General features: G+C 40.8%; 1 protein-coding gene across 2 annotated transcripts; it reads left to right on the forward strand.

Annotated features, from left to right (window-relative positions):
• The first annotated feature begins 3,624 nt into the window (after window positions 1-3,624).
• On the forward strand, window positions 3,625-69,835 carry Clcn4 (chloride voltage-gated channel 4). 2 transcript variants are annotated; one of them, XM_032890514.1, is made up of 13 exons: window positions 3,625-3,784; window positions 5,032-5,174; window positions 31,691-31,862; window positions 33,602-33,701; window positions 36,695-36,882; window positions 39,817-39,939; window positions 46,337-46,543; window positions 46,658-46,738; window positions 47,802-48,347; window positions 51,244-51,430; window positions 52,511-52,909; window positions 58,780-58,996; window positions 67,412-69,835. In XM_032890514.1, exons 2-13 carry the CDS (start codon window positions 5,161-5,163, stop codon window positions 67,500-67,502), a joined length of 2,325 nt encoding a protein of 774 aa, XP_032746405.1. In that variant the 5' UTR covers window positions 3,625-3,784; window positions 5,032-5,160; the 3' UTR covers window positions 67,503-69,835. The 2 variants fall into 2 exon arrangements, with proteins under 2 accessions (XP_032746405.1, XP_032746406.1); XM_032890515.1 differs by having other exon boundaries at window positions 3,626-3,784; window positions 31,708-31,862.
• The last annotated feature ends 42,099 nt before the right edge of the window (window positions 69,836-111,934 follow it).

A 111,934-nucleotide genomic window follows, 5' to 3' on the forward strand; every position in this document is an offset into this window, starting at 1 on the left:
CCTACAATAAGCTGGGCCTATCCTACTAATTAAGGAAATATCCTGCAGCTGGACCTTATGGAGGTATTTTTCTCTATTGAGGTTCCTTCTTTTCAGATAACTCTAGCTTAAGTCAAATTGACAAAAAATGAGCCAGCACAGGTAGATTGTATAACACTGACCCTATTTGCAGAAGGGAAAACTAAACTTTATGCAGATTTGAAAAAATAGCACAGATAGGACTGGGGCTGTAGCTCAATTGGTAGAGTGCTTGCTTGGCATACACAAAACCCTGTGTTTGATCCTTAACATTGTATGGTGGTGCAATGTTAATGGTTTGATCCTAACCATTGTATGGTATGTATGTCTGCAATCCAAGCCTCTAGGAGAGGGCAGTAAACGAATCAGAAGTTCAAGGTCATTCTCAGCTACATGGTACATTTGATGACTGCCTGAGATACATGAGATTGTCTCAAAAATAACAGAGAAAGTCATATTATCATGTATTTATAATACATTAAGTTATAAGTTAGATGTGTTAAATTTTGGTTGAGAATATATTATTTATTTTGTGTATTTATTTACTTATTTACATCCAAATCACTGACTGACCTCTCCCAGTCCTACATCCAAGGTCCTTCCTCCATCCTCCCAGTATTTTTTTCTTTTTTTCCATCTTAAGTGTTTTCTTATCTTTTTTTTTAATTAACTTGAGTATTTCTTATTTACATTTCAAATGTTATTCCCTTTCCCGGTTTCCAGGCCAACATCCCCCTAACCCCTCCCCCTCCCCTTCTATATGGGTGTTCCCCTCCCCATCCTCCCCCCATTACCGCCCTCCCCCAACAATCACGTTCACTGGGGGTTCAGTCTTGGCAGGACCAAGGGCTTCCCCTTCCACTGGTGCCTTTACTAGGCTATTCATTGCTACCTATGAGGTTGGAGCCCAGAGTCAGTCCATGTATAATCTTTGGGTAGTGGCTTAGTCCCTGGATTTTTAACTTTTATTTTTAATTGTGCATACACACACGCATGCACACAAACACACACACACACACACACACACACGTATGGATATGGGTACATGTCAGTGTAGGTACTTGCAGAGTTCAGAAGAAAGTCTCTAATCATCTAGAGCTAGAGTTACAGTCAGTTTCAAGCCACATGATTTGGTACCAGAAACCTAACTGGGGGTCCTCTGCAAGAGCAGCAAGCACTCTTAACCTCTGATGCATTTCACTAGCCAATTGGCTGAAGATATTTGAGCAGAGCTAGTAAAACTTGGTATGGCCTAGAGATAGTGTTGAATGTTGATCTGTCCTTGAGAGAAAGATCCAGCTCTTGCTGCTCTCCAAGAACTGTAGGACTGATGTGAGCAAGTGATTTGAAAATAATGTAGTATATGCCATGTCAGGGTCTTGGAAGCTGTGGGTTTAACAACGAAATGATAGGAGCAGCAGGGACCATGAGTCCATGTCTGACCACACAATGCTCCAAGTTGGAGAGTAAGAAGCAATGTTAAGGCTCTTTAGTCTATCCTGCAAGATAAGGACATAGCATTTCACCCATGCAATTGCTGGTAATACTTAGCTGAAAGCATCAAAGGACACCCTGGAGAATGTGCTCAGTACATTGAATATTTGACACAGGGAAGTGAGAGTCCTTGAGACATGTATGTATAAATCATATTTAATGCATTCCAAAACTCTTGAAACTTTCCACCAGTCTCGTTGAGCCAGACATTGGGTCCTCCTCCCTAGAGATATAACCACCAAATCCTTGGGGTTTTTTAAGAGATGGTGTTATTCTTTCTTTATGACCAAGTAAGGTTCTTTATTATGTAGCAGAGCCTCTAGCACATTATCAGGGAGGAAGGGTGCTTCAGAATAGTTGGGACATCAAATATTACTTTATAAATCATTCTAAGCTGGAGGCCCGAAGCCTCAGCATTATTGATATTTGAGGCTATATCATTCACTGCTATGAGAAGCATTTATTCACACTGTAGCCTGTTCCCCAGTGTCTCAGGGCTCCAAGCACTGGGCGCCAGGAATATACTGCTTGTCCCTATAGTACCTGGGTCAGGCAGCTGCAAATATCCCCAGGGAAAAAGGAACAACATCATTCCTATTAAGAACCAGTGTTTTAGTTGTGCAAAGTGGCTCACAACACTCAAGCTACAAAGTGAGATTGTGTCTCAAAACAGAACAAAACAAAGGACCCCCAACTCTACAACAATCCCACAGTGTTGTGAATTTTGTGTGTGTTTCTGGAAAAAGTACAGATAATGAAGAGGGGGAAAGTTTAAGAAGTTCCATGTTATGAAATTACAAATTATGTGAAGAAAAAAAGGAATTGGATCTAGAAATTAGAGTTTAATGGTGCGTCTACATCTAATGAAGCAGGGTTACCAGAAAGAGAAAATTACATTATTGGCCCTCCATTCCAGTGTCTGACAGGTAGGACTCCAGAGAACATCTGTGATTTTTCCCTTCAAGCTTTGTGTTTGGGACTGGAGACTCTTCAAATAAAAACTGTACATCAAAAGAAGCTACATGTATTCTACATATTTCTCTTGTCATAAAACTGTCACTGTGGAGAAATTATTGCATAGCAGAAGGAGGAGAGGAAGAAGAAGGAAATTTAAATACCTCCTAATCCTATTCACCAGTTAGTTGCCACATTTGATAATTTGGTGAATTTGATTTTTAATTATTTTCTGTGTTCATATGTAACAGTTTGTGTAGCTAGACATGATTACCTTACACCCACATACAACAGATAAATTACTTCGTACATGTTTTGAAGCTTAAATGTGTTCCATTTAATCTGCCATGAAAATCTTTTTCTCCTTAAGTATCTACCATCATAGTAACTTTTAGGTCTATTGCAGTTTTGTGTGTGTGTGTGTGTGTGTGTGTGTGTGTGTGTGTGTGTGTGTGTGTGTGTGTGTAAAACACAAGACAGACAGCATATGTGTGCTTTCTTTCCTTTTGTTTGTTTGGTAGTTACTCTGGTTTTTGAGACAGGGTTTCTCTGTGAGCCCTTTTGTTTGGTAGTTAGTCTGGTTTTTGAGACAGGGTTTCTCTGTGTAGCGCTGTCTGTCCTGGAACACACTGTAGACTAGGCTGTCCTTGAGATTGCAGAGGTCCACATGCCCCTGTTCCTCCTGTGTGCTGGAGTTCTGGAATTAAAGGTGTGTGCCACCATCCCGGGTGTGTGTGTGTGTGTGTGTGTGTATGTGTGTGTGCTTTCAATTGAGAAATCACTTGGAAAAAGAGAGGGTGAAACTAGCCTTAAACAAACAAACAAACAAACAAACAAAAAACTGTCCTTGGATGAGGAAGGTTTTCAGTCACTTCAGCCAAGCTGAACACAGAAGAAAACTGTGGGCAGCAGGGTCAGTTACATGCTGCTGGCAGCAGGGTGAATTATGTCCTCCACCCCCACCCTGGGGAAACTATGACCAGGGAGCACTAGCTGCTGGAGGTGGGGTGTCCTTTATTGCAGAAATAGGGCACCTTCTCCAGACACCTTTCTACCGGGAGTTAAAGGCCAACCACATTGCAAAGGCTATCTTCCAGAGCCAAGAGCTGACCAGTAGGGCAGAGCTGGACTGAGTGGCTGAGCTGAACACGTGATACTGCCAGACTGCCTCCCGGGCCCTCTGTGAGCCTGAGGCTGAAACCGACATTTGCCTCTGGCAGGAAAATGAACTTGTCAGTTTCTGTGTGCTTCAGACTCTCGACCCAAAGGAGCCAGGAATTGCAGTAGCAATTTGCCTTTGTATCCGAGAGCTATAAAGGTAAGTTATTTGTCACTCTGAGAAACAAACCTGAGAGGAGTGACCTAGAAATCCACACCACTGTCAGTTTAAAAAATATGATCTTGAAAATAATAGATTGCTGAGAAAGGTGAGGGCTGTATTTAATCTAAATTAGAGTTTGACCTTTGAGCAGAAATGTGGTTAATCCAGAGGCAATGGTGGCAAAAGGGACAAGGTTAAATATAGAAGGAAATAAAAGCTGTTGATATAAGTGGCTGGTCAATTTAATCCATGCCTGTTTGTAAAACAATCTATTTAATGTGCCTTTCAGGGGAGTGATCAAAAGGAAAGTTATAAATTGTGATTTAAAGTTAAAACAAATGGGATATGAAGGAAAAGAGCTTCTATTATTGCCCTTTTACATTCCCACAACATTCATGTAGTTTGGCAAACAAACATTTTATACAATAGCTGCTTTAATTCCAAATGTGCAAATTCCAATTTATAAACTGTTCACAGATTTTTCAAAAGCTTTTAAGAAAAGACTGTTTTACTGTGAATGAAAAATGTTGACAATGTACATTTTAATATTAAAGTGACTCATTTCTTCAGAACGTCAGAAAAATTAGACAACCTGAAATAATGAGTTGTTTTCAATAAACTCATGCTTGAGAGATGAAATGTCTTACCCCAGGAGTTAAGAAAAATAAACACAGACACATACAGTTATGTTCTGTCAACAGTCTTTTATTTTAAATAATCAAATATTACAGTAAATAGTATTAATGTGTGGTGCCACTGATTTTTTCTTAGCAAATAAAACCAATGTAATGCAGTCACTGAGAGTAACTTAAAGTATTAGTCATCAGTGCAATTGCTAGAATATTCCATCAAGAATTGCCTGCGTGTAATATTTCGCATATTATTTGGAACACCAATTTTCTAGTGCAGTGTCTAGTGCATGCACGATCTATTTCGGGTATCATTTTGATTTTCATAAAATATATTTCTCTATTGCATCTGATAAAGTAGAACACCAGATTGTGTTTCTTCCTACAATAATCTCCTTATTGCTACCTTTTGTCAAATCCTATTACATGCTTGGAGCCTGTAATAATGTTGATTGTCCCTGTGTGCCGTTTCCCATAACTGTCCCAATAAGGCCAAGCAATAGACATGCATCAAGACAAACGCCCTGAAAGGAGGTCAGACTGAGTGTTACCTGCCGCTTCTGGAACATCTAGGGTCTTCCCACCCCACCCTCAGACCTCTGGTCTTGCTCCCAGCCGCAGGACTTCAAAGATATCACGTGGCAGCGTGGAGCCCGCCTCCTGATGACGTCACAGAACTCGCAGCAGACGCGCTGAAGAAAGGATGCTCTAGGATGCTGTCCAGGTGGACGGCCACGCTGCAAGATGCGGCACTGCAGGTAAGGGGTGCACGGTGCCCGGATGCTCTTCCTGGAGCTCCCAGCAGTACAGACGCTGCAGGTGGAACCCGGGTCGGTGGTCTGCTGCCCTGGCAGCATCCCCTAAAACCGAAAGTCGGGCCTTTGGCTGCTACAATGCCTGCTACCCACAGCTGTTTCCTCCTGCTGCTTTTGCTGTTGCAAGCATCAGATGGGGAGTGGCCTGGTGCAGGTCTCTTAGTGAGTTGGGTTTTGGCATGCTCACCTGCAGAAAGTGGGCAAGGGCCAGACAGAAAAATAATAGCAGCCTCTTGCTAGGAAGGGGCAGAAAATTTTGTACTGACTACAACACATATATTCTAAAGCCAGAGACCAAGTGAAGGAGCTGCTTTGAAAAGATAGCCACAAACCATTTTCCTTCTGCCATTGTGCTGGCTGAATAAAGGAATCTTTATTAATTCTTCTCACAGAGGTTGCTTCTCAGCAGTGAGTCTAATTCCATCCAAAGCAAAAACTTGCTAGGGAATGGCAACTTCTGAGCTGCAATCTAAGTCAGTTTTGCATTATTATGCAAGAGTCCAGCACTTAAATGTGCCTCCCCCTCAAATGTGTTTTCAGTAGATTTAAAAATAACAGCATTCAATGAAATACAGTAAAATTTAGTTTTCAAAGATAACAGGCCATGGTAAAATGTGGCAATATATCTAAGAACAAAGTGGTCCTTAATGAGACCTGGGGGTTGGAGATAACCCAGACCTTTAGAATTTCCAGCATTATTCTTAATTGCTTTGCTGCATAATTAGCTCACTGAAGGAAGGGGCTTGATGACTCAGCGGCAGATGGAGGGTCAGGTGACTTCAGTCCCAGCATGACAGCCAGTGTATGCATGTGTGTGTGGGGTGAGGAGGGAGGGAAGTTAATGCCCTCTTTTCAACCAACCCTGTTTATATTCCTTTCTTCTGGTCTGTGGTCAGTACTTGCATGGGTATCCTAGAGAGGAGAATGTAATATTCTCTACTGAAAACCTCATGTCTTTAGGAGCTAGGGCATTAGCACTAGAACTTATATCCTCTGAAGACTTCCATCCCTCAGTAACTTTGGTGAGGCAGTGCTATTCAAATTGATAATTGAAGATGAGGTTTTTTTTGTTCACACTTTGGCTATCCTGATGAGTTGCTGTGTTCTTCGTTCAGTGATTCTTTTATCGTGGATTTCTTCATTTGTTTTAGGTTGGGCTACATGCAGTAAGTTAGGTGTTTTTTTTGTTTTTTGTTTTTTAGCAGAATTGTTGTTCGGTGTTGGGTCATGTGCTTCATATTTGAGAGACCCCTGACTTCCATCTTTAACAGCACAAAACAAAACATCCTCAGGTCCTCACGTTTTCTTCTCCCTAAATCTTGACAGAGCAGAGCAGGTAATGGAGGCAGGTAGAATAGACACTTGGATACACTTTAGGCTTTGCAGCTATATAATCTTGAAGTAGACACTATTATCTTTTCATACCTTTATGTTCTCATTCTGAATGTAATTAGTTTTGAGTTTCTTAATTTTCCGATGACCATGAGGGGCTTCTGATGCATTGTAGGATGTTTATCTTAGTATGTGGCCTCCACATGCAGATGCTACTGTGAAGGTCTTCCTTCTGATTGTGACAATCCAAATGTACCAGGCAAATTGCTACCTGCTTACAGATTCCATTGACCCTGGTTAGGAGTTACTGATTTAAATGATAGCTTTATTCTTTTTTCCCACCCCTGTTACTGGGGTTGGAATCCAGGAATATGTATTGTATGTAAGATAAGCTCTTTACCACTGAGTCATTGTCTCAGCCCATAGATGTTCTTTAAATGTTATTCTAGCTCTAACATTCCAGAATTTGTTTTCTTATGATTTGTTCAACGTGTAGCCCTTGTTCTGAAACCATCATGTTGGGTATACATGAATTACAATGTGAAGGCCTTCTTATCGTGAAGGTTCACATTCACAGTTTCTGGGGTAAGATGAGGAAAGCTTGCATGGTGTTTGTAGTGTAGGGCTGGGCTGACACAAAAGTGAATGTTGGAGACAAAAAATAGGCATTAACCAATCATGGGCTGAAATTTGTAGAGACTTATCTGCCCAGTGAACCTGTGTACATAGTGCATTTCATTCTGGGGCAAAGTATCTAGTGAAAACACCATCCTTCTCTTCTGCAAGGAAAGAATGACAGGTTATATTGAAGGTATCTGAAGGATGACAGAGTGAGACGCTTTGTTCTGAGGCCACATATGGTGAAGCAAGGGGAGAAGTGGCGTGCCCACAGCTACAAGGCGACCAAACATGACTGTGTGTTGAACCATGGAGCTGGCAGGTATCTCAGGACAGCAATGCATGCAGGCTTTATTTAAGTTTTAGAATAGAAATATGTTTCTTGAAGGTCTGACTTTGGCACATATGAGGGTGAACAACTGGCCACATAACTTTTTATCTCAGAATAGATGCAATGTATGTAGGATGCTGACAACTATTACTCGGTGGCCCTACTTCCTCATGTTTAAAAAGGGTCAGCTTGATGGAAGAAGAAATGTAAAATAGGAACATTCCAAGAGACATGGAACTGTGAGTTCCAGTGCTGTTGCAGGGTGAGAAACATCTTTACTGAAGGTTAGAAGAATCTGAAACTATTTCCTTGTCTCCTGGGCCTGGAGTTTGGGGATGTACCTTCTTCCTTTCTTTTGTCATCAGCTACCTCATGCCTATCTGTCTCTCCTCTCCTGGTCTCATCCTCAAGAAATAGTTTGCCTTTAGTGAAAGAGGCAGCTGCTGAAATCTAGGATGAGAGCAGCTGGCTGTATCTACTCTCCAGGCCACTTTTCTGCTCAGGTGTCTTTCCCCTGAGTCCAGGTAGCTCCTCTTGGATCCAGAGTAGGCTCTCTCAACTCTTGTTGCCTCAGAAGGCTTGTCCCTCACCCTGAGCTATCTGGCCTTGCCCCTTCATAATTCAGAATCATAAAAGTAAATTAGAATGAGTGCATGAGGGTGTTCTTTAGCAAATGATACCTAAGAAAACAAAGACCCTAATAAAATTTGTGGCCCTTGATTGGATTCCAGTCTGAACAAACATGCAGTAGACATTTGGGGGATGCTTGAAGAGTTATGTGCATGACTATCAGATGGTGATTTGGTAAAATTAATTTGAGACTTTTGCTCTTACTGGGCACAATCTTGCATAATCCCCTCCCTTGGCAGTTGGGCCACGCCCTGTGACTCACTTAGCTGGGACAACCTCATGACACTTCTGAAATTAGGATATAAAGAACTGGGGCTTTTGTCTTGGGTATGTGTTCTCTCTCTTGAGTCACTACAACACACATGGAAGATGCTGTGTCATGAGCCCTACTTTGGGAACCAGAACCAGCTGTGGCATGGGTGCGCTTGACAGCAAATTTCTCAGGACCAGCTGTGTCTTGAGATGGTGGAAATCTTATGAGAGACCTGGGGTCTAGACACTTGGCTCAGGTGCACCCAGATTCAAGTGCCAAATACTGTAATAGTTTTACATTGTTAACATGACACAATCAGTATCACCTGGAAAGAGAGTCTTAGTGAAGAATTGTCAGATCGGGCCGATCAGGAGGCATGTGTGGAGATGTTCTTGATTGCATCAATTGATTGTGAAGATCTACCCACTGTGGGCAGCATCATTCTCAGGAGTTGTTTTCTAAATTGTATAAAAGTAGAAAAAAATGAGCTGAGCAATAAAGATTCATGCATATATTTTCTCCCTGCCCTTGACTGTGGATAGAACTAGTTACTTCAGTTTCCTGCTTCTTTGACTTCTTTGTCATGATAGACTGTAATCTGGACTTGTAAGGCAGATTAAACCCCTTGTCCCTTAAAGTCCCATTTGTTAAGGTGTTGTATCACTTCGTCAGGAAAGGAAACTAGGACATACAGTGAGATAAGACAAGGTTATTTCCTGTTGCTGTGTTTTGGGTAATTTGTTATACAGCAACAGATAGCCCATACATATGTTTATGGATGAGGTCTATATTTTGGAGATGCTTACTAAAGTACTTAGAGGTAAAATGCCAGGATAAAACAATTTAATCTTTTTGGTTTTGGTTTTTAGTGCTTTTTTTGAGATCTGTTTAATGTGTGTTTAAGTAGAAGACAAAAGAATTATTGTCCTAACTGCATTACTTTCAGCATCTTGTAGCTCTGCCCTTCTCTGTTCAACCAGTGGGTGTGCCGGACATCAGTAACTCCATATCTAAGAGATCCAGTGCCCCTCTTTGGCCTCTGTGAGCACCTGCACTCTTGTTCAGGTACCCCCACATGGACACATACCCATACGTACTGTTTTTTAAAAAGAAAATAAATCACTACAAACAATAAAATTAAAAATAATAATTTCAAACATGAGAGAGGGGGGGAGAGAGAGAGAGGGGGAGAGAGAGAGAGAGAGAGAGAGAGAGAGAGAGAGAGAGAGAGAGAGAGAGAGAGGAGAGAGAGAGATTGAGATTTTAGAAGGAATGTCTGGGAAGCATACATGGCTGAGGTTGAAGGCAGTGAGAGGAATGAATGAAATGATGAGATTATATTTTAACTAAAATATTAGTTAAAATTTCTGACCCAGAAAAGAACTAAATGCATTAATGTCCTGAGAAAAAGTCATCAATATGAGTACTGCAAAAGCATTTCCCTGTGACATGAACCTCAATATTCATTTATTCCTCTACTCAACACCTTAACAACATCGTAGTTTTGTTTTGTTTTTTTTTTCCGGAGCTGGGGACCGAACCCAGGGCCTTGCGCTTGCTAGGCAAGCGCTCTACCACTGAACTAAATCCCCAACCCCCGTAGTTTATTTTTAGTTGTGTGTGTGTGTGTGTGTGTGTGTGTGTTGCATGCATGCATGCACAAGAATATATTAACGCGTGTGGGTGTGGGTGTATGTATAAAGGTCAGAGGACAAGTTTTACCATCCTGTTTGAGACAGGGTCTTTTTGTTTTTCTACTGCACACACTAGGCTAGCTGGTCCTCAAGCTGTTGATCCTTTTGCTTCCATCTCAAATCTTCTTATAGGAGTGCTGGAATTATAGGTACTTGCATTCCAGATGTTCATGCTGCTTTTATGTGTCTTTAGCAATTCCAACCCAGGTCCTCATATTTACACAGCAAGTGCTTTTAATCACCAAGCCATCCCTCTTCAATAGCATTTTAATTCAGCAACTATTCCTTGCATTTCTTCTGTGTGTCTAGGCCAGAGTTTCTCAACTTGATACTATAATGGTGTGTTGATTTTAGGTTGTGGTTGTTTTGTTTTTGTTGTTTTAGAGACAGGATCTCAGATGTGTAGCCCAGGATGGTCTCAAATTTACAGTGTTCCTACCTCTGTCTTACAAATATTGTTATTACAGTCATGCACCATCACACCTTGTTGGGGCGGCAAGCTTCCTTCTGGTCGGGGTAGTATAGAATTTAACAGTTCCCCTCACATAAATTTACATAGCAACCACTCTTGATATGACATTTGAAAATGTTCCAGTCATAACCAGGTGTCCCCTGGGTGGCAACATGGTAGACAACTTTAGGATGGTGAGGGGGCTGTGATGCATTTATCTCTGCAGCTAGCCCACCAAACAACAGGCTGGTGACAGTGACAAGAGCTCCCCATTAGCTACTTAGTGAGGTGATGAGAGCCATAGGATCAAAGAGGAGACAGTCTCAAATGGAGGCTGAGAACAAAGGAATATACAGATGCATAGGAGAATTAAACTGAGACTGTTTCAAAATGTTAGTACATTGCAAACCTGTAATACACAAAGGTCTGGGATGATCACTTCCTATTACCTCCTTTCCCTTCTTCCCCACCCGCCAGGACTCTCTGTACCCTGTTACCCCTTGTCTGCCTGACATAGGACTGAGCAGGCTGGTGTGTGGCATGGCAGGCTTCCTGCAGCCTGAGGCCCACACAGCTATTTGTCCCATTTTGAAACTTAGCCTGTGTGTTGGAAAGGAGACCAGGCCAACCTCATATGGCCTCTGGTGACACAATCAACTCAGTGTTCTCCACCCTCACCCAAGGGGGGATGGGGCTATGAGGTCCCTGTGTTGCTGTTGCCAAGAGTCAGGAGTTTAGAATTTCCCCACAGACACCTTCCAAGAACAGCAAAAAGAAGGGGCTCAAAATAATAACAATAACAATAATAATGACCATAAGCACTTCATACACATTAAACTCACAGGGTTCTCCAGCATTCTGAGTCAAGAACTGTTACCCTAAGCCTTTGTTCAGATAAATTAACTGAGGCAGACAAGAACATAGCTCTCATATACCAAAAGAAATGGGTTTCATAGATCCCGGGCCCCAAGGTCTTTTGCCACTCCTAACAGGTCACAATCATTTTCGGACCTGGATGCTTCCTGGTTATATTGAGTGGGCATTGGGAGCCATGTTTCTCCTAAATTGAGTGGAAGCAGTTTACCATAGGTTATCCTTTCATCTTGCAAGTGGGCAAAGGCAGACACATCCACCCAAAACCTGGCTATGCTCTATTCATCGCTTGGGGTGCTGTAATGTAGGATTATATACTGTTCGGATAACAGCAACTTCTCTCATACTTTGAGATCAAGTTGTGGGTGGGGTTGTTTCCTTCTGATGGCTGTGAGAAAAGAGTCTTTTATAGGTCTGTCCATAGCTTGTCCTCCTATGTTGTGTGTGTTTCTGCACCCAAATTGTGTCTTATATGGACACTGATCTTATGTGATTAGGAGTCCATCCTCATGTCTTTATTTCAACTTAATTACTTTTATAAAGACCTTGTCCTCAAATATAGTCCACTCTAAAATACTGATGGCTGTGACTTTGACACACGAATTTTTATGTGGATACAATTCAACCATAACAGTGCCAAACAGTATTGCAGGGAAGTTGCACTTTGTGTCCTGGAAGTCTCTAGCCTCCCTGTCCTGGCATTCTCCACATTGGCCTTCTGCTGACTGACCACTATTTTTTCTGGCAAGTTTTTCTCCACAATCTATTTTCTGCTTCCTTGTAATATTCTCACTCATAGATTAATAAAAGTTAGATAGTAATGACTACTGACTTTGTCAAGGCTTCAGGCAAGGAGTCATCAAACACAGCTTTGATGTATTCCTCCTGTGTCCTCAAATCGGCCACAGCAAAGAGAGCAAGGATGATGTGGCTGAGATGGTAGCTGAAGTTACAGTCCTTCTGCATGTTTTGGGGAAGCAGGGTTGGTGAAAGGTATGACTAAGCTATGAGGAAAAATAGCTCATTGTGGTGGGCTCTTCTGTATCGTGACCACAAAGTCTTTTTAGACCGACAAGTAAGAACCTCCCAGGCTTCCTCTGTAGGAGGAATAGTAAGTCTAACATTTAACCAAATCAACCCAGGAACTAAGACCTGAGAAGTAAGTAAACACAACCTGGCCATAGAATCCCAGGAAAACTTCTAGGCCAGCATAACTATAGGTCTCAGTGGCCACCCTGAGATATATGTGCAGGTTTCCTAACTATGGCTAGGTCATAGCCTTTTCATGTCAATCAAACCCCAGTTTAACCCTAGGAAGGGAGTGCTTACCCCACAGGGTTCTCTCTGCAACCCTTTCTCTTGTCATTGTATGAACCTTGGCCCCAAGACTTCTTTAAATCCATCTTCTGTAGCTTCAAGTCATGTTAAACTCATCTTTCTCTAAGGAAAGCCCTGATCTCAACTGAAGCCCAGCCAATAACTGGGTAAGGTTTTCTAAAGAATTGTTATTTATTTCTGACTGTTTAAGTCAGCAGCATAACCAAAGAAACAGCTATTTTCCTCCTTTCTCTATCTCTGTGGATTCCCACACCTCTAATAACCTTATCTCTAGTTCCACCAGATGTCAAATCATTGATTAAGTAATGCAGTTTTGTCCATAGGGTACATTTGACAGTAATTTTTTAAAAACCTAATATTAAAATATTTTAATTAGCTTATTAATTTATTGATTTTCAGATAGAGTCTCATGTATCTCAGACTGGTGTCATACTCACTTTGCTGAGAATGACCTTGAACTTATGATCTTTCTGCCTCTACCTCCCACATGATGGCATGAAAGGAATGGACCTTGTGGGGATCAAACCCTGAACCTCCTCTTGCACACTAAGCAAATACTCTCTGGATTGAGCTACACCCCCAGGGCCTGTCAGCAATTTATATATATTTCCATGTGCATGTGTGTGTATGCCTATGCATGTATGGCATGCATTATGAGAGGACATTTGGTTGAGAATTGGTTTTTCCCTTCTACCATTTGGCTCCTGAGGATCAAAATCCAAGTTATCAGGCTTGGTGGTAAATGTTTTATCCATTGATCCATCTCACTACTTTTTTTTTTTTTTTTTTTTTTTGTAGCTGGGGTCCGAACCCAGGGCCTTGCGGTTGCTTGGCAAGCGCTCTACCACTGAGCTAAATCCCCAACCCCATCTCACTACTTTTAAAAGTAAGATGGCATAAGCTCAAATGAATTTGAAATGGTGGGATGTTACACAAGGCAGTGAGATGAGGAGAGAAGTGTCCATTACTGGAGAAGTCACCTTCTAAGATGGATCCTCCCATCTTAGATAGAGGTTCCTCTGTTGCTTAACTTTAAAGTCTTTGTGTACTCACTTAGCTGCCCCAGTGACTGTTTATTGTCTGTGTAATTTTTTTCTCCCTAATCGATCTTCAGAAACCCTGGTTTAGGGCTGGAGAGATAGCTCGGTAGTTAAGAGTACTGGCTGCTCTTCCAGAGGGGTCTGGGTTAGAATTCCAGCAACCACATGACAGCTCATAATTGCTTATAACTCCAGTCTCAAGCATCTGACAGCTTCTGGTCTCCACAGGCATGCACGTATGTTGTAAACAGTCAGGCTGGACACTCATACGCATAAAATAAAAGTAAATAAGTAAAAAATAAAGACTCTGATTTTCACTAATGTTGACAATTTGATATGACACGTCTGGGTTGTTCTTTTTGTTTTGAGATTAGTTGAGGTTCTTGTTTCATTCAGAACAAGATTTTGGAAGTTGAATGCTCTAGTTAGTGTATCAAAATGTACTTCAGATAAACTTCCTGAAATACTGTACATAATAATTGCACAGTGCAGTGGGTAGAACCTAGGGTCTCAAACATCCTGAGCTACTCTCTAGCCCCTTGAATAAATTTTAAAACCAGATTCCCCGTTGAATTCTAACATTCTTCCACCATTTGCATGAGAACTTCAGGGATTTGCCTCATGATTGGTTTAAGGAGTTGCCAGATTGTGGGTGCTATTTAAATTATCCGTTTGGGGCATGGAGCAAGGGAATAGAGGAATATCTACACCAGTTCTGAGAGTCATTGCTCACACTGGCTCCCAACCATGCATTTCAGGCATGTCACATGTACAGAACTATTGTATCTGGCATCCAAAACAGTGATGTCAGATATAGAGATGCTACTTGAAATCAGCTGGAGCTATTACAAGGTTTTGAGTGGTATGAGTGGGATACATCAGACGAACAACTGAGTCACATGTTCGCATGTATGTGGTCACATAGCTGTTATTACAGCCATTATAATCACTGGTCAAGGTGCAGACTTGTTTATACTTTCTTTGGAATGCTGCAGGAATGCCTGGTGAAGGTTGAGGGTGGAGTAATTGGGGAAAGTGTCATGTACCTAGCTCTGTATCTATCGTGTGTGTGTGTGTGTGTGTGTGTGTGTGTGTGTGTGTGTGTGTGTGTGTGTGTTAGAGACAAAGAGACAAAGAAAAACACAGAAGACACAGACAGGGGGCACAGACAGAGACAGAGAGAGGGAGGAGAGGGAGAGAAAGAGAAATGCAGTGTGGACAGAAAATAATTTCCTGGTCCCTTTGTTATGTTTCTCTTTTTCTCTTTTCTTTTTCCCTTTTATTTGAGACTGAGTCTCACACATCCTAGACTAAGCTAAAACCTGGTGGAGAGAGGACGATAACCTTGAAATCTTGACTTTACTCTGTCACCCTGTTCTGGTTAATTTCTTTGTCAACTTGACACAAGCCAGAGTCGTGTGGGAAGAGGGAATTTTAATTGAGGAATTGCTTCCAATGGATTGGGCTGTAGGCAAGTCTATGGGGTCATTTTCTTGATTAGTGATTGATGTGGGAGGGCACAGCCCACATTAGGCAGTACCGTCTTTGAGCAGCTTCTTTGGGTGTTATAAGAAAGCAGGCTGAGCAAATCATGGGAAACAAACTGGTAAGCAGCACTCCTCCATGGCTTCTGCTTCAGATCATGCCTCCAGGTTTTTGTCCTATTTAGCTTTCTGCCTTGGCCTTCTCTGCTGATGTAAAATGTCAAATGAAATAATTTGCTTTTGTCATGATGTTTTTTATATTAGCACAAGAAAGCAAATGAGTGCCCCACTTGGGTCCTACTATTGCAGACTACTAGGATTATATATTTGTACCACCAAACTAGGCTCTTTAGAACAAGATGGCTACAAAGAGATCCACCTGCCTTTGTCTCCCAACTGCTGGGAGTGATCCACCCACTACCTGGTCCCTTCAATGTTTTTAAGTTTCCATTTTTTCAAATCTTTCAAATCTAAGCACTATGAGCAGAAGAAAGCTAGAGCAATATCAGCTACTGTCTTAAAACCATATGTGGAAAATTAATTTTTGCCTTCATCCACTCAAACAGGTTAAGAACAGTAAGTGCTTAATGGTGGTACATGTCCATACTATCTTTACTCAAGAGACTGGAGCAGTAGGATTGCTGTGAGTTTTAGGCAGCCTAAGGTATGGAATAACAGAAAACAAAGCAACCACCCAAACAAACAAAAGTATAGTGCTCTGTTGGGCAATCCGAAGCTAGAAATTATTTTATAGCGGTTGGCAGTGTTTAAGATTTTTGTTATATTGAGTGAACTTCAGCTTTGAGTAAAGGCAACCTGGGCCATTCTCATTCACTGAGCTCCCAATACTCCTTTCAGAAAACAGCAAAGCAGAAAATGAGAAATTGGCCTGCCTGCTTAAAACTTAGTGGGTTGGTGATGCTCCCACATCTGACTGCCCAATTTAAGACAGTTCCAAAACACCCCAGTCACACTGATCAGGACAGAACATATTGACTATCATGACAAAATGTTGACCATCATCTCCTAAACCAGTCTAGTGACCTATTTTGGTATGTCTTTGCTTTTCTCTGCAGAATTACTAGTGTATTGTTTGTTCTGGTGAATCAGAGCTTACTTCTGCCTGTTTCTGAATAGAGTCACATAGTGTGTATTCTGATGTGTCTGAATTGTTTGGCCCACCATTCTGTGTTCAACAGTCACCTATTGCAAGCATGTTTAGAGATGTGTTTGGGTCAGAGCAGGTTTGAAGAGAAGCTACAGAAGGGGACAGAGAAACTGCCATGAGTAGGAGAGGCAATTACACTGGTGCCTGTTCCTTAGGGCTCAGTTCGTATTATGGGCTCTTAAATTTGGGACTTCTGATGAGCTACAAGCTCAGCAGAGAAGCTGCAATAAGTCTGGGTCGAGTTATAAGTTAAAGAAGATGGAAACCTTTTTCACAAAGGGGCTTTGGTTGCCAGACCAGTAGGTGCTGAATCAGCAAACCTGGAGAGGCTCCCTCTGGTGGCCATATGTGATGACACCATGTTTGAGCCCAGAGGCTGTACCAGTTCCTGAGTTAGACGCCTTTTATGTAACCCAGTAGGTTACAAGATCTTTTAAAATGCTGCTTGTGGATTAGTCATTGAGATTGGCTAGAACATCTGTAAGAAATGAAAGGTTTTTTTCCTGCGGAGGAGGGATGCTTATTTTTTTAGATGTCACCTGACCTAGGCCTGTCTCTGAGCATAATATTCTTAGTTCCTCTCTTCCAGCTGTATGCTTCTAGAATTCCTATTGAGTTCTATGATGTTCATTAGAGGTTACCTTTATCTCTGACCTTAAATATTTTATTAGAGAAATACAGTCATGATATTTTATTCATGAGCCAGGGCAACTAGAAACTGAAAGAATTAATTAGTTGGAGAAAATCCTTATGGTTGGAGAATCTCACAGAAACCTTAGTGTGTGTGTGTGTGTGTGTGTGTGTGTGTGTGTGTGTGTGTGTGGTGTGTGTGTGTGTGTGTGTGTGTGTGTGTGTGTGTGTGTGTGTGTGTGTGTGTGACTCACATTAAGAACTGCCCTTATCATCTCAAAGTGTCAAGGTTGAAATGTTAGTGATGCCTTTTATTGGCATTTCTGGGACCTCATTCCCTTAAATGACTCTATGAGGCACAACTGAGGCTGCTCAAATTTGAATTAGTTCTAGTGGATCACAACAAATACTGCCCATGGTCGAATGGGCAATGCGTTGGAACTTAGTTCTACAGTCAAATATCAGAGAAGGGCTGGCAAAGGAGGACTGTCTCGTGGGGTAAACTCAGCTTGCCACCTTTTATATGGATTCTTTATTTTACTATAATTGAACTCAAATGATTTTTACATTTTTATATTGGTGATCCCCCCATATTTTGTAGCACATGAAGATTATATGAAATTTGAATTTCAGTGACCATAAATACGGTTTTATTGAACCAGAGCTATAGCTTGAACATGTGTCTGGTCTTTGGCTACTTTTGAATGATAACAAGAGTCAAATAAACCTAACATCAACCACATGGCTCACAAAGTTTCATCCATTTACACTCTGGCCCTGAACAAGAAACATTGGCCCTCCTGGTTAGAAGGCAGGTTGATCGCATAGTAATTATGTCCAACAATTCAATAGACATTATAGCACAATTTAGAATATAAGAAACTGGAAATTAGTAAAAAGCCCACAGATAAGCAGCAGTAGCATACTGTGTAGACTTAGCATTAGCAGGAGTTAAGGACTAGGGGTACAATGGGAGGCTTTTAGGAACTAGGCACATGCTGTTTCTTGTCTTCAGTACTGGTTCCCTTTGTGAGAGGGCAGGTGAGCTGCTTTTTAAAGTTGTACTTTAGTAATTTTTTATTTTATGTTTTTATTTGTGTTTACACACGTGGCGACCAGAGATTGATGTTGGGTTTTTCCTCAGTTGCTATCCACATTGGTTTTTGAGACAGGGTTTCTCATTGAACTTTGAACTCACAAATTCAGGTGGGAGGCTACACAGTGAGCCCCAGAAATCCTCCCTTGTCTGCCTCCTCAGTGCTGGGGTTACAAGTATATTGTTGTGATCTGCTTTTTCCTTTCTTTGGGTGGGTGTTGGGGATTAAATTCAGGTTCTTTGTGCACAACAGGCACTTCACTAAGTCATCTTCACAACCCTGATTTTTCTATTTTTGTAACTAGATAATTTACTTTAACAAGAAGTGATTTTAAGGCTTGGGGTGTAGTTTGGTGGTAGAGCACATGCTTAGTATGCATGAGACCCCAGATCAATCTACCAGCACTGAAAAGAAAAGAAAAAGAAAGGTGGTGGGAGTGGGGGAGAGAGAGGCGTCAGTATGGCAACTCCTCACAATGTTAGATATAAAGTTTTTTTTGTCCTAGCAACTTCACTCTTAAGCATATATGCAAGAGACATGAAAACATGCACACAAAGACTTTATGCCATACTTATAATAGCATTATTCATAACAGTTCCAAAGTAGAAACAATTCAAATCTTTTGTCAGGAGATATAAAGAACCCAAATATGGTACCGTGCCACAAGGGAATGTCATTAAGAAATAAAAAGGAATTAAATGCTAATGCATGATCTTCTGTAGCTGGATCTTGTGCTAGGTGAAACGAACTAGCCACAAAAGGCCACATATCAGATGATCCCATTTAGGTGAAATACAGAGATTCATAGACAGAAAGTAGGGGACTAAAGAGGGACTGCTAATAGCTGTGAGGTTACATTTAGAGGAGACAGGATAGTAATGGTAATTGTACAAGTCTGGGAATGTACTCAAGTATAGATTCGAACTTTATGGTATTTCAATTATGTATAAACTATGTTTAAAACAGATTATTGTTCCATAGCCCCTTGTGAGTTTATATAGGTCAGAATACAGAAGTTTTAAAGTGACAGCCACCTAACTCATCAACACAGATAGCTAAAGTGACTGACTCTTCCGCCAGGTTATTGAGATACATCCCTTTGGTCCAGGCTGATAGAGTACTACAAAGCAGATTGTAGAATTTGATTAAAAGGGCCCACTCAAATTCTTGTTCTCAGAAAAATAAGGCAAATTAAAATGTCATAGCAAACTAACTAGCTTCCTTGGACTTTTCCTGTGATTGGTTTCTACTTCCTTGACCTCTGATTTTCTTTAGTCTGAAGGGAAAGCAGTGAGACCCTTACACTTGGCTACAGTTCTTGCAGGTTACTCCAAGGCTCCATTACTTACCTGTATATATTCTTTTCCTTTTCTTTTAAATTTCCTTTCTTCTCTCCTCCCACCCTACCTCTTTTCCTCCCTCCCTCTCTTCTCTTTTGAGACAGTATTGCTCTAAATAGTGCTAGTTATTCTGGAACTTGCTATGTAGACCAGGATGACCTTGAACTTGCAACAGTCCTTCTTTAGCCTCTCAATGCTAAGATTACAGACATATACCGTTATACCCAATTGTAGATATCTTTTGGTTTGCTTGTTTGTTTGGTTTTGGTTTTTCAAGACAGGGTTTCTCTGTGTATTCCTGGCTGTCCTGGATCTCCCTGTGTAGATCAGGCTGACTTTGAACTCTGAGATCCATCTATCTGCCTCTGCCTTCTAAGTGCTGGGATTAAAAGCATGCACCACCAACGCCCATCGTAGGTATCTTTTTATAAATGGTTATCAGTCTCTTTTGTGTTATACTGCTCAGTCCTCACATCTAGGTGATAAAGACAATGATGGATACTTTTGAGGATTTGAGACAATCACACAGATTATCTCCATTTGAATTTTGCTGCCGTCAAAGAGTATGTATTTTAGGATTTACATCTCTGTACAACTAACTAAATCCAAATGGCAGTGAAGATAGCTCTGAAATTTCTGGAAATTCCCAAAGGCCTAAACATTAGCTGTGGTACAGACGAACCATTCTGATTAATGAATAAATGTTTGCTTGTCCATGAGAGGGTGAAAGGAGTAGGTATTAACTTTCAATCTCTGCGTCACATGTTTGGGCAGGTCACTGGAGGTCACATAGCTGGCTCCGGGAATTCACATAAATCTCTCAGTGGTTTGTCCACTTTGAATAGGGGAAATTCAGATTGGAGGGAAACCAGTCTCTAATAAATGCAAATACTTTAATGGTATTTTTAGGAAAAAGAGATTTGAACTGTCTGGCATAGATTCCTATTTTAGTGACCTCACTGATCCTTCGTAAAGGCAACCTAGGAGGCCCCTTGAAAAGCACCATTGAATCACCCCAGTTTCTTCAATCTGAAATGAAGTCTTGGATTTAGTGGTGCTATCTGTCAGCCATAGACTTCATGCAGTCATAACAATACCTTGAGGCAAGTGCTGCTATAATCTCTGTTTCATAGATGGGAAGACTGAGGCCAGGTATGGCTCAGAAAATTGTCTACAATTATACCACTGGGAAGTGTCCCAATTGAGTTGGACTCAGGCAGCACTGTTCTAGGGTCCTAATAGTGCTACCTTTCAGGAAGAAATCTTGAAGTATGAGAGAAGCGTGTATTAAAATTTAGCTTGGGCTGGGGACGCGAAATCAGTTGGTAGAATGCTTGTTTAGCATGCATCAAACCCTAAGTTCTGTCCCTAGCACCATGTAAACTGGTAGTGGTAGTGCACACATGCCATCCCAGCGCTGGAGAGGTGGAGGCAGGGCGATCAAATGTTCAGTGGCATCTTCAGCTATATAATTTGGAGGCTGGCTTAGGTTATATGAGATCCTGTCACAAGATTGAAGTAGTACTTGATGTTTGAATTTAAGACTCCAAGCATGTTAGCAAGTGCTCTACCACTGAGCTATCCTACCAGCCATCCATATGTTTAAAAATATACTTATGAAAAATATAGCAACATATAATAGTGATTTACAACCTAAGATGATCACAAATAATCCTTATTTTCTCCTAGATATCTTTCTGCATTTGTGAAGATTGTTTTGTAACTTGAATAATCAGTTCCATTTTTTTTTTTTAAAAAAAAGTCCACAACACTATTTCTGGATTCTAGGTGGTTTCTAGAGACGCCGCATTCCCCCCAGCAAGATTGTAATCTATTTTCTTTCCATTTGACCTTGATGTGCTTTTGCAACAGCCACAGTATGTAACAAGAGGGCCACTGCCTGAATTCTGAGGCTAGGTGAGGTGAAATGACACATCTTCTGCCTGGTCTCTCTCAGGACACAGTTACCTTGGAGAGGCCACATGGTAGTGTCATGTGGAGCCTCAGTAATTCTCATCCTCATTCGTTAAGGACTTCCAAGCCAGGCAGAGATAGGAGGAGCAAGCCTTCAAATGACTCCAGGCCCGATGACTGAAGTTTCCTGAGCATTCTCTAGAGAATTGTTTATGCTTAGTCAAATCCCAGTGCTAACAGTGATAAAATGAGGTACTTGTTTCTGTGTAAGTCAACATGTTTTGAAATGAACTGTAAGTAACCTATAGAGGTCATATTACCTTTTTTGTTTATGATGACAGTGACCCAACTAGTCCCTGCCCCCCCAGCACTGAGTTCACAGATATGTTACCCATCTTGTTTTTAAATGGCTTCTGAAGATGTAACTCAGGTCCTCATACTTGCATGGCAATCACTTCACTGAGTTTTCTTCGTTGTCTCTTCTAGTAGTATCAGAAGAAAAAGGGTCAGAGAAGATATTATACTGAACCTAGCTATTTGAGGCTGAAGAACATGGCCCACTCCACCTGAAGCTGTGCTCCTTGACCTACTTTCCTGGGCTCTTAGTCAGAGGTCAAAGGTTCTTTCTACTTCCCTCACGCAGTCTAGTTGGAGTCCAGCTGCTCCCAGCCTCCCTTCCCCCATCCCCACCTCCCTACCATTCATGTTAGACCATACAGTAGTCCAGGTTACCACCCCTAGTTTTCTTGCATTCTCTGAGCCAAGGAAGTGGCATGTTTTCTTGCTCACAGTGCTCTTATGGTGGCCTCAGATCCCCAAGGACACAGATAGGTCCAGAAACATTAGGGGTATGATTTAGTGAATCTTGTCCAATATTCACTTTCTGGCTTCTGGAAATGAACATGTTGGAAAGAATTGTGCAAAGCACATGGGGCTGCTTACCTGTCTGGTCTGGCACTATTACCTCTTCTAGTATCACCACCTCCTTGACTTTGAGCTTTCACGATGCTTCTAGTGGTGAACCTGGGCAGTCTGGGCCCTTAAGTCCAGAGAAATTCTGCTTTCTCCTGGAAAAAAATGAATATAGATAACAGTGTCCTAAAGACTGATGCAGTAGTCAAAGAAAGTGTGACTTTTAAGCCCCTTCTGACCAATAACATGTGTTCAAGTCATTGAGCTGTTTTAAAACCACAGAGTCACTGAATTCCAGATCTGAAAAGAATCTCACACCACACATTTTTAATGGATGAGAAAACTAATGTCCATGGAAATCAGGAGGACCTTTTTTCATAATCTCACAGCAGGGTGCAAGCAAAATCAGCCAGGGACTTGAAGACTTGGTACATTGTTTGCGTTTTTCCAAATTCTACCCTTCAGAGTGAAGAAATCAGTAGTCTATTTCATCTCCAACAAGTACTTCTCAAAAGAAGTACATCATACCAGGTTTTAGAATTTTAAAAATGTAGTCCGCTGTGCTGGTTTTGAGGGATTTATTAAGAATGCCTTACTTTATTCTCCATGTACATAGGGGAAGTCTTCTTTCTCTACCTGAGGGATGTGAAGAAACTGGCACAGAGCTGAAAGCCTGGGCAGAACCTTATGGGAGAGTGCATGCTGGGGATCAAACTTCATTTCCCCTGCCTCTAAATTTAGTTTTTGCAGAGACATTGAGACAATCAGCCAAAAGGAGAGTGCGCAACTGAAAAGGGCTGAGGAGCTTTGTTGTAAATGCAAATGCTGCTGTATTAAGTCAAATAAGGGCTGAGCTAGAGTTTTGGAGGTTAATTCTTGTCTAAAATTTATATAACCGGGACTGCTCCTGTTGGCAGTAGGCACAGTGAAAGGTTTCTTTGGAGTGATACCGGTGGCTTCTGACATTTTGGTCTGAACGACCCATGCCCTCAAACACATGCTGAGCATGTCTCTAAGGATATTGGTCTAGATTTCCCTGGACCACACTGTAACTAGTGAAAAACTTGCTTATTTGCTTGCACATCTTTTGTCTATGTATCTTCCACTCATACTTTTTTCTCCTCTCCCCTCTCCCTTTTGCCCTCTTTTTCATTTAAGATAACATTAAAACTTCTTTGCTATTTATGGTGGCTGCAAAAAGTCCAATGGGTTTTGTTGCCCCCATGGTCCGGAAATAATACATACAGTTGAGTTAATTCAGGGAGGGTACTGAACACTGACTGCACTCCAGGCCCAGCCACAGAGAGGTGAAAATGAGTAAGTCTTTCACTACAGAAGATCACAGTAAAATGAGAAGTTAGTGATAGCTTTGGTATACTTGTGAGTTCTGATAAGGAAGTCTTTGAAATGGGTAAGCAGGGTGCCCCAGCTCTCTCTCTGGGGAAACTAATGCAATCTCTATAGATGAGAAGATGCAGGAAAAAAAAACCCACTACAGACTAAACCAGAAACTTTCCAGGCAGAGGATAAGCTATTCAAAGGAGAGGAGCAGCACATTCAAAGGGATGGCATTTGGGGGTAGATATGCTCAGAGCCACCATTTAGTTCAGGGTGGTATATTCTTTTATACTTAGTAGGAGCCTTGATTATCTTTGTTGATCTTTATCCAAGTGATTTCCTGCTTTCTTTCATCTCTCAAACCCATTACATCTTTACCAACACCCAGCTATGCACTGGCTAGGTTTCCTTTAAATGATACAGATCCCTGTTCTGAGGGTGAGCCGACCCATTCAGAGTAGCTTTCAACATCAAAGTCCTAAATGGTATCATTGATGCTATCGCTGCTAACACATGTTTGTCTTTGTTGGGCTCTGGTGAATTGCGTTTATGGGAAGGGGGTCTGTTATCGGCTGCTGTTGAAGACTTTGATCCTGGCCTCTTGGGAGCTTCATGCTGAGACTGTCTTACACATATTTTCTTGCTTTAAGGATTAGATAAAAGAACTAGGTGTCCTGCATATTTTCCAAAGTCCCTTTGTAGGTAAATAGTGGTTCTACAGGAGAGATGTTATCTTCTCAGGCAGAATACAGCCAGGATGAGTTAGGGAAAATTCTATGCCATCCCAACTCTGCTGGGCATTATCATCCATTGCTGCTTCAATCCCCTTCACCACTGGAATTGCTTTTCCTACCTCCAGAGCTTTGCTGGTCTTCATTTTCCAGGCTCCAACTGGGCATGACTCTAAACTGATAAAGGTTAATTTACGAAACTAGGTGGCCTGAATTTTTCTGTAAGGCGGTTTGCAGAGACTTGATCTACGTGACTCAGGTCAGCAAGGAGTCTTGGATTCAGCCTGTAGGAGGCTGTCCTTTGAAACAATGTCCTCAAGGTCATAAGCAGAGCTATCTTCTGCCAGCAAAAAATGTACCTGCTGGGGAGAAGGAATAAAAATAAGTGAAAAACACAATGAGCCCTTCTCGGGTACAAATGACTGTGTGTTCCTTCGAAATTCACCATACTGAGCTGGCAGAGATGATCAGTTCATTTCTCAGGAGGCTGATCCAAGTCACATACATACGTCCTTCTTGCTGCTCTCCTATCTGTCTGGACTCGTTATTCCTCCATTTGTGCTATCCCACTGCATTCCAAAGAGTTCCTTTCATTTTTCTTATCCATATTGTCTTTGTTTACACTCTTCCTGACCCTCTCTTTTCCTCTTTTAACTACAATCTCAGGAGAGACATGAGCAACTCTTTTAGGGGTCCGTGAGAGGCAATCTGAACTCAGTTGATTAGATCATGTTTACTTTCCTGTACGAATTCTGGGTCTAGTGCGCATACCCGTCAAGCTCCAGTAATGTCTACAGATGGGTGGGCTGTGACGATGGCTCAGTGAGTAAAGCTCTTGCCATATGGTCATATGACTTGAATTCAGATCCTCAGAACCCATGCAAAGCTGTATGTAGTAACACATTTATGTAAATTCCAGAAATCCTATGATGAGATAAGACTGAGATGGGATTCCTTGGAAGCTGGTGGGTCAGCTAGCCAGGTATACAAAGTGGTAAATAATAGATCGTGTCTCAAACAAGTGTAAGGTAAAGAAAAAAAAAAAAACCCTGACATGTGACTGTATGCATTCACACATTCCCATCTGTCCCTCAAATGAGTAATTGCTGATGGATTTATTCTTTGGAGTGGCTTTTTTTTTTCAGTTAAGCACTGTAACCTGGAGTAGCTACTACAGTAGATACTTGGTTAAATTTCAGGCAGTCACTCCGCACGTACTTTGAGATATGTCTTGGTCTGTGGCTGAGTCTGATCTTGAACTCGGCAGTCTTTGTGCCTCATGTTCCAAGTACTGGGATTATAAACACTAGCCACTCTGTCCAGCACTGACTTTTCTTTCATAGTAGGTCAAATTTCTGCAATTCTTTTACCCACTGAGGTTTTTTTGTTTTGTTTTTGTTTCCTGATGAGACATCTGCATTGTGTGTTTACAGACTCTCATCTTATTTTTCATCGTCAGAGATATAATAAGAGATTTTGATCATCTTGTTTTTGTAAAACTTAGAAGGCTACCCCTGTTTTCTAATTTTATTCCTTTCCTTATATTATTGGTTATGTTATTGGTTGCTACTGACTTATGCAATATGATTCTTCCCTCGGTACTCATCAGCGGGTGTAGTTTTCAACTTGGCACAGCTCAGTACTCAAACTCTGAGAAAGCTTTAAAGCAGCTGAGTTGCACAGATGGTCAATAAATTAATCACTGTGGCCATTTTATTGCTTGTAAGGTGATTACCCCATTTTGTTCATAGTGGCTTTTCTAGTTGATTAAAGTACAGTTTCATCAGGACATGGTTGAGTCCTTTAGATATGTTCATATGTAAAGCAATGAGAGAGACCTGCAGCAAATATTTTTATAGCAACCTTCAATATCGATCCCAAGACTTTGTGGCCTTCATCCTATAATTCAAATTTCCATACCTTTTGCCAAAGCAATTTTTATTTGGTGCATATTCCAGGCTCTTATCTTTGTACACGTCCTGCTACAAAAAATTTTCTGTGCCTCAAATTGGTTCTGATGTGATCTGCAAATGAGGCTCTGAGGGTGGCAGAACATGGGAGGTTTATGACTGACTGGATTCCAGGCCAGGGGAGCCTGAACAGTTAGAATGGAATTGTTACCTAAGACATTCAAGTCTTTTACTGTCCTGGCAGCAAGACCTGTTTTGACTGTGTTTTAAGAAGGACTTAAAGTGGGTATCTGGTCCCAGAGATCGTTGCCCAGGGAACTGTGTATAGTTCTTGGCTGATAGTGGTCTGTCCTACAGTATTGTTGATTTCTAGGGTGGTCCTCCTGTTGAAGAGGGCTGCTGCCACCTACAGATTGCCTTGTCATGTGTGAAGTGAATAAAAGTCTGCTCTGTTATACATTTGATTGCCTCTGATGACAATCACAGAGACTGATTACTTCTTCTGTCTATGGGGAGAACCAATGATTTGGTTACTATTATTTGCCAGTCTGATTCTGTCCTTTTGTAGCACATGGGAAAAAACTAACTCACACTTAAATGTGAACTTTATCTGCAAATTTGCCTATTCACTGAAATTTGCCATCAAATGTCCACTTCAGTATGACCATAGTAACAAAATATCTGATGTAGTCAACCTAAAAGGAAGAAGGGCTCATTGAGTTGATGGTTTTCAAGATTTTGAATCTGATTTATTAGCCACCTTACTTTGGGTTTCTGCTCACAGTGTATGAGTATATGTCATGGCACAATTTTGTGGTGGAACAAATTCTTTGTGGCCAGTACATGAGAGGGGAGTGAGGGGAAGGAGCTGGGGTCCCCAAACTCCTCTTTGGGGGCATACACATTATCACCTAAGAACCCCATTCCCCATCCCTCTTCAAAGCACCACTGCTTCAAGATTTCAATACCTTCCAATAGCGCCACCTTGAGGATAAAATAGGCAATACATGGACTTTTTTCACATTTTACAATGAGATTTTATTTTATTTTTTTCATCTTTATTAACTTGGGTATTTCTTATTTACATTTCGATTGCTTTTCCCTTTCCCGGTTTCCGGGATTTCAAATGTTATTCCCTTTTTCAGTTTCCCATCCACAAGACCCCTATCCCATCCTTCTCCCCTTCTTTTTTTTTTTTTCTTTTATTTTTTTTTTATTAACTTGAGTATTTCTTATTTACATTTCGAATGTTATTCCCTTTCCCGGTTTCCGGGCAAACATCCCCCTAATCCCTCCCCTCCCTTCTTTTATGGATGTTCCCTCCCCACCTCCCCCATTGCCTCCCTCCCCAACAATCACGTTCACTGGGGTTCAGTCTTAGCAGGACCAAGGGCTTCCCCTTCCACTGGTGATCTTACTAGGATATTCAATGATACCTATGAGGTCAGAGTCCAGGGTCAGTCCATGTATAGTCTTTAGGTAGTGGCTTAGTCCCTGGAAGCTCTGGTTGCTTGGCATTGTTGTACATATGGGGTTTCGAGCCCCTTCAAGCTCTTCCAGTCCTTTCTCTGATTCCTTCAACGGGGTCTTGTCCTCAGTTTAGTGGTTTGCTGCTGGCATTCGCCTCTGTATTTGCTGTATTCTGGCTGTGTCTCTCAGGAGCGATCTACATCCGGCTCCTGTCGGTCTGCACTTCTTTGCTTCATCCCTCTTGTCAAATTGGGTGGCTGTATATGTATGGGCCACATGTGGGGCAGGCTCTGAATGGGTGTCCCTTCTGTCTCTGTTTTAATCTTTGCCTCTCTCTTCCCTGCCAAGGGTATTCTTGTTCCCCTTTTAAAGAAGGAGTGAAGCATTCACATTTTGATCATCCGTCTTGAGTTTCATGTGTTCTAGGCATCTAGGGTAATTCAAGCATTTGGGCTAATAGCCACTTATCAATGAGTGCATACCATGTATGTTTTTCTGTGATTGGGTTACCTCACTCAGGATGATATTTTCCAGTTCCATCCATTTGCCTATGAATTTCATAAAGGCATTGTTTTTGATAGCTGAGTAATATTCCATTGTGTAGATGTACCACATTTTCTGTATCCATTCCTCTGTTGAAGGGCATTTGGGTTCTTTCCAGCTTCTGGCTATTATAAATAAGGCTGCTATGAACATAGTGGAGCATCTGTTGTCGGGGCATCTTTTGGGTATATGCCCAAGGGAGGTATAGCTGGATCCTCAGGCAGTTCAATGTCCAATTTTCTGAGGAACCTCCAGCCTGATTTCCAGAATGGTTTTAGCAGTCTGCAATCCCACCAACAATGGAGGAGTGTTCCTCTTTCTCCACATCCTCGCCAGCATTTGTTGTCACCTGAGTTTTTGATCTTAGTCATTCTCACTGGTGTGAGGTGAAATCTCAGGGTTGTTTTGATTTGCATTTCCCTTATGACTAAAGATGTTGAACGTTTCTTTAGGTGTTTCTCAGCCATTCGGGATTCCTCAGCAGTGAATTCTTTGTTTAGTTCTGAACCCCATTTTTAATAGGGTTATTTGTCTCCCTGCGGTCTAACTTCTTGAGTTCTTTGTATATTTTGGATATAAGCCCTCTATCTGTTGTAGGATTGGTAAAGATCTTTTCCCAATCTGTTGATTGCCGTTTTGTCCTAACCATTGTGTCTTTTGCCTTACAGAAGCTTTGTAGTTTTATGAGATCCCATTTGTCGATTCTTGATCTTAGAGCATAAGCCATTGGTGTTTTGTTCAGGAAATTTTTTCCAGTGCCCATGTGTTCGAGATGCTGCCCTAGTTTTTCTTCTATTAGTTTGAGTGTATCTGGTTTGATGTGGAGGTCCTTGATCCACTTGGACTTAAGCTTTGTACAGGGTGATAAGCATGGATCGATCTGCGTTCTTCTACATGTTGACCTCCAGTTGAACCAGCACCATTTGCTGAAAATGTTTATCTTTTTTCCATTGAATGGTTTTGGCTCCTTTGTCAAAAATCAGGTGCACATAGGTGTGTTGGTTCATTTCTGGGTCTTCAATTCTGTTCCATTGGTCTATCTGTCTGTCTCTGTACCAATACCATGCAGTCTTTATCACTATTGCTCTGTAATATTGCTTGAGTTCAGGGATAGTGATTCCCCCTGAAGTCCTTTTATTGTTGAGAATAGTTTTAGCTATCCTGGGTTTTTTGTTATTCCAGATGAATTTGCAAATTGTTCTGTCTAACTCTTTGAAGAATTGGATTGGTATTTTGATGGGGATTGCATTGAATCTGTAGATCACTTTTGGTAAAATGGCCATTTTTACTATATTAATCCTGCCAATCCATGAGCATTCTCCCCTTCTTCTATAAGGGTGTTCCCCCTCCCCAACCATCCCCCCTTCCTACCTCCCCACCCTGACATTCCCCTACCCTGGGAGTCCAGCCTTGGCAGGACCATTGGTGCACAACAAGGCCATCCTCTGCTACATATGCAGCTAAAGCCATGGGTCTGTCCATGTGTAGTCTTTGGGTAGTGGTTTAGTTCCTGGGAGCTCTGGTTGGTTGATATTGTCATTCTTATGGGGTTGCAAACCCCTTCAGCTCCTTCAATTCTTTCTCTAATTCCTCCAACGGGGAACCCATTCTCAGCAATGGTTGGCTGCTAGCATTTGCCTCTGTATTTGTCATGCTCTGGCTGAGCCGCTCAGGGTACAGTTATATCAGGCTCCTGTCAGCATGCACTTCTTGGCTTCATCAATATTGTCTAGTTTTGGTGGCTGTATATATATGGGCTGCATCCCCAGTTGGGGCAGGCTATGAATGGCCATTCCTTCAGTCTCTGCTCCAAACTTTGCCTCCATATCCCCTCCTATGGATATTTTTGTTCCACCTTTTAAGGAGGACTGAAGCATCCGCTCTTTGGTTGATCTTCTTGAGCTTCTTGTGGTCTGTTGTGGTCTGTGGATTGTATCTTAGGTATTCCAAGCATTTGGGCTAATAGCCACTTATCAATGAGTGCATACCATGTATGTCTTTCTGTGATTGGGTTAGCTCACTCAGGATGATATTTTCCAGTTCCATCCATTTGCCTATGAATTTCATAAAGTCATTGTTTTTGATAGCTGAGTAATATTCCATTGTGTAGATGTACCACATTTTCTGTAATCCATTCCTCTGTTGAATCTGGGTGTGAGAGAGGAGTGAGGGGAAGGAGCTGGGGTCCCCAAACTCCTTTTTTGGGCCACACACATTACCCCACTCCCCATCCCTCCTCTCAGTGCCACTGCTTCAGGATTTCAATACCTTCCAATAGCACCAGCTTGGGGATAAACTATGCAATACAAGGACTTTTAAAGGACATTTAAGAACCAAATCAATAGTGGTGCTTTAATGGTTGTTCACTGTCTTGGCAATTGTGTAGAATGGTGAAAAGTTCAAGTTACCAGAAGCACATTTGCCAACTGTGGTCACAGACAATAACTTATTTCTGTGTTTCCATAGTCATATTGAGAACAAGTGGCCTTTTTCTGTTTTATTATGTTTCCCATTCAAAACAAACCCATGCTCCTTTTTTTTTTGGTAATTTGTGGTTTAAGGTGTTCTTGAACTACTGTACTGTTGTGCTAGCCATGTTCCCAAGTGTAAGAGCATTGTTTGTGATGTGTTTTGTGGAGAAAATATGTCTGATAGAGAAAATTTCGATCAGGCCTCAGCAGTGGTGCATCTGGCTGTGTTCAAGTGTACTGAGTGAGTAGTGTATATCAAATAAGACGTCTTTAAAAAGATGGCATGTTGATAAGTTGAAAAAGAATTTGTGAAAAAAATGTCTGCAGGATTCCTTTGGGGCACTTGTTTGGTATTTCCTTGTTCTTGTTCAAGATGACTTTGCAACAGATAACTAGAGAATAATGAGGGTAAACTGAGTACATATTACATTACAGCAAAGATACTGATGTGGAAATAATGTTTTTGGTTATGTAAAAAAAAAAAGTAGAAGCAGGAAATCATGGCATATTCTTGTTATCCTAATGCCCAAGAGGCAGAAGTAAGAGGATCAGGAGTTCCAGTCATTCTTTGTGACATAATGAGTTCAAGGCCAGTCTTCGCTTCATGGGCCTCTGCTTCAAAACAACAAACACAGCAAAGGAATCAGTTGTAGAACACTTGCCTAACATGAACTATTCATACATGCGCGCGCGCGCACACACACACACACACACACACACACACACACGCACATGGTGGGAGGGATAGGTGGAAAGAGAGAGAAGGAGGGAGGGAGATTAAAGTAGAGGTTCCTGGATTATGTTGCTATATCCGTGTTGTGGTCCTGCTGTGCATGCTATGCAGACACACTGTCCTGAGCTACACACGAGCCCTGTTTGCATTTTTAACAGGTGGACTTCTCTTCCAGGAGTAACTAGCACGGTCAGTGCAGGAGCCATGAGTGCCTCTGGGAACCTAATGGACTTCCTTGATGAGCCCTTCCCTGATGTGGGGACCTATGAAGACTTCCACACCATAGACTGGCTGAGGGAAAAGTCCCGGGACACTGACAGACATAGAAAGGTAGGCGGTACTATGCTAAAGGGGTCGTTACCAATAGTTCCACAAGGCTTCCATCTTTAGGTTAGGATCTGAGCCTGAGGCTATGTGTTGCATATTGGTCCACAGTGGAAAAGTGCTAGTAGGGAAGCAGAGACAAAGACTGAGAGTTATAATAGCAGGTACCTTGGGTGGAAATATGACCAGTGCAAGCAACAATAGGACCCTGAGCCAGAAATGTTTAGACTACATTTTGCCCTTGACACCTTCGTGGGACTTGAATTTGAAGTTGCTAGGTTTGTGTGTGTGTGTGTGTGTGTGTGTGTGTGTGTGTGTTCATTTTCATATCCTTAAGAATAGAGGTGATTACTTTGAACATTGGAGGAGAGAGGCTGGGGGAGGGAGAGTGAGAGCATCACTATGCTGCTATACATCTAGCTGGCATTCAGTATCCTGGAATGGGACAAAATGCAGCTATATACAAAGGCTGTAGGCTCATTTAGAAAGAATGACTAAGGAAGGCTTTTTCAGAAATGGTATGACCCGGGGCTGGAGAGATGGCTCAGTGGTTAAGAACACCGTCTGCTCTTCCTGAGGTCCTGAGTTCAATTCCCAGCAACCACATGGTGGCTCACAAGGCAGCTACAGTGTACTCATACAATAAAATAAAATCTTAAAAATAAAAAAAAAGAAAGTGTATGACCAAGAGTTTGGATGTCAGAGATGGGAAGAAGTTCCTTCAATATCAGGAGTGGGCTTTTGTTAAGTCACAGAGGCATGAAATAACCCCAGAGAGCTCTGGGTTTGTTGAAGGCTTCTCAGGAGAAGATGAATAGAGATAATCCTAGAAGAATGGGCTATGGGACTGTGTTAGGAATGATTAAGTGGGTCCTGGGGGAATACTTGGTGATGGCCACAGAGGAATGGAAGTATTTGCTGGAGAGAGAAAACATAGGAACCTTGGAAGCATGGTCAAGAGGAGGAAGGCGTTACTGAAGGCTGTAAAAAGGATGGAGATGGGATCAGGGTCAAGCCATGGGGAACTTTACAGGAGGAAATAGAGTCATACAGCAGCGGGCTCTTGTCAATGGGATACTTTTTCTAATGAGTAGAGGAAGGGGAGTGGGGACTGTCTTGCAGCAGGTGATGGGATACAGCATGCTGCACAGCTCAGTATGCAGGCAGGGCTCACCTTAGAGAGTGACAAACTCCTAGCATGCAAATGTCTACTGAAGCTTGAGACACTGACAAGGTGACTTAGGCACTTAAAGATAGAGTAGGGATGGAAGCAGGGCCCTAGAAAAGTTAGGGTACATATTCTGGATACAGAGGGAGGCAGGTGAGAGTCAGAGTCAGACAGAGATGAAATAGGGAACCAAAAAAGGATGGGGCGATGATGTCAGAGGAGTGTAGGGCTCCCCCAGAATGGGGAGGGGAAAAGGCATGATATAAAGATGCCATAATGTTCTCTAAGAGTTTAGACCCTTAAATAAAAACCTGTGCTCAATCTGATTTGCTCTTTGGTGATGAAAAATCCACTGTGAAGGGAAACACTGATTGTGTGTGGCATCCTTATAGCCCTATGAACTAGAAAGGCCATTTAAACATTGTGCTGAATTGCTGCATGAATAACGTGACTGGGAATTTAACGGCTTCATTATATTCATCTTCTCAGTCTCTTTGTTTCCTGTAGAATCTTCTACTTCAGAAGCATGACCTAGAAAGTGTGTTCTGATCAGTTGCTGTCTGTCCTTCATTGCCAGATAACCAGCAAAAGTAAAGAGTCTATTTGGGAGTTCATCAAGAGCCTGCTGGACGCATGGTCAGGATGGGTGGTGATGCTACTTATTGGTCTACTAGCAGGTATGTGTGTTGTGCTCCTAGCACCCCCTCCCCAAACTCCATATGTTTGGGAGACAATGAAGCTGTGGAATATTCATCTTCCATTTGAATGCCAAGTATTTACTGCTTGAACCACTGAGACTAAGGCAAGAGCCTGATCTTAACTGTGGCACCAAAGACCAAAGCAAAGATGGCTCACAAAACAACTACGGGCTTTTGATGTTGTAATTAACAGTGCTGCTTGACCCTGTCATCCACACGCTGCATAGGTTTATGACCACCCTGAGCTTTTACACAAAGCACACATTTTATATTCTGTTATACCTGGCTATGTGTGGGGTTAAAAATACAGAAGTGTTATAATCTGCAAGCATCAAACACCACATGTGATGGGCTTTTCCTATTACTTGAAAGCCTTGAAATGCATGATTAAGCATGCTAAGACTTTCAAAGCAATGCTGTCCACCCACAGAATGTAAGGTGAAACTAGGATAGTTGCACCTAGAATACACACTATTCTGGCTCTTAGAGACGTTTTGTTTTATGCTGTCATAATCTCGGTGCTACTTTGTGGATGATAGATACTTGGCTCTTCATGGCAGTTGTTTGCTGAACTTAATTTCTTTTTAGGAGGTTGTGAACAGATTTCTGTTCAATAGCCTCTCTGGATAAAACACCCTGATGCTGGGTAAAGACTTTCTCTTTTCCCTTCATGATTCCAGTGTGCAGCAGGAGGCAACAAACATGTAGAAAGCTGGTTCTATGGACACAGTAGCAATGTAGGAAGGAATAAAGAGGTTTTGGAGATAGGTCCCTCCAGTGTTCTTTGGATTTAGATGAATATTGGAGGGAGATCTAGAAAGTAGTATGATTTCCCTGTGGCTCCGATGGTGGGAAGGACTCAGTTGCCTAACTCCCTTGGTTCCTTGGTAGAGGAATCACTCATAGCCTCTGAATAACTAATTTACCAGAAATTACCACAAGGGGGCACTGTTGCACCACAAACCAAAACTCACAAACAAAGGGCATAGGCAAAGGAGGAAGCCTAATGTGACTGAACAGTTGAAAAATGATGGCTTTTGAGGGTGATCATCAGATCTTGTTTAAATGTCACTTTCTACTTGAAATTTCTTTGGTCACTTTTCTACAATACACATCTCTCCTTGAACCTCTTCCTCAACCAGTTCCCTCTCTCTCTCTCTCTCACTCTCTCTGTAAAACAGCAGTGCTGAATTATACTACAAATATTACACGATTAACCCATTTAAAGTGTACAACTAAGTGGGTTTTATTACATTTATAGAGTTGTGCAAACTCTATAAATCATTATGATCAATTTTAGGACAATTCTATCATCCCCACCTTAATATTATCTGTTTAGGTATGGAAAAACCTGAACCTTTGCCAGCCTATTTCCTTTCACTGTTGTCTGCTCTAAATATTCCATATAAATGAAGTTGTGCATTCTGTGTGACTTTTAAAGATGCCTGGATTGACAATAATTGTGGTTCAAAAACTAGATGACAAAGCCCTTTTCCCTACTACATAAATGAGTGGAAGTACACACACACACACACACACACACACACACACACAATCTGTTATTGAAGATATGATTCTGTGGATCTGAGTGTATCTTTAGAGAAAGGAACAGTGGCAGTAACAGTAGCAAGGTACCAGTACCAGTAGGAAGATGGATACAAATAAGACTGCCAGGAAAGAAAACATGGTATAAAAGAAGCAAAGGATTTAGGAACAAGCTTTGAGCAAATGTCCTCTTTATGAAGCTGGGTGGAGGAATAGGAAAGATCAAGAGAGACAGAAAATCTGATAGTGAGGAGGAAAGCAGGAGAGATTAAATATTGTCGAAGCCATAGACATCATGTTTCTGGAAGAAGAGTGCTCAGCAGTTTTAAGTGCTGTCAAGAAGCTTAAATCTAGGATTGGCAACCTTCTTTCTACTGAAGGCTAGAAAATAAGGCTTTTCAGCTTTGTGAGCTGTGTGGTTTTTGTCTCTGCAATTTAACTCTGCCGTTGTAGCAGGAAGAATAGCCACAGTCAGCATGCAGTGAAAGTCTGGGTATGCTGAGGTAAAGCTTTCCCAACACAAAGGTAGTGGGGCTCCATTCGACCTCTTGGTGGCATGTTGCATGACCTGTTCTGGAAAAATGAAAGTACAGGACTTGATACAGGCTATTGCATTCCCAGTGGAAGGAAGGAATGCACTGGACTGAGGGGAAGAGGAGAGAAGGGAAGATACAGGACAGTGTCTGGAGGGGAATGTGGAGAAGGTGTGACTTAAATATTGATGAAAAGGAGCCATCAGAGAGGGAAGAGTTGTTTAATTGCTTGTGTATTTAGTGCATGATGTGTCTTAAGTGTGTGTTGTGTGTATGTGTGTGTGGGTGTGTTCACTTGTACTCACATATTTGGCAGTCAGACAAAGATCTACCATATTCCCTCCAGACAGGATCTCTCACAGCACCTGAAGCTTGTTTTTGTTTGTTTGTTTGTTTTGTTGGTTGGTTGGTTTTGGTTTTTGGGTGTCCAGTGTGCTTCTAGTATCTGCTCATTGCTTAGATCCTTCAACATTGGAGGTTTAAGCACACATGGTCATACACAAGTTTTATGTAGGTGCTGGGATTTGAACTGAGTTCCTCATGTCTGTATAGAAAGCAATCCCATTGCTGAGCTATCTTCCTAACCTGAAGGTATTTTTCCGAGATGTATATTGGCAACTTAAACACTGAGAAAGGGATGAGTAAATCCTGAACTTCTGTCTGCCCTCGAATAGCTTTCTTACCTGATGTGAGCCGCCCACCCCCAAGAACTTTGTGGTTCTTTGGGCTGCCCACTGCTTGCCGTTATACCAAGTGCTCAGGTAACGTCCAGGCAAGTGAAAGCAGCTGTCAGATTCAGTGGCAGTATCATGTCATGGGTATCTCCTCAGCTTTGAGAATACTCTGTCTTCTCTCCATGTGGCAATTCTTCTCCATGATTCATTCTTTTCCTAGGTACCCTGGCTGGAGTTATTGATCTTGCTGTTGACTGGATGACAGACCTCAAGGAGGGTGTCTGTCTGTCTGCATTCTGGTACAGCCATGAGCAATGCTGCTGGACCTCCAATGAGACCACTTTTGAGGACAGGGACAAGTGTCCCCTGTGGCAGAAGTGGTCAGAGCTTCTTCTGAGCCAGTCAGAGGTATGCTATTATCTGTGCAGGATCCTGCCTGAGGACCACAGTAATCCCCAATCTCTGAACACTCATAATTTCACCTTCAGATAACAATCTCTCACTTAACAGAGCTGCCATTTGCTTTCATTGAGCTCTGCCACTGCTCAGAATTCATTTGGCAAACTTTTGCTCACTTTTGTGAATGTTATATGTATATTCTATGAAGCCCTTTCCCTCCCTTCACTACTTTCTCCCTCACTATATCTGATTGTCCTCTTTTTTCTTCTTCCCCTCTCTCTTTTCTACTATTTTTTTAGATATGGTCTCACCCTATAGCCCACCCTGGCCTGAAACTTACAGTAATTTTGCTTCAGCTTCCCAAGTTCTAGGATTTTAGGCATAGAGCCATCAGTTTGTGCATTTGCCTTTTTCTTACCTAAAGTCATTTCTTCTTTGTGCTGAAGAAATGAAATTGATTTTCATGTTTTAAGATAGAAGAAAAAATATTATCTGTTTTGAAGTAACGCTTTTAGGGAACCAATTTATAGTTCATCAGATTCTCCCGCAGAAAGTACAACTCAGTGGCTTTTGTCATAGTCATAGAACTGTGTAATGATCACATGATTTTAGAATATTTTTTATCCATAATCCTCCTCCACAAAAACAACAATAACAACAAAAACAAAACAACCAAACAAACAAAACCTGTCTAAATTGATTCAAGTTCATTGATTGCTACAAGCAACAACTAATGTCCTTTCTGTCTCTCTCTATATAGATTTCCCTTCTAGATGGTTCATTTAAATTAGCCCATGAACCATGTGGATTTTGTAGCACTTAACATTGTTTTCTAAGTCTTTTCATGTTGCAGCATCTTTTCATTGCTGTGTGATACTCTCTTGTATGGATACGCTAGATAGTATTTGATGAACATGTGCTGCTTTTCTTTCGCCTAACCTGAAAGATGTCACCATGAACATCTGCATTCAAGGTGGTGACATATATTTCATTTCTCTTGGGTATAGGTGTAACCTCTGGGTGAGAAGTGACCTCTATATTTAACCATTGAAAATCTGGTAGGATGCTTTCAAATTGGATGCACTGTTGTGCGTTCCTATGAGCAGTATATGAGAACTCTGATTTGCCTACTTTCTTTCTAGCACTTGCTAGCATCTGTTTTCATCATAATTATCCTAGTGATTGTAAAGTAAGGCTTCTCACTGTGGTTTCCATGACAATATTCCATCGATTATTTTTCTGATCTAATTAGAGGATCCTTCTGTGAAAAGCATGTCTCAGGCACAGGGATATATGAGTGAGCCACAGATCTAGTACTTACCTGCAGTATTTTAGCTCAGGAAAAGTTGATCATCTAAGTGAATTCACAAGGTACCACAATGAGCCAGGTGTGGTGATACAACCCTTTAATTCCCAGTACTTAGGAGGCAGAGAAAGAGGCAAAGGCAGGTGGGTCAGTATGAGTTTGAGGTCATCCTGGTCTATATATTGAGGCTCTGACTCAAAATAGGGAGAAGGAGGGTCACTGATGTATCAGAAAGCGAGCTGAGGGGAGCTAGGTATCAAGCTTCACATTACGGGTAATGGGATGACAGTTAGAGCTAGAGTATTCTGGGAAGATATTTGTAATCTATTTGAACTTCTTCATTTCCTGTTTCTTTTGACTGACTTTCACAGCTGAAATGGAAGACATTTGGAACACATTTTGCCATTTTACTAAATCCTCCTCTTTCACATCTCAGAGAGAGATCTTGAAATCTCACACATTCTCAATGCTCTCCATTATGTCCAAAAAGAAATTCTCTACTTGGGTAGATGGGTGTTGGCAGATGGGACTGGCTGGCTGCCATCTTTTCTCCTACTTGCAGTATGTGTTCCAGGGGAAATAGAGGTGCCTATCTTCAACTGGTTGTAAGATTTATTCTTTGTTTCAAAGAATTACTCTTTAGAAGAGTGAGAAGTTATTTTTAGCCTCCAAAAAGTACTTATTTAAGTGGATGAAAGGTATTCCTTGGGCTGATTTCTCACCACATAGTGTGTGAAATATATGCTTGCATTGCAGTCTCCAGGAACGTGTCCTTACATTTAATAGGCACACATGTGGCCATGGTCATGGCCTGACAGGTAGGTGATATCTATTTCCTTTCCTCACACTTGAATAATCCAGATGGTGAAAAGAAGCTGAAACCTTGAGAAAGGAAAAAGGACCCAGACTGTTTGTATCAGAAAGGAAAATATCCTCCCACCAGCTACTTTGGAGCAAATAGTCCAATACATTCCTCTGTAAAGGATGCATGAACAGCTCTCTTCTATGAGTACCTGTCAAATGTTAGCACTTGCTGGAATCTCTGGGAGACTTGTTAAAATGCACTGGGCTGTGTGCCTGTGTGAAGTATCTGATTTGGCAGCCCTAGGGTGGGGCCCACAGGTTATGTTTCTGCCAAGCTCCCAGGTGATGCTGATGTTGTTGGTCCATGGACCACACTTAGAGAAGCAGCCTTCTTAAACACAGTACTGATACTTATTCACTGTGGTCTGGGTGTGGCTGTAATGAAAGCTAAGAAAGGTCATCCCACCACAGACAAGACAAAACAAATCATCCAGAGTCTCACAGGCAGAGTTTTCTGTACCACACCTTTTATTAACTACCATGCAAGTGGGGATTACAAAACCAGCATCATGCTTGCTTTTCCATTACTGCTGAGATTTCATCCACTGGAAGGTTTGTGTAAATAGCTCCCGGAAAAACACCTGATGATGTTTTGTGTAGTGTAGTAGCTGTAGCAATAGCAACAACTGATTCTTTTGTTTTTGCAGGTCTGGGATGAACCTCTTTGAGCCTATCATAGCTTCGCTTTCTCTGATGGAGATGGTGGGGCTGGGTACACTGTTCAGGTTTGCTCTGTCTCATCACTTCTTCCTTGTTTTGTGTCTGATCTTTAGGGTGCTAGCGCTTACATTCTGAATTACTTAATGTACATTCTATGGGCATTGCTGTTTGCATTTCTGGCTGTCTCCCTGGTACGTGTGTTTGCACCATATGCCTGTGGCTCTGGCATACCTGAGGTAAGCTGTGGATGAAGGACTGTGTACCAACACTAATCCCCACTATAAGCCTAATAGATAAACCCCGTAGATTGACTTAGTAGTTAAGGAAACTAAAATATAAACCAGTTAAGTGACCTCACTAAAGACTAAGCTGGCAAGCTGTGAGTTGAACCCAGCAGTGTACCTTCACAATGAGTACTGTATTCAGCAGATTTGATCTGTAGCTTCTCAAATGATTAGACCTCTTCCTTGTCAGCCAAGATAAACTCTTAAAGCCCAAAGAAACTGAGTTCATGAAGCATCCACATAAATGTGCTACTGTAGTAACTCTATGATGTAATGTGAAAAACCAGACAATAGTGGAGGAGAATCACTGGGAAAGTTCACTGGTGTTCAGAAGCTTCTGCCCCATTTTGCTTTTATGGTGACAAGGTAATAAGACTCTTTAAAAATAAGAATTCTTCTTTTAGAGCAGACACTGGGAAAATGACTATGTGACAGTATGGTTCTTATAAATAGTTTTTTAAAAGTAATTTTATGTAACAAATGTATCAAGAAAATTACCCCATCCTTCACTGAAACCAACCTAGAAGCCTGGGAGAATCTTCTGGGTAGATTGATCGTAATAGATCTGATTCCTAAAAAAATCTCAGGCAAAATGGTAATCAGAAAATCATAAAATGCCTTGTGCTCACTATAGACATTACATTTTCATTGTCCCTTGAATGGAAATGGAAAGTTTAAGTTTGAAAATAGTGTTGTATGCTCAAAGGAGGGTTGTCTTGCCTCTTTCTTTTTAAAGTTGTACTCATTTATTTTTGGATACAGTGTTCCATGATTCAGTGTTTCATGTATTCCAGGCTGTCCTTAAACTTACTGTGTATCCAAGGACGACATTCAATTACTTATCCTCCTGCTTCAATTTCTCAGGTACTGGGATTGCAGCTGTGTACTACCAGGCCTGGTTTATGTGTTGCTGAGGATTGAACCCAGGGCTGTGCACATGCTGGGGAACAGTTTACAAACTTAACTACATTCCCAGTCCAGTTTCCCCTGTGTTGTGCCTTCCCACACTGATGCTGGTCTAAGCAGTTCACACAAAGGGGTAGAAGATTATTAGGAAGATGTACTGAAAAGTTCAATATAGGCTTGTTTCAGGAAAGTGGGTAAAACATATATTGTTATGTCATACTGAAATTTTGGCAGTTTATTTTGACATATTACGTAATTGGAAGCTTGTTTATATTTTTGGAGGTTTAGTCCATTGTCATCATGGCAGGAAGCATGGTGATGTGCAGGCAGAGGTAATGTTGTAGAAGTAGCTGAGAGTTCTACATCCAGAAGAGAGAGTGAGCCACTAGGCCTGGGATGAGCTTCTGAAACTTCAAAGTCCATCCAACAAGGCCACATCTGCTAATCCCTTCCAAGTAGTGTCACTCCCTGATGACTAAGCATTCCAACCAGTGAGCCCATAGAGAGCAGCATTCTTTATCAAAACACCACACCACCCTATTTCCTCTGTATAGCCAATTCTACTCTAATGCACTATTTACACTATGAAAGCATATGGCATTATGCAAAATGGCACACTAAAAACTATAGGCTTATGAGAAAAATGGTTCAGAGTGGGGTCACAACACTCAAAACCTGACGCAGGAAGAAAGAAAATTGCTAAGAACAGTTTCACAGTATCACACATCTTAAATATCCTCTACCTACATAAATGCTGCAACAAATAAATATTTCACTTGTTGGAAAACCTTGATGCTTGCTTGTGGAGGATTGAGGCTTAAAGGAATTGCAGCCTGAAAGGACTAAAGTAGGGTACAATTCAAAATCAGCAGAGAGTGGTCACAGCAGGTATAGGCAGCCATGGCACCCTAGCAGAGGTGTGAGATGGTAGGCATTTCAGACATATGAAAATGTACATTTTGTGTTTTCCCATGCAACTCTGTTCAACTAAAGGCACTTTTCTGAATTCACCTTGTATTTCTTCTGGGGGAAATTGTCCATAAGCAGTCAAAAGGTTTGCATTATGCTTAAATTCGTCTCTGATGAATGAATAGCATGGGTGGCAATTATGCATCTTCAAAGCAAGTGTTATTGCAGATCTGGCTTTTTTATTTGATGGTCAAAGTCTAAGGGACTCTGAAAATAAAAAGGCTAGACAATTGCTGTCTGAGTTTATGATTTCACTGCCCTCCTAGTAAGCATGTTTTTACTCAAGCTTTTCCCCAAACAGGAAGATGGCCAATATTGATACTAAAACAGCAATAAATTGCACACTGGATCAATCCTTTTCCTTTTTCTAAGAACCAGAGATGAATAATTCTGCTGGTGATCTTGTAGTGTAGAAAGATGTAAACTTTGTTTCTTCTCCAATGTGAATATCTTTTAAAAGTAGTTTTTATTTGTTATTTTGTGTATGTGCATACTATGTACATGGGGGTAGGGGGATCTACACATGCCACTTTTCATGCTTGGATATCAGAGGACAACTATTTGAACTCAGTTCTCTACTTTGACCTTCCTGTGGGTGCTTAGGCCTAAGGTCATTAGGCTTGAGTTACAAGTTCTTTTACTTGCCAAGAGTTGGATGTTACTGAGTCTAAGGTAGACATCATTATTGGTGGTAGTTGCACATTCAAGTTACTTATGTGACAAAATGGCATGTGATGAAGATGATACTCATAATAGTGATGTCAAGTGTGGAATGTAAAAAGCAGACTGATACCTTAAGTATGGTTTTATTTATAAGGCAACTTATAAATAATGAATCATTGCTTTGGTTCAAGGCCTCTGGTGCTACACTATCAATACTCTTTTTCTCACTGGGACTCCTGTCGGCTATTCTTTTGTTGCCCTGTGCCTTTGAATGTGCTGGACTGGCCCCTTCACATGCTCAAGCAGTTCATAGATGGGGTAGATGTTAGTGTGGGCCAACTTAAAGACCTGGATCTGGGCCTGGGTGTCTCTGTCAAAAGCTAGACCACAGTGGAGATTGACTTAAAGCAGGAGTTGGAGCCACGCTACTTCACGTTAGCAAAGGTATAGGCTGAGCTGCTTAGAAAAGCTACTATGTCTTACTGGAGTCATGTGGTCTAGTAGAGTATGTTGTGTTTGTACCTCAACAGCAGAGCCAGTCTCATCCTCAGCATCATAAAACAATGTGAATATGTTCTCTGCTGTTGAGCTACAAACTCCATCAAAACAGGTTTTCAAAATTGCTCATCCTTCTAAGAATTTTCTTCTATAATATCCTGATTATTTTAGGTAAAATTCACTTTAGAAACATTTTAAGTCAGGTTCTCACTATATAGCTCTGTGTGGAATTATAATCCAGCAAGGCTGACCTTGAACTTTCTCAACCATTGTATCTGTGCCTCCTGAGTCCTGCCTGAGATTGAGATGTGCATCACCATACCCACTATTAAAATTTTAAGATGCTAATTTGGATATTTTTTCTGCATAATAAATGCACTATATAAGTTGTGTAGAGCACATTTGAAAATGAACACTTCAGCAAAGGAAGTGTCTCGGTAGGTAAGAGTGCTTACTGTGCAAGCATGAAGGCTTGAATTTGAATATTCAGCACCCAAGTAAAAGTTAAGCATGGCTGCATGTTTTTATAGCCCCAGTATTATGGAATGGAGATGGGCAGATCCTAGGAACTCAATGACCAGCTAGCCTACCTGAAGCACTAAATGCCATGTTTAGTGAGAAAGCCTGTCTCAAGGACTAAGTAGAGAATGATACAGAAGACACCTAGCATCGTCTTTTAGTCTCTGTATATGCATATGTGGATGCGTTCACCTGTGTGAATGCACCCACACACCACGTATACACACAAATAACATAAAAATGAACACTCCCATTTTCTTGGATGTCAGAGTTTGAAGAGACCTAAATTCCTCTTGAAGTTCTCAATTCCAAAAGCCACAACTGTTCACTACCAACTGGACAAGAAATTGCATCCTCTCAAAACTTGTCCATCACTGATTTCTGTTCTTTACAAAATATGAGCATTCATACAAACATTTATTGATAGATCAGAAAGAGCTTCGTTCTTAAGGGTAACACCACCTTCTAAGAGTTTCTGCAATACGTCTCTCTAAAGTTCTGTTTGCTTCAGTCTCGATCAATTCAAATTGAAGTAATTAGATTTGGTCATCTCCTGGGAATTAATTTGCCTTTTCTGGTTCCTAATTTGATCACGACAATTTTATAAAATCATTTTAGAGGATTACAAAATACCTATTATATTGTTCAATTCACCACATGTCATTGCTGGCAAAGGCTCAGGTAATTTAGATGCTTGTGATTTTCTAAGTGGTATTATGCTTTTATAATGTACCCTGGGGTACAAATCCATATTAACTAAGTGACAAAGAATATAGATATTCTTATTTGAGGCAACACAAAAGGGCTAGATTAGGGCAGGCATAATCAGACATCCCTTCAATACAGGGATCTGAGAGTCCCAGAACACAGGCTCAATTAGGGCAACTACCACTAAAACAGTTTAATCACCACTCGTTAAATATTAGTTCAAGAATTACCGTTTGACTGCAGCCCTCATATGTTCTGTGAGAAAGAACTCACAGATATTTTTGGTAGCGCTCTCTCTCTCTCTCTCTCTCTCTCTCTCTCTCTCTCTCTGTGTGTGTGTGTGTGTGTGTGTGTGTGTGTGTGTGTGTGTATCTCCCTTCCCTCTCCCCATCTCCTCTCCCTTTCTATTCTCCTCATCTTTTTCCTCTCCTCCTCAAATTGAGAAATGAGAGACTATTTTCTGAGTGACATTGGTGCCAACCTGTAATCTCAGCATTTGTGAGGTGGAGGCAGGAGAATCAGTTCAGTTTGGCCTAAATAGTGTGACACTCCTTTAACCCTATCTCATTAAAACACAAGAGGTCTCTATCATTATCCTGAGATGAAAAAGTTCTGTACACAGCCCTTTAAAATTTGAGGATTAGCCCATTCATAATCTCCCAAATCAACAACATTGACTTGATAAACAGTATAAGCAGACATTGTAAAAACATGACCCTTAAAGATTGAGAAGTTAGAGGTTTTGTTACTCTTTCCAGGAACCGAGCATTTTAGAATCATCTGGCTGTAAAATTCCCTTTGCCTTGGCTACATCTCAGGGCAATTACATTAGATCTCTGTTGGGAAAGCTAGTTCTTGATTAGACCTCTGCAGAGAGAACTGCTCCTTGATATTTGCTAGTTCTCTAAGTGATTCTGATGATGTTGAGAAACATTATGTTTGCTGTTTGAGAAGTTGTATTACTTGGCAGAGTCCACAAGAAGACATTTTTATGTTATGTAAATGGCACTGACGAGGGAAAACATTATTCCATAATATAGCATACAATTGGGAAAACTAGGTAGGAATTTGATTAATTGGCCTAGTATCTCATGAATCCAACCAGGGGCTTGAAAGTTGCTAGCTCTATGGTAAACATTCAGTCTTCTTAGCCCATTGTGGCAGAGGTTAGAGGTAGACAAATATTGATCTACTTGGGAAAGTGGACTTCAGTATGCAAAGTCCATCTTGGATACTTGCATCTGGTTTAACTCTAGGCTAAGACTTAAATGCACTTGTAGGAATAAAATGATTTTTGGCATTGACAAAATTAAGCAAGTCTGCAAAGGAGCAAGATAGTAGTTCTCTTTGCTCTCAAACTCCTTTCCAATATGAGACAATAGGAATAAAGTGTATGACCTATACACATGGAAACATCATAGTGAAATCCAGGATTCTGTATGCTAAAAATATCTACTTTTAAAAAAATAAGTCTATGACTGGGCATGGTGGTACAAGGTGGTACCACCATGGTAGTTCAAGGTGGTAGTTCAAGGCTAGCCTGGGCTATGTAGTGAGACTGAGTTCCAGGCCAGTAAGGATGAGACCTCTACCTCAAAAAGATTTTTTTTTTGGTAATTCCAATCAATGTGTACTCCAAATTGCAAAAATTTTATGTGTATAATTAAAATGCAAAAAGCATTAATATTAGTTGGACAAACAAGCAGAAAATATATCTTGGTTGTTAAAATTGTTTTATTTTTTTAAAAAATGTTTTATTTTGTTAATTACTGGTGTTAATATTTTACTGGGTTTAATTTATAAATTAAACATATATATATATATATATATATATATATATATATATATATATATATATATGTACAGTTTGACATAATCTGGGTTTCAGGTATCCACTGGAGGTCTGTGTCTCCATGGATAGAGAATAGGGCTGCTGTAATAAAACACAAACTTCTACTGGTACAAAATTCTAGTCAAATCAGGAAGTGAAATAGCCTTCCATCCCTATGATCTAGCCATTGCAGTTTCTTTTCCAGTCCTGGACCAATATAATTCATTCTTCCTCACTCTCCATCTTCTGTTGCAGATAAAGACTATTTTGAGTGGCTTTATCATCAGGGGCTACTTGGGGAAATGGACTCTTCTAATCAAGACTGTCACTCTCGTGCTGGTTGTATCCTCTGGCCTGAGTCTTGGGAAAGAGGGGCCACTGGTGCATGTGGCATGTTGCTGTGGCAATTTCTTCAGCAGCCTTTTCTCCAAGTATAGCAAGAATGAAGGCAAGAGGCGTGAGGTGAGCCAGTTCCCTACCACTTCCACTGACAGGGGACATAACTTCTTGGAGTCTCTACCTCATCCTACTCATGCTAAAGTCCACAGAGCTCACTTTCAACATCTTGATTTGCAGGTGCTTTCCGCTGCAGCTGCTGCTGGTGTCTCTGTGGCCTTTGGTGCTCCCATAGGAGGTGTACTCTTCAGTCTCGAGGAGGTGAGAGGGGCCAGAATGGGCTTTCCTGGTTTGGAGTAGCCAGAAATACTTGGGTGGCTGATAGAGCATAGAAATATTGAATAAGCATAACTCAGTTAATTAAGGGACATGGTTTCTGCTGTTAAATGTGCTCTCACATACTGTTTTCTAAATTGCCAATTTAAAAACTTTGGAGAGATTTCCAGTGTGGGAACACGTTCAACTGAGCTTCCAACTTAGTTTTGAAACTTAAGGGATCATTCTAAGGGTGAGGAAATCTTTTTTGTCTGAAAAGATCAAGCTAGGTAACTAGGTGTCATCAGCTGTGCATTGTGCCCTTTGACTGTACTTGCAGCAATATCCATGAGTAGGTATGGCTATGTGGCTGAAAACTTCCTTTATGGGCTTTGAAATGTCACCTTTATTTAGTTCTTATGTGTCACAAGAATGCTATTTTTGAATGAATATTTCAGGTTATAAGTAGTTACTTTTGTTACCCTAACTATTCATAATTATAAATACTCTGTTTCCATATAAATTTTCTGGGTCAGAGTTGACTTGTAAGCCAGAATTTTCTAGTCCTTGATCAATTCTGTGGTTCAAACAATAAGAATCACTGAGTTTGGGAGGACTTTTGTGACAATAGTATTATGAGTACATATACCAAGTTTTCTCATTTATGCTCAGGACCTGGAGCATACTAAACATTTGCTATATCTCTGAGCTATACCCAAGCCTTTTATTTTCTTCAAAACATAGCAGAAACCTATTTTGATTAAAGCTGTCCAACTTTTGTTATATTAAATTTTATAGTACTAGAGAGTGAGCCCAGGATCTTATGACTGCTAAATTAATACTGTACTACCAAGTTGTACTCTCAGTTTATGAGTTTATGTTTAGATATTAATTTACTTACGTGTCTTTTTGGTCACAACTAAACCTATACTGATAGCATGAGTGGAATATACTTTTGGTATTAAACTGTGTCTTTTATTCCAAGTGCCTGCAGTTAGCTTCTAACCCAAGAGAAAGGATCTGAGCAGTCCTTTCTCTGCTCATTCTGTGATTTTTCTCTTTGTCCCAGGTCAGTTACTACTTTCCCTTGAAAACCTTGTGGAGGTCATTTTTTGCAGCCCTGGTGGCTGCCTTCACACTGCGCTCCATCAACCCCTTTGGAAATAGCCGCCTGGTTCTCTTTTATGTGGAGTACCATACACCTTGGTACATGGCTGAACTCTTCCCTTTCATCCTGCTTGGAGTCTTTGGGGGTTTGTGGGGAACCGTCTTCACACGCTGCAACATTGCCTGGTGCAGGAGGCGTAAAACCACCAGGCTGGGGAAGTATCCAGTGTTGGAGGTCATTGTGGTGACAGCTATCACTGCCATCATTGCTTATCCCAATCCCTACACTCGCCAGAGCACCAGTGAGCTCATATCTGAGCTATTCAATGATTGTGGGGCTCTTGAGTCTTCTCAGCTCTGTGACTATATCAATGACCCCAACATGACTCGGCCTGTGGATGACATTCCGGACCGGCCAGCTGGGGTTGGAGTTTACACAGCCATGTGGCAGCTGGCCTTGGCACTGATCTTCAAAATAGTCATTACTATATTTACCTTTGGCATGAAGGTAAGTGAAGCAGAAAGAAGGGGAAGTGGGTATGTTTTTTGGGGTGCAGCAAATTATTTTCCAAATAAAATTATGATTCAAAGAAGAGAAATTCTGATCTTTCTTGAATGTTCTCATGAGCTTTGTTTTCTTTTAATTGAATGGAAACAGTTCTCTAGATAGCAAGCATATGAAGTAGAGATTGTATTTTCATTTTCTTTTTATATTATTGTGTTTTTTTTTAATACTGACTCTCACAGTGTAACTCAATGTAAGCAGAACTAGCTATATAGACCGTACTAGCCTTGAACCCATAGAGATTTCTTGACTCCTAAGAACTGTAATTAAAGGCACGTGGTATCATACCTGGCTATTTCTACTTTCTAGTTGAAGAATCTGTATATGACTTGGACCATCCAAATGAATCTGCATATGAGTTGGTCCATCCAAATTTGTGGGATATTTACGAGATACAGGACTGGGCATCAAGTCATTCCATTGTCTTAGACAAGTATAGGTTTAGCTGCTGAGCAGGTGATAGCAGGTAGAGAGCCCTTGAGAATCATCTGTATCCTAAGAAAAGATATGAAGTCTCACAGAGCTCAATGCAAAATGCTGTCCTTCAAGGGCACATGGCTCTGGGGAGACAGAGGCAAAGCTGGCAGCATTCCGAGAATCTGTACCAGGCAACATGAATATTATATCAGCATCATGAGGATACAGAGTTATTGCTCCCCTGTCTGAATTCAAGTAGGTTCATGGCATGGACTGTTTGCATACGTGTTTTATTTTGATGTTTTTGAGAGCGTGTTTTATTTTGATGTTTTTGAGAGCTGTGGATAATAATGCATGCTTCCATTTTTGGAGAGAAGACAGGTTCTTTCATTCTGGTTTGAAGTACTGTTTTAATCCAACTCTGATATACATACCTCCCAGGTTATGGAGGAATTATTATTGCTTTATTTTTCTCCTTGAGAGCAATCTCACTGTTTAGATCAGGCTGTCTCTGAACTTGTTATTCACCAGCCACCTCCTCTCAAATGCTGGAATTATAGATGTTAGTGCCATGCCTAGCCAAGCCAAGTTTATCATTTTAAAGTATAAAGTTCATTCCCTTTATGTACATCTATGTATATAGGGTAGCAATTTCTTATTTAGATTCAGAATATTTTCATTCCCCCAAAGACCCTGTATTAATAGTTATTCTTCACCCTCCCATCCTCTACACTTTGCAGCCATTCATGTGTTTTCTGACACTGAGGATTTACCTATTTTGGACATTTCATATACATGGAATGGGATATGTGACCTTTTGTGCCTGGCATCTTTCACTTAGCAACATGGTTTCAAGATTCATCCATGGTGTACCATGTTCCAATACTTTGTTCCTTTTATTGGCTAAGTAGTATCTTATTCTATGTAAATCCCACATTTTTTAAAAGATTTATTTATTTATTTTATGTATATGAGTACACTGTTGCTGTTCTCAGACATGCCGGAAGAGGGCATTGGATCCTATTACAGGTGGTCGTGAAACACCATGTGGTTGCTGGGAATTGAACTCAGGACCTCTGGAAGAGCAGTCAGTGCTGTTAACCACTGAGCCATCTCTCTAGCCCCCATCCCACATTTTCTTTATCCTGTTAACTTTCGATGGATAGCTTGGTTGGTTTTGCCTCTTAGTTGTTGTGAATGGTACTGTTATTTCTATTTAAAAATAGAATATACCATTCATACAGAGTTGACCACAGCTTAATGAATTTTCATAAAACATGCACATTCAAAATCTTTTTACAGACTCTCAGAAATGGCGACTTTGTAAGGCACAAGATGGGTAAAACTCGTTAAACAGATGACTCACTCTTGTCCTTCAGTACTTATCAAAGGAGTTTGTCTTTGTGTTCCAGGAAGATGCTACCCTACCGGTACCCTTTAGTGTTTACTAAGAAAGGCCTACTTTGAAGTTAAGGGAAACTCAATAACTGTGAAGCAAGGGAAATTCAGAAAGAGTTTCTCCAAGATCATTCCGAACTCTAGAAATTACACAAGAGGATGCCTTCTTCACTTCAGTGAAGTTAAAGATCTGCTTTCATCCTCAGATTGATGGCTACTGGGGTGGTGAGAAGAGCAGCTGCTGTGAGATCGACAAGCTTGTGGATTCTCAGTGAATTCGGGAGTCAGAGAGTTCTGAGGCAGACATATGATCACCAGCTAAACCAAAATACGTTTTCACTCATAAACGTAGAAAACTCACCACTACCAACACCTATTAGTCAGCTTTCTTGCTGCCCCTGAAATGTTTGGAAAATATTCTGAAAGCTACTTGGAAAATGAGTTGCGTCATGAAAGGGGTATTTTTCTCCTCCCCTGATAGGTGTCCAGCCATCAGCCTTTGATGAGAGCACTAAGTCTTTGAAAAGCTTTTGGAGGATCTAGGACAGCTATGTGTTGCAGTGCACTCAGTTTATTTTACCTGGGAGCAAATGAAGGCCCTTCTCATCTGTTCTCATGCTGTGGCTTTGACATTTAATTTTCAAAGCCAGTGAGAATGACACAGCTAGGGGGGTGAGAAAGTGGTGAGAGGCTCAGGTGGCAGATGCTGGCTTGGAATGTTATCTCCAGTCAAGTTTATTCTTTAATGCACAGCAGGCAAAGGGGCTGGCCTTTGAAGGAGAGGAAATGAAAGTGTCAAACTGTTCTTTTTGAGTTGCAGTGGACTCCACCACCTAAGTGACTGTGTGGGTCAAATCATTTGTCTCACCTTTCCCCAGCTTCCTTGTTTTGAAGAGCTGTGTTTCCTGTGAGGAACTAAGCCAAATGCAAATGTTGTGGGGGTGGGAGACTCTTACTCTTCCTGGGACTGGGTGAACTGGGCCTTTTTTTCTCAGGCTGCCTTTTCTCTGTATGCTTCTTCGAGATTCCCTCAGGTCTCTTCATCCCCAGTATGGCTGTAGGAGCCATGGCAGGCCGGATGGTGGGAATTGGTGTGGAGCAGCTGGCCTACCATCATCATGACTGGATCATCTTCAGGAACTGGTGCAGGCCTGGAGCGGACTGTGTCACACCAGGGCTTTATGCGATGGTGGGAGCTGCAGCCTGTCTAGGTACAGCCATAGGTGGGGAAGGAGGAGGGCAGAGATCAGATAAGAAGAAAGAGGGATTTGGTCATTGGCTTTGCTTGGGATAGGTATAGACTGTACTCTGGTAACAAGTAAATTCCTATGTTTTGATAGCTCATGCCTTGTTCAACACACACACACACACACACACACACACACACACACACACACACACACACACACACACACGTATGTACGTTTGAGAAGGTTCTCCTCTGTCCAGTCATTCAAAAACCCAGGCTGATCTTACAGATGTACCATCTAGAACACTGATCCTCAGTCTGTGGATTGAAACCCCAAGGGTTGTGTAAGAACATGGGCAAACACAGATATTTACACCACAATTCATAACAGTAGCAAAATTACAGTTATGAAGTAGCAATAAAATAATTTTGTGGCAGTGCATTAAAGGGTGATAGCATTAGGAAGGTCTAGAACCACTGATCTAGAATATGGCTTTGCAACAAATGATATTGGAGATACTTTCCTTTACCATAACTACAAGGGCCACTTGGGTGTAGTGGGTAGAGGGCACAGAGGCTGCTTAGCTTATAAGCATATGACCTTCTTAATAGTGGATATCTTATATCTTGCATATTAAGGTTAAGAAATCCTGGTTTAAGTTTATTAGAGTAGAATTTTTTTGGAATTGCCTTTGAATGCCTAGGAAAAGCTAGATCCCTGTCCAATCTAATATTCTTTAAAATTTCTAAAATTCTTTGGCTTCTGAGATGCTCTCATTGTGAGAAGTCTGGATAGTCTGGTAGAATTCACTCATCAATGAGCCAGACACAGTATCTGCGTGAATATATAACCCATGTTCCTCATGGGAGTGGAGCTCCCTGTCAGGTAATATACAGGTCCTGATGGCAAAGCTGGGTTTAACAGAGCCTGAGCCCAGTCATTTTGTGGAACTGACTCTTTGGAACAAGTATGAGAAGGACCAAAAGTTCTCATTAGAGAACCTGCTTGGGATAAAATTATGATCTGTAAGCTTGTTTGTGTAAACCACACATTCATGGGGGACTGAGGCTGGGCTTTTAAAACTGTCCTTTTCTATTACAGGTGGAGTGACTAGGATGACAGTGTCTCTGGTAGTCATCATGTTTGAACTGACTGGAGGTCTGGAATATATTGTACCCCTGATGGCAGCCGCTGTTACCAGCAAGTGGGTGGCTGATGCCTTTGGGAAAGAAGGGATTTATGAAGCCCACATCCATCTGAATGGGTACCCATTTCTTGATGTGAAGGATGAGTTCACTCACCGTACCCTAGCCACTGATGTGATGCGGCCCCGGAGGGGAGAACCACCTTTGTCAGTACTAACCCAGGACAGCATGACTGTGGAGGACGTGGAGACTCTCATAAAAGAGACAGACTACAATGGCTTTCCTGTGGTGGTCTCGAGAGATTCGGAGCGCCTCATAGGCTTTGCCCAGAGGCGGGAGCTAATCTTGGCTATAAGTGAGTAAGGACAGGGAGGCTTTCACATTTTCCTCAGAGACTAATGGTAGATTTTGTAGCCCTAGGATCAGCATGTGAGTTCCTTAAGTCGAGGACTTCCTTGACATGTCAAGTCTAAGTGGTCAGTCCTCAACTTGTGCACATATGAGCAACATTAATTTGGATTCAATAGGTTGTATGTGCTTAGTGTGTATGTGCATATGTATAATAACTACAGAAGAAGAGAACATGAAGTTTAGAGGATATGGGAGGAAACATAGGAAAAGTTGGAAGGGGAGAAGGAGGTGCAAGGATGATATGAATAGAGTGCATTTATGTATTAGATTCTTAAAAACAAAATTCATGATAAAAAATGTAAAAACAAGAGGTTTCCAAGCTTTGGTTTCAGCAGATTTGTCATCTAGGACCAGGTCAAGATACAAATTCTGATTTAACTGTCCCACTGGGTTTTGAGACTCTATATTCCTTCTGAGCTTCCCAGTCATGCCAGTTTTTCTGCTTCCAACTCATATTGTCAGGAGTTAAGATTTAAACTCAATTCCTGGTTCAAAGTCAGTGGCTATGGGTACAGTAAGCTACTGGGGCTCTATTCTTGCTAGGGTATATGCTAATGCTGTTTTTGCTGCTGCTGTCATAGTTTTCTTTGGATAGCAGAGAAGGGAATGATATACATGTAGGGTGTCCCAAAGACAGGCTATCTAAGGAAGCCAATCTTGCAAGGGATGGCAGCAGTGGAAGGAAAGCAAGAGTTAGACTTGGGTAAAGTTGTAGTTAGAGCTCCAGGCAAGGAGAAATATTGTGCTTCAGAGGACCAAAAGCCTGTGGACCTCAATATAGAGCAGGTACAAGTACCATTGTAGCCTGTCTTCGCATGCATGGCAAATAGCAGGCCATGCCTATCAGCAGTCCTGCTCCATGATCTGTGAAATACTCCTACATCATATGGGAGACAAGCCTCTGGCACAACTTTTATTCCCATAGGACAGTGTTATGTTCCACTACATCTTCCAGAATATTTCTACAGTATAACAACGAGACCTTCTTCCACCTGTATGACTGCTGATTACCTCACTGTTAACACATCTTCACCAGACTGCTGTTTATCCTCTGGCCCTTTGTTCTTGTTTCCCAGGCACTTCCTTTTCTATTTTTAAACTCCTTTCCCATATTAAATATCTTAAAATACATTTAAGATATCTTCCTCTAAAGCTTTCCAAATGTTAGTGTAGATAAGCTCTGCTTTCTAACTTTAATGGTTACCTCATCCTGAAAATAAAGTTTCAGCTTACATTTTAGGTTCCATGGCAAATTCTTGTGTGAGCACTCAGAGATGTTTCTCTTTATATAGGTCCTGTCTTAGAATAGGGAGGTGCCTTGAGGGATAAATGTTGCCTTAGAAATAATGAGACCATTTAAAAGTTGTTTAAGTAGGGTTGGGTTTGTTTTATAATAATGGAATCAGCAGCCTTTAAAATGCATTCAATCCCCCTAAATCTTTTACGCAAAGGTTTAGTTTAGAAATTGAACTAATAAATGTCACAGAACCCATTACCTATTGTGCTGCTCCAGGCACACCTGCTAAGAGACAGCTTATTAATTTTGCTTAACTCTATTACTGTAATCAAGTGGGAAGTCGTAATTGGCATCAGCGTTTTGGAGAAGAAATTGAAGCTCTGCAAGTGTGCGCCCTCTCAGAAGCTATGTTTGGAATATCTGAAGAGGCACCATGCAGTGTAAATCATATTTCTGTGCTTTCAGTTAGGCCCATCGTAGTGCAGAAGCTGCTATTTACATGGCTTGCAGAAAAGGTGAGGGGTATTTTGCTCCAAGGAATCATACAACTTGTTTTCCTAAGCTATGGAAATGGCAAGATCACCACTTTCTGGTAGTGGGATTTAAGACCTGTATTTGAGGAATTATATGCTCTTGCATGAATATTGAGATAGGGCATTAAACAGTTTGCTGAAACTTTCCCATGCCAGTTCACTTTTAAGGACTACTGCAAGGAACATTCAAGAAAATTGTCATGAAGACAGAATGAAAACAGAAAAATAAGGATTTGCTTACACTTTAGGTTCTCTTCTTTTTTCTAAAACTAAAAAAAAAAAAACCAACTTTGTTAAGTTAGCAAAGCAATGGATTTCATAATAATGTTTTCACACATATGTGTTATTATGTTTTGTCATTCCTAATTCGTCTCTGGAATACCAGAGAGCAGCCCTGGTCTTTATATTAGAGTGTGATGGTTAGTGCCACCTTGCGGGAATCAGAGTTATTAGTCATTTATGACTCTGCGGCCCTTGTTTAGCAAGGGGGACTTTTCCCTCTCATTACTCTTTACAAATATGAAGATTCTTCTGTACTCAGCAGGGCTCATGCTCTTCAAGTCCTGGATTCTGCAATTAAGCAAGTACAAGTTCCAAGAGGACTCAGTGGGAAACCACAGAGATGATTAAAGGAATGGAAAGTTAAAGAGCTATGGAGAAGAATTAAGGGAACTCATTTTTTTTTTCATTTAGTGGGTGACTTAATAATGATTCTCCAGCATATGGAAGATGCTTGCTTGCATAAAGGGATCCACATTCAGGACAGAATGAGAAGATAGGTATCAGATCTGCTAGATAGGCTCTGTAAGTGTAGCGGTTTCTGTCTGGAAGCACTCTTAATTATTGGAGTGGGTCATGTGGAACAGTACGGTTAATTTCTTTCTGCTAAGTGTTAAAATATATGGTGTGCGCGAGATTTCTCCATGCTTTGGTAGGTAGTATCTTATACAATAATCTTTTCCTTCTACGCAGTGTTTAAGTCATGTCATACTGCTACTTAGCCCGAGAGTGGTTGCTTCCAATTTTCCATTTTAACCTTTCTTGTTAATTGTGTTTGTTTTATGGAAGCATTCTTAACCAACTGAATAATAGACCATAGCTTCCCTGGAAACAATTACTCTAAAGTAAAGGCTCGTAACCTTAATACCGCTGACATTTGGATCTGGTTGGGGATGTCCTGCACACTGTAGGGTGTTGAACAGCATCCTTGTTCTCTCTCCATTAGAATCTAGTGGCACTCCCCTTTTCTATTTTGGAACAATGAAAAGGGCTTCTAGAAATTACTAAATTCCCCTGAGAATGGGGCCAAAGCTGTTCCCAGTTAAGAGTCATTGTTCTGAAGCCACTCTCAGGCATATTAGATGTTTGATTATTTCTAATTTAAATTTTTCTTCATCTATCACATATGTGAAATGCATGTCACCAACACCATATTAATTACCCTCTTATATCTGACATTATTACAACTAGAAACTGGAATATGAGGTTGAACAGTCTTAGCAGGTGCTCATAAAATATACATCATTTTCAAAGGAGCTGTGTCTACCAGGACTAGGTCTATTACAATATTATGATGAAGCCATCTACATTAAAACATTGAAAGATACATTTAAGTTCTTGAACACTCAAGCATTTAAAAATGAAGTTATTTTTATTACTTTTTAAAAGTAAAATAATACATGCTCCTAAGTTATTGAAAAAATTGGAAAAAATTAAAAGATACCCTCCTCACCATTGTTGAACAACAGCCATCATAGCATTCAGTGAATTCTCTTCCTGTCTTTTAGGTCTTAAAACTATATGTTTGGTGGTTCAAGATATGGCTCAGAAAAATAGGTATAGCATCTCCTTCTCCAGAGTTTGAAACCTTTATATAAATCTTTATAATTTAGTTCCAAAGTAACCTAGGAGAGCCATTCTGAAAGGACCAGCCACTGTTACAGAGCATAGCAAGAAACATCTGATCCCAGCTACTTTTTACAATCCTTGCTTGGTGGTAGATAGCTCTTGAGCATTCTTTTCTAATGCCTCCTCCATGAAATAGGCTCTATCCTACATGACAAACAGCTAGATACACTGTCATTTAGTAGATCTTATCCACTCATGCATACACGCATGCATATGGCAACAACGTTTTGTGTTGGGGCTGAAGAAATGGTTTAGCAACTAAGAGCATTTGCTGCTCTTCCAGAGGATTCAAGTTCCATTCCCATCACCCATGCCAAGTGGTTTGCAGCATCCTGTAACTCCAGTTTTAGGATATCTAATGCCCCTTCTGGCCCTCACAAGTGCATGTGCACAGGCATGCATGGCACGCACGCACGCGCGCGCGCACACACACACACACACACACACACACACACACATACACACACACAATCCAAATGAAAGCAAATCTTTAACAAAATGTTATGTGCCTCTTGCATGCTTTGTCATGGTCTTGGCACAAGGGATACAAGGGATACACTGGCGAGCAAGACTTCATTGAGTTGGTAGGTTTCAGACAGTATCAGGAGATTGTGAGGAAACATGCATTTTCTGTTTATTTCACCAACTGGGCTGGGTGGTTTTATGATAGGCTTGACACACTCATGTGATCAGTTCTTGATTAATGGTTATGGTTTGATCCAATCCTGATGTTCAATCTGATTGTTGAAGTGGATGGAAATCATGTTGTATGGGACTTTAAGAGACTACTTTGGCTTGTGAAAATGAGCAAATAAGTATGTACTGAATATGGCCTCTGTGCCCAAGAGCTTTAAGACAGAAACCTTTGGATTAAGAGACAAGAGCACAGTGTGTAGCCTGTAGTGTGGATTGTACAGGATCTGCACTTGAAAACATGCCATATGCCAGGTACTTGTGGCTGAAACACATCCAGTTTGACATAGCTAGATTCAACCTGACCCTTATAATGTGCAGGCGTTTGCCCAGCAGGCCTGCCTTTCCTCTTTACAACAGAGCCTCGCTTTCAGACTCAGCCTGACCCGGATGATGCCAGTATTCCATTAGAGTACTCTATTACACTAAATGGTCTTAGAGGAAGCAGTAAGAATTTTATTTTTGAAGGAACAATGTAGGTGAATAGTAGTCGTCTTTGAGAAGGTTAAGAACTGTACTATAGGAACTGGCATTCCTTTTTAAGGCAGGCCCTGATGTACATTTTCCCTAACCTTTTCCCATGAACTAAAAGGAAGATTAAAATTCCAACAGCAGGAAAATGGCCTTGGAGAAATATCTTGAGACCGATGGATTTATTTCACGTGTGACTTAAAATAGCTTGGGTTTCTAGCACTACATTAAGCTGTAGCTCTAATGAATTCCGGTTACCCTACTTTTCTTCAGCATCATATGGCCTTGCCTACAGACAGAAATGAAGTAATTGCTACCATAACAGTTTTACTATCTTTCTTTGTGAAATCTATGAAATGGCACATTTTAAAGAGAGGAGAATCAAGAGGTAGAGGGGATGCAGCTTTTCTAGGGTTGTTTCTTCAGTCACAAGGGTCATATTTGGAATTGAGCTGCATTTCTGGGCTGTGAGCCTAGCAAGTCTTATTGGATTCTCATTCCTTTAGGATTCATAATGCCATTTACGCCATTTGTAAAGCTCATTTGTAAAAAAAAAAAAAAGAATTAAAAAAAAACCCAAACCGTTGTGCTAAGGTTACTGGGCAGTGAAATGAGATTTCTTGTTCTCGCAAAGTTCAGCCCATGGTGAGATGGTATAAAAGTGAGGATGGAGGACCTTTGGTCATTTGGGGTGCTCTGGAGTCTAGAGAAAAACAGGGGACATCTGTATAGAGCCATGTTGGTGGGGGTCCATCTTGCAAGATGTTGGCAGTGAACTTTCTGGTCACAGCAGGGTCTCTCAGAGCATGTGAGAGGGATGCCAGATCCACAGATGTTTGGCTAATATACTTGTTATGACTGTGCCTTTTGCCCTCTGAACTCCTTTTTGAGATTCTGAGATGCTGTATGCAGGCAGGTGGGGGTAGTGAAGTACAAGGTTTTTGTGTGTGGCTTATTATTCTCCCCTTCTAGAAAATGCCAGACAGAGGCAAGAGGGCATCGTGAGCAATTCCATCATGTACTTCACAGAGGAGCCCCCTGAGCTGCCTGCCAACAGCCCACATCCACTGAAGCTGAGGCGCATTCTGAACCTGAGCCCTTTTACTGTCACAGACCACACCCCTATGGAGACGGTGGTGGACATTTTCCGGAAACTGGGGCTCCGACAATGCCTGGTGACACGGAGTGGGTGAGTATCCAGTCAAGGGAAGATAGAATGCACAGTGTGGCCAGCTCTAATGTGTCTGCTTTTAAGGAAGGTCATGGTCACTTGGGGTGGACTAGTCCTGGACAGATGTTACCACTTAACTGAGCTGAATGTATTGAGAAAGAAAAGTATAAGAAGCTTGGGAACTTTAAGCAGAGCCTGGGAAGAGGGAGAAACTTCTAGGCTAGCCTGGGTTCAGTTTGAAGGTTAATTCAAAGGGAATAAAAGAATAACTTGTTTCTTCTGCCATATGATACTTGGCTTAGGGAGAAAGTGCAGCTAGTTCTACTATTCTGTGACATAAATGCCACTCAAAATCATAGTAGTATGCCAAAAGAAGCATCCAGAAGAAGTTATGGGGAAAATAGAATTGGGTGCACAATACTCCAAATCTTTATCAGTGATTTATCATTTTAAAAGGATGGGAACTTAAAACACACAGTAAGTTTGTATATTTTATACTGGATGAATCATTGGGAAATACACAAATATGGAAATGAATAGTTTATTTTCTCTTGGAAAAGAACTGACTGTAAGGTGGCCATCTGAAGAGCTGTCATTCTAGTGATAGTGTGAAACAGTAAAGGGGGAGAATGGGAATTCATCACAACAAGCTGGATAGGTGTGGCTCCTAACTCTCACATGAGGACAGCATGTGGGTGATGATCAGTGTGTGTGTGTGTGTGTGTGTGTGTGTGTGTGTGTGTGTGTGTGTGTGTGTGTGTGTGTTGGGTTTAGCTGGGGACAGCTTTTCTTTGTTTACCTACTCTATCATGGATGTTATTATCTAAAGTAAATACCACATCTATGTTATTCTCAGACAGTTGCCTAAAATATCAGTGTACATTTTTTTAAATTTTTTAATTTTTTGTATTTTTTAAATTTATATTTCAAATGTTATTCCCTTTCCTGTCCATAAGTCATCATCCTCCACTTCCCTTCTTCTTTCTTCTTTTTTTTTTTTTTATTAACTTGAGTATTTCTTATGTACATTTCTTTAGTGTTATTCCCTTTCCTGGTTTCGGCAAACATCCCTCCCCCTCCCCTTCTTATGGGTGTTCCCCTCCCCATCCTCCCACCATTACCACCCTCCCCCAACAATCACGTTCTCTGGGGGTTCAGTCTTGGCAGGACCCAGGGCTTCCCCTTCCACTGGTGATCTTACTAGGATATTCATTGCTACCTATGAGTTCAGAGTCCAGGGTCAGTCTATGTATAGTCTTTGGGTAGTGGCTTAGTCCCTGGAAGCTCTGGTTGCTTGGCAAGTGTACATTTTTTTAAATGATACCTTATTACACAAACAGTATACTGAGGAATTTGGTAGCCTAATGGCATCATCTCTGAAACTTTTGCTTTTTGTTGTTACAGGCCAGGAAATCAACAAAACAAATATCAAATTGCTAGGAAAATGCCTGGGTTGCTGTGATGATGCTATTCTTCAGGTTCAGGTGTATGGCTCAAGTTCCATATTCTCAAAAAACTGGATAAAGAAACATGCTAGAAGCCATGGTCATCTATCTGCTGTACTCCCTAGGTTAGAGGTTGGAGATAAGAGATGTTGTATAGCCTTTGATATCCAACATAGTTCAGGCCTCTGTAGAATCCAGAGGCTGAACTATCTTAACACAGTCTACTATTCTAGAGTCAACACATCATAGTATCCAGTAGTCCTAACCAATGGTGTTTTTATTCTGTTGGATCTGGGGACAATTTTGGATGTCACAACCTGAGGAAGTGGTTGCATAGTGGATAGGGGATGATGATGCTGCTGCTAAAAATTCTACACTGCATAACACATTTTCTGCAACAAAACCACAAGTTTGGCTTAAAAAATATCACACTAGTATCATAGTAGAAGAACCCAGGGTTAACTATTGTTTCTAAGTGAGGAATCTTGCTCGTTTGGCGTCCTTCCTGGTGAGTTAATCATGGGTTACAGAATGAAAGCTTTCAGTGTGTAGATTTAACCTTCAGGACACCTAATTAGTGGGACAGGTTTCTCCTTCATTCTAAGCAAGGCTATAGATCATAACTGCCCATGAGATTTAGTGGTACTTTCTACTTTCTCACACTTGAAGATACATCAGAATGCCCTCACTAGAGGATGAACCCCCAGGTGAAACCCATTTTTTGTTTCCCACTCCAGAATTTCTGGTTCCTGAGGTCTTGGGTAAGGTCTGAGAAAGTGAGTTTTTAACAAGCTCCTGGGGATCACACTCTGAGAACCACTGAAATGAATATCTATCTGCACTTGGGTTTTCAGCATGGAGTAAATACCACAATGATTGCCCAGGCCATCTCAAGTGTATAGCAGTTTCTCCTTTCCTCTAAAATAGTCTGATGTCAGTTATCATTGGAATTTCCAGTTCAGTCAGGAAATTCTGCCCCCAGTGCCCACTTACACCTCATGGAGCCCCATGAGGTTTTCCTGTGAAGATCTGGGTGCTGAAATTGGCTCCGAATGTTCTAAGAGAAAACAACTCTCCCTCATTCTCTGGCTCTACATGTTTTAAACAAATACAGATGCTGATACGTTAGTGCTGGCAAAGGATTCTTGTTTGTGGGGCCTTTCATCTTCTCCTTGGGCTTTCAGCCAGGGCAGGCCCAGCTCAAGCCAGCTCATGGTTTTGATACATTCCATTGCCATGTGCCTTCCCTGCTCTAGTGGATGAGAGTCTGAGCTTGTCCCTTGACCTGATTGTCTGCAGGGTATCTCTAGGCCTGGGGTTCAGAATATTCATAAAAAACAGATTAGGATCAGAGATGCTTTGTACCCAGAATGCTGGAATCTAAGAAGCCTTCAGGTACTAATGTCAAATTCGGATAAATTTTCCACCAAACATTCTAGAAAGGGAAAACAAATATGGGTAATTGTATCAGATTCCCCTTATCCTTGTTAGGTGCTCCATAGGGGTCTGAGCAGCATAGCTGTCTCAGAAGATCCCAGCTGCTTTGGTCTACATTTTAGGTCCTTTGTCATACATCTGGCCATTTGTAATTCACCGGATTTTCATGGAGTGCTACCCAAAGATGCTGGGAGTTCAAACACTCCATTTAAATCAAATAGGACATTTACTGCCACTAATGAAGCCTGCTGGGTTTAGTTTTGCCTCCTTCTGGGTTGATGTTTTGTTGTTGTAGATCAGTGCATGATTTATGCTCAAACCCAAGGCAGATCTAGAACTTATATTTCCTCAGTGCTGCTGGAACCAATCTAACTTGCAGATTTTATAGTTACAGAACTTTATGAAGAGGTTTTCAGAACTATAAATACTTTATTTTAGTTGTTTTTGCTGTTGTTGATAATGCTGGCAAAGCGACTGATGTCACTAAACTGCTCAGGCAGATCCCGAGTTTCTCAAGTAATCTAAATGCCTCAGCCTCCCAAGAACTGAGACTATGGGCCCATGTTATCAATCTTGAGTATATTAAATTCTATCACTAGGTTAAAAATAATAAAATATGGCCCAGACTATATAGATACATGAAAGGTGTGTGTGTGTGTGTGTGTGTGTGTGTGTGTGTGTGTGTGTGTATGTGTGTGTGTTATTTTTATCACTTTGCAAATAATAGTGGCCTTATTTTTCAGCAAAGAGTCCTGGACCAGTCAGTGTTCTTTTTTATTTTCCTTTTTTTTGGAGCTGAGGACTGAACCCAGGGCCTTGCGCTTGCTAGGCAAGCACTCTACAACTGAGCTAAATCCTCAACCCCACCAGTCAGTGTTCTTACTGAACATCCATTTCAGTTGAGCCCTGGAGAAGGCCCAAAAAGGGTTTTAAAATAGAAGCCTGTGGTACATCACTTATTATGTACACAAGGCCCTGGGTTCCATGCCCAGCTCCAACACCAAAATATAAAGTTTTAAAAATAAAAGCCTTCTGGGCCAAGTGGCTCCAGCCTGAAATTGAATGTACCCAGAAGGCTAAAGCAGGAAGATGGCAAGTTCAAGGCTACCTCGTCTGCAGAGTAAGTTCAAGATCAGCTTGGGTAATTTACTGATACCCTATCTCAAAAAAGTAATAAACTTTAGAGGGTTGGGGACATGACTCTTGTATAGGGCTTACCTTGCATCATATGTGAGGCATTCAGTTTTTTTTTATCTTTATTAGCTTGAGTATTTCTTATTTACATTTCAATTGTTATTCTCCTTCCCAGTTTCCGGGCCAACATTCCCCTAGCCCCTCCCCCTCCCCTTCTATATGGGCTTCCCCTCCCTATCCTCCCCACATTACCACCTTCTCCCCAACAATCATGTTCACTGGGTGTTCAGTCTTGGCAGGGCTAAGTGGATCAAGGACCTCCACATCAAATCAGATACACTCAAACTAATAGAAGAAAAAGTGGGGAAGCATCTCGAACACATGGGCACTGGAGAAAATTTCCTGAACAAAACACCAATGGCTTATGCTCTAAGATCAAGAATCGAGGCATTCAGTCTTAACCAACACAAACAAGAATATGGATAGAATCCAATTTAAGTGGCATCATCCAAGACAGGTAGTCTAAGAAGCAGTCATCATGATCTGTGTTTTCAAGTAAAAAATGCAGTGCAGAAGATGAGTAAGTTGGTTAAGCTGAAGTACTGTTTACATATTGAGGATGGTCAGCTATGGGGCCCTTGGCACCATTGAGATCACCTATGGATACTCTGTCCCTGTGAACTGATCTGCTCAGATTTAGTTCTTGGTCATAGTTGGGAAGCAGACATGTTTTTAGTTTTCTTGGCTAGGTAACTCGGAGTAGGGTTGCTTAAACATATGGTCACTCATTTAATTAATTTAGCCCTTCTCTCCCCCCCCCTTTCAGTCTGGGCAGTGGTTCTCAAGAGGGATAACATTTTGTAGTATCTGAGGAAGTTTTGTTTGTCATGGTTGGGGATGGGACAGGTTGGGACAAATAGCAGTTAGAATCTGGGTAATGTCCAGGACAGGGCACTCCCAACAAAGAACGGCCCAACTGCTACTAGTATCAAAGTGAAGAAGTCATGAGTAAAGCCTTTACGTGGTACAGAAAAATAGATGTAGGAAGGATGCTCATTGAATACTCCCCTTTGGCTTCAGATGGTGACCTCTCCTGGAATCAAATCCCTTTGCTATGTCTGTACCCTTGAAGTTAGTATCAGAAGAATGAGAACAAACTATATCTAATCCCAAGCAGAGAACTGTTTCTACTGAAGCATAGTGATTCACCAAATATTGGGTAATAGTGCCACTGAGAAAATCATGACCTCTCATTGGATGAATACAGGGTCTCTTATTGTGGCAGTTGATCCCCAAGCAGCTAAGACAAATCCAATTGGAAAAGAGTATTTTCAGGAGTTACTAATTCAACTCAGGCCCATTTCTATGTGAGAAGCTTAGAGTGCCTCATTTCCCTCGCCAGTGGTCACACTTAAGGATGTTTTCTTGAAAGAAGCTAGCGTTTCATTTCAAGAACACTGGCAATGTTTAGTTCCTTCTGGTTGTTTGAGAATTGGACAAATATATGGGGAAAACACTAAGTTCACTTAATTCAGGTCTATACATTGTACAAGCTAGAATTTCACATGATGTAGAAAGGGAAACATTCAGAGGAAATTGCTTTATCACAGCTGCCCAACACAGACAGGTGGAATCCTGGTAAAGACTGAATTGACTCACTCCAAATTCGTATGGTGAAGCTCCAACCCTAATATATGGCTGTTAGGGCTGGGGGATGCACTGAACCATAAAGTTAAATGAGATTATTTGGGTATATCCTTAACCCAGCAGGGCTTAAAAAAGAGGAAGAACCCAAAAAGTATCTATACAGAGAGGAGACCATATGAAGACACAGCAGGAGCATAGTAGTGCCTATCTGCCATCCTAGGAAATAAGACTTAGGGAAACTGGCCTTGCTGACACCTTGATCTTACACTTTCATTCAACCACCACATCTGTGGCATTTCGTAACAGCAGTACAGACTTGGAGTGATGCCAAGACAGCAACTAAGCTTGGCAGATTGGGCAGAGCGCCATTTTTGTTCCATGAAACAGCTTCAGTTCAATTTTACTGTATTGTGAGTCATTGTAAACATATATTTTGATGAGTGTGGTGGCCTATGCTTGGTAATCCCAACATGCAGGAACCTGAGACAGGAGGATCAGGAGGATTACGAGCATTCATGTACACACACACACACACACACACACACACACACACACACACATGCATGGACACACACACGCACACATACACACACACAGCACCAGGCACATGCATGAGCATGTGGGTGTTTGTATGTGTATCCAAAATCAAGGAGCCCCAAGCAGCTTGAGTCACAGTTCCTGACTCCATCCCTATTCAAGCACCCATTCTCCAGTTATTATCCAGCATGCTTTTATAGGGCCCTCTGTCTGTTTTCCTTCCTCTTGAAGATGTTCCTGTGACACAAATGGGAGGGAACAGTGTTTACTCACTTAATGTTACAGATGAAGAAACTAGCACCAGAAAGTTACGTATTTCCTATATTGTTTAAGGCTCGATGTGGTCAGAAATAGCTTAATTTGTTCACTATATGTAGTCAACATGGCTACCCCTTGGTCCCATTCACATTCTTCATACTAAGTACTAGGTAGTACAACATGAGTTGACTTAATTAAGCTTCAGTTAAATGGCAATTTGCTTTCCTACTTTTTATATGTTATCACTTTACACAGGCCCTGTCATTTTTATTGCTCCATATTTCTGAGGAGAGGCTGCTGTGGCTTGCTTCCCGAACACCCTCCCCTGCTCCCTTTTTCCGAAGTCATGGAGAAGGAGTGAACAATTATTTTTACGCTTGCCTGATGATGGATTTTTTTTCAAAGAAATTTTCACATCCTGATTGTAGAAAAATTCACTTCAACAAGGGAACACAATTTGGTGCCACAGATTGTTATTAAATGTCCAATAAAAGAATTAAGGACTAAGTTGGTGTGAATGTTCATATGGGTACAGTATCATCAGAGGAGCCATATTTACATTCCAGTCTTTGTAAACAATGCTCTCTTGGTTTGTACAGTTCAGATAACCCTATAAAAACAACTCTGGGAACTGTGTCCATGATGCAGTAGGTAAAGTGCTTTCTGTGCAATTATAAGTTTGTTTCTCCAACACTATCATAAAAGCTCTGTGGTATTGCATATCTGCAACCCAGTATTAGGAGGTACATGGATCAGAAAACAGGATTTCTGAAGCTCTCTGCCTCCAGTCCATCAATGGGCTCTAGACTCAATGAAAGGCTGTGTAAAATATTAAGTTGGTTAACAATGCAGACAGACTCATAAGATGACCTCTGACCTTGACACATACATGTACACAGACAAGTATATACACCACACATATACATTTGTGTGTGCATGTGCGTGTACACACACACACACACATACACAGAGAGAGAGAGAGAGAGAGAGAGAGAGAGAGAGAGAGAGAGAGAGAGAGAGAATGAATCAGATGACAGGCAGATATACAGACACAGACCCTAGAAACTGACACTCTGTATAAGTTGAAAATGATGGAAAATTGGAAGAGGGGATGGTGTGTATATTGGGTCAGAAGTTTATGTTGTATTTTATCCATCCAGTAACATAAAATTAAAAGTAGAGTGTTTTTGGCGTTTTTATGCAGTCTTACTTTGTATCTCAGACTTGCCTGTTGTTCCCTATGTAGGCCAGGCTAACCCTAAACACATGGCACTCCTCTTGTCTCTACTTACTTTGTGCTAGCCTTAATGGGAGTATACTACCATGTTTGGCTTCATTTCTTATACTAAGAAAAACCCTTATACTTGGACTTTTTACAGTGTGGTCACATTGTGACAATAGCTTTATAAATTATAAATTGATTACAATCTTAAAATTGAAACCATTGTGTCAGTCTTTGTAGTTTCATAACCTATGTAACAAAAAAGTTTGCAATCTTAGTGAAATCCTAGTACTTGGGCTATTGAGGCAGAAAGACCAAAAGTTTGAGCCTAACCTGAACTATAAGTTTCAAATATAGGCTGTATTTTTGTCTCAAAACATACATACAATCAAAGAAAAAAGAAAGAACAAAGAAACAGAAAGAAAGGAGTTATTTTTTTCTCACCTATTACATGCTATGCAAGTACAGGCTCTTCCCCAGTCATTCAGGGATCAGTGTCTTTGAATGTAGTGGGTTATGAATCAGTCTTCTCTACATCAAAGTCCTTCCCTGGTTCTCTTGTCTCAGGGTACCAGGTGAGAAAAGTAGAACATAGGAGAATTGCACAGAAGACCTGAGAGAGGTACTTATTTGTCACATAGGTCATTGGCTAAAGCTTACTCTATATTGCTCAACTGTATGGGAAGCTAGGATACTTTGCCTGTCCCTTCTGTTAGGCTAACTTATTTTTTCTGTTTTTTTTTTTCACTCCAGGAGGCTTCTTGGGATCATCACAAAAAAAGACGTTCTGAGACACATGGCGCAGATGGCAAACCAGGACCCTGAATCCATCATGTTTAATTAGCAATAAGATGGCAATTATTTTGAGAAGACCAATAATTACGTCATTTTTGAAGAAATAACCAAATGATACATTATGATCCTAATGAGAAAACAGGCACTGAGAGCAGCAGAAATGAAAGCCTTGTTTGAAAGGAAGGGGAGAAGGATGAAACATTTTTAAAAGACAAAACCATAAATTAATAGGCATTTTCTAGTTTTAACCTCTTATGAGTTAGAAGCTGTGTTTCTTAATAAATTTACTAACTGCTTTGGGGGCATGTGGGAGGGTGTGAATGACATGAATTATACGAAGACACGGAACACAAGAACCTTTGGCACCTCACTCAAGGTGGATATTCATAATTTGGAAGTATACATAATGCTTTGAGTCCAAAAGACAAAGGGGTATTAGCATGCTGCTGTTATATATTGGTTCCTAAACGTTTGCTATTATGTTATGGAATCATACTGAAAATATTGCACTTACTTTGTTGAAAGAGAAAAGAAAATTCAAGTTGGATACAGTGAAAGCTACAAGCAGGCCCTGATGGATGGTCTACTAATAACTATCTCATTTCTTGCCTCTGTTCTCAGACCCATTGTTTTGTTTCTTTATCAGCCTGAACCAGTATCAGTGGTGCCCATCATAATGAATATGAAGTGAAAGACTTCTCTACAGAAAACCTCAAGACTGGACTAAACTACTGGACTGTGAACCATGTAGTGCTATGCAGACATTTCTTCTATAAAAGGGGACACAGTTTTACTTTGAGGGGACACCTGCCTCATCACTGATTTGCAACCCCAAAGCATCAACTTTACTTATTATATTGTTACTTGTGCATTTGATGTATTGATCAGTCCAGCACTTCCATGGATTATTGCCTGTGTGCTCCTAGATTGCTATAGTGTGTTTTGGTTTCCAAGTAGCATGTGCAATACTCAAAACCAGCTACTCAGTGTTTCTACTTAACTTTATTCTCATGTCTTCCAGATAGAGCCATGATAAGAGTGAGGTGTATGAATTCTCAGTGGGAACACCTCCAAGTGGACTGCAAGAGAACTAGTAGATTGATTCTAAATCTGTTCCACTCTCTTCTCTGTAGGCTATAAAATGTCCAGTTTTAATGCCTAAGCATGTACTTTCAAACTAGCAATCACGGCACGGGACAGAGTTCCATTTTATACAGCCAATTGAGGCACTAGGTCTCTTTATTTGAACTTAATGTCACTTTTATTCTTTACATTCTACACATCTGTCTTTTCTGAAGGAAGGAATTAGTGTTTCAGGGCCATTGCATGTTCTGTGTAAGATTTGCGTCATTTCCTATTTCACTTCATCTTTGCCTCTCACTTTTCACTGAGTCATCATCCTTCTTTTCAATCTTATTGTAGGTATTGTTGCATCAGGGACATGTGCACTAAGTAAGAAACCTGGGACATGGCCATTCCAGGATTGTCTCTACACATTGCCAGGGTTCCAAATTCTTCTGGTATTTCATTTTCACTTTTCTTATTCTCTGTCCTTTGGCTTACTGCCTCATAGTTGTAAAAATGTTACCCAGATGCTAGGTGTGATATCTACTTTCTGTGTGGGAAGAAGGAGGAAGAGGCAAGTATCAAGATGAAATGATGCATATACCTTTCCCAGAGATGCTCAACATAAAACCATTGGCTGGAATTCTGTTATCTGTCCCATCCTCCTATCTGTACAGGGAGGATAAATTTTAGCTAAACATATTACTTTCTGGATGAAATTTAAATTCTGTTAATAGGGAAGGGGATTGATATCTATCATATTAAATTCCAACATCATGTCCCTACCATTGTCTTTGGTGTCTTTTTTACTCTCATCTGATAACCTTTCTGAATATCTTTCCAAACATTCTTATAACTGTTTTGCATCTTACCCATTCTGTCATATTTGAGAGAAAACTCATTCCTAAGCTGAGTCTACTTCTTAAGTCTAATAGGAATCTTAATTTTGATTACAGTCCTAGTTACAAATGGGTGTCTGTGAATTTTCTCATTGTTTCAATAATTATATATTCTAGAGAGCAAATATTTTAAGTCAGACCCTGCTGACAACTGTGGAAAATTATAGTTTCAAGTATTTGTTTCTGTAACTAATTGACTCCTTCTGAAATAGCACTAAATAGACATATGTGTGAAAATATCCAGGTTAATAGAGGAAATTTTAAGCCTTTGTTCAAGAATGAAGTTCATTGTCTCATTTGCAGCATGGAACTATTAAGTAGTAGATCTTAATTTTAGGGTTGTTAGTAGGTTTTGCATGGAACATTTGTAAATGAAGCTGGGTTCTCCTGGACTATAAATTCGAAGTGTGAAAAATTACTTCATGTGGTCCCCCTCTTTGGTCCAGGTGGCTCCCCTCAGAGTTGCTCTGTAATGGAAGGAGAGTATTAGTCATAGCCTGGCCTTCTATAATCCACAAGACCCTAAATCTCACAGGTTTGTGTGTGTGTGTGTGTGTGTGTGTGTGTGTGAAATAGCTTTCAAATCAATGCATGGCATTAGAAGAATAGCCAAAGGACAGCAAAACCAGAAAGAGTCAGATAATCCCCCTCTAATACAACAGAGTCCATGGAGGAAAACAAGGGGCTAAGTTTACTCTGGGCCAAAGTTACCAAGGAGAGGGAAATTGAAAGTATGGTGTCTTTCTTCTAGTGCTCACATGGAGATGCTCAGAACTGAAGGAAATAATTGAAAGTGTGACTGGATTGAAATAAGTCAGGCTTCTTTTCATTTGCAAGTCGATCCTCTAATGTGGGGTTGAGGATCAAAGCTGTGGTCAGACCAGCAGGTTAAGGTCAAGCAAGGATTGGGAGTGTGCTGTGGAGATTGCCTTCTTCCCAGGGATCCTGAATCCTCTCAAGGATTCATTTGCCATTGAATCATCTGCCCACCAGGAACACACTGCCCTGCCTTTTCTCATCTTTCTGAAAGCACCTAGTTAGGAACTTTGTATCCCAATATAGAGTTCCCATTCATTTGGTGGTCTGTTAAGAACTGGGACAAAAATGTGAATAAATATCTTTCCAAATATTTTCCTTCCTCTTTCCAGGACCAAAATCTTCAGTCATCTATAAACTTTCTGGAGTTTTTCTGAATCTATTCTTAATACTAAAACCAAGCACAACAGAAATGTACAATGGAGGCGGTTTTCTACTGAGGTACACTACCTATTTCTTGCAATCCACCTCTGTTGCTAAGAAAATGAATTATAGAACACCAGAAAATGGCTATACCTTTCCAGAAGACATGTGGATTTGTTCTCGGGATTGTTCAGTTCAACTCCTGGGAATGCAGATGTACCTGTGGCTTTTCAGGACAAGCAAATGAGCCAGAAGGAAATCTTCAATATTCAGTCCTCACTGTTCCCAAGAACAGTTCTCTACACAGCACTTCCCAAAGGCCTTACCAAGAAGATATGTAAACATATATTTTGAACTTAATAAGTCACAGAAACTGTTACATTTAGGTGAGAATGGCTTACTTCATGTTATCAATATGTGCATATTCTGCTCAGTATTATCAGATGCTGTGCTGGAGAATGAGAAACTTACAACAGAGAATAATGGAATCCTTACGTAATTGCAATATTCTACATTTTAGATTGGGCAGTGCATTATCAGACTCAATTTGTAAACTTTGAAATGATTTATATGAGTACAGAGCTAGTGTATCTGACTTTTGAAGCACTACCCGTATCTCAGTTTGCCGGCATGGTAATAACCATTTATTTGCTATATTACGTGTGTGCTGAGAATAATGAGTCTATGTGTGATTTTTGTGGGATATATTCACATTTGCTTTTGCCACAAGATCATAGTAATGTGTTGGTTAAAAAACTGTAATACTGTGTAAACACTGGTACTTTATTAAAAATGAAATGTTTGAACTCTATTAAAAAACAAACAATTTTCAACAAGCATGTTGCAAGTTGAAGAGAGGTGATTTCACTGCACATTTATTCCCAATAGGCACCTCTGAAACTTCCTTGTGATGGTTGCTGACACACCCAGTCACAGGAAAGACCTGCTTTGTAAGATTGTTGTACAGAGTATGATGTCACTGTGGTTGGATTTAAAATTCCTTGTTCTTGGCAGAGTGGCCTCTAAATTTCCAAGGATAGGGAAGGATCACTTTCCCTGAGGCCATCTGCGTTTGCTTTGTGTTGGAGGCTAAGGAGTACAGCTTGGTTTATGGCTTTAATGCAAGTGGAAATCAGAAGGGTTTGCACTATGTTCCTCTCTACCAGGTTTTTTTTGTTTGTTTGTTTGTTTGTTTGTTTTTTGTTTTTTTAAAGCTTGAAAGAAATTTGAGACAGAGAAGGAAGGAGCAAAGAAAACCCAGAAGAGTTGCTAATTAGTATCTGTAATGAGAGGAGTATCTTTTGTCTAGGGAGAAAAACAGTTTGGGGAAGGACATCCTTAACAGAAGAGACATCAGATGCTAATGTCCTAAGATGGAAGGGGCCTAGCCTGCTGTGGTCCCACCCAGGGCAAATAGATACAGATATTGTAGGACCTGGGATAGCAACAGAAACGTTCGAAATCTCTTTCTTTTTGGAGAGAGAATGTGCACATTAGTAGATAGCTCAGGATCTTGAAGGGCTAGGCAAAGACTCAGGGTTTAAAGGAGTGGTATAATTTGACTTGTGCTGTTCTAGCTCCATTCTGCCATTGGACCTGGAAGTCAAGTCTGGGTGGATGAACAAAGATGGAGTGAAGAAGCTTGCTCCAGTCAAGTTCATGATAAAGGATTGATTGCTATGGAAGGCAAGAAGGAAGCCTCTGGTAGACTGGCTATATTGAATAAGATGGGTTAGATAACACAAGGAGTTCCATATGGAAATGTTAATGAAGAACCATCCGTAAGCTTTCAAGTACAGAGTTCACAGGAATCCACCCGGTTACAGATAGAAATCAGGCCATTGGTGTATCAGTGACACATAAAGCCATGCCTGGGAACATCTTAAATCTAGTTACACCTAACAACATTTCAGTATTAGGAGTTCAGGGATTTATGCAAATGTGAGATGCCCACAGGACTACATTTGAATCTCAGCTCCATCAAGATCTGGCTAAATTACATTTTCAACCTTATCAAATGTCTTAGAGCAGCAGTTCTCAACCTCTGGGTCTTGACCCCTTTAGGGGTCAAAGGTCACTTTCACAGGAGTAGCATGTCAGATATCCTGCATATCAGATATTTACATCATAACATTAGCAAAATTACAAACAGCAAATTGTTACGAAGTAATGAAAATAATTTTATGGTTAGAACTTACCACTTAACATGAAGAACTGTATTAAAGGGTCACAGCATTAGGAAGGCTGAGAGCCATTATCTTAGAGCCTGGTTTTCCCCATCTCCTTAGATTGAGATATTATCCTTCACTCATTACCATACTTGTGAGAATTAAATGTAAGAACTACTGTAAAATCTTGGTATAGAACATAAATAGGCAAATGTAGCTATTGTTTTCTTCTATAATGAAGCCTTCTAATTATCTTTAATTGGAAATTCATTTATTGTTTGCAAAGGACACACACACATCACTTTGATACTAATATGTCTATTTTTAGCTCCTGTTATTAGTTTTGCAACAAAACAAAAGAAATACCTCCCCACAAAACAGCAAAAGACCTCTTGAGAGTTTTCAAAATTGTTTCTCAATTCCAAGTTCATGGGAGTGAAGTTATAGAAAACACTGGAAAGAAAATTTCACTTCTCTGTAGCTTTATATTAGCTTTGTTAGAAAAATCCTGAGTATGAAAGGATCATACACTGATTAATTTGAAATTTGGAACACGATCTCATAATACACAAGAATGTGTATATATTGCTTATTTTCAGAGAATGTAAAAACCTAACACTCACTAGACAAAGAAGAAATTCTCCCGCAAAGTGTTAATGTAGAAATAAGTCTGTTAGTAGAATTCACGAAAGAACAGCCCTTGAAGGCTTTGGGTATTTCCCTTTAACACGATGTAGTTAAAAACTAAAGAGTGATAATGAACAAACAGGATTTGTCCCAAAGGTGACAACCTCTCAGTATTACTTCTGGGAACTCAGCCAAAGTGGCCTCACAAATAAAAGTCTGGGTCATGCCTGGGCTTCCTGGATTTTGGTAGATTGAGTCAGTACCAGAAACTTCATCCCTGCCTGGGGCCATGTGCACAGTGCTGGCATGCCTGTGCCTATGCCTTTGGCTCTTCTCAGTTCATTGGTAGTTAATTGGCTAGAAAGAAGCTATGTGAAGGCAGATAGGGAGCTTCTATTTTTGGCAGTTCCTCAACATTTCATTTCATTAAAGAAATGGTTTTTTTTTCTTTCTGACTGAGCAATAAGCAAAGAGCACCTTGTGGGGATTTCCAAACCCCTTTAGTCAGGGTTTGGCTCACAGAATGAAGGGAGCAATTTATGTGTGATTCCAGCATTTGTTATGGAACACATTATTTCAAAGATTAAACAACCATCCTCAATCCAAACAGATTCTGTCAGAGAAATTGAAAACACATCCATAAATTCTTAGCACACAGGCTGCCTCATCAGTTGGGTTCAGACGACGCTTGCTGATAGACCATTCCTTCCTTCCACGGGGCTCCATGTTCATTTAAAAAGCTCACATTCTCAGGACATCTACCTGTTTCTAACCAATGCAAGTGCAAATTGCAGCTCACTTCCTTTTGAGGAACAGTTTTCCTTTCCTGCCATGTCTCAAACTTCATCCTGTTTCCAGAAAGATTTTTTAAAGGAATGGCTGCTGGGTGGTTTACAGGATCAGCAAGGAACTTTCTCCAGAGAGTTGCCAAGCTCAGTTGTTTCCCAGGGCAAATATTTTCACAGGTTATTAAAAGGGTACAGGAAAGAGCAAGGATGTGTGAGGTGCAGATGAGTTCCTCACAGCTCCTGCAGGATAAACATGATTCTCTAGGATGATTTGATATGTCAGATGACAAGTGGATTCTATAGTTCACTAATTGGTGGTGGGAACATGGAAGCCCGGAAAGTCTTCTTTTTCAAGTTCCTTTTTAGAAGTTCTATCTGCATTCCCTGAGAGAAGGGAATTCACTTGAGTGGACAACAATTTTACCATGTATATAATAAGGACTGTTCCTTACATTCTGCCAGTTTAGACGATGCCCCCACTAGGTCAGTAGTACCAGAGACCGTGTGAGGCCATAATGCACAATCTACCTGTTTCTTTGTGCCTGCAGTGCTGAATCTTTCTGCTTATCCACTCAGCTGATTGGTGTGGGGAATAAAATTTGAAAAGCTATCCAGGTGAGATTGTACTTTTAGTTCTGAGGTATACATTCTCCAAGATTTTCTCCCCAAGGAAGGAGTTAATAGCCACAGTTACCAAACCATGGAAGAAGCCTGGCCCAAGAAAGTAGATGGAGTGAAGTTTGGCAGGAGAGCTCAAAGTCCTCTTTCTCAGCATTCATCAAGTGACTTTTGTCATCTACACAGCTCATATTTGAGAACTATACAGTTAAGCTACAAATAAAAATATCTCCAATATCTCATATTTTAAGTAACTGATTTTCTGTTGGGCCACATACCTAGATATTTAGCTTCAGAGGAGGACTCATCTGGTAAGACTTTACCTCCAATTGCCTCATTAGCTCAACCTTTAGATTGGTAGAATCTCTGTGATAGAAACCTCTGCCTACCAGGTACCAATCATACCCTGCCCCAGTTGTGACAAATCCAAAGCAAAGTTTTCTAGATATTACTAAGGAATCCCTGAGAAGGGGTCCCAAGTCCCCTCATCTCCTAAAGTGGTACTCAAGAGGATGCTTTGATTTACACAGCATGAGAAAGGTCCCCTCTTTTATGCTACTTTGGTGGGTTTTTCTTAGACTGAGTGAAAAATCTCTAGATTTAATCAAAGGTCTATGGAGATTTGCTGTCTACCTTGGTTGGTTGCAAAATCTGCCATGGAGAAAAGAGTTTTTCTCACCTTGAAGCAAAAGGTAGTAGGGCAGGGCCAGGTTTACTTTTTGCTAAGACCCTATAGTAAGCCCTGAAAATTATCGCCATCTCCCATCTATGATTTTGAGATGATTGACCACTTTTGCCTATCCATATGACCACTCTATCTTCCTTGCTTGGTCCCTTCCAGCCTATAATTGTAACCATATTCAGAAGCATGGATATAAATACTCTTTCCTTGTAGCTATCTAGAATCTCAGCTATTCCTTGAGTTAACGTTGAATATTTTTCTGTCTTAATTGGAAGCATAGAGGAGTGGGTGGTGAACGACAGCCCATGGTCATATTCAGCCTTCACCTGTTTGGTTATGTAAGGCTTATTGGTACACAGCTAGGGCCATTAATTTATGTATTGCCTAGCTTGTCTGTATAGTTTTGTATGTGGCTGTTTTTGTGCCACAGTGGTAGAGCTAAATTAATTGCACGAAAAAACTGACCTTCAAGCCAAAAGTGTTGCTGGCTCTGACTTAGAATAAATTAAGTAAAAAACCCTATTGACACAAAGAAATTTCTAGATGAAAAAAAAGAATAAATGATTTAAAAACAGATGCTAGGAGAGACAATGTATACTGATGTAATAAGATAAACTTCTTAAAATGTTGCTCTCCTCTTTTTCCAGCAATTTAATTTGTACAAGAAACATCCATTTTTTGTTTTGTTGAGACAGAAGTCTCACTCTGTAGCCCAAGCTAGCATATAACTCACTATGTATCCCAGGCTGGTCTTGAACCCTCAGTAGTTCTACTTCCACGGCTTCCCAAGTTCTGGAATTACAGATGTGTGCTATGATGCCTGGTGAAATAATAGTCCTTATTTAATATTTGTAGAAGTTTTAATAAGTTGTGTTGGCTCTCCAAATTATCAAAACTCTCAGTAATCTGTGGTGGGACAGGGGAATGAGGCAGGAAGATTTCCCGGGCTATGTTCTGAATACTGCCTTTTAGTTCTGAGGCTGCCATAGCTTGCCATGCATTGGTCTAAGGGAGTAAGAAAGGGCATAAATGAGTTCTGTTGGGGTAATGGTGCTAAACACACACACACACACACACACACACACACACACACACACACACAAAACACACACACACACACAATACATGAACATGAAGATATGAAGATACATGTGGACAGTTATACCTGCCTAGCTTAAACATGCCCTTTCACTGGGAGATCAGCTCTGGATATAAAAGGGCAGCATAGTTGTGAGGTTTGTGGAAAGCAAGAGTCCAGAAGGGTCCGGAGAAGGATAAACCAGAGCAGCACAAAAAGAAACAGAATTCACCTGTGTGCAAGAATGAACATCTGTAGGTTTAACTGTCCATGGGCCACACTGAAGGTGTCAGCAAGAATTCATGCATCTACTACTCTATTTCAAGTTGAAGGTTTTGTTGGTACTTGTTTGTTTCATTTTCTTTTTTAATTTTCAATGTTTGGTGGTTTGAGAATCATGTGCACTTTGGGGGTTGGGGATTTAGCTCAGTGGTGGGGCGCTTGCCCAGCAAGCACAAAGGCCCTGGTTGGTCCCCAGCTCCGGAAAAAAAAAAAAGAAAAAAAAAAAGAGAATCATGCACTTTGTAAAGATGAACATTCTTATGTGATTAGATGAACCCCCATCTATTTATAGCCAAAGTCACATTCTTTGTTTCAATTTGATCCCAGGTGCTCCGTTTTAATTGCATTTCATATTCAACTGTGTAGCCATCCCCTTCTCTGAGAGGGCTGGCCCCTAATCACTACAGTGCCTTTCCCCCTGCAGCTGGGACTTCAAAGGCCCCAGAAGTCATATTGAAATACGAGCTCCAAATTGTCCCTGAGAGGGAGCCCAGACAAGCATCGTCAGTCAGGACTCATCAAGGGGATGGGGGAGGGGGGAAGGGTATCACGGCCTGACATGGAGGTGAAAGAATGCAACCTCATCCTCAGGCCTCCTCTAACCTCCTGGTCCAGTGCATTGCCACTGCTGATGAAATCCCCACTGGGACATACATAATGCAAGGCTGTACATCCGTGGTCCAGAGGAGGACAGCCTGTACTTTCAGGAAAGAATGTTTGTCTCAAGCAAACATTCACAGCAGCAGCTGCCAATTGAAAAAAAAAAAAAAAAAAAGCAGAGGCGGGACTCCCTGCAGACTGACATGGGGTATAAATAATGATTATAGGCTCCAAAAAAGGGCTGTTGTTGGGCAAAATCACATCTGATTCGGGTTTTGGATGTGTAATTACCAGACCTAGAGAATGCAACTGCAAAGCACATGCCGTTTCCAGAATGGGCAGGACCATGTGAGCTCCTGACGATTTCAAGTCTGCACTTTGACGTTCCTGTTGGGCTCCAAGAGCTAACAAGAGCAGACCCTGCTTTAAATAGAAGCTTCATTTTATGTTCCAAAGCACGGTCCCTGAAAGCAGATGGGGCAACTTGCACTTCTATTTGCTTTCTTCAGCCTGAAGCTAATACAGAATATTGATTCCTAATGTGCGAGTTCCGAGGGTACAGAACTGGGATCAGCTTTCTTCATCAAATTGAAGAGTTTCTCAAGGGCAAGGAACTATGCTATCGGTGTCAGTTTTAACATTTTATATATGGCTGATTATCAGTGCTTGGTTTTAAAGAATGGATAAAATATTGAAATCTTGTTCTTTAGCTGTGACCTTTTGCAATAAATCAGGGAATCATCTTGGCAGACTTTTCTGGAGATGTGGACCACTTTCCCCAAAGAGTTCATCTGCCTTCATGTAAAATATCCCATAAAGTGCTAAATTCCAAAAGAAACTGAGATGGCCTTAGTATTGCATGATCTGAGAGTAATTCCTTAGTTGAGACCCTGGACTTCCAAAGGAGAACTCTGTCAGTGGAGCCTGAGGATATATTTGATCAAATTCAACCTGCAGAAGAAGTGTGGCAGGTTCTAAATGCCACAGAGATTAAGTATTCAGGAATCCATGCCAGTGACTTTACTGAACATGTCACATCAGAGGCAAAAATAAAAAAAGCCCCCCTAGAAAGCTTTTCTGCTGTTCAATGTTAAGGAAGAATAGAAACAAGATTAGATTTCAGTATTTCTGGATTAGGTTACTTGATGCTCCCTCTCTATAAGAACTGTAAGAGATTTGATTCTGTTTTACTAGAAAACTAGTCAAAAGTACATCTAATAACCAAGGCTGAAGGAGATAAAAAATAGTTGTGCTTTCAAAGACTCAATCATCAACTTCAGAGCAGTCACACAAAACATTATTATTTTTTACTTTTATCTGCATTTATCTTATGCTGAATTTATTCCCATGACTTAAGTTTTTATTTTTCTAGCTTCTTCTAGAGAATCTTTTACTTTAGTGCAGCCTCCTTTTCTGGGTTTGGAACAATCTGTTCCTTTTCAGTGAGGATCATCTCAGTGTGGCAGGGAGAGCTCATGTATGGATTAATCTGGCCATGAACTCTGAAAATACTTAGGTGCACCTTAAGTTCACAGGCTATGTTCAATGACTGGAGAATCTACATCTAAACCCTTAAGTTCAGCCTTAAGTTCAGTATTACTATCTGTATTGTTAATCATGTTCAGCAAAAACTGGGCACTCTTCTTTTGGGCCACCGACCCTGTGACCAGTCACACTGTTTGGCTTGAGTATACCTACTGTAGGATGATGTCACAGGTGAGGCAGGTACAGGATAGAAGGAGGCCTATCATTGGAGGAGAAGGAAGGATAGGTGGGAGAGAAGTTTGAAGGAAGAGGAGGAGACTAGGGGTTGGGGATTTAGCTCAGTGGTAGAGCGCTTGCTTAGGAAGCCAAGCCCTGGGTTGGGTCCCCAGCTCCGGAAAAAAAAAAAAAAAAAAAAAAAAAAAAAAAAAAAAGGAGGAGACTAGGGGAGAGAGGAGGAGACAGGAGGGAGAGAGAGGCGAAGAAGCCGTGGCAGGACAAGATGGCAGGTGATGTTAAGATTCTGCTCTGTGTATTTACAGGTTGTTATTAATGTTCTCAAGGGATGGATAGTACCGGGCTTTGTATGTTTAAGTGGGCAATTATATTTTACCAATTGGATCTAAGATTATTGTGTTGTGTGTTCCTTTATGTGAGGGTTTGAGTGTAGGAAAGTGTGCGGCTGGGCTGTGTTTCCGCCAAGATATCTAGCAGATATCTTGGGGCACCAGAGGTGTAGACTTAGCGGGTAAAAGACTACTACTTTTTTTATATTTATATTTTTACAACAACAACCTACTGACACTACTATCATACTATCAAACTGCACACATTTAAAGGGATAGCTTTCAGATACTTGGTGACTTTTTGTATATACATATACTCTTGATGGCCTGGATGATTTCACAGGTGTTCTTAAAGGTAAAATGGGGATTTGAACCTCTTCATTTGTATGACTTTGTAAGGTTTTCTGGGTTAAGAGTAGTGAACCATCTCCATAGGTCACCATAGGAGCAGAGCTCCAGGAGTCTTAATCTGCTCAGATCACCCAGTGCCCAGGGCCCATTTTTTTTTCACTCCATGTATTCTCTCATGCTGCTCTATAGCCCAAATAGGCCCACTCAACCTGGGACTCCAGGTCATACTCAAAACATTCTTTTTTTTCTTTTTCTTTTTTTTTTCCAGAGCTGGGGACCGAACCCAGGGCCTTGCACTCGCTAGGCAAGCACTCTACCACTGAGCTAAATCCCCAACCCCTCAAAACATTATTTTTAACTACAGCATCCAAGCTAGCTTTAGGTTATCAATGCAGATGTTTCAAAGATAAACTCTAGATTTATAAATTAATCCAGGACGCTGTTTGTGATGTAACTCTGAAGGGGTTAGGAAATGACAAGAAACAGACCTAGGCCCTTGGCACATATGTAACAGCTGTAATAGTTCGGTCTTCAGGTGGGAGTCCTCTAACAGTCAGAGCAGGAGCTCTATCTGACTCTGTTACCTGCTCTTGGATGCGTTCCCCTAACTGGCTGTTTTGCTTAGTCAAATAGGAGATGCACTTAGTCCTATTGCAACCTAATATGACAAGGTTAGTTGATATCTATGGAAGGCCTTCCCTTTTCTAAAGAGAATAAGAAAATGGTAAGATGGAAGGAGGTGAGAGGGAGGGACTGGGCAGAGGGTAGAGAGGGCACAGTGCAATTGGCATGTAAAAAAAACATTACTTAGAAAAAAATAGCTGTCATTCTAAACTACTCTGAGATATTGGCCTCAGAAAGTCACTCTGAAGTATGTTGTATTTCTTAAAACTGGGAGATGGTATTTAAAAGATATTTAAAGGATAGTAAAATATTTAAAAGATGCCCTATTTATTCCTTTCCATACTGAGAATAGTATGTGCACTCAAATATTTCATGTTAGTATAGATGTCCGTAAGAGCCCACTTTATAGTCAATCATACACAGCTACCTTAACCAACTTCTCCTCTTGCACTATGTAGTGACCATGATGCCCTTGGCAGCCCCATCCTGTGCTTGGAAGTTCCTTCATTAACACTTCCAATTTTAAGATGCCAAACTCCTTATTTCGGTTTCCTTTAGTTGCCCTGAGCCAAGAGGTCAACTTATCTTCCTTCACCTAAAATGGCTCAATCAGAACCTCAAGGCATGGTGGATCCAAGGTGACAGTATTTTATAAGAACATTAACACTAAGATCTGTTGGTTGATCTTGTTTCTCTTTCTTCCTTCCAGGGTCATGCTTCCACATTCCATATTCTTGAGCTAAAAAGTGCCATCTTTTTTCAGCTTGTGCCAACAAATATACTGTGTAGAGACCTTGGATTCTCATGGGATTTGGAAGTATGTGAGCACAGGCTAAACAATTTCTATTCACTAAAACACATCACTTTTGACAACTAGGGTTAGCAGATTCATTTGCAAAACCAATCAGCCCACTGACGCTTCTGAGATTAAAGGTATGAAGAGATGGGACTTAATCTGACCAAAGAAGAATGACTTCATCAAAGATGTGACTTAGGACTACACTGTCTCTGGCACCCATCTTTATAAAGGTGAAGCCACATGAAACATATTGATGAACTTTAACTTTGTCATAGGACAGATATGGCCTCAGAACTAGGGCCCTCCCACAGCCCTTGGACCCAAAACCTGCCCTGAGAGAGAGCTGGTCTTCAAGGAGTGCTCTCCCTCCTAAACCCACTGCCCACAGGGGGGGACCCCACTTTCCTCCCCTGACTATTCAAAGAAAGACCTGCTAAGAGCACATGGGGCATGGGAGCCTCACAGAGGCCTAGAACAGGACACATTCAGTCTCCATTTGCACTCAGAACTAAGGCTGTCCCACAACTTTCCAGACACAAAACCTTCCAGGAGCACTCTCACTCTTAAGATCACAGGCTCACAGACTCACAGGTAAACAGGAGGCACAAGCTCCAGAGACAGCAATACCAACTAACATCAGAGATAAAGAGATGTCGAGAGGTAAGTGCAAGAACCTAAGCAACAGAAACCAAGACTAATTGCTATCATCAGAACCCAGTTCTCTCACCACAGCAAATACTGGATATCCAAACACTCCAGAAAAGCAAGATTTGGATTTAAAATCACATCTCATGATGATGATAGAGGACTTCAAGAAAGATAAATAACTCCCTGAAAGAAATACAGGACAACACAGGTAAACAAGTAGAAGCCCTTAAAGAGGAAACACAAAAATTCCTTAAAATGTTACAGGAAAACACCACAACCAAAGAAGTGAAAGAATTGAACAAAACCATCCAGGACCTAAAAATGGAAATAGAAACAATGAGGAAATCATAAAGAGAGACAACCCTTGAGATAGAAAACCTAGGAAAGAGATTAGAAGTCATAGACACAAGTATCACCAACAGAATACAAGAGATTAAAGAGTGAATCTCAGAGGCAGAAGAGACACAGAAACATTGACACAACCTTCAAAGAAAATGCAAAAAGCAAAAAGATCCTAACCCAAAACATCCAGGAAATCTAGGATTCAATGAGAAGACCAAACCTAAGGATAATGGGTATAGAAAAGAGTGAAGGTTCCCAAATTAAAGGGCCAGTATATATCTTCAATAAAATTATAGCAGAAAATTTCCCTAACCTAAAGAAAGAGACACCCATGAGCATACAAGAAGCCTAAAGAACTCCAAATACATTGGACCAGAAAAGAAATTCCTCCCATCACATAAGAGTCGAAACACTAAATGCACAGAACAAAGAAAGAATATTAAAAACTGCAAGAGAAAATGGACAAGTAACATACAAAGGCAGAAGTACACCAGACTTCTCATCAGAGACCATGATAGCTAGAAGATGCTGGACAGATGTCATACAGACCCTAAGAGAACAAAAATGCCAGCCCAGGTACTATGTTCATTGATCTACATACTGGTTATTGTACCAATACCATGCAGTTTTATCACTATTGTTCTGTAATACAGCTTGAGGTCATGCTGGTGACAACATACGATGACAGGGCCTGCCAGCAGTAGGTCGGGATGGAGACATCTCAGAAGCCTGCAGAGCTCCTTGTAAAGTAGGGTGGCTTCTGGAACCCTGAGTATCAGGAGACACATCTCTCCACGGGACCCACCTTCTGAAATAAGAGGCTGCCTGCAGCAGTCCGGGATGGAGACATCTCAGTAGCCCGCAGTAGCTCTTTGTAAAAACTGGTTGTTTCCATTTCCCTAACCTTATCCTTGGACAAGGGCTGTATAGATTTCATTTGTGTGTGACTGCCTATCAGTTGGCCTTGGTGTGCACAATTATTCTATTATATCTGACTTTCTTCTTTCTCCTTCTGCTCTGGTGAATTCTGTGAAACTAGATGTTCCTTGATGTCATGATTCTTAGACAATTGGAAATTGATGCATAGGGGCACAGCACAGCACAGCCCTAATGGCCCAGGTGCCTGCTATGTGTTCTTGTTTTGGAAACAATGTAATAACTGCACAATGGTAATTCTAGATTAATGCTTGACTTGCAAAGAAACTTTAAAGAAATTATTAGAAAATGAATTAGAGTCAACATTGGGATCTTAAGAAAAGAAAAAGTTATTGAAGTTAGGAAATAAGTTTTGAGAGTGGTTCCTGGATAAGGAAGTATAGAATATATAAAATTATATACTAGTAAAACTAAGTCAAAATACTGGGACTCTTAACAAGAGTTATTGTGTGCAATGAACAGAAAGCTAGAGGAACCACTGAGTTAAGGGTTAACTTGATTCTTTCTGGCCACTGCCTGGCAGCTTTGCCCATGTCATTCATCATTAGAGCTTCACAGGAAAATGCAAGTAGCTGACCTCGGAGCTTTGAGTTCTGAAGTAAAGTAAGTTAAATGTTAAAGTTTAAATAATGATAAGTTTACAATTATTATTATTTTGGCCACAGGCCTGGTAATAGGGGAAGCTTGAAACTTTGGGGAACAATTGTAATTCTTAATTCTTTGTGGGATATGGTTGTTATTTTTTTAAATTTGATTTGGCAATGATTATACAATATCTTTTTTCTACCTCCTTTTGGATTATCAATAAAAGACTGGAGCAAGAGAAAGGCTGGAGAGCATGAGAAGAGCAAATGAAGAGAGCATGAGAGAGAGCATGAGAAGAGAATGTAAAGAGTGAGTAAAGGGAGAATTTGAGATTGTATGTGTGAATGAAAGGAGAGTGCATGGGGTGTGTGTGTGATATGTGTGAGGTGTGTATGAAGAGTGTGTGTGAGAATGAAAGGATAATGAACAGAGGTGTGCATGAGTGTGGGAGTTCGAGAAAAGAAAACCACAATAAAAAAGCAGAGTGTGAAAGAGAATGCAGAGTGTAATGCGGCCTCAAGGCGGAGAGAGAGAGAGAAGAGAAGAGAGAGAGAGAGAGAGAGAGAGAGAGAGAGAGAGAGAGAGAGACAGAGACAGAGAGACAGAGAGAGACAGAGAGAGAGAGAGACAGAGAGACAGAGAGAGACAGAGAGACAGAGAGACAGAGAGAGACAGAGAGAAAGTTTAAGTCTTGAAATTGCCTGTCAGTTTGTACCCAAAGAGTAGTCTGTGTATATTTATTATGCGCCTTCCAGATATTCTTGCTTCCAGTTGAGAACTCCAATCTTGTGTTGAGGCTGAACCCCAGCAAGGTCAGGGATGGTGAGGATGGTGATTCCCCCTGAGAATAGTTATTTTTTTCCTTATCCTTTTTTTTGTGCTTTTCCAAATGAATTTGCAAATTGCTCTTTCTAATTCTATGCAGAATAGAGTTGTAATTTTGATTGTGATTTCATTGAATCTGTAGATTGCCTTTGGCAAGATGGCCATTTTTATAATATTAATCCTACCAATCTATGAGCATGGGAGATCTTTCCATCTTCTGAGATCTTCTTCAATTTCTTTCTTCAGAGGCTTGAAGTTCTTATCATACAGATCTGTTACTTTCTTGGTTAAAGTCACACCAAGGTATTTTATATTATTGGGGACTATTATGAAGGGTGTCGTTTCCCTAAATTCATTCTCGGCTTGTTTCTCTTTTGAGGAGAGGAAGGCTCCTGATTTATTTGAGTTAATTTTATATCTAGCCACTTTTCTGAAGTTGTTTATCAGCTGCAGGAGTTCTCTGGTGGATTTTTGGGGTCACTTAAGTATACTATCATATCATCTGTAAACAGTGATATTTTTACTTTGTCCTTTCCAATTTGTATCCATTTGACCTCTTTTAGTTGTTCTGGCTAGGACTTCAACTACTATATTGGATAGGTAGGGAGAGAGTGGGCAACATTGTCTAGTCCCTGATTTTGGTGGGATTGCTTCAAGTTTCTCTCCATTTAGTTTGATATTGGCTACTGGTTTGCTGTATATTGCTTTTACTATGCTTAGGTATGGGTCTTTAATTATTGATCCTTCTAAGTTTTTATCATGAAGGCGTGTTGAATTTTGTCAAATGCCTTCTCAGCATCTAATGAAATAATCATGTGTTTTTTCCTTGAGTTTGTTTATATAGTGGCTTACATTGATGGATTCCATATATTGGTCTATTCTTCCACCCTTGGGATGAAGCCTAGTTGATCATGGTGAATGATCATTTTGATATGTTCCTGGATTCAGTTTGCAAGAATTTTATTGAGTATTTTTGTGTCAATAGTCATAAGGGAAATTGGTCTGAAGTTCTCTTTCTTTGTTGGGTCTTTGAGTGGTTTAGGTATAAGCATACTTATGGCTTCATAGAAAGAATTGGGTAGTGTTCCTTATGTTTCTGTTTTGTGAAATAATTTGTATAGCATTAGTATTCAGTCTTCTATGAAAGTCTGATAGAATTTTCACTAAATCCATCCTGTCCTGTGCTTTTTTGTTTGGGAGACTTTTAATAACTGCTTCTCTTTCTTTAGGAGTTATGGGACTGTTTAGATCATTTATCTGATCCTGATTTAACTTTGGTACCCGGTATCTGTCTAGAAAATTGTCTATTTCATCCAGATTTTCCCATTTTGTTTGTGTGGCTCTCTTCTTTTGGGTTTGTTGAAAGAAGATTACTTTCTTGCTTTTTCTAAGATGTAGTTTCCCTCCTGTGTTGAGTTTTCTAACTAGTATCTTTTGTACAGGAAAGATACTGTGTTAATTTGGTTTTGTCATGCAATATCTTGTTTTCTCCATCTATGCTAATTGAGAGTTTTGATGGGTATAGTAGTAGCCTGGGCTGGCATTGGTCTTAGGGTTTATATGACATCTGTCCAGGATGCCATAGTCTCTGGTGAGAAGTCTGGTGTAATTCTGATAGGTCTAACTTTATATGTTACTTGACCTTTTTCCCTTACTGCTTTCAATATTTTTTCTTTGTTTTGAGCATTGGTGTTTTGACTATTATGTGAAGGGAGGAATTTCTTTTCTGGTCCAATCTTTTTGGAGTTCTTTAGGCTTTCTGCATGTTCATGGATCTTTATCTTTAGGTCAGGGAAGTTTTTTCTTCTATAATTTTGTTGAAGCTATCTTCTGCCCCTGAGATTCTCGCTTCTATCACCTGTATTCTTTGGTTGATCCTTGTGTCTATGACTATTGATCTCTTTCCTAGGCTTTCTATCTCCAGGGTTGTCATCCTTTGTGGTTTCTTTTTTGTTTCTATTTCCATTTTTAGGTCCTGGATAGTTTTGTTTAATTCCTTCACCTATTTAATTTTTTCTGTAATTCTTCATGTGATTTTTGTGTTTCCTCTTTGAGGGCTTCTACTTGTTTACCTGTGTTGTCCTGTATTTCTTTCAGGGAGTTATTTAAGTCCTTCTTAAAGTACTCTATCATCATCATGAGTTGTGAGTTTAAATTCAAATCTTACTTTTCTGGAGTGTTGGGATATCCAGTATTTGCTGTGGTGGGAGAACTGGGTTCTGATGACAGCAAGTAGTCTTGGTTTTTGTTCCTTAGGTTCTTTCACTTACCTCTTGCCATCTCTTTATCTCTGATGTTAGTTTGTATTGCTGTTTCTGACTGGAGCTTGTGCCTCTGTTGGCCTGTGAGCCTGTGAGCTTGTGATCTTTGGAGTGAGATCTCTCCCGGCATACTAGCTCTCTGCCAGCTGCTTTTGAGTCTGAGTGCTGTGGAAGAGCTCTGGGTCTGGGGGCAGATGGAGACCTAAAACGTCTCATTCCAGGTCACCCTGCAGCTCCCCAGCCCTGTGCACTCCTGTCCGGTCTCTCTTTGGACAATCAATGGAGCAAAAGTGGGGACCTACCTTTGGGCTATGGGTTTAGGAGCAAAACTGCTCCTGACCATCCAGCTCTTTGCAGGTAGGTTCTTGTCAGAGGGTTGTAGGACCACCCCAGCTCTAGGTGCAGATGGAAACTGGAAGTCTCCCTTTGCATTTCCTGCTTTAGTTTGGGGGAATTTTCTATCATTTTGTTGAAAATATTTTTTGGGTCTTTGAGTTGGAATTCTTGCCCTTCTGTGTTTTCCCTCTTCAGGATTTCCTCAGTTTTTTTTCTTTATTGTTTCTATTTCTACATTCAGTTCTTGCACAGCTTTATTTATTTATTTCCTTCACCTGTTTAATTGTATTTCCACGCATATTTTGTGGGATTTATTTATTTCTTCTTTAAAGACCTCTACCTTTTTTATTGTATTTTATTGTATTTCTTTAAAGGATTTATTTTTGTTTTTTGTTTTTTTTTTCAAGTGCCATGAGCCATCTGGATGGCATTGGTTCCTGGATGTTCCTATAGTAGTAATGGGTAGGGAGGAAGGGTAACCTCAATATTCTTGTGTGGCAGGTCTCTGATGGGTATCCTTGTGCTGTATGGTTCTGGATGTGCAGGTCTGTAGAATTCAGGATCCCCAGGTCTGTATGTTTCAGGAACTTCAGGTCTCATGAAGGTGTGCAGAGAATTGGTGGGAGAATGGAGGACTGCATGGGCGAACAGGCTGTTCAGAGTATCTTAGCATGCCCCAGAAGACTCAGTGACTAAGGAAGATGGGTAGAGGAAGGGAAGCTAACTTGTATGCTTCAGGCTCATGATGAAGGAGGGTGGAGAGGTGGCAGAAAAATTCATGTTTCCTTGTGATATCACGCTGCCCAGGGCACCATGGCTTACCCCAGAGGATTCAGCAAGCAGGGAAGATGGATAGGGGAAGGGAAGGTAATCTGTATGTTTCAGGATCCACATGTCTGATAAAGGTAGGAGGGATGTAGTAGGAATATGGTTGTCCAGAGGGGATAGCAGGCTGCTTAAAGCAGCTTGGTGTACCCCAGAACACTCATTGGGAAGGTAAGATTGGTGAGGGAGGGAAGCTAACTTATATGGTTCAGGATCACCAGGTCTGATGATGGTAGAAGAATTGTGAAGTCTATTTTAAAACTCTCTTTTCAATATGACGTTGGATAGTGTTAAGCAAAGCTGAGAACTAAAGAGTGGGGAAGTATTTAACATGTGAGTGATTTTTTCTTATTGGATATTTTTTATTTACATTTCAAATATTATTCCCTTTTCTGGGTTCCCGACAATGAACTACCTCTCCCATCCCCCTCTCCCTTCTTCTATAAGGGTGTTCTCCCTCCCCAACCACCCCCTCTTCCCACCTCCCCACACTGACATTCCCCTACACCGGGGGGCGGGGGGAGTCCAGCCTTGGCAGGACCAAGGGCTTCTCTTCCCATTGGTATCCAACAAGGTCATCCACTGCTACACACGCAGCTGGAGCCATGGGTCTGTTCACGTGTAGTATTTGAGTAGTGGTTTAGTCCCTTGGAGCTCTGGTTGGTTGGTATTGTTGATCTTATAGGGTTGCAAGTCCCTTCAGCTCCTTCGATCATTTCTCTAACTCCTCCAATGGGAACCCTATTCTCAGTTCAATGGTTGGCCTCTAGCATTCAACTCTGTATTTGCGATGCTCTGGCACAGTCCCTCAGGAGACAGCTGTATCAGGCTTCTGTCAGCATACACTTCTTGGCATCAGCAATATTGTCTGGGTTTGTTGGTTGTATGTATATGAGCTGGATCCCCAGGTGAGGAAGGCTCCGAACGGCCATTCTTTCAGTCTCTGCTCCACATGTTGTCTCCATATCTCCTCCTATGAATATTTCTGTTCCCCCTTTTAAGTGTGGACTGAAGCATCCACACTTTGGTAGTGCTTCTTGCTGAGCTTCATGTAGTCTGTGGATTGTATCTTAGGTAATTCGAGCTTTTAAGCTAATCTCCACTTATCAGTTAGTGCATAATGTGTGTGTTATTTTGTGACATTATACTACCTGAGGACCAAGCTATATCACTCCTAGGCATATACCCAAAAGGTGTTCCAACATATATCAAGGACAAATGCTCCACTATGTTCATAACAGCTTTATTTATAATAGCCAGAAGCTGGAAAGAACCCAGATGCCCTTCAACAGAGGAATGGATACAGAAAATGTGGTACATCTACACAATGGAATATTACTCAGCTATCAAAAACAATGACTTTATGAAATTCATAGGCAAATGGATGGAACTAGAAAATATCATCCTGAGTGAGATAACCTAATCACAAAAACACACATGGTATGCCCTCACTGATATCTGAACATTAGCCCAAAATCTCGGAATACCCAAGCTACAATTCACAGGCCACATGAAGCCCAAGAAGAAGGAAGACCAAAATGTGGAAGCTTCATTCCTTCTTAGAACGAAAAACAAAGTACTCACAGGAGGAAATACAGAGACAAAGAATGAAGCAGGATGTGAAGAAAAGGTAATCCAGAGAGTTCCCCATCTGGGGATTCATCTCATATACACCACCCAATACAGTCACTATTGTTGATGCCAAGAAGTGCTTGCTGAGAGGAGTCCGAGTCTCCTAAGAAGCTCTGCCAGATTCCTACTGATACAGATGATGATGGCACAGCTAACCATTGGACTGTATAGGGGGACTCCAATGGATGAGTTATAGTAAAGAGTGAAGGAGCTGAAGGGGTTTGCAACCCATAGGAAGATCAACAATATCAACCCACCAGATCCTACCAAAGCTCCCAGGGACTAAACCACCAACCAATGAGTACACATGGCGGGACCCATGACTCCAGTCACGTATGTAGCAGAGGATGATATTTTCCAGCATCAATAGGAAGAAAAGCCCTTGGTCCTGTGTAGGCTTGTCTCCCTAATGCAGGGTAATTCCAGGGAGTTGAGGTTGGAGTGGGTGGGTAGGAATGCGAGCATCCTCATAGAAGCAGAGGAGGTGGAGGTGGTATGGGAGAGAGGAGAAAGGGGATAACATTTGAAATGTAAATCCATAAAGTATCCAAGAAAAATAAAATTAAAATATATAAAATAAAGGAGATGCATATGAAGGTACAAGAACCATACAGAACCCCAAATAGTATGTTCTTCTGCCACATAGTAAACAGTAACCATGTAGAAAAGAAAGAACCTTAAATGTTGCAATAGGAAAAAAAATCAAGTAGCATATAAAGGCAGACCTACTAGAACTACACCCGAATTCTCAGTGGAGACTCTAAAAGCCACAAGAGCCTGGAGAGATGTGCTACAGACTCAAAGGGGCTGTAGAAGCCAGACCACACTTCTATAGTCAGCACAGCTTTGTTTTTATATTATTTATTAAATAATTTATTTAATAAATGTCAGGGCGGGGAGGCACGAAGAGTTGGGTGGTTGGGTGGGGGAACACCCTCATAGAAGAAGGGGGATGAAGGATGGAATATGAGGTTTATGGACAGGAAAACAGGAAAGGGGATAACATTTGAAATGTAAATATAAAATTCAATAAGCTAAATTAAAATAAATAAAATGTTTTATTAATTTTTTAGAATTTATGCAATGTTTTTTTCACTTAGACACCTTTTCTCAACTCCTTTCCTTACCACCTTACCAATCCTCCCATTCTTTCCCACCTGACTTTCTTATTACTTTATTTTTCTTCTTTCAAAGTTGAATTCATAACTTTAACTTTTAGTGGCTTTTTGTTTATGTTTTTGTTTTTGCTTTGTGTGTTGCATGTGTGCCTATTTATATCAGTCTGTCTGTCTTTGTTTCTGTACATCTGTCTATATTTCTGTCTCTCTACATCTGTCCACCTGTTTGTCTGTCCATCTGTCAGTCCTGTCTGTATTTATCTGTCTGCTCCTGTCCATCTGTCCACTTGTCTGTCCTGTCTTTCTGTGTCTGTCCATCTGCCCATCTGTCTGTCCATTTGTCATGTCCATCTGTCTTTGTTCATTTTTGTCTGTCCATCTGTACCTATTTGTCTGTCTTTATCCATCTGTTTGTCTATAAGTCCATCTGCCATAAGTCTATCTTTCTACCTGTCCATCTGTCCATCTGTCTTTCCTGTCTGTCTCCGTCCATCTGCCTGTCCATCTGTTTCTCTCCATCTGTCTCTGTTCATCCGTCCATCTGTCCATCTGTCTGTCTGTCCATATGTCTGCCCACCTGCCTGTCCATTTGTGTGTCTGCCTGTCAATCAGTCCATCTGTCTGTCCTGTCATTCCATCAGTCTCTCTGCATCTGTCTGTCTGTCTGTCTGTCTGTCTGTCTATCTCTGTCAATCTCCCTGTTTCTGACTGTCCAACTGTCCATTTTTCTCTCTGTTTATCTGTTTCTTTATCTGTACACCTGTCCATCAGTATATCTATCTGTCCATCTGTCTGTCCTGTCTTTCTATCTGTCTCTCTCCATCTGTCTATCTGTCTGTCTGTTCATCTCCATCTATCTGTCATATGACTGCCCTCCTGTCCATCTGTCTGTCCACTTGTCTGTCCCATCTTTCTGTCTGTCAATCTGTCCATGTGTCTGTTCACATGTCCATCAGTCCATCTATCTGTCCATCTGTCTGTCCTGTCTTTCTGTCTGTTTCTGCTCATTTGTCCATCTGTTCATCAGTCTTTCCATCTGTCCTGTCCATCAGTCCATCTGCGTGTCCATCTGTCTATGCCCATTTGTCCGTCTTTATCTGTCTCCCCCTTTGTCTGTCCACCTATCAGTCCATCTATCTGTCCACCTTCTGTCCTATATTTCTGTCAATCTCTGTCTGTCTGCCTATGTCTTTCTCTCCATCTGTCTGTCTGTCTGTCTGTCTCTGTCAGTCTGTCTGTCTCTGACTCCATCTGTCTGTCCTTTTGTCTCTCTGTCTGCATATATGTCTGCCCCTCCATCTGTCTGTATGCCTGTCCATCAGTACATTTGTCTGTCCATCTGAATGTTCTGTCTGCATCTTTCCATATGTCTACTGTCCATCTGTCTGTCCATCTGTACTGTACATCTGTCTTTGCTCATGTCTGTTGGTCTCTGTTTGCCCGTCTGTCCTGTCCATCTGCCTGTTCATCTGTCAGTCCCTGTCTGTCCTGTCTATCCATCCGTCTGTCTCTGTCCATCTGTCTGTCCATCTGTCCTGTCCATCTGTCTTTGTGCATGGCTGTCTGTCTCTGTCCACCCATCTCTGTCTCTGTCCACCTGTCCATCACTCTATCTGCCCATCTGTCTGTCCTGTCTTTCTGTCTGTCTCTTTTCATTTGTCTCTTCATCTGTCTGTTCATCTATCTATCTGTCCATTTATCTGTCCACCAGTCCATTTACCTGTCCATTGGACTATCCTATCTGTCTCTGACTGTCCATCTGTCTGTCTGTTTATTTGTTTCTTCATCTGTCTGTCTACCCGTCCATCAGTCCATCTATCTGTACATCTGACTGTCCCGTCTTTCTGTCATTGTCAATCTTGTCTCTCTGATTGTCCATTTGTCTGTTCATCTGTCTATCCATCTTGACCCTCCTGTAGGCCTGTGTGTCAGCACTCCTGAAGACCGGCTTTTCCCCAGCAGGAACTGGGTACAGAGAGCTGTGTCACAGGGTCAGCTCTGGGCACAGGCAAAAACCAGAAGGATCCTGCCCCTGACTGCTCCTAAGTTTCTGTATCCAGAGGGCTCTAGGTTGGTTCCTCTTGGGTCAGGAAGGTGAGCAGTTTCCCCTGAGCTCTCAGAATTGTCTGCACTTCTGAGAGTCCAGCTTTCTTCCCCACGAGATTTGGGTACAGAGAAGTGTGGGACCAGGTCAGCTCCAGGCTCAAGTGGAAACTTGAAGCTTGAGTGATCTTTATAATGAAAAATTTTAATCTCTGAAGAAAGAGATTGGGATAGACAGTAAAAAAATTAAAAGACATGCCATGCATATGGATTAATAGAAAATTGTGATAATGAACATTATATCCAAACTAATCACTAGAATCTACCCAACATCCATAAAAATTCCCAAGACTTTCAAAAAAGTAGAAAAAAAATAGACACTGGATAACCAGGCATTCCTGAGAGAAAAGACCACTGATGGTATGATTACCATTCTATATTTCAAACTACGTAACAAGCAACAAAAACAGTCTTACTTGTGCAGAAATACTGAGCTCTAGAGAGAGGATACAGGTGCTATAGTATGTGAAAAGGGAAAAACAAAGCAGTGAAATTTAACTGGCAAATGAAGAGGGCAATATGGAGAGAAAGGAATGGAAGATAGATTAAACAATGTTAACCATGTTGGTAAAAGCCATAGAGAAATTAATTATGTTTAATTTTATATATATACACATATATAAAAAACTAAACACACACACATATATGTATATATGTAACTAAACATATATATAACTAAACATATATATATGTGTGTGTGTGTGTGTGTGTGTGTGTGTGTGTGTGTGTGTGTGTACACATTGATATACACATACAAGGTGAAGCCATTTGGGTGAATCCATTTTGGGTTATAATGCTCCTTTGGAAAGTTATAGACTAAGTTCTCCAGTATATAAAAAGTTACCCCCTCAAGGTCAAGGTTGTTGAATGGTCTCCTAAAATAATATAAATATAAGCTATTGTTATTGTCCTTGGCTGCCTCCCAGAATGTGAACATAAGATTGGATTGCTGAAGATACAACACAGGAGTTACAGAAAATGAATAATAAATGACCTGCTATCGTTCCTCCCTGAGCACTGGCTGTCACAGCCCCTGAAATTCCTGTCAAGATACTAAGGTGGGAGGATCTTGGAAAGCTGTCAAGAAAGAAAATCAATCAACAGTCAAAGCAAGCTGTGAAATCTAGGAAGCAATAGCAGGCATAGCAAAATATACCCAAAGATTCAATAGTGACACTTAACATCTTGGAGGAAACCAGCAGTAAAGGGGACTTCATGCTTGATACTGTACACTAGCTAATTACCAGGGTTTGGTAAGATCTTGGACCCCAGAATAGAACCTACTACTGGCAATTTCCTATGCCAGTATAATTCCAAGCTACATTCTAAATATTTATTGTTACATTCAGAGATAAGTATAGTCCTTACTCCTCATTAAAGAAGCTTCTCTTCATAGCAGACAGAGATAGTTACAGAAAGCTACAACTGAATAAAATACAGAGGACAAGTTGGCTATGGGGTGCCTCGACTCAGATAATACACCTACAAAACCATCCTTACTTCTAAAATTCTGGGAAGATTGTAAAGAGATGGGGGCAGAAAGATTTTCAGAGTAAGAGAACAAGGATGCCTGTTCCAAAAAGTGTCTTCTTTCCATGAGAAAGAAGTGGCACTCAAAAAAAATCTCAAAAAAAAATAAAATAAAAATCTCAAAAATATGGTCACTTAAATGAGACTCACATAATGAAAACACCAGGTGACATGCCAGTATCAATGGAGGAAATCTCACAAGGCCCCAAACAGAGATGAAGAGCTACAGGCAATGAATGACTGCAAAGAAAGGCAAAATTTGACTTCCTCAAGATTATCCCTGGATACGTCGTCAAATCTCCTAAATACATGCTAATTTAAGTTCCCTGCACCCAAATACCATGGGGAAGAGAGCTGAACACCCAGGAGTGCAGACATTCTGAGACCACAGGACAGACTGCCACCTCTGCACACCTCTGCCCACATCCCTGTTCCAAGGGGGAAACTGCACAGTGCCTCTGAACACAGAAATATAGGAACAGACAGCCGCTGGTCCCCTCAGTTCTGGTCTATGCCCAGGACTGAACTGAACTGGCCAATCAGCTCCCTGCACCCAAATCCTGTGGGGGAGAGAGCTGGACCCTCAGAAGTGTGGACACTCCTGAGAAGTCAGAGGAGACTGCCCTCTGCCTACAGTCCAGACCCAAGAGGGAATCACATAGTGCCAACTATGCCCGCTGGGTGCAAGGACCTAGGAGCAATCAGGGGCAGGACCATTTGACACCTGCCCATGCCTAGAGCTGAAAGACAGTCTCCAGGAACGCTAACACACTTGAAATCAGTGCACCTGTTCTTAGAAAAGACAGAAAAAAAACCCAGGAAAACAGTTCTACAGGAGTGCTGACACAGAGGCCTATAGCAGGGTCAAGTCACTCTCAGAAACAGCAAGATAAGAAAACACCAGAGACAATCCAATGGTTAGAGGCAAGCGCAAGAACCTATGCAACAGAAACCAAGACTACTTGGCATCATCACAGCCCAGTTCTCCCAACAAAGAAAATATTGGATATCCAAACTCACTGGAAAAGCAATATTTAGATTTGAAATCACATTTTATGATAATGATGGTGGACTTTAAGAAAGACATAAAGAGCTCACTTAAAGAAATGCAGGAAAACACAAATAAACAAGTAGAAGCCCTTAGAGAGGAAACACAAAAATCCCTGAAAGAATTACAGGAAACCACAACCAAACAGGTGAAGGAATTGAAAATGGAAATAGAAGCATAAAGAGAACACAAAGGGAGACAACCCTGGATATAGAAAACCTAAGGAAGAGATAAGGAGCTGTAGATACAAGTATCACCAACAGAATGCAAGAGATAGAAGAGAGAATCTCAGGGGCAGAGGACACCATAGAAAACATCGACACAATTGTCAAAGATAATATAAACACAAAATGCCCCTACCCAAAACATACAGGAAATCCAGGACAAATGAGAAGATCAAACCTAAGGATAATAGGTATAGAAGAAAGTGAAGACTCCCAACTTAAAAGGCCAGTAAATATATTCAACAAAATTATAGAAGAAAACTTCCCTAACCTGAAGAAAGAGATGCCCATAAACATGCAAGAAGCCTACAGAACTCAAAATAGATTGGACCAGAAGAGAAATTCCTCCCATCACATAATAGTTAAAACACCAAATGCACAAAACAAGAAAGAATATTAAAAGCAGTAAGGGAAAAAGGTCAAGTAACATATAAAGGCAGACCTATCAGAATCACACCAGACTTTTCGCCAGAAACTATGAAGGCCAGAAGATCCTGGACTGATGTCATACAGACCCTAAGAGAACACAAATGCCAGCCCAGGTTACTGTATCCTGCAAAACTCTCAATCAACATAGATGGAGAAACCAAGATATTCCATGACAAAACCAAATTTACACAATATCGTTCTACAAATCCAGCACTACAAAGGATAATAAATGGTAAAGCCCAACATAAGGAGGCAAGCTATACCCAAGAAGAGGCAAGAAACTAATCGTCTTGGCAACAAAACAAAGAGAAGAAAAGCACACAAACACAACCTCACATCCAAATATGAATATAACAGGAAGCAATAATCACTATTCCTTAATATCTCTCAACATCAATGGCCTCAACTCCCAATAAAAAAAGACATAGATTAACAAACTGGATACATAACGAGGACCCTGCATTCTGCTGCCTACAGGAAACACACCTCAGAGACAAAGACAGACACTACCTCAGAGTGAAAGGCTGAAAACAACTTTCCAAGCAAATGGTCAGAAGAAGCAAGCTGGAGTAGCCATTCTAATATCAAATAAAATCAACTTTCAACTAAAAGTCATCAAAAAAGATAAGGAAGGACACTTCATATTCATCAAAGGAAAAATCCACCAAGATGAACTCTCAATCCTAAATATCTATGCCCCAAATACAAGGGCACCTACATATGTAAAAGAAACCTTACTAAAGCTCAAAACACACATTGCACCTCACACAATAATAGTAGGAGATTTCAACACCCCACTCTCATCAATGGACAGATCATGGAAACAGAAATTAACCAGAGACGTAGACAGACTAAGAGAAGTCATGAGCCAAATGGACTTAACGGATATTTATAGAACGTTCTACCCTAAAGCAAAAGGATATACCTTCTTCTCAGCTCCTCATGGTACTTTCTCCAAAATTGACCATATAATTGGTCAAAAAACGGGCCTCAACAGGTACAGAAAGATAGAAATAATCCCATGCGTGCTATCAGACCACCACGGCCTAAAGCTGGTCTTCAATAACAATAAGGGAAGAATGCCCACATATACGTGGAAATTGAACAATGCTCTACTCAATGATAACCTGGTCAAGGAAGAAATAAAGAAAGAAATTAAAAACTTTTGAGAGTTTAATGAAAATGAAGGTACAACATACCCAAACTTATGGGACACAATGAAAGCTGTGCTAAGAGGAAAACTCATAGCGCTGAGTGCCTGCAGAAAGAAACAGGAAAGAGCATATGTCAGCAGCTTGACAGCACACCTAAAAGCTCTAGAACAAAAAGAAGCAAATACACCCAGGAGGAGTAGAAGGCAGGAAATAATCAAACTCAGAGCTGAAATCAACCAAGTAGAAACAAAAAGGACCATAGAAAGAATCAACAGAACCAAAAGTTGGTTCTTTGAGAAAATCAACAAGATAGATAAACCCTTAGCCAGACTAACGAGAGGACACAGAGAGTGTGTCCAAATTAACAAAAAATCAGAAATGAAAAGGAGATATAACTACAGATTCAGAGGAAATTCAAAAAATCATCAGATCTTAGTATAAAAGCCTATATTCAACAAAACTTGAAAATCTGCAGGAAATGGACAATTTCCTAGACAGATACCAGGTACTGAAGTTAAATCAGGAACAGATAAACCAGTTAAACAACCCCATAACTCCTAAGGAAATAGAAGAAGTCATTAAAGGTCTCCCAACCAAAAGGAGCCCAGGTCCAGACGGGTTTAGTGCAGAATTCTATCAGACCTTCATAGAAGACCTCGCAAAACCAATATTATCCAAACTATTCCACAAAATTGAAACAGATGGAGCACTACGAATTCCTTCTATGAAGCCACAATTACTCTTATACCTAAACCACACAAAGACCCAACAAAGAAAGAGAACTTCAGACCAATTTCCCTTATGAATATCGATGCAAAAATACTCAATAAAATTCTGGCAAACCGAATCCAAGAGCACATCAAAACAATCATCCACCATGATCAGGCTTCATCCCAGTATGCAGGGATGGTTTAATATACGAAAACCATCAACGGATCCATTATATAAACAAACTGAAAGAACAAAACCACATGATCATTTCATTAGATGCTGAGAAAGCATTTGACAAAATTCAACACCCCTTCAAGGATAAAAGTCCTGGAAAGAATAGGAATTCAAGGCCCATACCTAAACATAGTAAAAGCCATATACAGCAAACCAGTTGCTAACATTAAACTAAATGGAGAGAAACTTGAAGCAATCCCACTAAAATCAGGGACTAGACAAGGCTGCCCACTCTCTCCCTACTTATTCAATATAGTTCTTGAAGTTCTAGCCAGAGCAATCAGACAACAAAAGGAGGTCAAGGGATACAGATCGAAAAAGAAGAAGTCAAAATATCACTAGTTGCAGATGATATGATAGTATATTTAAGTGATCCCAAAAGTTCCACCAGAGAACTACTAAAGCTGATAAACAACTTCAGCAAAGTGGCTGGGTATAAAATTAACTCAAATAAATCAGTAGCCTTCCTCTACACAAAAGAGAAACAGGCCGAGAAAGAAATTAGGGAAATGACACCCTTCATAATAGATCCAAATAATATAAAGTACCTCGGTGTGACTTTAACCAAGCAAGGAAAGATCTGTACAATAAGAACTTCAAGACTCTGAAGAAAGAAATTGAAGAAGATCTCAGAAGATGGAAAGATCTCCCATGCTCATGGATTGGCAGGATTAATATAGTAAAATGGCCATTCTGCCAAAAAGCGATCTACAGATTCAATGCAATCCCCATCAAAATACCAATCCAATTCTTCAAAGAGTTAGACAGAACAATTTGCAAATTCATCTGGAATAACAAAAACCCAGGATAGCTAAAACTATCCTCAACAATAAAAAGGACTTCAGGGGGAATCATTATCCCAGAACTCAAGCAGTATTACAGAGCAATAGTGATAAAAACTGCATGGTATTGGTACAGAGACAGACAGATAGACCAATGGAACAGTATTGAAGACCCAGAAATGAACCCACACACCTATGGGCACTTGATTTTTGACAAAGGAGCCAAAACCATCCAATGGAAAAAAGATAGCATTTTCAGCAAATGGTGCTGGTTCAACTGGAGGTCAACATGTAGAAGAATGCAGATCGATCCATGCTTATCACCCTGTACAAAGCTTAAGTCCAAGTGGATCAAGGACCTCCACATCAAACCAGACACACTCAAACTAATAGAAGAAAAACTAGGGAAGCATCTGGAACACATGGGCACTGGAAAAAATTTCCTGAACAAAACACCAATGGCTTATGCTCTAAGATCAAGAATCGACAAATGGGATCTCATAAAACTGCAAAGCTTCTGTAAGGCAAAGGACACTGTGGTTAGGACAAAACGGCAACCAACAGATTGGGAAAAGATCTTTACCAATCCTACAACAGATAGAGGGCTTATATCCAAAATATACAAAGAACTCAAGAAGTTAGACCGCAGGGAGACAAATAACCCTATTAAAAAATGGGGTTCAGAGCTAAACAAATAATTCACAGCTGAGGAATGCCGAATGGCCGAGAAACACCTAAAGAAATGTTCAACATCGTTAGTCATAAGGGAAATGCAAATCAAAACAACCCTGAGATTTCACCTCACACCAGTGAGAATGGCTAAGATCAAAATCTCAGGTGACAGCAAATGCTGGCGAGGATGTGGAGAAAGGGGAACACTCCTCCATTGTTGGTGGGATGCAGACTGGTACAACCATTCTGGGAATCAGTCTGGAGGTTCCTCAGAAAATTGGACATTGAACTGCTTGAGGAACCAGCTATACCTCTCCTGGGCATATACCCAAAAGATGCCCCAACATATAAAAAAGACACGTGCTCCACTATGTTCATCGCAGCCTTATTTATAATAGCCAGAAGCTGGACAGAACCCAGATGCCCTTCAACAGAGGAATGGATACAGAAAATGTGGTACATCTACACAATGGAATATTACTCAGCTATCAAAAACAATGACTTTATGAAATTCGTAGGCAAATGGTTGGAACTGGAAAATATCATCCTGAGTGAGCTAACCCAATCACAGAAAGACATACATGGTATGTACTCATTGATAAGTGGCAATAGCCCAAATGCTTGAATTACCCTAGATGCCTAGAACAAATGAAACTCAAGACGGATGATCAAATGAATGCATATCGCTCCTGAGAGACACAGCCAGAATACAGCAAATAGAGAGGCGTATGCCAGCAGGAAACCACTGAACTGAGAACGGGACCCCTGTTGAAGGAATCAGAGAAAGAACTGGAAGAGCTTGAAGGAGCTCGAGACCCCATATGTACAACAATGCCAACCAACCAGAGCTTCCACGGACTAAGCCACTACCCAAAGACTATACATGGACTGACCCTGGACTCTGACCTCATAGGTAGCAATGAATAGCCTAGTAAGAGCACGAGTGGAAGGGGAAGCCCTGGGTCCTGCTAAGGCTGAACCCCCAGTGAACTGGACTGTGGGGGGGAGGGAGGCAATGGGGGGAGGGTGGGGAGGGGAACACCCATAAGGAAGGGGAGGGAGGGAGGGGATGTTTGCCTGGAAACCGGAAAGGAATAACATGAAATGTATATAAGAAATACTCAAGTTAATAAAAAAAAAAAGAATTACACCAGACTAATATCCAACATATACAAAGAATTAAAAAAGTTAGACTCCAGAGAACCAAGTAACCCCATTAAAAATCGGGCACAGAGCTAAACAAAACATTCTCAGTTGAGGAATATCAAATGCACGAAAAGAACCCAAAGAAATGTTCAACATCCTTAGTCATCAGAGAAATGCAAATTCAAACAACCCTGAGATTCCACCACTCACAAGTCAGAATGACTACGATAAAAAACTCAGGTGATGCTGGCGAGGATGTTCGGAAAGAGGAACACTCCTCCATTGTTGATGGGATTGAAAACTGGTACAACAACTATGGAGATCAGTCTGGAGGTTCCTCAGAAAATTGGACATTGAACTACCTGAGGACCCAGCTATACTGCTCTTGGGCATATACCAAAAAGATGCCCCAACATATAACAAAGACACACGCTCCACTATGTTCATAACAGCCTTATTTAAAATAGCCAGAAGCTGGAAAGAACCCAGATGTCCTTCCAACAGAGGAATGGATACAGAAAATGTGGTACATCTACACAATGGAGTACTACTCAGCTATCAAAAACAATGACTTTATGAAATTCGTAGGCAAATCGATGAAACTGGAAAATATCATCCTGAGTGAGGTAACCCAATCACAGAAAAAAACACATGGTATGCACTCATTGATAAGTGGCTATTAGCCCAAATGCTCGAATTACCCTAGATGCACAGAACACATGAAACTCAAGATCAAAATGTAAATGCTTCACTCCTTCTTTAAAAGGAACAAGACAGGAAGGAATAACAATCGAAATGTAAATAAAATACTCATTAATAAAAGATAAAATAAGGGGGGACAAGAATACCCTTGGGGAGAATAGGGAGGCAAAGTTTAGAACAGAGGCAGAAGAACACCCATTCAGAGCCTGCCCCCATGTGGCCCATACATATACAGCCACCAAACTAGATAAGATGGATGAAGCAAAGAAGTGCAGGCTGACAGGAACGGATGTAGATCTCTCTGAAGACACAGCAGAATACAGCAAATACATAAGCGAATGCCATCATTAAACCACTGAACTGAGAACAGGACCCCCGTTGAAGGAATCAGACAAAGGACTGAAAGAGCTTGAAGGGGCTCGAGACCCCGTTTCAACAACAATGCCAACCAACCAGAGCTTCCAGGGACTAAGCCACTACCCAAAGACTATACATGGACTGACCCTGGGCTCCAACCTCATAGGTAGCAATGAATAGCCTAGTAAGGGCACCAGTGGAAGGGGAAGCCCTTGATCCTGCCAAGACTGAACCCCCAGTGAACGTGATTGTTGGGGGGAGGGTGGTAAGGGGAGGAGGATGGGGAGCGGATCACCCGTATAGAAGGAGAGGGGAAGGGGTTAGGGGGATGTTGGCTCAGAAACCGGGAAAGAGAATAACAATCGAAATGGAAATAAGACATACTCAAAATTAGTAAAGATGGAAAAAAAAAAAAAAAAGGATTGGGATTACCCGCATATTGGTCTTCCTTCTTCTTGAACTTCTTTTTGGTCTGTGGATTGCATCTTTAGGTAATTCAGGCTGTCCGCCTTGTCAATGAAGTACATTTTTCCTGTGGTGGAGTTACCTCCACTCAATGATATTGCCTACCTCATTGTAGACTGAAACCAGAATGGTTTGTACCAGTCTGCAATCCCCACAGCATGGGAGAATGTTCCTCTTCCCCATCACTTGCCAGCATCTTCTGTCACCTGAGTTTTTATCTTGCCATTTCTCACTGGTGTAGGTCTCCCCACTCCCCTTCTTAAAAAGGAAAATATCCATAGGAGGATGTGGAAACAAAGTTTTAAGCAGCGACTGAAGGAATGGACATTCAGAGCCTGCCCACGTGTGCCCATATATATATATATATATATATATATATATATATATATATATATATATATATATATATATATATATATATATATATATACAGCCACCAAAACTAGGTTAGATTGATGAAGCTAAAAAATGCATGCTGAAAGGGACCGGATATAGATCTCTCCTGAGAGACACATCCAGAGAACAGAGGTCAATGCTAGTAGCAAACCACTGAACTGAGAACAGGTCCTTCTTGGGGGGATTAGAGGAAGTATTGAAAGAGTTGAAGGAGATTGCAACCCCATAAGGACAACAATGGCAACCAACTAGAGCTTCCAAGGACTAAACCACCACCAAAAGACTATACATGGATTGACCCAGGGCTCCAACTGCATATGTAGCAGAGGATAGCCATGTTGGAGCACCAGTGGAAGGGGAAGCTCTTGGTTCTGCCAAGGTTGGACCCCCCAGTGCAGGGGAATATGGGGGGCAGTAGGGAGATGGATGGGGGGAACATCCGTATGGGGGATAGGGAGGGAATGGGGGCTTATGGACAGGAAAACTGGAAAGGGATTTACATTCGAAATGTAAGTAACATGTTGGCGTCTTATTGTTATGTAAATTGGTTGCAAAATGTATATGCTCTGGTTTTGTCTTATAATAGTCTCATTATCATATGTCATTCTCCATACTTTAGGATTGTTTAACTTATTAAATACATTAAATACATACAAGTCGGCTATTTTCTCATTCATGCTTCTACCTGGAACAATTTCAAATAGCTTTTCTCTGAGAATGAAATGTTTAGGAGGAGCAAAGATGTTTTGTAGAAAAGAGTATACATTTAGAAACTCATGGAACATATGGATCTGCTGTGGTTAATAGCAAATGAATCAATAAAACAACATTAATTGTGTATGAAGTTGTAGACATTAAATAGCATAAACATATAAAATATAAAAAGAAAAAAACAACACCACATAGATTCATCAGATCACAGTCATATATACATACACATTTAAACATACACATAATATATATAACAAGAATCATAAGAAAAAGAGGCCATGAATTTGAGAAGGATTGAGAGGACGTATGATGAGTTGGAGGTCACTACACTTTAAATAAACTCTTTTTTTTTATAAGCTTCATTGGCCACAGAGTTTTATCATAGCAGCTGTAGCAGCAGAAACAGCAATAACAACAACAACAACAACAACAACAAACTAAAAATTAGTCTCACTCTGATTCTTATTTCATTCTAACACTCGTAACTAGAAAGTCAACCCCTTTTTTAATCAACACACAAGTTGCTCTGATTAGTCTCTCTGTTCACTTTAGATAAATTATACCCAAGGTCCCTCAAATACATTGATCATTTGTTTCTTTTACCCTGTGTGAAGCCACTCAAGCTATTTTACCTATACTTTCTGCAGTTCTATAATTTCTAACTAATAGTATTTGTTTTCAATTTTATGACAATTTTTTAATTACCTGTGAAAATACTTGTGTAATAAGATTTAAACTGTTTGCAGTTATCATCAGTCTATGAATAATCTCATGTTGGCTTCTGATAATTCTGTATGTATCCAATGACCCTCTAAAATAAGGGAGTGCAAAATTAAGTCACTACTAAGCTTCTTCTTTTGTTTTTGGATTTCTATTTTTTGCAACAAGGCTTCTCTTGTAGACCCGGCTATCTTGGAACTTGCTTTGTAGAGAAGGCTGTCCTGGAACTTGCATAGATCTATTTGCTTCTGCCTCTTTTGTGCTGGGAATAAAGGTGTGCTCCAGTACTGCCCTGGCTGCACTATTCAGCTTCTTTGATGAGAGGATACAAAAACCAACAGGGCCACCTTGTTTGTAGTAGAAGAGCTTCCTTCTGCGTCTTGAGGAACCCAGGTAGGGGTTAGTGGAGAGCAGATTCACATGGATTATTTTGCTTTGTAGGAACGTTAGCTCAGCTCCCAGTTCAGCAGAGCTGGCATCAATGAATGAAGGAAGAAAGTGAAGCTACAAACTAATTTTGTCTCCAATCCATGATGCCTTCTTGAAGCAGAAGGTTGCGGAAGTTCAGCTCACAGGAAGTCTCTGTTTGAATAGCTCAACCAAGAAGACTAAATTAAGGCATAACTAGGAAGAAGGTGTTCATCATAACTGGTCCTTGCTGGCACTCTAAGCTGTATCCTTAAAAATGGTAGAAACAACACAATGTATAAAACAGAACTGTTATAGGAACCCAGCTGGAATGAGATAATTATCAATAATCTGAGATCAAGACAACCTCTACCGGCACATGTGTATATTTAGAAATTCAAATGGGACATAAATAACAATGAATAGAAATTGATATTTGTGGCATGGGATATTGAACAAACATAGGTTTCCCTTAAATGTAGAGGAAAAGAGAATGCTAAAGGTGGTGTGTGTTTCCGTGAAACATCTTGCACTTTAGAAGCAATAAACTAGAGAGAGCAGAGCACAGCCTGTCACAGTAGGTTGTGCTACAATTGAACACATATTATACAAAAACAAAAATATAAGGATATAATTCAAGGTATATTTCCAAGTCCACCTGATGGGAAGACAAATAGTGTTAGTCAAAAGAAAAAATAGAATAAAATGTGAAGAACAGAATCTCATAAAATAAAAAGTAGTGTGACAGATTTCAATAATGCAATCAAATGAGCATTTAACTTTCAACAGTGGGCAGTTCACTCTACTTCCTGTCAGTAAGTGAGAATGCTGGTAGAAAAAAACATCTATTTTAAACTAGGAATTTAAAAAATAAGCCAGTCTTAGATACCAAATTGTAATAGGTAAGGTGATGTCAATATGGGATACATATATTCTTTTTTTGCTTTTTTTTTGGGGGGGGTCAAGATATGTCTTTATAGGACACATGGTTTTTTTTCTTTTGCTGTTACTGGGTGTAGGTGATCCTCATATCAATTTACTCATAATAGGGTCCTATTACTTTGAGAAGTATTTAGGTATAATATCTAAAATACTATCAGAACACTAAGGTAAAGTCAGTGTGAGCAAAAAGCACAACAAAGTAGGGATTAAGTGAAGGAGTGTGAAGTAGTAAACTTATACAGAAGTTTGGCACAGTCTCAGTATAAGAAGAGGGTAAGCTTAAGAATTAATCTTGCAGAGGTTTAAGTAAAGCCTTCTATTTTCAACCAGTTTTTGTAGTTCTAGTATATTGACCCCTTCGACAGGGTATGAAGGTGATATTTTTTAATGAGTAAGGCATATCTGAGATTCTTAGGCAGCCCGTTCTGTACTCCCTTTAACCTCAAAGTGGTCAGAGGTAGGGCATTGTGAGGTGTTAGCCACTCCTTAGCTGCCACTGGCTAGGGCACACTTTTTTGACCAATCATGGCTCAGGGGTGTGGCCCCCATTGTTCAGTGGATTGATAAGCAGGGTGCACAGAGCTCTGGGGTCAGTCCCTGGAATACCACCAGTATGGCAGGGGCGGCTAAGAAAGCCACCCGGCCTAGAGCTGAAGCAGCAGCCGGATCCACCAAGAGATCAAAGCTGAAAAAGGTCAGCGTAGATTGACTTCACAAGAGATATCGTTCTCTTGCCCTTCTTTGTGGAAATATCAAGGTGAGAAGTTCCAAGCTAAGCTCATTCCCTCCCTACTGCAGCCATCCCTTCCCCTAAGACTTTCTCAGGTCTGCTATAAACTTCTCATCTACCTCTGCCCCTTCTCATGAATCCCCACCCACATTCTATCTTTTCCCCAAACCAGTGCCCTTGTGACTTTAGTATGTAGTTTTTTCAGATCACAATGAAGGTGGAGCGATCTCTTCATCCATCAAGGAGGACAAAGTCCCAGAGACCCATCCATACTAGGATTCAGGAAGAGCCGAGCACGAGCCAACAGAGCCGACCATCTGGGGCATATCTTGTTCGTGAGCAAATGAATAAAAATGACAACCCCTCAGCCCCGGCCGCAGCGGAGGCAGTTCCACCGTGCCCCACTATTGCCACTGTTCCTATTGAAGCCGTGGACGTTCCTACACCCTGAGTGGGTCCAAAGTCCTAATTAACATCACTGACTGGGTCTGGGAGCTGACACACAGTCAGGGTGTCAAGTCCACGTCTCACCACATACTTATTTGTATGATGGTGACAATAAAATCAATCAGATGTGAAAATATATATGTCACTCTCAATCTCTGATGGTGTAGAATGAGAGGGATGGAGGGAGGGAAAACTGGGAAGATGATGAGAAGGAACACCAGTTTCTAGAAGGTTGGGAGCAGCATGAACAACCCCCTGATAGGCAGACAATGAAGGGTCCAAATTGAGTTAGCACAAATGTCCTCCTGAAACACTATTTCACAAGGCATCAGGGAAAACACAGAGTAGTCCTAAATGTCACTGGCTAGGGCTGCTGCATTGTTTCAAGCTATTACATTGATGTGAAACTGAGGTGTGAGTGGCAGTTCCAGTCCTAACTTAGGAGGCACCTCAACTTTAGTACCCTTAACCTCCTTGTGGTGTTTTTTACAGTCCTCATTATCTCATGTACGAAGACACGCAGAAGGGCCAAAGACTTCATCCCATCAAAATGCACAGTATATATGAAAGGGCAGTAATCTTGACTGGAGGCTGCAAATGCAGCATGGATTTAGCCTAACTCTTTGGAAATTGGGGGAGGAGTAGGACAGTAAGTAGAGGCTTGCCAACCAGTACTGCTTACAAAGCAGGTAGAGATATCTACAGCTTATTTTTGTAACCATATAGGAAGAACAACATCAGCCAGACACCACCAGAGCTCTCAGGGACTAAACAACCAACCAAAGGGTACACATAGAAGGACTCATGGCCCCAGCTGCATATGTAGCAGAGGAGGTCATTGTCTAGCATCAATAGGAGGAAAAGCCCTTGGTCCTGAGAAACCCGTTTCCCCAGTATAGGGGATTGTGAGGACTTTGAGGTTGAAGTGGTTAGGTGGGAGTGGAAACATCCTCACAGAAGCAGGGGTAGGGGGTAGGGGTATCGGAGAAGGGGAGAGGGGATAACATTTGACATATAAATTCATATAATAACCAAGAAAAATAAAATTAAACATAGAAAGAACAAAAAAGTTTTTAAAAAAAATATCATTTGAGTCCATACTCCCTACTTGCTAGATATATTGCAATCTTACTTAAAATCACACACACACACACACACACACACACACACACACACACATATATATACATATATATATATATATGTGTATATATATATATATATATATACTGTAAGCTGTGACTTGCTTATCAATAAAATACTAGAATGAATCCAGCAGGAATACTGTACTATACAGATGTAACTGCAGCACAGAAAGTACATACTGAATTCATGTTCTTATCTTCCTGGGCTCACAGATTCCCTACATTTACTAGCTTTTTTTTTTTCCGGGGCTGAGGACCGAACCCAGGACCTTGCACTTCCTAGGCAAGCGCTCTACCACTGAGCCAAATCCCCAACCCTATTTACTAGCTTTTTTTGCAGGTAGGTTCCATACATGCTAATTTTAATCAATGGTACATGAACAAAAATTGATGTTCACACACTGTTGCAATCCCTTACAGTGGGCAGCAGTGGAGATGACCTAGGATAATCTTGGAAACTATGTGTTGAAGGCAGAAGATTTGCTGTAAGCTTAGGCCTCTAAATGGAAATATGTCCCAGTGGTATGTTTGCCTGATCAGTTTTGAGATGTGAATCTGTGGTAGTGCATCAGTTCTTCCTTGGGAGTCAGTTTAATAGAGAAAATTGTCTACCCAGAATGAGGAGCTCTTGCCAGTGCAAAGTCTTATAAGGCTGGACAGTGGTGTGGAACCAGCTGTACCAGCTCAGAAATGCTAGTTAAATACACAAGAGTTCTGTGAGCCATCTTACGTCATAACTTTAGGTTGCATTGAGCCACAACAGGAATATTTATACCATAAAAATTGGTAGACACTATATCAGGATTTTTTGTCTTTGTTGGTTTTGGGATTGCCCCATTGAAATGTTTATTCATACCACTGTCAGGGTATGTATGGTTTTCCTCTTTGCCTCAGATGAAAATGTTAACAGAACATTATGTATTTGTGTGATCCAAAAAGTATTTGGGATTATGAACCAAGTTCAAATGTTGAAGGAACTAAGATAAGAGATGTTAATGTGTGGTGGCTTATATCAAAGGTTGGATGGACCATAAGATAAGGAGGAAATGAGAATCGTTTTATTTCTGACATTTTTGGGGATTTATTTTTTGTATCTTAAATTTTTGAGAATTTCAATTTTCTAATTTTCTTTATCTCTTTTACTGGTTGTCACTTGTCCATCTTCAAGTATTATATTCAAGTATTATTCAGGTATTATACTACCTGGTGACAGACACCAAGGAAATGTCTTATTTTTCTATGCTCCTGTGCCAGAGGCTGGAGCTAGTACTTAGAAGGCAATGTCCCCATCCAGACTTTCTCAGCAGTAAACTCTGAGACAAGCATTCAAGTAAAAGCGATTCATGTGTAATGCGATGCCAGAATATGAGAAAGTGGGGGAGAAATGAGACAGGGAGAGGAAAACAGCCCATGAAGTGGGGTGAGACCCAGAACATTGCTGCTATGGGCAGTTAGAGGGACCAGAAAAATGCAGAACACATATTAGCCTATTAGCTCTCTTCAGACACTGTTTAGTATAGCATCAGAAGCCTCAAATTCCATATTCTGCTGAGACAACCAAATTGTATTTTTGCTTTCATTATCTAGCCACTGAGAGTCTCTGATCTGGCAGGACTCTAGCTTTGTCAAAGGTGAGCTGACTCCTTTATTCTGACCTCTTGATCAAGACTTTTCATGTGCCCCCATAGAAGCCCTTCATTGTGACTCATTACATTTTCATCCCAACCATTACCTACATGTAGTTCTCTATATGCATACACAACAATTAAATCACAGTGTTGAGGTTTGTAAAACTGGTAGAGGTAATACTTTATGCAATATAATTATTGCTATCTTAGATTAAATGTAGCTTTTGTTTGAATTTTTGTCTATAGTATAATGCCACTGGGCCCATTCTGACTTCTGACATCTAAAACTGTATGGTAACAATTAAATTTGTGTTGTTTTAAGCTATTCTACTTCTAGTAATTTGTCACAGCAGCATTATGGAATACATTCATGTCCAGTATTTTAAAATTATGCATTTTTACACGGCCTTTTGAGTATCCAGTGTAATTGCAATGTTTATTTGTCTTTGTTCAGTTGATTTCAGGAGTGATCATTGTGGATTATGTATAAGAAAGTGACTTCTGGGTTGACTGCTCTCTGAGGCTTAATCTCATTAATCAGTTGGTGGCTTCTTAGGGCAGACTCTGACCTTACAGGTAGCCAGGTGCATGGTAGCATATTGCTTGAGGGAAATTGAGTGTTGATGGCACCTGCTGATTGTGGTCCAGTTATCTCAGGATTAAGTGCTGCTTTTGATAACCTGTACTCTTTTTTTGTGGATAATCATTTGTCCAGGTGGTTTAAAATTCTTTCTTCTTCTTTTTATTGGGTATTTTTATTTACATTTCAAATATTATTCCCTTTCCTGGTTACCCAGCCATAAGCCCCATATCCCATCCTCTTCCCCTTCCTTTTTTTTTATCATATTTGATAGCAGCTTTTTTATTGGTTACAAAACCTAAGCCCATATACAAGATTAGGAACATGTTTAGATGCCTCTTTTGAAAGAACATTTTAGTCTTTTTTTTAAAACTGAGTTTAAAAAAAAATAGAAACAATGCAATTTTAAAACACTGTTTTGAAAACTTAAAAGTGCAGCAATACACTCAGTTTCCTTTATCTATGAAGTGGTGCGATTCCAATTCAAACCGGTAAGGTCACAGCAAACCAGATCAAGCAGATGCAGGGTCTGCACTACTCGATGCTAACGTTACTCAAACGTTAGTGTGCACTTAAGACGCAAGAGGAAATAGGAATCATCACAGTAGAGGCCCAATTTTAATCTCAATGTGTACAAATTTTAAAAGGTAACTCAGAAAAGTAGGGAGAGTTGAGAAGAAAGTAAATGTGGAAAATGCTATCTTTCTTCCATTGGATGCTTTTAGCACCTTTGTCAAAGATCAAGAGACCATAGGTGTGTGGGTTCATTTCTGAGTCTTCAATTCTGTTCCACTGATCTATCTGCCTGTCTCTGTACCAGTACCATACAGTTTTTATCACTACTGTGCTATAATACTGCTTGAGGTCAGGTATGGTGATTTCCCCAGAAGTTCTTTTATTATTTATTATTTATTTATTTTTCCCATTTTTAAACATTGGGTATTTTCTTTTTTTTTCTTCTTCTTTTTTTTTTATTAACAGTATTTCTTATTTACATTTCGAGTGTTATTCCCTTTCCCGGTTTCCGGGCAAACATCCCCCTAATCCCTCCCCCTCCCCTTCATTATGGGTGTTCCCCTCCCCATCCTCCCCCCATTGCCACCCTCCCCCCAACAATCACATTCACTGGGGGTTCAGTCTTAGCAGGACAAAGGGCTTCCCCTTCCACTGGTGCTCTTACTAGGATATTCAATGCTACCTATGAGGTCAAAGTCCAGGGTCAGTCCATGTATAGTCTTTAGGTAGTGGCTTAGTCCCTGGAAGCTCTGGTTGCTTGGCATTGTTGTACATATGGGGTCTCGAGCCCCTTCAAGCTCTTCCAGTTCTTTCTCTGATTCCTTCAACGGGGGTCCTATTCTCAGTTCAGTGGTTTGCTGCTGGCATTCGCCTCTGTATTTGCTGTATTCTGGCTGTGTCTCTCAGGAGAGATCTACATCCGGCTCCTGCCTGCCTGCACTTCTTTGCTTCATCCATCTTGTCTAATTGGGTGGCTGTATATGTGTGGGCTACATGTGGGGCAGGGTCTGAATGGGTGTTCCTTCTGTGTCTGTTTTAATCTTTGCCTCTCTATTCCCTGCCAAGGGTATTCTTGTTCCCCTTTTAAAGAAGGAATGAAACATTCACATTTTGATCACCTGTCTTGAGTTTCATGTGTTCTATGCATCTAGGGTAATTCAAGCATTTGGGCTAATAGGCACTAATTAATGAGTGCATACCATGTGTGTTTTTCTGTGATTGGGTTACCTCACTCAGGATGATATTTTCCAGTTCCAACCATTTGTCTATGAATTTCATAAAGGCATTGTTTTTGATAGCTGAGTAATATTCCATTGTGTAGATGTACCACATTTTCTGTATCCATTCCTCTGTTGAAGGGCATCTGGGTTCTTTCCAGCTTCTGG

This window comes from Rattus rattus, chromosome X, assembly GCF_011064425.1.
Source record: "Rattus rattus isolate New Zealand chromosome X, Rrattus_CSIRO_v1, whole genome shotgun sequence".
Classification (NCBI taxonomy): domain Eukaryota; kingdom Metazoa; phylum Chordata; class Mammalia; order Rodentia; family Muridae; genus Rattus; species Rattus rattus.

Coding starts and splice junctions, on each gene's coding strand:
- Clcn4 (XM_032890514.1), top strand. Junction 36,883..39,816: donor TTCTTCTGAGCCAGTCAGAG/GTATGCTATTAT, acceptor TCTGATCTTTAG/GGTGCTAGCGCTTACATTCT. Junction 48,348..51,243: donor TATTTACCTTTGGCATGAAG/GTAAGTGAAGCA, acceptor TGCTTCTTCGAG/ATTCCCTCAGGTCTCTTCAT.